Source organism: Epinephelus fuscoguttatus, linkage group LG3 (assembly GCF_011397635.1).
Source record: "Epinephelus fuscoguttatus linkage group LG3, E.fuscoguttatus.final_Chr_v1".
Lineage (NCBI taxonomy): Eukaryota > Metazoa > Chordata > Actinopteri > Perciformes > Serranidae > Epinephelus > Epinephelus fuscoguttatus.
This window is the reverse complement of record NC_064754.1, coordinates 38,573,864-38,716,346: the sequence shown is the minus strand read 5'-3', so window position 1 is coordinate 38,716,346 and position 142,483 is coordinate 38,573,864. Positions and strand designations below refer to the sequence as shown.

The 142,483-nt window shown below is 40.1% G+C and overlaps 10 protein-coding genes across 20 annotated transcripts in view; 4 read left to right on the top strand and 6 right to left on the bottom strand.

Annotated features, from left to right (window-relative positions):
• Nucleotides 1–9,700, bottom strand: part of septin3 (septin 3) — a 19,256-nt gene extending 9,556 nt beyond the window's left edge. The window contains exons 1-4 of one of the 4 annotated variants that reach the window (XM_049571847.1): nt 9,503–9,700; nt 7,594–9,389; nt 2,168–2,608; nt 1,876–2,004 (exon numbers count right to left, since the gene is read on the bottom strand). In XM_049571847.1, coding sequence (XP_049427804.1) covers nt 1,876–2,004; nt 2,168–2,608; nt 7,594–8,854 — 1,831 coding nt within the window. In that variant the 5' untranslated portion in view covers nt 8,855–9,389; nt 9,503–9,700. Of the gene's footprint in view, nt 1–1,875; nt 2,005–2,167; nt 2,609–5,495; nt 5,679–7,212; nt 7,428–7,593; nt 9,390–9,502 lie in introns of those variants that run through there. The other 3 variants (XM_049571846.1, XM_049571849.1, XM_049571848.1) reach the window with 3 other exon arrangements.
• Nucleotides 9,701–14,110: 4,410 nt separating this feature from the next.
• LOC125885461 (serine hydrolase-like protein) lies at nt 14,111–31,446 on the bottom strand. 6 transcript variants are annotated; one of them, XM_049571008.1, is made up of 12 exons: nt 31,312–31,446; nt 30,810–30,947; nt 28,753–28,866; nt 28,306–28,347; nt 28,189–28,208; nt 28,028–28,102; nt 25,640–25,743; nt 25,472–25,551; nt 16,999–17,033; nt 16,798–16,874; nt 16,536–16,623; nt 14,111–14,495 (listed from the first exon to the last, which is right to left on the bottom strand). In XM_049571008.1, the coding sequence occupies exons 1-12, from the start codon at nt 31,379–31,381 to the stop codon at nt 14,376–14,378; spliced, it is 963 nt and encodes a 320-aa protein (XP_049426965.1). In that variant the 5' UTR covers nt 31,382–31,446; the 3' UTR covers nt 14,111–14,375. The 6 variants fall into 6 exon arrangements, with proteins under 6 accessions (XP_049426965.1, XP_049426966.1, XP_049426967.1 ...); XM_049571009.1 differs by lacking the exon at nt 25,472–25,551 and adding an exon at nt 17,125–17,204; XM_049571010.1 differs by lacking the exons at nt 25,472–25,551; nt 25,640–25,743; nt 28,028–28,102; ... (3 more) ...; nt 30,810–30,947; nt 31,312–31,446 and adding exons at nt 17,125–17,204; nt 18,003–18,109; nt 18,270–18,344; ... (3 more) ...; nt 20,789–20,932; nt 21,039–23,729.
• Nucleotides 31,447–35,640: 4,194 nt separating this feature from the next.
• On the bottom strand, nt 35,641–47,757 carry serhl (serine hydrolase like). The gene is made up of 12 exons (XM_049572252.1): nt 47,565–47,757; nt 46,666–46,809; nt 45,485–45,598; nt 44,420–44,461; nt 44,311–44,330; nt 44,122–44,196; nt 42,714–42,823; nt 42,534–42,613; nt 42,386–42,420; nt 42,213–42,289; nt 42,006–42,093; nt 35,641–39,601 (listed from the first exon to the last, which is right to left on the bottom strand). The coding sequence occupies exons 1-12, from the start codon at nt 47,620–47,622 to the stop codon at nt 39,455–39,457; spliced, it is 990 nt and encodes a 329-aa protein (XP_049428209.1). The 5' UTR covers nt 47,623–47,757; the 3' UTR covers nt 35,641–39,454.
• Nucleotides 47,758–49,524: 1,767 nt separating this feature from the next.
• On the top strand, nt 49,525–51,202 carry LOC125886318 (myoglobin-like). 2 transcript variants are annotated; one of them, XM_049572429.1, is made up of 4 exons: nt 49,525–49,615; nt 50,217–50,306; nt 50,525–50,744; nt 50,864–51,202. In XM_049572429.1, the coding sequence occupies exons 2-4, from the start codon at nt 50,224–50,226 to the stop codon at nt 51,002–51,004; spliced, it is 444 nt and encodes a 147-aa protein (XP_049428386.1). In that variant the 5' UTR covers nt 49,525–49,615; nt 50,217–50,223; the 3' UTR covers nt 51,005–51,202. The 2 variants fall into 2 exon arrangements, with proteins under 2 accessions (XP_049428386.1, XP_049428387.1); XM_049572430.1 differs by lacking the exons at nt 49,525–49,615; nt 50,217–50,306 and adding an exon at nt 50,378–50,433.
• Nucleotides 51,203–55,722: 4,520 nt separating this feature from the next.
• On the top strand, nt 55,723–58,360 carry LOC125886406 (myoglobin-like). The gene is made up of 4 exons (XM_049572597.1): nt 55,723–55,799; nt 57,157–57,264; nt 57,428–57,647; nt 57,822–58,360. Exons 1-4 carry the CDS (start codon nt 55,738–55,740, stop codon nt 57,960–57,962), a joined length of 531 nt encoding a protein of 176 aa, XP_049428554.1. The 5' UTR covers nt 55,723–55,737; the 3' UTR covers nt 57,963–58,360.
• A 17,333-nt stretch (nt 58,361–75,693) lies between these two features.
• On the bottom strand, nt 75,694–85,130 carry pane1 (proliferation associated nuclear element). Of its 2 annotated transcripts, none has more exons than XM_049572595.1 (6): nt 84,967–85,130; nt 83,426–83,502; nt 82,764–82,862; nt 82,256–82,335; nt 81,928–82,019; nt 75,694–77,051 (listed from the first exon to the last, which is right to left on the bottom strand). In XM_049572595.1, exons 1-6 carry the CDS (start codon nt 85,021–85,023, stop codon nt 76,902–76,904), a joined length of 555 nt encoding a protein of 184 aa, XP_049428552.1. In that variant the 5' UTR covers nt 85,024–85,130; the 3' UTR covers nt 75,694–76,901. The 2 variants fall into 2 exon arrangements, with proteins under 2 accessions (XP_049428552.1, XP_049428553.1); XM_049572596.1 differs by having other exon boundaries at nt 82,764–82,930; nt 84,967–85,030.
• A 1,625-nt stretch (nt 85,131–86,755) lies between these two features.
• zgc:158803 (LUC7 domain-containing protein) lies at nt 86,756–95,800 on the bottom strand. The gene is made up of 10 exons (XM_049572593.1): nt 95,221–95,800; nt 94,635–94,729; nt 93,837–93,935; nt 90,874–90,984; nt 90,534–90,677; nt 89,994–90,170; nt 89,651–89,829; nt 89,527–89,559; nt 88,104–88,259; nt 86,756–87,306 (listed from the first exon to the last, which is right to left on the bottom strand). The coding sequence occupies exons 1-10, from the start codon at nt 95,279–95,281 to the stop codon at nt 87,081–87,083; spliced, it is 1,281 nt and encodes a 426-aa protein (XP_049428550.1). The 5' UTR covers nt 95,282–95,800; the 3' UTR covers nt 86,756–87,080.
• Nucleotides 95,801–98,424: 2,624 nt separating this feature from the next.
• smdt1b (single-pass membrane protein with aspartate-rich tail 1b) lies at nt 98,425–101,132 on the top strand. The gene is made up of 3 exons (XM_049572598.1): nt 98,425–98,606; nt 100,531–100,689; nt 100,888–101,132. Exons 1-2 carry the CDS (start codon nt 98,445–98,447, stop codon nt 100,666–100,668), a joined length of 300 nt encoding a protein of 99 aa, XP_049428555.1. The 5' UTR covers nt 98,425–98,444; the 3' UTR covers nt 100,669–100,689; nt 100,888–101,132.
• A 91-nt stretch (nt 101,133–101,223) lies between these two features.
• LOC125883933 (myosin phosphatase Rho-interacting protein-like) lies at nt 101,224–117,591 on the bottom strand. The gene is made up of 18 exons (XM_049568590.1): nt 117,427–117,591; nt 116,959–116,987; nt 112,754–112,911; nt 111,455–112,596; nt 109,888–110,027; nt 109,395–109,545; nt 109,227–109,304; nt 108,322–108,354; nt 108,060–108,128; nt 107,737–107,826; nt 107,427–107,521; nt 104,737–105,373; nt 104,342–104,576; nt 103,954–104,065; nt 103,639–103,798; nt 102,772–102,885; nt 101,635–101,721; nt 101,224–101,488 (listed from the first exon to the last, which is right to left on the bottom strand). The coding sequence occupies exons 1-18, from the start codon at nt 117,589–117,591 to the stop codon at nt 101,342–101,344; spliced, it is 3,642 nt and encodes a 1,213-aa protein (XP_049424547.1). The 3' UTR covers nt 101,224–101,341.
• Nucleotides 117,592–131,281: 13,690 nt separating this feature from the next.
• LOC125886401 (ATP-sensitive inward rectifier potassium channel 12-like) lies at nt 131,282–141,944 on the top strand. Its single transcript, XM_049572590.1, has 4 exons — nt 131,282–131,368; nt 132,206–132,315; nt 138,493–138,671; nt 140,052–141,944. The coding sequence occupies exons 3-4, from the start codon at nt 138,580–138,582 to the stop codon at nt 141,688–141,690; spliced, it is 1,731 nt and encodes a 576-aa protein (XP_049428547.1). The 5' UTR covers nt 131,282–131,368; nt 132,206–132,315; nt 138,493–138,579; the 3' UTR covers nt 141,691–141,944.
• Nucleotides 141,945–142,483: the final 539 nt, after the last annotated feature.

The window sequence follows — 142,483 nt, the reverse complement described above, 5'->3', positions numbered from 1 at the left end:
AGCAAAACACTTTGAAAATCCTCACAGTTACAGACATACCTCCGAGGATTAATGAATTTGTGTCAAGACCTAGACCCAGATTATCACAAATCGAAGTAGCTGATCCTTGAACAACAATCTGTCATCTGTCAGTGATCTGTCCACCAAATTTTAGCATAGGGATGCCTGAATTTACCGACTGAAAATCAGTATCGGTCAATACTCGCTCTGTTGACTGCCATCAGCCTATCAGCAAATAAGAAGACATCTACCAAAGACAGTGGCCAGTGTTTTTCTGTTGTGTCACATCAATTTCAAATCAAATCGTCCCTAAACAATGTGTTTTCGGACAAACACAGATGTTTTCCGGAGGTGAATTTTCGTTTCCAGAATAGCAAAGGCATGCCCCACCCTATTTTGCCTTAATGTAGACACAAATCCCTGCCGCACTGGGCTGACGTGCCAAGTCAAACCAACCATGCCAAGCCAGCATGAGTGTAGAAAAAAGGCATTACTCTGCCTCTAACTGGCTTACCCTGACATTCTTACCCTCACTTTAACCAATCCATCTCCTCTTGCCTAAACCTAGCAACCTAACCAACCCAACCAACAAAGCCAATGAGCACTAGACAATCAGAGGTACAGTCGGGCACGTCATGCCTTCGCTATCCTAGGAAACATAAAAATTACCTCCCTAGGACACCTTTGGGACAAAAGGACACAGTAAACTGACAATCCGAGGACACACCCTATTTTTTTCTGACAATGATACATTTTGAACAACAAATCCACATTAACATCTGCAGATGGACAGCTGATTAACATTAGCTGTTAGCAGCCGGTGGTCGGAGACAACAGCATTGCATTTAAGAGGTATTTCACTGCCAGAAAGATGGCTGTTTCAATAAAACTACTCTGTGCAGGAGACAGACACAAATGCTTTTGAAATTGGTGCCACAGAAACAGAGAAAATAGAGAAAAAGGATGCTTTTGCTCAAGAGGGAGAAAACCTACAACTACAAGAATGCACTGCACCACACCAGACCAATAAACACTTCTGCTGGTGGATGCCACAATGCCAACACATCTGTTTGAAACAATGGTGGCCAGTTGGCAAGAAACAATGTTGTATTACAAATAAAAAGTGGCTAAAACATGTTTCTGAAACATCTGAAGCAAGAAAAAGGCATGGACGAAGTAATTTCTGTAATCTGGCAGACTTTTGCCAGGGGGAAAGGAGGGATATCTAGGCACTGGCCAGATGGAGGGAAGTTTACCACAGTTCAACAAGGAACTATCACTTTAAGTTACACTATGATATGCTCAAGTTCTATTCAGTGAAACTGAGTATTGGACAAAGGTAAATTATAATGTTATCATGATGTGCTCAATCGTAATCTTGGCCTGAAACTTGCAAAAATACAGTTTGATGTTTTCACCACAAAATGAAATATTTATTTGAGAGGGAATCACAATATGTTACATGAAGTAAAAAGGCTTTTACAGCTACTCAAAATAGACACGAGTCGGGCAGGTTTTTTATGATGTATAGTATAATATTCCAGACAATGTATCCAGACGGAAAATGTATTCTTGTGAAATGTGAGGGAACCACCAACTGTGACAGTAAATGCACAGCCACAGTAAACAAATCATCAAAGCCTCTCACACAAAGTAACTGCAGAAGACACAGAAGTTGGCCAGCGCATCCGTAGCTCAACTAAAATAAATGAGAAGCTCACTTGGCAGCTACCAGGGTGCACTGATAGACTGTAAGTAGGCTACATGGGACTTTTAAGAACACGGTCAAAGATTGTTAATTTTCTCTGTCAAATTAAAAGTTGCTATAAATGTCTGGCTCTAAAGAAAGAACAGAAGCTCTCTCCCTGTACTCACCATGAGACACTGCTTTGATCTCCACAGTTTTGGGGATCTTCTCATCACGGCCCCATCCTGCGCTCCTCCTGCTGACCTGGGACTTGAACAGGGTGTTCACCAGAGTTGACTTTCCGAGACCGCTGTGACCTGAGACGAGAGGGAGGGGAAAAATGTAATGAACAAGCCCAAAGAGTAGACAAACTTATGATGGTATGATGTATGAAGGAAAAATTAGAATTGATTTGCTTTTCTCTGAGAACAAAAATCAAAGACAAAGGATAAAAAACCCCCACATAATTCTGTGACTTACCGACAACCATTATGTTAAAGTCAAAGCCCGTCTTCATGGTCTTCTTCCTCATCTGCTCAATGATGGTGTCAATACCAATGTACCCCAGCAGAGTGGATCCACCACTGGAGGTGTGGGAGCCTCCATGCCCATGACCTCCATTGTGTGCTGCAGTGTGACCTCCACCGTGGCCCACACCGTGACCCACTCCGTGACCTACGCCATGACCCACATTATGACCCACATTATGACCAACAGCGTGGCTCGGGCCGTGAGTACCGATGGGGACTGGAATGGCACTTGGAGGAGGAGCTGAAGTGCTCCTTTCCCCTCCTACTCCTCCTCCAATGCCCGGGCCCTGGGGTGGGAAGGGGCTGGAGGGGGAAGGACCCCCCACATTTGGAGGCTTGGCAGGGACAGCTGGTTTGGGTCTCACTTCTGGAGGAACTACGTCTGACATGTCTACAGGGGAAAAAAAGGAGAGGAGGATAAAAAATATATTGTTTCATCAACAGAAAATACTGCCACATTAGGAAGTAGGCCAGCACAGCAAGCTGAGGCCTCTCCTCCTTTTAACTTGTTCTACACTGAAGAAATGGGTTATTCCCTCTTTGATGGTAAGCAGCCCAAAGTATTAAACTAACATAATGCTTTCACGGAAAGCGTTTTGTGTTTAAGATATCTGTCTTCAGTTTGTAAAAATAGATGTTGTTGTTGAGCGTTATTAAGTGAATTAGGTACTGGTCCCAGATCCACATTAAATACAGTTTCTTCATCAATGTCATTGTAAAATTCAGTATTTCCGATGTCAGTCAGCACCACCAACTACATTTCTAAAGCCACAGCAATTGCTAGTTATAATAGGGGTGTAAAAAACAGATCTCATCAAGGGGGGATACTATATCGATTTCTTGGACAAGGACACAATATTTGGATTTCCTAATCTCAACCCGAGCCCGACGGGTCCGAAAAGCCCGACGGGTACCACACCAGGCTCTCTGTCCTTCCTCCCTGTTGGAGGAGGGAGCGTCTCTGGTATAGAAATACAGTGTGAGTCAGTGATCCACCAAGCTGGTCCATTTCCACTGGAGATGTTTGTAGCTGTCACACAGCCAGTGTGTCCTGGGTGTTAGAAGCCAATTAGTGCTTTTTTGGGGGGTTCAGGCTTGGTTGGGCTCAAGCTCAGTATTTTCTGTGATGATCTCGGATCAGCCAGTTTCAGGCTTCAACTTGCATGGGTTGGTTCGGTTCAGGTTGTAATTTTTTCGGCCCATTGAGAACTCGTATTTTCTGGTATCACAAAGTCTGCCACAATAAGATTTTGATTTGATTCAGCTCAGGGCCCTGGGATCAATATGAGACGATATCAGCAAATATGCTCATTGTCTTCTTCTTGGCTTGTTACCATTGTCTGCCTGGCTAGGCTGCTAGCACTGTTTGAATGTTTGAATGCCAAAGGAATTTCAACATAAAGGTGTTTCTTAAAGATGACAATAGCATTGATGTTTCGACTTTGCGTTGATAATATTGGATTGCTGATCACTGAATTGATTTGATCCAGTTCGATGTATCCTTACACTCCTCCAATCCAGGCTATGGTACTAAAAATTGCAGATACCCAGAGTTTAGGTATCCCTACATGTAACTTTTTTATACTATGAGCACTACAGCTACAACAGTTAGTCAACTTATTGATTCATCAACAGAAATTTTATCAGGAGTTACTTTGATTATCAATCAGTTGTTTTGAGTCTTTTTTTTTTTTTTTTTTTTTTTTAAAGAAAATGCCAAGCTCAGCTTCCAGCTCCTCATATATAATGTTTTCCTGGTTTCTTGTCTACTATGACAGTATTGAATATCTTTGGTTAGAAAAAAACCAATACATTTTAGGAAGTTACTATGGACTCTGGCATTTTGTGGATATTTGCTGCGAATTTATAGACTGAGTAATTGATCAAGAAAATAATAGCTACATTAACAGATAAACTCATCATCAGTTGCAGCTCTAGTGAAGACTTCAAGAGACACTATATTCATCTCTTTTCAATCAGGGTGGCAGCATACATCTGACAAATAGACATTCAATCTTTATCTGCGTGGCTAGACACCACTGCAACCAAATTAAAAAAATACTGTACGTTGGTGCGAACTGATCCTTTAAACGAAGCAAACAGTGTGGGCAGGCAGATGGTGCAGTAACAGGCATGTGGTTGATCACCTCATCCCTGCAGGCTGTACACATGGATCAGCCTGCTGCCATGCTTAAAATCAGTGCTGCCATGCTTTAAGTCAGAGCATCCACAGTGGGAGATACAGATGATAGAGGTCACTGAGGCGGTGGCTGTCGCTTTGATTCATGCAGCTTTGCTCCCCCCTCTCCATGCCTGCCCTCCTGCCTTCACACATACAATCAGATTTACAGAATTATTTTAGCACTACTGTGGATCTAAATGCTGCAAGAAAATTGCACTTGAAGACTGAAACATACAACTGCTGGCATGGAAGCTACAACCTGTTTCCTATCTACAATTTTGGATCTGGATCTCTGTCCTCCAGGAAATTCTGCCTCTCCTCTTGTCTCTCTCTTCCTTCTGTGTGTGTGTGTGTGTGTGTCCATTTCATTCTCCTTTCTGTGTGAATGATGTGCTTCAGTTATGTTTCTTTAGTGTTTGTGTAGCCTGTCCACTTCCCAGGTTACATGTCTCAGGACTCAGGCTTAGCTATTTGGAGACACATGGAAGCTGCTTGACATCCTCCTGCATCCATCTTCTTCAGATGTGTTCACATTCTGTAACGTTATGTCTTACTGTCTATAATGTAATGTTATTGTGTTGGTCTTTCCTGTGCACACGACACCTATTGCATGTCTGTCCGTCCAGGAAGAGGTATCACACCTCAGCTGCTCTTCCTGAGGTTTCTTACAATTTTCCCCGTTAAAGGGTTTTTAGAGATGTTTCCTTTATCCGAAGGAGGGTTGAAAAGGACAGAAGGTGTCATGAGCTGTACAGATCATAAAGCTCCCTGAGCCACATTTGTAATTGGGATATTGGGCTATATAACGGTCAAATAAACCGAACTTGAATAATAACCGTTATTTGCGCTGGATGGCCGCACATATTAACCTGAAAGGCCACGCACTATGTCTCCACATTTAAGCTAACCATATTTTATCTGTTTTAACACACCACACGAGGTTAGCTCCATCACAGCCAGCCCATCCCCATTGTCTCACTCCAGTCATGCTGGATAATAACGTTAACAGCCAGCGGCGGCTCTGTGTTAGCTGCTAGCTAGTTACAGCCCGCTAGCTAACGGTCGACTCGCGGCGCTGATGTAGTGTCACACTCACCGATTCACGTTCAGTTGAGCCGCAAATCCGCTGTTTAGTTGACTGACTGATCAATAGTCGTTCTGACTCCGAGAACAAACGATGTATATCCAAACACAGAGATAACAAGATGAGGAGCGGTCATGTGATTAGTCTGGGTACCTCTTCTCTCCTTCCCCCTGGCAGTGAGCCCCCCTTTCCCGTTACCACGGCGACAAGAGGAGAGGGAGTGGGGAGATGCAGCGCGCATGCGCAGTGTAACTTTTCATCAAAGTCTTTTTTTGTTTCAGTGCCTTCTGTCAGTGATACAGACTATTTTTAGGGAACATTTTGGATCGCATTATAATTAGACAAGTACTGGTGAAAATAAAATGCTGAAATAGGTATTCAGATATTTTACTTGAGTGAAAGTACTGCCATGTAAAATATTGTACCATTACAAGTATAAGTTCTGCATTTATGATTGCACTCCAGTAAAAGTGGGGATGTTTTATTAGCATAATATACTTAAATTATCAAAATTAAAGGTCCTCATTGAGGGAGAATGGCCCCTGTCAGTGATATACTTGTATTACTGTGTGTTATATTATTGGACAGCCTATCTATGCAGAGTGAATTTTATATAGCCTACAGAAATACATCATTGTGCTACATATAATACCATATTGTATTTTGCCATTAAAATATCTTACTATGTAAAGAATAAGAACCAAGGACCAGAAGCTATAACTGCAAGGTCAATGTAGTGGAGTAAAAAGTGCAATATTTCCCTCTGAAATGTAGTGGAGTAGAAGTAGCAGACAAGATACAGTGAAGCAAAAGTACCTTAAAATGGTACTTAGCAAAGTATCTGAGTAGATGCTGCACACGGTTACATTTTGCTGTGCCTAAGTTAAAGTAACAATAGACTACCTCAGTGTAAAAATACTCCATTACATGTAGAAGTTATTCATTTATAATTTTCCCTTAACCAAAAATACAGAAATATTATCAACAAAAAGTACTTAAAGTTTCAAAATTACTCATTGATACATTATCATTTAAGCAGCATTTAATATTGCAGCTGGTCTGAATGGAGTTCACGTTTGTTTTAAAGCATAATATTCTATAAATTCTATAAATGTTTTGTGTTTAAAATCTTAGTGTGCTAAATGAAGATTGACCAAATGTAGTTGAGTAAGAAGTGAAATGTTTCCATCTCATATGTCATTGACGTAAAAGTGTGAAGTAGCATAAAATGACAATATAGTAAAGTAAAAGTTCCTCAAAATTGTATAAACATACAGTTCTCAAGTAACTCTACCTATATATCCAGTAGTGAAACCTGTGAGGACAGTGTACTTTCATAAAGAATCACTAACAGTGGTTCCCTCTGCTACACAAAGTTTGGTGTATTTCCAGTTTCTAAATCCACTTGTCAACAGATTAATCTCTATGACAACCGAGCAAACGCCAAGACAAATACTAAATATTGGACAGTTTGACAATGTAGGGCCTTTAAAAGTTATTCAGATGAAACCATGTGACCATAAACTAACTGGACTACACGATCTGTGGCAGTGGGATGTAGATACTTAAATCAAATTTAGTGGTGATTCTTTTAATGTCTATCCTGTAATTTTACTGTAGGACTTACATTTGTATAAATAAACTTTAACCAGCAGTAATTGCATATGTAAAATTGTTGAAAATTTTTTCATAAAACGACTTCTTAACCTAACTGTACCACTCTACTCACAGTTTATCTCTGAGTTGCCCTCCAGTCATCCCTCTTTTGCTTTCCTCTCTGCATGTTTTTGCTGTGTTTGTTTGTCCCTGTGGAGTGCTGTAGTGGCATGTCCTCCTGGACTAGTCGTCACTTTGATAGATACTGCTAACCAACGTTGTCATGTCTCTCCTCAGCATGCCTGTTACTCTGCTGATAAGGAGCGAGGTCTTAAATCCCTCTGCTTTCCTCTTCGACCGCCCCCTCGTCTGACTTCCCGCCCCCTTAGATAGACAACATTTAACTCTAAAAAAGACTAAAAACAAGGGATGAGAGAGTCATGTGTGACTGGAGGGGCTGTTTGACATTGTTAAGTTAAAGTTTTCCAGGTGGTTTGGATATCTTTGTACTCACCCACGTACACTGAACCTGGGTAATACATGGTGACGTAATAGGGGTCTTCTGGCTCCTCCATGATAAATGCTCTGTCTGCCCGAGAGTAATTTGGTCCGTGTAGTGGAGGGGGAGCTGTTGTTGTTGTCTCATCTGCTCTCTGGTGCACTGTGTGCTGCGGCTGGGACGGCAGGTCAAAGACCTCCTTTGACCTGATGCCAAACCTGTTTGTGTTGAATGGGCAGTATTTCTCTGAGGGATATTCTGGTAGCTTTGCCGGCACAACATAATGGTCAGATGGTGCAAAAATATCTGTTTGACTCAGTCCTTTGTCACTGAGGCTCACCTCTCCATGGCTTTTATTTTGAATGTGATCAAACTGATGTTTGTGTGAGATTATATCTGGTTTGGAGAGGGTCATTTTTGAAGTGGTGCACTCAACAGAAGCCTCCTGTGTCTGAGGTGCCACCAGACATGTCTTAAGTTGATTTAATCTGTGTGCACACTGAGGAGACTCCGTTTCACGATCAATGTCTCTCGACTGGCAGCTGTAATCCTTTGAAACACAGTCGGACTGACTTACTGCGCTCCTTACATCCATCTGTGTGGTTTGATTCTGAGCCTTCGACCAGAATCTGTGTTTCTGAGAAGACTTGATGTGTTGAGATATATTGGTTTGTTGACAGAGTTTAGATGAATTTCCTAGAGTTGTCCTTGTGTTGTTTTCTTCTCGAGGTCTCCTGAGATTAGATAAAAATGTTGTATCCAGTGTTAATTCACTACTGAAGTCAAATCGTCTTCTCCTGGTCTCAACATTGGGTGACTGATTCAAGAAAGGCTCTTTGGAAAAGGACATTTTGGGAGTCGTCGGTGAAGCTGCACTTCTCTCAGAACACATTTGTTCACATGATTGGTCACTGGACGTGTAATTCCTCCTCTGAGGGTAATCTATATATTTTCTGTGAAGGTTCAGGCTCGACTGAGTAGCCGGGACATCAAACGCTGACTGAGAATCTCTCTGAACAACATTAGCAAACTTAATCCCTTCAGACTTGGAGAGAGATGTTTGTGTACCTGTCGCTCCACTTGGCAGAAATCCCTGTTGCTGTTTGATGTTTGACTTTGGTTTAGGGATTGAAGTAATCTCTGTATTCCTAGGCGGAGGCTTTGGTTTATCTATCGCAATATTGTCTTTTTTACTCAAACCAACTTTGTCTTGCAATGAACAGGATCTCTGAGACATGGCTGCATATCTCTGGGACTCAGTCTGATATCGAGACATGGAACAAGCTCTCCTCAAGGTAGGGTGAGTAAAGTCTAGTAAAGCTTCCTGGTCAAGAATGTCATGCTTTGCTTCATTTGAAGATCTCTGTTTGCTGGATTCAGGCTCAACTTTAGTATTGGATATGGTAATTGATCGAGCACGTCTTTCTTTAGCAACAGGAGAGGGCTGTTTGCCTCCTTCTGAACTCGTCCCTTGGCACAGAGAAGTCGGTGATGGACTCAGTCTAGGTGTTGGAACAATCAGAGTTGGAGATACACTTGGCTTCAGCTGAGGCTGGTGAAGCAATGGGGAGGGATCACTGGGATGAAGAGAATCCCTTGGCTTTGGTTTCAGAGTGGGAGAGGAATTTGACTGTGGCGCAGGAGAAATGGAGATGCAGGGCCGTGCAGAGAGAGTTGGAGAGATGTATGTTTTGGGCTTGGCTCTTGGCAGGGTCGAAGCTCTTTCCCCGTGGTTTCTCTGTGAATGCTGAGATGATTTACTCCAAGAGGGCTGACTGGGTATCTTGGAAGAACAAATGGGGACAAAAGATCTGCAGCCACAAGAGGGAGGAAAAAAATGTAATCGCAAAATGAATTCAGTACAGTATTTACCTTATTACCTACAGTATAACTGAGCTGCAATTGAAGCTACAGCTTAATTTACCTGTCAGTGTTTGTCTGTTTCGTGTCATTTTCTTCATAGACAAGTCCCTTCTCATCAAATGATGGGATTTTAATGGCTTTCTTCCTGATGACAGGAGAAGAGAGGGACAGAGGAGGAGACAAACAGACTGACGGATGTTCCTTTGTTTGTCTGGAGGATGCAGATACTTGAGGGATCAAAGGTGCCAGACGGTCAAAAACACTCATCCTGTTGTAAGTTGTGAGGGAAGAGATAAAAAGAAAGACTTAGATTTCATTGATAGGAGTGGAGAAATGAAAGAAAATCAAGTTGTCCGATAAATATCAAACATTTATATCTGTAAATATTTTGCACATCACAATCTGGCAGTGGTGGAGGAAACATTCAGATTGTGTATTTATATAACATTTGTCAATACTACAATGTAAAAGTATTCAATTACAAGTAAAAGCATTCAAAATATTCCTTGAGTGAGAGCACAGAAATATCTGCAACAGTAAAAGTACTCATTAGCTTACACAAAAATGGTGCATTACCATATTTAATATTAATAGCTTGCTAATACTGATACATTAATGTGTAAGTTGTATTTTACTGCTCTATTCGGTTGAGATGGAGCCTGTTTCACACAACCATAACATAGCATACAGTGGGAATACTCAAGTAAAGCACAGTTACCCAAAAACTGCTCTTAAGTACAGCACTTACATAAATGAACCACTTCTAATCACTGTCTAAAACCATATGGCAGCTATGTGATAACACTGTAAATTCCATTTTGTAACAAATCTTTATAATGAAAAAAGCAACTTTTATGAAGTCGCAATTGAGGAAAACAGACACAAACCTGCTGTCTGAAGCAATGTCTCTGTTGTTGACACGCTGAGCGAGTAAATAAGTCGCAGAGTGCAAGACGGGGAACTCAGCAGTAGGAAGTAGTGGGCACAGAAGTGCCATTCTCTCCATTCCTCCACACTGAAGCTGCACTGTTTCACTCCCACTCTGGGCTCTCATCTTGTTTGGTTCATGGGCCGTCTGTGTAGTCTCAGTGTGATCTTATTGTAGTTGTCTGTCTGGTGCAGATCAGTGGTGAATCAAGTACTCAGATCTTTTACTTTATCAAAAAAACAAACAAAAAAAACAAAAACAAAACGTACTTGAAGGTGCCACAAGTAAAAGTGCTGGGCCCCTCATACTACTATGTGTCACATTACTGGATTGTTAACACTGATGCATCTATTTGTAAGCAGCAATTTACTGTTGGTCGAGGTGGAGTTACATATAGCTTATCTACTTTAGTTTGTGCAGTTATCAATAGGGTCGGGCAGCTGAGCAGGGTCAGGCAGGGTCAGCACTTAGGTAGGAGACCGCCTGGGAATCCCGGTGCTGTAAGCTTTCCAGGACCTGAAAAATAAAGGGGACAGAGTGTGCCCAGAGGCTCTGGAACAATCTGCTCGTGGGAATCAGGTCAGCTGAGTCAGTGATCTCTTTTAAGTCCCTTCTAAAACAACACATTTTTATCTGAGAGCCGTTCATGATTTTACTTAAGGTTTAATTTCCTTTGAACTGTCTTTTATTTCCTCAGTTTTTATACACCAAATTGTTTTTTAAATCGGTTTTCTTTTAAAAACCTGCTTATGAGTTGTCTGTTTTATGTTGCAGCTTTGTGAAACACTTAGTAACGCTGTTTTGAGATACATGTAGTGGAGTAGAAGTATAAAGTAGTACTAAACAGAAATACTCAAGTAGATTACCTTAAAGCTGTACTTAAATATAGCACTTAAGCAAATATACAATTTCTTTCCATCCCTCTTGCAGATACTCATAAAATGTATTACTTTCAGATATTCTCAGATATGATCATCTACATAAAAACAAAGAGTAAATCCAAATAATTGAGGATTAAACAGTTTTATTTTGTATGAACAAAGAAAGCATATGATCATCAAAAGAGGGTCATTACACACCCCCAGTTTCCTCACCATGCTGTCAGGTAAAAACAATGCAAACAAACAAACAAAACAATACACTTTGAGCATTACCAAATACTACTTTTCTGTATTCTTGGTCCACCTAGTTTCATCTTGGCACCTTGAAAGAAATCCTGTTGCATGTATTCAGTACATATTATTTTAATAAAGTCACTACTAACACCATTTTGGCACAGTGGCACTAACAATCCACATGCTTCTCAGCAGCTGCCGTGCCGACATCACCAGTGAGAGGATTAAAGACCCTCCCTGCTGGCTGCCAACAAATTCATTGCACTTTTGTCGTTCACTTCACTAATTAAATGCACAATATAAGTAAACTTTATGATTTATGTAAAGTGATTGTCAAATTACAAAACGTATGTAAAAGTTGGCACAAGTGTAAGATGGCGTGAAATTTACATCATGTTTTAATCACATTTCTAAAGGGCAACATGTCCTCGATCCTCCTCACAGTCTCATCCTGCATGAAGTCTTCTCCTCCTTGTGCATTTGGCTTCTTCCCTCTACTTTTCCCTCATCTCTACATAAAGTACGTGAGAGATCAGAGAAAAGTTGGGATGATATTAGACAGGGCAATCTCTCCTCCATCTTTCTCATCCTCCTCTTCCATTTTCTCTCTCCATCTTTTAGGTGTTGGCTCCCATCCCGCCGGTGTCCTGGCAGCACCCCTGTCCAGATGGCCTCCCGCCCTGCTCCGCCTCGCCCTCTTGATCATATCAGGGCATTGCTATCGTCATCTCTGCAGTTCACACTGGCCACCAGCGGGTGATGCCGGACTGTTTTGTTGCTCCACTTGTGGGCATCCTGCAGCCCGGGCTCGAGGAAGTAAAGGCACGCTCCGAAACCTGCCAGCACCAAAACCGACACCAGCAGGTAGAGCGGGACGAACCAGTCCAAGAACAGCCACGACATCACTGCTGTCAGAGGGAAGGGATGGGAAGGGTGGAGGAAGGAAGGACAGGGAATGGATGAGGTGATGGGGAGGAAAGACATGACGGAGAAAGGGAAGGAAATGAGGAGATTTGTTTTTTAATCCTTCAGGGTGAGATATCATGCATGGCAAACTGCAGCATCTCAACGTCCCATTATTTTCAGTCATTCCTTAGAAAGCCCTGCTCACTACGATCACAGCTGTGGGACGAGGCACTCAGGAATCAAGGCATTACACAATCGGCTTCCAGCAGGCAGCGCACTGTCTGTCACTGCCTCTATAAGACCCAGACACGATTTTTAATTTGTAAAACACGCTCAGGTGTTGCACTCTAAAAATAGTCCTCAGTAGTAAATAAAGCCATCGTGCTTACCTGAAGACGCTGCCGAATCAGTTGCTCTCTCTGTGTTTGATGGTATGTGATGTGCAGCAGCTGCGAGTCAAATCAATCAGACTATTTCCAGCTCCGCAGCTCCGACTGTTGCATGTGAGACGGCAAAAATCACAGGTGCGCTCTGAGAGGCACAAGAGGCAGAAGCTGCATGCGGCTTCATCCTCCAAGCTCCTGGCTCTGACGTGCAAAAGGAGGGGTGGGGGTTGCTATGACAACACCCCTGCTGATGGCGGAGAGGATGGAGGGAGTGGGAGGGAAACTTATATAACTATAATCATTTTTTGGGGAGGGGGGAGAGTGGGAGGAGGAAGGGCCCTTCAGATGTCTGGATGCTCGCCGCCTTGCTGCTCGCTGCGTAAAATCAATTCCACTCCATTTAACAGCAAGGCCATCACACAGTTTATGTGACATTGAGAGAGAGAGAGGGGGCCATTTTTGTGTGAGCAGCACCCCTAATATCTGCCCTGACTGACAGCAGCTGCAGTGTTTTATGGAGTCACTCCCCAGAGTGAAAGTATTGGGAAAAAGATTTTTTTTTTTTTTTTTTTTTTGTCTTGCTGGCTCTGAGACAAAAGCTGAGCACAGAGAGAATTGGCCTACATGATGAAAAGTTGTCAGAGGATGTCATCTCTTTTAATGACTGCCATTTTTAGCTCATTCTGCACAGGCATCAGATTCATGAAAAGAAGACGAGTTAAAACAGATCAGCTTCAAATAAAACAATGACATGTGACGTCCTGGCCACACAAGTGACATGAAGAAATAATAAATTATTTGAAAAACGTAGGATATCAGTCTACAGCTCTTATTAATATGTCCTGCACTGAAAACAGAATTAGATCTGGCTGTGTTTGGTTTACTGACAGCACTATAATATATTTATTTACATATATTTATATATTTATCACACTGTGTCAGGGACAGAACCAGAAAGTCGTCTTTATTTTATCTCATTTTACTGCAATTCGTTTTGTTTTGACTGAAGCACCTAATAACTTGGGTTTTGGAAAGATAAACATATTATATATTCTTTTTATTATGAAAGTCTGATATCCATCATTGTCCCCAGTGTCTTCACAGTCCACCAGTCTTCATCAAGATGCAGACAGGCACTCAGTGACTTAAAAAAAATAAATAGAAAATAGGAGCGAGAACTCAAAAAATATCTATCATATAAAAATAATAACTTTTTTTAAAGAAGCAGGCAAGGCAGAGAGTATCATAAACACCTGCTATGTGAAATGGTGATAACCAAACATAATGAAACAATGCAAAAAAACAAAACCTTCATTGAGATACTGTAGTTCTTCTGTGTGTGTGTGTGTGTGTGTGTGTGTGTGTGTGTGTGTAAAGCTAAATTTAGTAACTGGAGTAAATTCAAATCAGAAGCAATTTCAGCAATAATGGATTCAGTTACTAATATATTTAGATCTGATTATTCAAAGTCCCTGAAGAAACTTTATAGTACTGATCAAATAGTAACATATCAGAATTATGTTAATGACTTCTCTGAGAGAGATGAGAACAGCGTACTGAAATTTAATGAGTGTGTGTGTGTGTGTGTGTGTGTGTCCACTATGCTAGCAGCTGCTGTGAGAGCACTTTGTTCCGCAGAAAGTCAGACACAAGTGGAGCGACAGCTTCTGGATCATTCAGATGGACGTGATGATCGCCTGATACCGTCACCACCGTGTGCTGAGAGAGGGACAGACAGAGAGAGAGAGAGAGAGAGAGAGAGAGAGAGAGAGAGAGAGAGAGAGAGATGTTTATGAACACAGTTGAAAATCTTATATTTTCTAGTTTGTCTGTGTTCTGTCATTCAGTGTTTCAACAACTTATTAAGCTTTGGCAAAACTTGGAAGAACAGTGGAAGATCTTTTTGCCTTTATTATTCTACTGGATAATTTCTCGCACTACATTCATTTGTGCTGTAAAACTACATTTTGCTTATTTTGCCAAACTACACTCACTAACCGCGTCACTGCACAGACGGAAGCGTGCATCTACTGCTAGCTCACCTAGCACCACTAAGCTAGCTAACGTTACAGGTCAGCCGAGGAGGACACCAATAATGTGTACATCTCACGAGCTGTCACGATAACAAGCCTCTTGTCCATAGGTAGATGCACGCTTCCTTCTGTGTGGTGATACAGTTGGTGGTGTAGTTCTGTGGTAGAAAGGAAATAACACCTCCATAAAACTGCTCACAATGGGGTGTCAGTGGCTTAGTGGATAAAGCAGGCACCCCATGTACAAGGCAGTTGCCGTAGCAGCCCAGGTTCGATTCCAACCCACGGCCCTTTGCTGCATGTTATTCCCGCTCTCTCTCCCCCCTTCACACTCAGCTTTCCTATCGACTAAAGGCAAAAATACCCATAAAAATATCTTTTAAAAAAAACCTGCTCACAACAAGATCTGTGGATTATCTTGAGTAACCGCATCATGATCGGGTCATGACCTTTGCTTTGAGCACCACAGGCCGAGTAAAGGCCCTTTTATGCTCATCGTTAAATACGGATACGGACGGAGCCTTCTGTCCGTACTCCGCGTTTATTTTGTCCATATTTCTGCACGTTTCCATAAAGGTTACGAATACGGGCAGTACCACCGGGAACCGTGGGGGCAGTATTGCTGTCACTACCCGATACGTAGCTCTAGTGAGACACGAAGAAGAAATAATTCAATTTCTCTCATCGGCAGTACTAGAGAAAAGAATTCTCCGTCCTCCAGTCGCGATGTATTTAACGGCCTCATCGACCACCGCCTCCTACAACGCTGCCTCTGTTTTTGTCTTTTATTCAAGAGGTACATTATCAATATCTCCTCCACAGTCGCCATGTTTGTTTTTGAGTTTGTTGTTGTCATAAACTTTTGACGCTGGGCTGCCCCCTGGTGGATATATTGGTTAACATCCATGTCAACGTAAAGGGCGCATGGAAGTATGTGGGCAGTGACGGTAACATCGTCTGAAACGGACGTATACATTTTCGTATGTGAAGGGAGCATAAATGGGCCTTAACATCTAGTTCCAATACACTGGAGAGAGGGCAGACATCTCTACGGCTGACATCTCCAGCATTCAGCAACTCCCACCAAAACAATCTAAACCGATAAACAGCACTGCAGTTAAGTGGAAATTTGATTTGGGGGTAAACTGACCCTTTCAGTGTCCCAGTGAGCAGTTCTTTTTAGCCAGCACGCACAGTACCAGGACCCTGAAACTACTGCTAACCTAAATGGAACATAGTGTTACTAAAGACACCTGCCTGCTGTGAAAGGTCTATTGTACACTGAAGGAGACACAGCTGAAACATCAGAGCATTTTGCCACTGTGTTAAATTTTTACACTGAAAATGATAATAAAAAAAGGAATCTAATTTGGTGCTTCAACTCTTTTTGCACTTTAATATTCACATCTACGAATATTTGTGCTCATTCAGAGACACTGGCACTTCTGTGCAGCTGCCTGCCTCAATAGGTTTATTAGATCAACACGCAGACACATACGCGCTCATCCAAACAGGTTTTCAAATACTAATTTCTTTTAGTCTAAATGTGTTGGTGTTGGTTGGTCAGGTCAATGCAATGAATGCAGTATTGTGACTTCACTTTAAATGGATGATGTGTATTTTTTTTGTCCATCTTAACCTTCACCCTCCTGCTACTGTGTTGGTTAAATCATCACCGTAACCTTTTTTCAGCATATATATCTTTAAATCCAAGATTCACACTCACATTTCTGTCACGATATGCTTTGAGAAGTTTGGAGGAAGGAAGCTGCTGGTTTGATTCTGGAAATGTTGCAGCAAAGCCTTTGTCTCCTCTGAAAAACAGATTTTAAACAGGTTTAGTGTGACGTGCTTTGATGGGTTTATTAAGGCACATTACGTTATTGGATTAGGACAATCAAGGGGACATAAGACTAATATGTTAAAGTGTAATATGTCACAACATTATAATGAAAACATTAATTTCAGTGTAGTGATCAATATCTTACAGAACAACAAGAACAGAGGCCTGAATCTTTGACTGCATCTCCAGACTCTGCTCCGGACTGATGCACGGTATATTTTTCTGAAAACATAAACATATATGTACTGTATAAGCTGAATGTTAAACCTCTGGTGTGGAAAATATAAGCTCACAGAGAGGAGGTGGTGAATGTGGAGGGCGGCTTGGGAGGTTTAAAGTGCCTTACAAAATTAAGTCTGAGGTCTCTGGAGAACACAAATCCTGTTGAAGAGAAACACATTCAGCTGCCAGCAGATGAGAGAAAGAGAAGTGAGATTATTCCTTTCTGAGAGGAGAAGAGATAAAGACACACCTCCTTCAACTTGAACTAGACCTCGCTCTAAAAGGATGCGCACTGACTGTTCAGACAGAGTGGGGTTTGCAGCCGACAACCTGAAAAAAATAAAACACTTTAGCAAACAGCAGCTGGCTTTAGTGGTTTACTATGTAGAAATCCATATCTTATTTTGGTCTGTTTTACCTTTCAACACTGTTGAACTCAGGATGGACAGGGTTTTTTTTTTAGAAAAGAAATGTATGCAGTATAGAACCAGAGGTATTGTCCTTTTTATTCGTCCCATTCTTATTCATTGTCAAAATCTGGTGCCTACATTACACACAATGCAACACTGACAGTTGTGATGCTGCCTTTAAGTGGGGCTGTGTATATGTTTACAAGAACAGTCCATATGAACATCCCTGTCTTGTGGTATTCATGACCTTGAAAGTTTAAATTTTCTGAAAGCTCCTAGTTCACGAGTTGTGAGAGGTTTTCTGTCAGAAATGGGACTTCTGGCGTTTCAGAAATGGTGGAGGCCATTTAACTTCGTTTTTCGCTAGCTTGTTAAATTGTTAGCCTCTTTTGGCGTCCATGTTGCTGTTGCCTGGCAGTGGTGTTCTCCCGACTTAATCACTCAAACACCAAGCATACTGTATATACGACATCCTATGTCATAACCATAAGTTCAATAGTTACATTTGAAGCATAATGCTAGTAGCGGCTAATGTAGCCACAAGCTGCTAGCCTCAATCAGAGATTAGGAGCAGCTACAGAGGTCTGGTAAACTCACTTCTTTCTAACTTCACACCGAGAGTTCTCCTTTAAACACACCTCAAATTGACACAACACATCCTACATGAAAGAAGGTTTATTTAATTTTCAATCAGCCATGAACCAGAGTGGTGTAGTACCTCTCGACTGCCTTTTCATAAGTGTAAACTCTTTTCTTCTCTTCTGTCTTTTTTTCATGGTGTAGCATCTCATCCATCCCCTGCCTCATCACTTTGGAAAGGTTTTTCTGCAGCAAAAGAGACAGAAACTAGTGACAGAAAGTTGAATATGAAGATAACTGAGAAATAATGCAATACTTCTGTGGCAATCATGCACTGTAGATAATTTCCATTTAAAAGCTTGTCGTATGCCACACACTGTAGTGATAATAAAAACTGTCGAAGTACTGAATCCGTAGATATGAATCCAAAAGAGTCCAGCAGTATGACAGCGTCAACCATCTCAGGATACAGTGCACTGAACTGTAGGAAACACAATTTGGACCATATATGATACCAAGCAAGGAAAAGCAGGAAAATTGTCCCTGTATATTGTGTGAAAACAGTGATAAGCTGCATGAGATGAATCTTAGTTACCATTCCAGCGACGTTGCCACCTGAAAGAGAGTGAACAAACCCTCATGCTCAAAGGTTTAGACACTCGGCAAAGTAATTTTATTTGTCACTGAATTACTTTCAAATGAATTCTGGCTTTGATTGTAAGGCTTTTCATCACTGATTAGTCTGCTGTCTGAGGTAGCATCTTGCTAATTACTTCACCACTAACAAATTGCAAAAGAAAGGCAGCAAAGTTTTACATTTGAGAAGCTGGAATGAGATTGTGTTTATTTTCAAGTGGTTTAACATTAATTTGACCAAAATGGACAGTGATTAATTTTTGTTTTGACTAATCGATGAAATTACTTATTTTTCCAACATTATGTGAGAGATCACTTGAAACACAACAGAGTATAATTACACCCCGGTGGCTACTTTAATCAGTTGGACCTGATTTTTAACAAGCCAGCTTGTTCCAAACAAAAGGACAGGACAAGATGTGAAAATGCACAGTGTCAGTGTCTGTATGTCTGCACTCACCCATACTGTGGCCCATGATGGAGAATTTTTTCCACTGAAGACCTGTGGGGGTTATTTCATAGAAAACACCACATCTGATTACATCAACTTTTACTTACTGCTGCATATCACAGTCACTGAGATGCATCCGAGTCCTAAAGAGATCAAACCTCTTGATACAATCAGATATGAGTGAAACTAATGGTTAAAAAGGTCCTGCAACCTCTTGAACACACCCTCAACGATTCTGCGCACGTGCACCATGTGTGTAGTAACTCCATAGAGAACTCCAAGAGGAAGATGGGAGGACAAACCATGACCTGCCAGGTCCACCGCGACATATCTGCACTCTGAAATGAAATGATCCAAACTGTCAAGAGCTCCAACCTGGAGAAGTACAAACCCCAGTAGCCTTCAGTCTTGAACTGTAGGTCTAATAACTTTGGCGACTCTTCATCTAGCACCATCATTAGGTCCAAATGTCATGGATTTGTTTTTGACCAGACTCCTACAAAACTACAACACTCTCATGAGCCTCGGCTATACTTTGTGCTTAGTGCTAAACTAAGATGTTGAACATGATAAACACTAGCTTAACATCAGCATGTTAGCATTTAGCTTAAAGTACAGCCTCACAGAGCTGCTAGCATGGCTACAGGCTCTAAAGATGCGTCCAAAATTCACACTACTTATTTTATACAGTACGACAGTACATAGTAACTGTCACGATAAACTGTTAAACTGTTCAGAATTGACTGCATTTATACTCGGCCTTGTCTCAGTCTCAGACCAAAATCCCATACTGACATAGTGGCCAAATAGTGGAATTACAATTTCTGGGTCCATCAGGCCCAAAAAGACTTTTTCCCATAGACTTACATTGTGAAAGAGACGCCTCTAAATCAGTGGATAAAGCTTGAGTGTTACAATCCCCGAAAAATTACTTTCATTATCAGGATTTGACAGACTTGGCCCGATAACATTTTGAAAGTCTAAAAGAGCCGCGCAATTAAATCATTTCATCCCCGTTCAAGTAAGCGAAGGGCTAAACTAGAAGTTAGCAGCTTGGCTGGTGAAAGTCTCTCGTGCTCTATGAACCCAATGACATGTAAGATCTGGGTGATGTTACACCTGTGAAGGTGAATTTTTTTGGCCTCAAGCACCACTGAGCAACTTTCAAAGGAAAGAACAGAGCTCCAACACCCACCTTGTTCTCATTATACACCCATGTCTCAGATAGACTCAGGATTTAATTTCAAGACTGGTCAAGACCAGGACCCTGGGGATATGACTAAGTGCCTGCAAAAAAGAAGTGTTGAATAAAAATGGTTCATTTCAGCTCCTTAGTGTTTGTTTGTATTTGTTGTCTGACAGAAAACAAAGAAAAATTCCCTGTTATAAAATTCACCTCTGCAATGCCTTTTAATTGTTTTATCAAGACATTTCTCATGGTATACACACACACACACACACACACACACACACGTAAACTGTATATGGGAAAACAGAGGTGAAGAAACAGGAATTTTATTTGTTTTCTGTGGGTGTTTTTTTGGGGGGGGGGGGTTTGATCTTTCAGATTAATTTAATAAGTGCCTCTGGTGGTTTGCATCTTCCACATTAGCCTGGTCTTAATTTTGACTTGGTCTCAACCCCTCAAAGTCTTGGTCTCGTCTTGGTCTGGATACCTTTTAGACTTGTTCATGACTTGGTCTTGGTTTTGGGGATCTTGACAACAACACTGCTACATGCTGAAAACCTGCTTAGACTCAGTGGTGAATTTGTTAAAACAGTGGTACAAGGTGGACTCAGTCAGTTTAATTATTCTCCTCAACTCTGTCATAGTTTACCTTTAGGTAGCAGGGGAATGAGGGTCTTGAATGTGCCGCAGTTGTCAAGCCAGCCGTGCAGACACAGAACAGGATAACCGTGATCAGGACCCCAGACTTTCCCTCTGATCTCTCCCCATGGCACCGGGACAGACAGCTCTGAAACTGACACATTGTACGAAACAGCTACATCACAAAACCAAAAACTAATGAACGTGATGAAATGTTAAAACTCCACCTTGGCCTGTGTTGGGTCATTGAGAAATCCTACCTGCTTGTTCTACTGTAGATGACATTACAAAGTCTGATGATCCTCAGTTTGTGTCTCTGATAGTTTAAAGAAGAAACCTGCCTGCAAAGGAAAAATATCCAGCAAAAGTAAAGCACACGCTGACCTTTGGAACCTGAAGGCATCATAAGTATTTTCTGCAACCAGTGATTTAATTGGACATTCATAATGACAGGCTGTACTTATGGCCAATCATCATACACTGCAGAGGCGGATCCTACCTGGCAGCAGCAAGGTGACAACCCTACTTTACTGTGCTTGTCTATGTGCCCTCAGTAACACCTGTCAGGCAGTCTCCTACTGTGAACAACAGTACTCTCTGTAATGAGATAATTTCGAGTACACAGCTCCCCTGTCCAACTGTGCTGTAAATTAAGTGTTGCCTTTATAGGTTCAACCAATCCACTGTTTTCAAGAAACAAGTTCAAAAGAAACTTCCCTACACAAGATTAAAGGTCTGTGTGGCCTGAACCCAAACCCAACGATCACCTCTGTGATAGGAAAACAATCTTTTGCAGTTAGGGTACAGGACATCATTTTCAGCTTTGGGCAAACATTTTTAACTCTTACTACATAACAACTAACATCAGCCCTTTTTCCAAACTATCATGAAACCATCAACAAACAGAACAATCTATTCCCATATGAGATCATCTGGATAGAAGTTAAGAGGGATTAACCGCATCAAAGGCTTCTAAGAGATCGATCATCACAATGGGATGTGGATGGGATGCGGGGAGATGTCCAGAGCAGACAGTGTGTGATTTACAGTCAGTGTATGATATCAAACCTGAAGCCAGACTGAAAAGAGCCTCACACACAAGGAACCTGTAAATGTATTGTGATTAAGTGTTGAAATGTTTGTTCACTTAGCTCCACTTTTAGAAAGAAAATAAAGGCTTGTTGAGTGTTTTCCTGGTAGAATTCATAGAGGAATCACAGACTTCGAAATTATTTTTTTATTTAAGCATGTATGTTCAATAACAAGTACATTTTAAAATTTTTCTTTTATGTTATAAAGAATTAGCTTCAAGGCAACACAGATTTCACACAGTGTGCTTTCATTGATTTTTATTTTTTTCTAAATTTAAGAAGCTCTTTGCAAAATTGAGTTGGGCTTTATTGTTCAATGTATGTTTTCAAGTGTGTTGATTTGTGAGAACCGTCATGTTTATTCTATGTTTTAAAGGTAGACTGTTGGTGCTTTAGGGCACAGCTAATGGGGATCATAACAAATGAACAAATAAACGAGTGAATGAGCTGTCTGGACATGGTTCTCAACGTGGAGGTTGCTGAGCCCGCGGCTAGTAGCTAACGGTGCTAACTTCCTAATCAATGCTAAAGAACAGCAACAGTGTTGACATTGTTAACTGGCAGGGACCAATGGTCAGCCATATGAGCGCAGAGGAGCTAGCCAGCAGGATATGCACATGCAGCTGGACCATCTTACCACGAGAAACCACAGAGAAACTCAGATAATAACATACTCAGAGGTAGCATGACTTCATTCTCTGCTCAGGCTGCCTTTACGCCACTATATCTTTACACAGTAAACAGTGGTTTGGTGCTATATTAAAAGACAGTACACAAAGGTGCATTCAGTACCAAAATTCATCAGCATATCACAATGAAGTCACATAACTTATTTTCATTGTGGTCCTGAAGTCTAGGCAGGGGGTAGACAGGAAAAAGGAATGACACGTGTGTGCTATTAATATCACATGCACAATGCTTTGTGTAGCTATTGTTGAGACTGTCATTTTCAGGATGCATCAGAATCTGTGTGGCATACCACCTCTGCTCAACTGAAATGAAAAAGTAAAAACTCCAAAAACACTTCTAGTGACTTTTTCTCCTCTCCATGCAGCCTGGAAGAAGGTAAAGTTGTGATGGACGTCCCTCCTCTGCTTCTACAGGACACTTTGAAATCAGCACTTCCTCAAAACTTTGGTGAGGTCAATCCAAAGACAAAGTGTCAGCAAGAATATCCAAACTCCTTGATAAGGAATCCAGGATATTAGCTACATCGTAACTTCTTTACCACTATGATAACACCTGCATAACATGGTACAGTGGTACAACTAAAAGAACAAAGAATAAGCTTCAAATAGCTCAGAACAAACTAACGAGTGTCGTACTTAGTTTAAGAACACATATATGGTAAGTCCAAACCATATTTAAGAGTTTAAGTGGCTCCCTGTTGAAGGTAGAACTCAACACTGATAACTTGTTATGGTCTATAAGATTCTTCTGCCATAGACTTCAGGACCGCAATGGAAATAAGTCGCGTGACTTTGGTGCGACATCCTGATGATTTTAGTACTATACTGTATTTAATCAAATAAAATCAATCAATCAAAAATTAACTTCCTTAAAAATGTTAACTCTTACTAAACTAAAAAGTTGGACCAACAAATTAAAAAAGAAACAGTTAAGGCAGAAGCTGATATGTATGTGCAAAAGTATGTTCATTTTCCCCCTGTTCTCATTTGTCAATAAAGTTGTAAAACACTTAAGGTTGATCCCTCTGCATATGCCATCCAACCAACTTGTTTCAACAGGCTATTCATCACATTACGGAAGAAACTTGAATGCTATTGTTCATGTAATCACACACAGTTTGTTCTTATGAACAAGAATACAACATATCTCCAGTGTGACAGAGTGAGTGTGTTTGTAGTTTATAACTTGTGCTCTCTGGTGTTTGGACGGGACAACACTTTGGTTTGCAGGAAGTCAGACACAAGTGGAGCGACGACTTCTGGCTTGTTCAGATGAACGTGATGATCGCCTGGTACCCTCGCCACCGTGTGCTGAAACCAACAGAAACAGAGAGGGATACTACTAACCGCAGATACGCAGAATCAATGACCATTAAAGGGTAACTTCTGTATTTTTCTTGAACCCTTTTTTCCACGTTTTTGTGTCTAAGAGACTAATGGGAACAACAGTTTTTCAAACTGCTCCATTACTGAGGCTCAAGGCATTTGTGCACTGTGAATTGGCGCCCTCTAAAAGTGCTTGTTTTTGCCATTGACAGGCTCAGATTATTATTTTGTCTAAAAACATTATGGAAAGGATCCATACAAAGACAGACCTTTTTGTTAAAGAGTCAGATCCTTTTTGTTTAACCAGAAACAGACCTGAAATCTCTAAACCCACCAGATGCCATTTAAAAAAACAGTAAGTTAGAGCGCAGACAGAGCCACAGACAGCATTTTCACATCTAACTGGGTGAATTAAGCATCAGTTTGAACCAAATCAGAGTCTGTGATTGTTGGAACAGTGAAAAGATGAACCAAGAAGGTTTCTGTGAGTTTTATTTTGTTTCTATTGACTTGATTGGAGCCTGTGTTGTGGGTTTGGCAAGAGTGATTTTGGGGCTGTTCCGGGTAAAACAAAAGGATCTTACTCTTTAACAAAAAGGTCGACCTCTGTAGGGAATTCTTTCCATAATGTTGTCAGATATTCATAATAACAATATGAGCCTGTCAGTGGCAAAAACAAGCACTTTTAGTAGATGTAAATTGACGGTTGCCTGCAGGGATTTAGCTGCTGGTTTGAGCCCTCTCGCTCAATACAGTACCAATTTCAAAAATTGCTCTTCCCACTAGTCACTAAGACAGAAAGACATAAGATATAGTCCAGGTTGAAAAATACCAGAGTTATCCTTTAAGATATTTTTTTTTATTATATTTTCATTCTGTCCCAAGTTGCACACTCACGTTTCTGTCCTGGAAGCCTTGGAGAAGTGTTGGCCAAAATTTTCTTGTAGCTGGCTCAGAAAAGATTTTATCGAAGCCTTCTTCTGCTCTGGAGACAGAGATTTTGAAAGTACAGCGTGAGAAAAGTCCACATACTGTAGGATGAAGAGTATGTTTATATAGACTGAGATTTTTGACTTTCATACATAGTGGGGTGGGAATGTGACTGCCACATGGTTTGTTAGCTGTATATCTGCTCAGGACATGAGCCAGTTCTACATGTCAGTTTTTCTAAATGTGTCTGCTGTCACTCTGTCATACTGCTGTCATAACATTATATTGTAAACATTACTTTCAGTGTAGTGATCAATGTCTTACAGAACAACTAGAACAGAGGCTTGAATCTTCGACTGCATCACCAGACTCTGCTCCAAAGTGTTTAGCAATATGTATTTCTGAAAACACAAAATAAAACATACATGTACTGTACAAGATGAACGTTAAACCTCTGATGTGGAAAATATAAGCTCACAGAGAGGAGGTGGTGAATGTGGAGGGCGGCTTGGGAGGTTAAAAGTGACTTACAAAATTAACTCTGAGGTCTCTGGAGAACACAAATCCTGTTGAAGAGAAACACATTCAGCTGCCAGCAGATGAGAGAAAGAGAAGTGAGATTATTCCTCTCTGAGAGGAGAAGAGATAAAGACGCACCTCCTTCAACTTGAACTAGACCTCGCTCTAAAAGGATGCGCACTGACTGTTCAGACAGAGTGGGGTTTGCAGCCGACAACCTGAAAGAAATAAAACACTTTTGCAAATAGCAGCTGGCTTTAGAGACAGAGTACCCAGAAATGTGAAATAAATCTTTGTAAATGATACCTCTCAGCTGCCTTCTCATAAGTGTAAACTCTCTCCTGTCCTGTCTTTTTTTCAAACTGAAATATCTCATCCATCCCCTGCCTCATCGCTTTGGAAAGTTCTTTCTGCAGGAAAAGAGAGAAACTACTGACAGAGGGGGAAAGTACAGACGTATTCTTCCAATATAATATCAGATACAGTATGTGAATAAAGTGCAATGAAAAAATACAGCAGGAATCATTTTCACCACCTGAATGAAGATTATTTCAAGTAATTAAAAAAAACCCTGCTGATTCATTTTAATGAGGAAAGTCTAAATCTATAATAAACATTTACAATAAAAACATATATACACACTTTATACATATTATACACTGAGGACACAGATTTCTGGTCCTCTGTCATTGTCTAGTTTTACAACTGATGGGCATTAAATGCCCTGATGTAGGGATTTTTAGAGTCAAATTTCCATATCACTACTTACAGTCAAAAAAAGAAGAAGAAAGAAGTAAATAAAGGATTCATTATTTCCCCATCAGAATTTCATTTCTTGAACATTCAGGAAAGAAATTGACTGGAAATCAAAAATTTGATATTTTAACACAGCTCTCATCGTTTCTTGATACGTGAAAAAAACCTTCTGTGATATTATATTTGACACTATGTGGAAAAATCGGGGACCAAACAGATCTGGGATTGCTCAATAATTCAGTGGTTCTGGAAGCAACCAACTAAAAACATGGGGTTTGATCCAGATGGGCGCGGTTTGCGGGATGTAGCAGAGCACGCTTCAGTGAGCTCTGTGAGCTGTTGGAAGAAGTTTACCAATAGGACTTTCTTCTAGAAAAGTATTTCTTGGTTAAGGTTAGGAAAAAAGTCAGGGTTGGAGTTAAAATGAATAGATTTCTGCCAGAAAGGACTTTCTTTCTTCCACACGGGCTCCGTAACCATCTCAGCCCCGCTCAGCCTGAGTGCACATTCATGAGTTTTCCACTACGTAGGATGATCTATGTTAGTTTTTTTACACTTATTGTCAAAATATTTTAATGCTTTTTAGTTGAAGATATTTTTCAGTATAATGTTACGATGGTTTATTTGAGAGTTTATCAGCAGTGAGGTAAAAGTCTACATGGAAGTTCAATATTAGTGGCAGTTGCAGCCATACCAGCAGTACAAGGAACAAAAATCTAAGTGCATCTTCGTAAATCAATGATCTCTAAAAACAAACAAACAATCAAAAACCTCAATTTGAAATCACAGCTAGACATAAGGTCTTCTGTAGGTTTAATGTTGGGGTTAAGGCATAGATAAGGTTAAAAAGCTATTTTTACGTTACAGTTTTGCTAGCTTGTACAAAAAGTGACAAGATGACCCAGCGCGAGCCGACAAGAACGCCCATCAGGCACATAACACTCACTGTGCGTTCCAATACCCATACTATCATGCAGTTTAGTAAGCCAGAAAAAGAATACATAGTATGTCAAATGCAGAATGTCAAAAATACCAGGATGTCCTACAACATCCAGACATATTTTGCAGTATACAAGCCAGCATGCTTTTATGGCTATTTTGACCCACAATCGTCTGCTCAGTGGAAAATACGTCACATTGACTGAGCCGCAAACAGATGACAGCCTAACAGCTTGATGACAGCTGATTGAAGTCACAGTAACGGAAGACAGCCCATTCAAGTGACTAATGACCAGCTGAATAGTAGGCTAACAATAGGAATATTAACTGTTCAAAAACAGTATAACAGTATAGAACAGAACAGTATAATCATAACTTTAACTTACCAACAACAAAAGGACATAACTATAAAAATAAAAATTACAGAGAAATGAAAATATAATTTCCCTGTCATGAACATAATATGTTAGATTCTAACATATTCTAACATAATATGTTAGAATCTGCAATGTATGCAGTTACAACTTAAAAGGTAAAACTACGTACATTGCAAAGTAAGTCTCTGGTGAGCTCAGCTAATGGCGTTTTTGTTTTACTTTCAAAGTAACAGACATATGAGCAAAAGGGTCAAAGCTCTGGGTGCAGTATTATGTATTATAAGGAAACAGCATAACCTTCTTAAGGGCAGCTGCAGTGCCTACTAAAAGTAAAAAGAAAAAGTATGTGATTCTGAATGTCTGAGTGATGCAGCACATCAGACACAGCCCGTGTTTTCTGAGAGTTCTGTTTCTAGAAAAGTGCTAAAAATGAAATTGAGAAAAATGCTAAAAGTGACTGTCCCTTTATATCCATAAAATTTAAATGAAAAATTCATATAAAACATTTTTTTTTACATTATTCTCTTGGTGTCTGTTCAGACTGTCCTAGCTGTGCATTTAACAACAGAGACCATTAAAGTTTCACAGTGAATGTAATCTGGGGAGAGAATATGATTTGTACCATGTCTGTCGGAAAAAATCCGTAAGCGTCCAAAAGCACCAGAGCATCCACCATCTCAGGATACAGTGCACTGAACTGTGGAAGAAACAAAATGGACCATGTGATGACAGCATCTGTATATTGTGTGACAAAGAGGAGAGAGATAAGAAAATGACACTCACCATTCCAGCAATGTCACCACCTGTGAATAAAAGAAGCTGCATGTAATTTGCATGTTAAATGACTTTGTAACGCAGCCACACAGATGAAGATAAATTCTGCTCTAATGGTGGACTCACCCATACTGTGGCCTATGATGGAGAATTTCCGCAGCTGCAGAGCTGTGGGAGTTAATTTCACAGATCATCAACCAGGTTCAGTATCTCATCACAGAACATCAAGATACTTTTTATTTGCTACAAGTCCGTCTGTGCTTTAATTATATGCATTAATAGGAACATGATGTCAAATCTTTTTTTATTTTTGAAGATTTTTTGGGGGGGCATTTTCAGCCTTTAATGGACAGGACAGACAAGTGTGAAGGGGGAGAGAAAGAGGGAGTGACATGCAGCAAAGGGCCACAGGTTGGAGTCGAAGCCGGGACGCTGCGGCAACAGCCTTGTACATGGGTCGCCTGCTCTACCACAAGGCAACCGACACCCTGATGTTGAATCTTTACAGGACTTCATGTTCTTCACTGATGTTTGGCTAAAAATGATTCTGCAACATAATAAGCTCACACACACCATCAGCGACTCTGCGTACGTCCGCCACGTAGGTGGGAAGAGAGTAGAAATCTCCAAGAGGACGGTGTGATGAGCGACCATGACCTGCCAGGTCTATCGCCACATATCTGCACTCTGAGAGAAGAGATGTGTCAAATACTCACACAGCAAACTGAGCGGGAAGTCACACCAAACACGTACATCACAAGTCTGGGTAATAATTTATTTTACCGGTCCATATTTTCTTAATTATTTCCAAGGAAGTTTCCTGTAGAGGAGAGAATTTGGTGCTGATTATAAGTAAAAATAAAGACAATGGTTTTAGATACTTACAGTAGCGATAACTGAAGCTGATCAGGGCCGCATAATGATTATTTTTGTTACTGCTTAATCTGTTGAATATTTTTATAATTAAATCAAAAGATGTCAGTTTTTCTATTTTTTTTATTACCATTCAATATCACATGCAACGTTACTTGTTATTTTATTGTTTCATAACTATGCAAATATTACTTTTCTTTTCTGTTTTAGTTTAGTTATTTTACTAAATGTATTTTACTTTTATTATTCTATTAGGCAGTTGTGTTAGCTTTACTCCTTATACACTTCAGACTTATTACTTTACTGTTTCTGTCTTATGTTGTTGTAATGTGACTGAAGTAACTAACTGATCAAAGTTGTTGGTGATTTTTTGTCTGTATCTTTTTTTTTTTTTTTTTTTTTTTTATTAAAGTACTCAGGTCCATTAAATAAGTAAACATATAAATACCACAGTGTAAAAATACTCCATCATAAGAGAAAGTCCTACATTTAAAGTTTTACCTCAGTAAAAATACACAAGTCTTATGGGTAATCAAGTGTAATCAAAGTATCAAACATACAGGTACTCAGTGTGGCAATTGGGTGTTTTATTCAGAATTGGAATAAGATTTATGACCAAGTAGGTTTTGCTTACAAGCAATGTGTCTGTATTAAGAGGAAATAAAAATAAAGGCAAAGTTCTGCAAAGGTCGAGAACGTACAGAATGGAAAACATTATAGTAAAATTTTAAAAGATACTGTAATAGAGAGGCTCATGCACACCTTCAAAAACCTGTAGACAAGTGGAGGGGGAAAATGTCCACAGGTAAAGGAAAAGGTAATTCTCTCACACTGTCCTGTTACTTGCACTAAACGTTATTAGATAAACAACGTTTCAGTTGTCAGACCTTCATCAGGTAAAGTAAAAGAATAAAGAAAATTTAAAAAAAATAAATAAATAAATTATAGATGGCGCCTACTGAGGTGAGGCCAATCAGAGGCCATGAGCTGACAATGCAATCAGATACTATAACGGTACTATAACAAATATGGACAAGATAACTTATAAAACGAAATAAATGTGTAACATTTTATTGAATTTGTCTCACCTATGCATTAACATGTACATAGCGTTTTAATATTAGCTGGTCAAGTTGGAGCTGATTTAAATTATTTAATATTAGGATAATATTGTTTCTTTTTTAACAAAAAGCGTAAGTCTAGTTTTATTCTTTTTTAACTTGTTTCCAACAGAAAGAAACTCATTTAAAAACTTGAGAGATTGTGAAAATCTTGAAAGAAGACAGAATAAAGGATCACTGCTTTTAAAATAAAAAGAAACCAAAAGAAGTCACCTTATTCTAGAAAATTCACAACACCAGCTGGCTTCTATTGAAGCAATGTGAAATGATCTCATTGCACCAAAGGAGTTTGCACTGCATGTACAGAGTAGTGACAGCAATCGGTGCAGTGAAGTTAAAAGCACGTTATTACCAAATAAATTAGTGCACTGCAAAGTAACATAAAATGTAAATACGTAGGTACAGCACTTGAGTGTGTGTAACTTTTCCAACACAATTGATTAGTCATAACAAAACATATACTAATTATGTATTGTTGCAGCCCTAGACTTAATTTAACAAAGTATATCAACTGAACAATTTTACCTATAGCATACCTTTCTTTTACAAAGCTATGTCCAGGAAACCTTATAGAAAGTGACATAAAGTAAAGAATTACCCAGTTTTGTTTACAGAAAGTCTCCAGTACTGTATTACCTTTAGGTAGCAGGGGAATGAGAGTGCTGAATGCACCACAGTTGTCAGCCCAGCCATGCAGGCACAGCACAGGACGGCCGTGATCAGGACCCCAGACCCTCCCTCTGATCTCTCCCCAGGGCACCGGGACAGACAGCTCTGAAACCGAAACATGAGACAATAGAGCCTTCAGTCTGCAGCTCAAACACAACAACTGGCTCTTAACAAACTGTTGTTATTATTATTGTGTATTAAACAACTGTCGGACACAAATCATCTCACAGAACTAAACTAACTTAAACCCATGTAACTAAAGTCTATTGCACAAGGATTTGACACATAAGAGAAAACTGAAATGAGCAACAGCTCCAATAATAAATTAGTTAAAAAAATGCTGTTTGGATGTTAAAATCCAAAAGTTAAATACATAAGTTATATATCTGACTATTAAACAAGTGCTGTAGGTGTCTGACTGTAGACAACTTATCAAAGTCTCCACAAGACGTTACTCTGACTTTGTTACCTTGTACATCCATTGCAGTTGATGTAACAAAGTTTCTAACGCTTCGTAAAGTTTGCAGTAGTGTTCGCATCTCTACATAAACACTACAAACAAGCCGTGAACATGTCTCCAGTCCATGACACTTGATACTGTTTACTAACTTCCGTATTGCTGCAGCAGAGACATCTCATTGGATGAAGCAGGGCAGGCTCTTAAAGGGACAGGCATCCCTTTTTACACAGAGTCGTCTCCTGTGAGGTCTCTCACCTGTGGCTGTTTAACTCATGAGTTTTTTTCTTTTACTCAAACTGCTGATAGACTTTTAGAAACAGTAGGCTCCTTCGAGATGAACTGCGCCTCGCCTGAAAAGTAGACGAGAGCAGGCGGCCGCAGTGGGGGGCGGTGACAAAAAGCTGCGGTGAAGTCGGACAGTTTCCCGACAGTGTGGCCCAATTCCAATCCGGCCCCCAAAGAATCAAGCCCTGAACCCTCACTGACTTAACTGACGTCAGCTGTAAGTGATTGAGTGTGAGAGTCTGAAAGGGCTCCATATGCTACAAATAGAAATGGGACAGCACTTATCCCCCTCTCTACAAAATGTTGTTGACATTGGCAGCTCTGGGCGTGATCGTTTATCGGTTATTGTCAGCATATATTCCACACACAAAGAATATATATCTATAGATCTATCTATCTATCTATCTATCTATCTAGAGAGAGAGATAGATATATACACTGCCTGGCCAAAAAAAAAGTCACCACCAAAAAAAAAGGTCATACACTAATATTTTGTTGGACCGCCTTTAGCTTTGATTACGGCACGCATTCGCTGTGGCATTGTTTTGATAAGCTTCTGCAATGTCACAAGATTTATTTCCATCCAGTGTTGCATTAATTTTTCACCAAGATCTTGCATTGATGATGGTAGAGTCTGACCGCTGTGCAAAGCCTTCTCCAGCACATCCCAAAGATTCTCAATGGGGTTAAGGTCTGGACTCTGTGGTGGCCAATCCATGTGTGAAAATGATGTCTCATGCTCCCTGAACCAGTCTTTCACAATTTGAGCCCGATGAATCCTGGCATTGTCATCTTGGAATATGCCCGTGCCATCAGGGAAGAAAAAATCCATTGATGGAATAACCTGGTCATTCAGTATATTCAGGTAGTCAGCTGACCTCATTCTTTGAGCACATACTGTTGCTGAACCTAGACCTGACCAACTGCAGCAACCCCAGATCATAACACTGCCCCCACAGGCTTGTACAGTAGGCACTAGGCATGATGGGTGCATCACTTCATCTGCCTCTCTTCTTACCTGATCGCCCATCACTCTGGAACAGGGTGAATCTGGACTCATCAGACCACATGACCTTCTTCCATTGCTCCAGAGTCCAATCTTTATGCTCCCTAGCAAATTGAAGCCTTTTTTTCCGGTTAGCCTCACTGATTAGTGGTTTTCTTAAGGCTACACGGCTGTTCAGTCCCAATCCCTTGAGTTCCCTTCGCATTGTGCGTGTGGAAATGCTCTTACTTTCACTATTAAACATAGCCCTGAGTTCTACTGTTGTTTTTCTTCGATTTGATCTCACCAAACGTTTAAGTGATCGCCGATCACGATCATTGAGGATTTTTTTCAGGCCACATTTCTTCCTTGAAGACGATGGGTCCCCACTATCCTTCCAGTTTTTAATAATGCGTTGGACAGTTCTTAAGTCCCAATTTTAGTAGTTTCTGCAATCTCCTTAGATGTTTTCTCTGCTTGATGCATGCCAATGATTTGACCCTTCTCAAACAGACTAACTATCTTTCGACATGGTTGTTTAGGAAATGAGAAGCAACTCATTGCACCAGTTGGGGTTAAATAACTTGTTGCCAGCTGAAAGATAATCGCCCATGCAGTAATTATCCAATAGGAGGCTCGTACCTATTTGCTTAGTTAAATCCAGGTGGCGACTTTTTGGCCAGGCAGTGTAGATAGCCTATATATTCTTTGTGTGTGGAGTATAACCAGTGGTATTCCTCTGACTTCATCTGTGTTTATGTACCATCTTAAATCCTTGTTAATGTAATGTTTCATTGTTTATCTATCAGTTTTTTTCGCTCTCCTTCCATAACATTACCGTTTCTATATCTGCCAACTGTGTTTTCGGGGTGTTTTTTTTTTATAACACTTCCGGTGTTCCAAGCAACCCCTGTATTGTGTGTGTGTGTTTGACGTCACAACGCTATGAACTGTGGGTAATTTCCTTAACGTAAGTCCGCATCAATGCTGACCTACGGTAAGGGGGCATAAAGGGCTCACTCACTGACTCACTGACTTGAAGATTTGACAGTGGGACAGCCCTCACACACTCACGCACTTCACATGAACGCGCCTCTAAGTCAGCGAGTCTGAAAGGGATCGGAATGGAATTTGGCCTTTCCAGCAGCCTTCAGTCCATACAGGAAGTCACAGACACACTTACATCCTGTCTGGAATGATGTTAGTTCATTAAAAAAGTGATCAGACCCATATATCAGTTTGTTCTCACCATCAGTCACACAACATGTTTTCTGTTCACAGAATAAACCTTCAGGTCAGACAAATACAATCTTAATCTCTAGAATTCAACACAAATGAGTAGTTTATCTAAAACGTCATATTGTTGAGTCGACATCTGAACCAATGAGCTGTTAGATCAGGTGAGAGCCAGGCAGTGCAGTCGGTGGAGAGCAACTGCAGCGCCTGGCTCTAAAAACTGCGGCCGCCTACACCCACCCAGAAAGTGTTTGACTTTACACAGAGTATGCAGACACAGCTCTCACTTTGGTCATACAGGAACCAGATGGCTTGTAGCAGCGAACTTGGTGCCCCATACTCCTGCAGTACCCCCACAAGACCCCCCGAAAGACGTGGTCGTAAGCCTTCTCCAAGTCCACAAAGCATGGACTGGATGGGCAAATTTCCACGACCCCTCCAGCAGCCTTGCAAGGGTAAAGGACAGAATCCGCAAGATTAGTGTATTACTTTTGTTTTGTACAATCTTCGAGTGACAAAAAGTAAAGGAGCACCATTACCTTGTTAGGGTTATAGCTTGTTCACAATCATCATTATGAAAGAAGAGGTGATGAAAATTTCAAAGCTTTATAAATACTCTGCCTCCTGAAACCTTGTCCCAACAATCAGCAGCCATGGGCTCCTCTAAACATCTGCCCAGCACTCTGAAAACTAAAATAACTGATACCCACATAGCAGCAGAAAGCTATATGAAGATAGCAAAGTCTTTTCAGGTAGCTGTTTCCTCAGTTTGTAATGTAATTAAGAAATAGCAGCTAACAGGAACTGTGGAGGTCAAGTTGAGGTCTGAAAAACCAAGAAAACTTTCTGAGAGAGCTGCTCATAGGATTGATAGAGATGCAAATCAAAACCCCCGTTTAACTGCAAAAGACCTGCAGGACGATTCATCAGACTCTGGAGTGGTGGTGCACTGTTCTACTGTGCAGCCACACCTACACTAATATGACCTTCATGGAGAGTCATCAGAAGTACACCTTTCCTGCGCCCTCACAACAAAAAGGAAGATTTGAACAAGCCTGATGTTTTTTGGAAATAAGTTGTGTGGACTGATGAAGTTAAAAAAAATAACTTAATGAATGCAGTGAGCAAAGGTATGTTTGGAGAAAAAAGGGTGCAGAATTTCATGAAAGAACACCTGTCCAGCTGTTAAGCACGGGGGTGGTTCCAACATGCTTTGGGCTTGTGCTGCAGCCAGTGGCAAATTCTGGAAGCAAACATCACAGCATCTGTAAAAAAGCTGAAGATGAAGAGAGGATGGCTTCTACAACAGGACAAGGATCCTAAACACACCTTAAAATCTACAATGAACTACCTCAAGAGGCACAAGCTGAAGGTTTTGCCATGGCCCTCACAGTTCCCCGACCCAAACATCATTAAAAATCTGTGGTTAGACCATAATGAAGAATGGGTGAAAATCTCCCAAACAAGAACTGAATGACATTTACAAAAAGCATTAAGAAGCTGTGATACTTGCCAAAGGGGGCGCTACTAATTAGTGACAATGCAGGATGACTAAACCTTTGCTTTGGGCCCTTTTCCTTTTTTGTTATTTTGAAACTGTAAAAGATTAAAATAAAAAAGCTTAAAATAGAGCAATGTGTCATCATTAACATTTTGCTTTTTGGAAATCAGCTCATCTTTTACTTGCTTAGCTTTTCATAATAAATGAAATTTTGACCAGGGGTGCACACATTTTTCTAGGCCACTGTAGCTGTATTTTACACATCTGTAACAATTATCCAGGATAACTACATTGTTTTTCCTCTCCTAAAAGTTCTTCTGTGCTCCAAGATATTGTTTAAAATACATATAACTGTCCACATCCCTTAAACAGCTGTCAAACCACTGCATGTTTCTTTAAAGATTTATTGGATGGCTATCACAAAACGCAAAGTTTGCACAAATGCAAAATGTGCAATTTGTCTGCATTTTGACATTTTAGAGAAAAGGAAATTTTATGCAAATGTCATGAATTATTTTCATGGGTAAATATTTACACCAGACAGCATGTAAAACACATTATAAATATGAATACGTTTAATATTTAAAATTAGATCACAGAAAAACAAATGATGACAACAGACGATGACAGTAGTAAAAGGTTAAATAATCAAAGATTAAATTATTGCTTAAGATTTAAGGAAGTGTAGTTTTGTAGATTTCCAACATAATCCTCCAAATTCATTCAATTCATTCTTAACATAGTTTAACTGCTTAATTACCGAAAACAAGCAGTAAAAAAAGATACTGTGAAACTATTGTGCACTTGTTAAGATTCATCCTCTGCTCTCTGTGGCACTCAGGTACACACTCTTTCTCCCACAGCTCACTAACTTTGAGATTAAACATGAGGACACACACACACACACTTCAGAGAAATTGTCTAACTGCTAAAATATTTACAACAGGCAGCAGACTTCTAAGACACCTGAGCTGCCACAGCGCATTTCAAACAATCCTCAAAGATAGCAGCTACAAGGTGATAAAACTACTGCCTGCAAATACACAGCAGTCTGTACTGCAGGACGGCAGGAGAGCACCAAACAGAGTTCTGCAGCCTCAAACACTAACAAGAACTTTATTAGGCACATCTGTACAATCGAATGCAGTCCAACACAGCAGCTCAGCCACAACATCTAAAGCTAAACATCTGTGTTGGCACTGTCAGAAATGTGTAAATCCAATTCATTATTGAGGTTATTGTTACAGGTGAGGTTGTGCTGGACTAGATTGTATTGAGAGGTGTTACTTTTATTGTTCTAAATGAGAGAGGCAAGATGTCTCATTGTTCTCACACTGTCATTAAAAAAATATTATATACTTTCACATAATTTTATTTAAAAGTAAAATAAAGGAATACTTCACTCCCCATATGACCATCTGTATTTTAATTACTCACCCCATGTCATGTTAACTTGTGAAGAAAACTTTGTTTTTCTCAGCAGCAATATTATATTGAATGATCTTTTTACAAACTCTCACACAACTCATGCAGTATAATCCAAGTCTTGTTTATTCAGCTGTATGCTCAGTACTTCCCAAACAGACGGCCCTATCTGATAGGTTACTGAACTTAAAGTAAAATTTATCTACGCTCTCTTCAAAGCCAGACTCCACTGACGAAAACAGTACGTTTACTTTGCTGCCTCAATCGGGAGCTTATGTTATTGTGTAAATTCCAACTGATCCTTTAAAACATCAAAGTTACACAGTAACACAAACTAAGTGATCAAGGCAGCAGTAGACAAGCACCTCCCTTGTTCAGCGAGGTAACTTTACTGTTTTTGTCAATGGAGTCTGGCTTTGACGAGAGCATAGATAAGTTTTACTTGTCAGAACAGGCTGTTTGTTTGGTAAATACTGAGCGTACGTCTGGATAAATGAGACGTGGATTACAGTGCACGAGTTGTGTGACAGTTTGTCAACAGATGTTTGGTTACAGTTTGCTGCTGTGGAACACAGTCCCCTATGATTCAATTTATCAATAATTTTCTCTGTTTTTCGATTCTTTGTTCCCATTGGAAGCATGCAAGAATGACTAAGTTTTCATCAATTCAAGGTAACACAGGGGAAGTAACCGATACATAAATCTGATCATGTGGGGTGCAGTAATCCTTTAACACCCCCTGAAAATCTTGTCTTTGCTGACCTTCATTGTTTTAGCTTATCATCTTGCTGCAGTGATGTACAGGTGTCCCTCAGGACCCAGTGCTGTCATGGTTGTGTGTATATTCAGGTGCAACAAAACACACTTCTGACCACACTTGTCAGAGGTGAAAAAGATATGAGACTTTCAACCTTAGAGGACAGAGAAAGACCTTACTTTTCTGAAACTGTCCATTTAAGTTAAATTGTGCGTATACAACTCTGAAACTTGTCTTGCCTTACATTCCTAGTCATTTGGATCTGAGAGGCTTAAATAACCCTGTGACATTTAATCTAACACCACGTTAACTTGTATCTGCAGTTTACATTGAGCATTATTGACCAAAGTCCCTCCATTGCCAGCTTTTCTATTTGTCCTTCTGTTCCACTGGTTAAGTTAACATTCAACTAAAGGCAGTGTCTGTGAGTTGCATTGTGGGTAATATAGGCGCCAGGTTTTGACAACTTGTGATTTCAACAAGGTTACAGGAGTGTAATGCCCAAAAGGTGGAGTACTCCTTTAAGCTAATGTCTCTTAATGTATCATGCCATCCTCATCACACACAAAACACCACATGAAAGCCAGTTGTTGACTCTTGTCAGCACAAAGGATAACATCTGTCCAACACAGACTTAATATGAATCCACTGAACCGAGTGATATCTATTCACTGGATCAAAAAGCAAAAGATACGAACTGTGCCAGAACACTAATTTGGCCGTTTTTGTTCTTTGGCTGATCTGTCTCTCTCATCTTACTCAACATCTTACCGACCATCTGGAGTTAAAGAGAAGCAGCTTGGTGTAAAACATGGCTCATTTTACCCACAATGGCACTGACACTCAACAACAATACACATCAATATCTATTAACAAACATTAAAGCAGCTGTGCGGAACTTTTTACCATTTATAAAACTGCCCCTAGTTCGTATCACCCCCCCTTGAAGATCCGCATATTTATTTGAACCCAGCAGTGACAAAAAAGCCTTTCTCTATATGGCTATTTAGCGTAGCCTCGGTCGGGTCGGACACACAGCGGAAGTCAGCAAACCAGAATACGGCACCCGAGGCGGAAGTGATTCTGCTCGCCCGCAGCGGCCCGCAGCGATTAAACCACAGAAGAAGAAGCCGTGTTTACAGTGTTCTTCGAGTAAGCAGTACACAACGGGCAGTGCTGAACACATAACACCTAACAGTTTTACCAGAGGCGTATCTATGAGGACTTGGTTGTACTTTTGATAATGAATGAACACCATCTAAAAGAAAAAGAAAAAGAACAGGGCTCGAGCCCAAACACATGTAAACCTCGGTCGGGCATTCACCAAGTGGAGAGAACTGAGAGAAATGAAAGGTTCTAAAACTGATCCCGAGTTGGCCCTTTTCCTAATCGACAGGTATGTAATTTTTGTTTTTATTTAGAGAATATACCGCGACATGGAAGTTATAAGCAAGCTACATGTAATGTTAGCTGGTGTGAACCACTTTTGTCTAGTAACGTTGCAACAAACGCCACAAAATTATCTGTGACCATGAACACAAATATACAGCAGGCAGTTGTCCTCAGTTTATAAGAATGTTAGTAACGTTGATCCTCTCGCTCTCCAAAACAAATGCATGCGGTAATTGCCGGTTGCAGTCGAGATTTTACGAATGAAGCTGAATGCCGGCTGCAGTCAGAATTTTACGACACCAGGGTGTGGGTGTGATACCGCTTCGACCAAAGGGGCGCTATAACAAGTTACGCACAGCTGCTTTAAATAATTTAGGAGTCCACCAAAACTAAAATTAACCTAAATGATTTGATGCTACAATAGCTGTTTGACAGATTTAAGCTCCCAAGTTGAGTGTAAACTGTTAAGTATAAATACACGTTAAATAATTGTTTTCACCAGAAGTGAAATATGACTTAAGGCAAAACTGATGTGTGTGCCTGTTTGTGTGTGTGTGTGTATGTGTGTTTGCTATGACACTGAGGCCTGTTTTTCTGTTTGTTTAGCTGTCCGTTTCAACAGTTTGGTCAGCAGGAAGTCAGACACAAGTGGAGCAACGACTTCGGGGTTATTCAGATGGATATGATGATCGCCTGGTACCGTCACCACCACAGAGTGCTGAAAGAAAGAAACAAAAAGATGAGTGTGAGAGATATTAGTGTAGGCAATGATTGTAAATCTAGATGAAATGCCTCCCACTGTACAAAAATGAAGCCAAAATATCACAGGTACAGCCGCTGCCATCTTGAGCTGATGACATCATTTGGAGCCAGAGTCTGTGCAGAAGTGATCTCTGTGGTATTGAGTTCCCGCCATTTGACCCAATTGCAAGCAGCTGCATTGATCTCGAGCACACCGATTGGCACACACAGCTGTCAATCATGACATTAAACCCCTTTTTATAGCATCAAATAATTAATTTAAACCAAACAGAAAAATTAATACTTGAACATACATCAGCACCCCCTAATTACCTAAAATGACAGAAGCCATCTTTGTGAAAAATGTGTTTGACGTGGCCCATGTCCCACCCTCCAACATGGAGGGGTTTCTGACCTATTCTGCAGCCAGCCACCAGGGGGCAGTCAGCATGTTTTGGATTAATTTAAGGGCAGTACAAACAAGTTGTGAGCACAACACTGACACATCATCTACTTTTTAAGTTGATATGATAACATTGTTTGCAAACAGTTGCTTATTTACACATCCAGCTGTTACAGAGCAACACTGATTTGGAGTCGTGTTTGTGTCCACATGAATAATGTATGTCCAATTTTCACTGCTTTAGCTTTGTGTTTGGTCTCCATCTAACTCCTGTGAGAAATATCTAGCTCTTTAGCTTAGCTGTTCACTAGATCTCCTCTCACTGAGTCTGTCTGATGTTTGGTGCTGAGCAATTGGTGTACAGTCAGTTTTTTAGAGCTTTCTGACTGAAAACAGCTGCCTGCTGCTGCTAGAAATGACACTGATACCCCTTTTCCACCAGATTAACTCTGGTTCTTGAACCTTTTCTGTTCAGGATTCTTGGAACCTTGGTGCGAACTGATGAAGCAGCCCTGTTTTTTAAAACATATTTTTAGTGTTTTTTTAACAACATATAAACTGCTATATAGCATGCATCCATCCATCCATCCATCCGCTTATCCGCTTATCCGAGGCCAGATCACGGGGGCAGCAGACCAAGCAAAGCATTCCAAACATCCCTCTACCCAGCAATGCTATATCCCCTCCAAGAATCAGGAGGGTATTCGTTTACCCGGGTACGGGTACTGGGCTCACTGCTACGAGCCATCTGGTCTCTGTATGCCCATAGTGAGAGCTGTGTCCGCATACTTGGCGTAAAGTCAAACATGCTTTCAGCTGGTGTTGACTTCCGCCAGGGTTGTCCCTTGTCACCAGTCCTGTTTGTGATTTCAAGGACTGGATCTCGAGGCAGGATGTAGAACAAAAGTAAATGTGACTTACTTCGAGTCAATCAATAAAGTGGGTGCTTAGAGTCTAATTTTTAATATTCCATAAATGGATTCAATTTTCTCATTAATCTATCAGAAGAGCCATTTAATGTGAACCTAAGTTTCTCAAGTTTGAAATTCTGCATCACTTTCCTCATCCACTGAGCTGGACTCAGTGGATGAGGGTTCTTCCAGTGGAGAAAGATTTATCTACATGCTAATAAAGTGACAAATCTCACTGTTTTGAGTTTTGATCTTTAAAAGATTCTTATTTCCCTCTCCTGCTATGCCAAAACAGCTGTCAAAGGATCTAGGTAAATTTTCATTTTAAAAATATCTGACAGTGTTTTGAGGATCGAACCCCAAAAATTAGGACTCAGACAGAATGAGTGTGCTAAGGGTGCAGGAGAAAGTCTGCGCCTGTCACAAGTGAAATCAACATCTGAGAACATTTTAGAGTTTGACTTTTGAGAAATGAAGGCAATGCACCTTATACTGAAAGAGGCTATGCCGGGCACATATTGAGGCTGTGTGGGCCTCCTCGAGACATTTGTTTTGTCCAAAAAAAAAAAAAAAAAAAAAAAAGCATGGACCAGCTATTTATGATAAGAAGTGAAGGGACTCTTTTCATTTCATTTCATTGATATTATTATAGAAATACTGATTATAGCCGCTCTAAAATCATTAGTATTCTGACATCCCAACCTCTCCTCTGTTGTACAGTAGCTGATTTTTATTGTTATTATCACCAGCTAACTTGGAAAGAGACAATCACTGGAGATGCTAAGTTGACGCGCGTCTTTTGTTTTCTCTCTCATCAGCAGCACTTGACCGAGCTCCAGTATGTAGGTCAGTGTTTGAGGTTCACAGCTATAAAGATTTCTGCTGCCTCTGAGACACTGAGCTCACACTACGCAGCTACTTTTGCATCTGTGCAGCCCTCTGTCTGTCCGTCTGCCTGCCTGTCTGTCTACTAGGCACAATTACACACACACAGGCTTAACGGCTAAAAATAAACACCAAGATGCAAGCGTACGTACTTTACACAAACGCTGTAAAAACACACTCACATTTCTGTCCCTATAGGCCTGGAGAATTGCTGATGTAAATGGTCTGTGCTCTGGTTTCACAAATAGTTTCTCAAAGCCGTCCTCTGCTCTGGAAAGACAAAGAAGAAAGACAAGAAAAAGATGGTGTGTATATTGGTGAGGTATATTTTTCATTGCGCTGAGATTGGTACATGTAATAGGGAAATGTGAAGTGGAAGAAAAACTTACATAACAACTAAAACGGGGGCTTGTATCCCCGACTGCAATTCCAGAGCCTGCTCAAAACTGATGCGCGATGTATTTTTCTGAAAACAACAGTCAAACAATACATATGTAGTACTATACACACATTTTATGGGCTGCATACGACACTCAGTTGGCGTAGTTCAACAAAAACCTACCAGATTAATCCGAAAGTCTCTGGTAAAGGCCACACCTGCAACAGAAAAATACATTCAGAATGTATCCAAAGAGTTAACTCATTCTGCTCTAACAGGAGAGCCCAGGATCAACATAAAAGCAGAGGGGAAGGGAAAGATAAAGACGTACCTCCTTCAACTTCAACTATACCTCGCTCTAAAAGGATGCGCACAGAGTGTTCAGACAGAGTTGGGTTTGCAGCCAACAGCCTGAAAGAAATAAAAGGCTTCATAAGAAAACACTCACATCACTGGATAAGTGGATATGCAGTAGTATTTTAAAAGCAACATGAATAGGAAGGTGTAACACCTCTCTACTGCATTTTCATAAGTGTAGACTCTCCTCGTCTTCTCTCTCGTCATTTTTTCATACTCAATCATCTGATCCGTCCCCTGCCTCATTACTTCAAGCATTTCTTTCTGCAAGAAAACAGACATAAATGATCAATGAAGCAATTCAGAAGTACTGACAAGAGTGGACAGTACAGCACAGCTCTGGAATATTATGGAGTCAGGCAATAACATTAAATGAACGCTTCGCAGTTCGCCCTGACCCAAAGGACAAAACTGTGTTAGATTTAATTACACTGGTGACAAAAGCATTTATTAAATGTGATGCCTTTCAAAATGTCAAGCGACCTACACATTTTTTTCCATTTACTCACAATCCAGAATTCATTAGAAATTGTTATGAAGTCGTACAGTCTTGTAGAGAGTTCGGGGGTCTTGTACTCAGATTATCTGGGGGCACTACAGACAGACGTTGCTCTCTCCAGACAGGAGCTCCTGCAACACTGTTTTTTTTCCAACAGTAAATTTGAACTCCATAGATGAGCAACTCGTCTTTCCTTCTCCTTTGTACATACTGCTCTGCATGTTTGGTGGAGCGATGGGTTTCCGCAGGCTTCATCCACTTAAATGTAAGACTTTTAAAGACCTTTTAACCCTTTGAAACTTGCAGCAACATCACATTTCTTGTGCTGCCAGCAGGTGCCTTGCGCAAGTATTTAAACCTTTGAACCCTGACCATGTTGGTGCAATTTCTTTCAAAAACATGGGAAAAAGGCAAAGAGCAACTTGTAAGAAATGCCCCACATATTGCAAAAATGTACAGATTTAGAATATTATTTTTTAAAAAGGGAAAAAAGAAAAAAAACGTAGGGAAAAACTGTATTTATAATGATGTTACAGAATTCTTATAATTTTTAAGCACTTTTTTTCCAGGTCATGTCCTTGTGTGTTTGTTTTTAACTTTCTTTCCTTTCTTTTAGTTTTACTAATTTTCATGCTTTGATTTTTTTTCTTTTTTCTTTTGTTTTAAACTAATTTTCATATTTCGAATTTTCAAGCCAATTCGCTCAGGTTTCAAAGGGTTAAACACCACATGTTCATGATCACACAAAGGAAAGTATTAAAGCATGATGGAAAGCCAGTATGGACGATAAAACCTAGAATTGTTTATTATTATAAAGGGCTGCACATATATCTCTTTTTGTTATTGTTTTTTTCTTAAAACTGCCTGATGCAACAATAAATTCTTAACATGTGGGAGGACTTATGAAATTGTTGTGAAGCCTGGCGTAAAAAATGTAATAAGATTTTGAAACACAATTTCAAAGCAGATTATGTTTTTCTTCACCCTTAACTAAACAAATTACAGCTCTGTAGTAACTGCAGTCTATTCTGATTTATAAAAAAAAAAAAAACTGTTTAATTACCGGATCTGTGGGTAAGAATCCATATGAGTCCAGCAAAACAAGAGCATCCACCATCTCAGGATACAGTGAACTGAACTGTGGAAAACACAATATAGTTACTGAATAACACACTGTACAGCAAAATACTCTCTACAGAGACAGCATGTGTATCATGTGAAAACAGTGGCCTGTCATGACACTGTCACTTACCATTCCAGCAATGTTACCACCTGAAATTCAAATAAAAAAAATGAAATGTACATATAAATATACCACAAGCATTGTAATTGCTCTAATTCTGCTGTAAAGCTGCACTCACCCATGCTGTGGCCTATGATGGAGAATTTACTCCACTGCAGAGCTGTAGGAGTAATTTCACAGATCATCAACCTGGTTTAGTATCTCATCACAGAGACTGTTTTTACTTGAAAGACAATGTTGCTAATGTGGTTTAACTGCAACACAGATGCACTGGAGCTGGGTGATTGAAATATATCACTATAGCAATCATAGTTTTGATTTTAAGAATGAATAAACTATAATGGCACATGTATGCAACATAAATCTTTGATTTGACAAAAATAAATGTTAAACGGTTACTTTGGTATTTTTCAACCTCGACCCTATTTTCCTATGTTTTTGCATCAAAGTGACTAATCAGACTGACCTTTTTTTCTTCTTCAAAAAAGTGTTCTAGCTTTGAGTGAGATCACTGCAACCAGCGGCTGTGAAACGTGTCAATTTATGTCCACTAAAAGTGCTTGTTTTTGCCACTGAGGCTCAGATTCTTACTGTAAGTGTCTGACAACATTATGGAAAGGATTCCCTGCGGTGATAGACATTTTTGTTGCAGAGAAAGATCCTTTCTATTTTATCTGGAACAGCCCAGAAATCGCTATCATCAAACCCACCGGACGCCATTTAAATAAACAGTAATTTTAACATAATAAAATACACTTAGAGAGAGTGGGGACTCACATGCAGCAGGGGGCCGCTAGCTGAATTCGAGCCCTGTGCATGGGGCGCTGACACTATCCACTATGCTACCAACGCCCCTGCAATTTTGCTATTTACTGTTCAAGGCAATAAACTGAGTTCAACTGTAACACATTTGTCAGGATAACTCTTAATATAGGAAAAAGAAACCCCTTCAATATCTAAATAACTCTCAGTTTATAATTACATCTGCTCAGAATCATTTATTTTGGTTCATATAATCAAGACGTGTTTCCACTGGAAGGCGATAACTAATAATAACAAATTATCACCAAGCTCCAGGACACACTGCATTCCCACAGAGATGTAGCTTGTTGCCTTAACTATCATCGATGTGTCATTTGAATTCGTGCCTAAATATGTCGTGCAACTTCTTGAACTCACATACCGTCAATGACCCTGCGTACATCCAGCAGATACCCAGGAAAATTGTAGAAAACTCCAGGAGGACGATGCGACGACCAACCGTGACCTGACAGGTCCACTGCCACGTATCTGCACTCTGACAGGAAGGACAGAGAGAAGGACTGAGTCTCACCAAGTGATTGTCACATTATCTCTTCAAGGACACAAAAACAACAACAAAAAACAAAAAAAAATTCTGAAGAAAATTTGAATGTGTTCACTTTAGCTGAAAGACAGCACGTCAGCACAAAAACAATCCCTAATGTCTTGCTGAAGGGAAGTGGTAGTAATATCATTATCCAGCATCATGAATATAGGCCAGAAAAGAGTGCAAACCCCTGTCATTTTAGATGGGAGGCAGCTGTTGTAACAGCTGAGTGGCAGCACCAGCAGGGAAAGATGCACTGCACAGATGCACACTGTCCTCAGGTAAAGTCTAAATAGTCAAACACTATACACCTGCATGTGCTGGGTAGTCTTCTGAGAGTAGTATCGAATTAGACAAATTCAATTATCCAGACAGTGTTCTGGCAAGGGATGATGTCTGGAGGAAAGTTGGCCATACTCAGGGACAAACCAGGGGGCTTCTGGTCTGTGTTTGCCTTTAAATGTCGTTATTGTTGAGTATATAGCTGGGAGGCAGGTCCGTTTAAATAGTAAATACAAGTCTTAGTCCAGAGGCCACTCTCCCTGTAGTACCAGGGAGCTTCTTATTGTCAGGAAACTGCCCAACAAGATCAGCAAAAGTACACATTTGCATGTAACAAACACCATAAACCTGTGTGAAGCAGAAAGTTCTGAGGAAACCACGGAAAATGTCCGCCCTCATTCAGAGTATAATTTCCCAAAAAGGTTGACTTGTAGCTAAAGTTCTTCACTGTGAGTGGCAGCAGGAATTGGCTGACACGTGTTGATATATATGGCATATACTATGTGTATAAATAAAGTAATTTAGAGAACATGAAGAAATGTTGAGCAGTCAGTTTCAATGGCAGTGAATGAGCGTTTTGACGGTTCAAAACTGTGACTTTTTTGGGGGGGTATATTTTACTTTTTGAAATAAATGAGGCACGTGGAAAAACTTTTATGCACAATAATATAAGTGAGAAGAGTTGAAATTGGGATGTTTAAAGCAGCGTTAAGATTCACATGAACAACATTTACCTTTGGGTAGCAGGGGAATGAGGGTGTTGAATGTGCCACAGTTGTCAGCCCATCCGTGCAGGCACAGCACAGGTCGACCGTGATCAGGACCCCAGACTTTCCCTTTGATTTCTCCCCATGGCACCGGGAAGGAGAGCTCTGAAACTGGACACAATGACACTGTGGTTTAGTGATACGCATGAAAGGCTGTATCCTTTTCTGTGGCCTATCGTCTCGAGATCCAGTCTGGTGGCACTGTTAGTTTTCGTCTCACCAGTGATATTCACTGAAAGATACACTCACTCTTTCAAAAAGAAGATGTAACTTGTCACTGGAATAGCTTTGTGACCAGGTCTTTAAGGAGGTTTTTTTTTGTTTACTTCTGAAACAATTGCTTTTCTCTGTATAACACAAGTTCTGGGAGCAGAGGATGATGTCTCAAATTGCTTGTTTTGTTCTACTAACAGTCCGAAAGCCAAAGATATTTAATTTATAATGATAGAGGACAGGGAAATGGGGCAGATTCTCCCCATTCAGAAAGTATAACCAAGAAATGTTTGGCATTTTTGCTTCATCATAAATTGAATTACAGAACAACACAGCACAAATAACACAAATGAAGATTCTTGATTTTTAAGCAATCTGGCTATAATACCTACATTAATGTCAAACCCAGTGTACCTGCCTTTTTAAGTTAGATATATAAATACACTGATGCTATTTCTCATCCTCATAATAAGAAATCCATGACAGCATAAAGTCTCCGTCACATCAGTGTCTTCCCATTGCCTGTGTTCACCACGTGGCCTGTATTCCTACTGTGTTCAACAAAAGGCATTAATGAAAGGTACTTAACCACAGTGAAGTTATTTTTAAATTGCCTCAGTCTAACAGACACGTTAGACAGATGTATGAGTTACCTGCTTGTTTTATAGCACTGGACTGAAGATGTCTGACGCCTTTCAAAGCCTGCATCATGTTGGAGGACACCTCTGCTGAACAAAAGATGGTTTAAAAACGTAAAACAGTGAGAAAATAGCTTAAAACTTCTGACATGAGTGACTTTCCAGGCCGGTCTTCCGGGTGTTGAAAACCACGTGACGCGCGCTGAAGCTGCTACTGGATGAACGGCTACGTGAGCTAAGGCATGGACCAATCCCCGCTCAGGGGAGGAGGGGCTTACCTTTCACCGGTTTAACCAGCAGAGGGCCTCATGGTCTTTACCACAGCGGTCAGTTATATACAAGAACGAGGAGAGAGGACGCAGTGTGAGGACACGACATGATGAGATTGTTATATAGATACACAGAAAATAGAATGAGTGCAGGAAATTGTTATCATCAAGTAAACATAGCTACAACAATAAACAGGAAATATACTGTACACGAAACTTGAAAAAGGTCAAAGTATAAGAGAAAAGAGACAAAGAAATATAGGCTCGTAGGATTAAGCAAAATGAAATAGAGGATAAAACCAAGCTAAAAAATACAATCACTAAAAAACTGTCCAGTCATGGCAGTGCTGGCAGCAAGAATCGGGCCAGCTGATTTTACCTGACTGTGGGGCGCCAGTCATGCCGAGTCTCAGCCAAGTCGGGCAACTGGACAGCCCAGCTAATTTCAGCTGGCATGCCGAGCTCAGGCCAATTCTGGGTGAGGTCATTTTGGCTACCTGAGTGTAAATTATGATATCATGAAGGACCTGCTGCAGGACTGATGTATTTGACTGCATACGTTTTACCCAGTCCAGTCAGTGCAGCTTATGCAGGATCTAATGGCACCTCTTAGCTGCTGTAAAATCACCGTGAATGTAACATGGCAGACAGCGCATCCTTTAGAAAAACGGTTGATTGCACAATTAAATGATCCAATCATACTTGGCTTCTTGCACTAAGCACTTTGTTTATTCTCCGGAATACTTTGCTTCTTCCCCAGACAGTATCTCTGTTCGTGTTGTCACGTCTTACACGTTCGCATATTTTGTGTTTGCTCCTGCAACCCCCATCCATAGAGCCTGGTTCTGTTTGAAGTTTCCACCTCTTGAGAAGATATTTTTCCTCACCACCACTATCAATTGCTTGCATATTTAATTTAAGGGCATTTAAGCGTACTAGACTTGCTAAATACTAACAGTGTCCTGAGATAACTTTTGTTGGACAAAGGACGTGCGTCAACCATGGCGCAACCAAAACAGGAAGTGGATAGTGCTATCAGTGAAGGGAGTGGTGGATGAGATTCGTATCTTTGGAAACTGCAGCACTTACTCAGCTCTGAGGAAAACAGAAGGCAATCTGGTTGTCTTTGCCTCCTTGATTGACCCAAACACTGTCCCCACACACACACACACACAAACAACCCTGCACTTCTATACTTGTGAGGACCCTCACTGACATTATGCAAATCCCATTACAATTACATGCCTAACCCAAACTGTTGCCTTAACCAAACCCTTGTTTTAACCAAGTCTGAACCCTCAAACAGGCCACTGAAGGTTTGTCCGCAAGTGAGGACCAATGGAGATCTTACAAAGGTGGATGTACAAGTAAACACACACACACACACACACACACACACACACACACACACACACACACACACACAGTCAGCATACTTTTCAATCTATGATCTACTTTATTCAGATGAGATAACTGGCATATAAAGGCTCAGTGAGATGAAACATAAAGTAAATCTTCACATATAATATATTATTATGATACATAATATATGTGTAATATTCACAGAGCGACATGTAATCCTATCAGAGATGATACTCACATGGAATCAAAAATTTCTAGGTTAAGATTAGAGGTGTTGTGGACATTTGAAGTGACGTGCAGAGAGACAGACGGATGGGAGGACTGGAAAAATTGTGTGACAGGACAGAGGGAGGGAGGGAGTATAAGAGGTGAGGGGAGTAAGTCAGGTCAACAAGAATTTGGCATAATCACAAAGGATATTATACTATTCTGCAGGTAGGTACTGCTTTTGGTAACAGTCTTATAATCGATTCTTAGAATAATTCATATTTATTGGTAAAATGTATTGAATTTAGGGTTTACTGACTAAATATAACTAGAAAAAAACAGAATTGTGGATTCATTAGAGCAGTATTTGGTTATAATTTGGCAGAGACATGGTTTTTATTTGTTGGATGCAGAGAAATGTCCCAGTGAAGATTGTTTTTGTTCATTAAAGGTAAAGAAATAAAGCAGTTTTTAAGTGCCAAGGTCATCAAATTAGAACGATTATAAACATGAAAAATATTGTGGAGAGAAATTAAAATCCAGATAACTGTCCTTGAGGAGATACTGAGGAGTAATATTTTTATGTGCATCTTCACAGTGAATCCAGTTTCACTTCACATGATTCATTCTCCATGAGAGCAACTGTTTATGTATCCACCTATTTCTGGTTATGACTTGCCCTTTCATTCAGCAGTTTATAGCTGCTGGCCATCAAATAAGAAAAACTCCAAAACAAATAATGTGTGAAAAAGAAGTGTGAACTTGTTGTGGGCTAGGAACTTTGGTATGTTATTGTTATTATTAGCATTAATTATTTATTTTATTTTAGATCAATCATGGCTGATTATGACGCTGTGCTCAAGTGCTGGTCTGCAGTGGAGGCGGACTACAGTGGCATTGGGAACCTGGTTTTGAGGCGGTGAGAGGCTCAGACGAGTTAAGATTATTCTTTCCTGTAGGTCGGGTGCTTCAGAGTCACCAGGATTTTGGAAAACTCCACTTAGGATGCTTTTATTTATTCCCCTAACTGTTAAATCACATTTTTTGTAAGTTTTATTTGTCAATGTGAGGACATGAGCTCAGTGTCTGTTTTGTGTGTTATCTCTGATGAATCCTCTCATTTCCTTTTCTTCTCAGTTTATTCAAAGAGTTCCCACAAAGCCTGGATCATTTCCCCAAGTTTGCTGGCATGTCCCAGGCTGACCTGGCTAGTAATGGAGATCTCACTGCCCAGGGTGTCACTGTGCTGACAAAACTGGGTGAGGTGCTGAAGACCAGAGGCAACCACGGTGAAATTATTAAAAATCTGTCCAAAACTCATGCCAATCAGCACAAGGTCCCCATTGGTCACTTCAAGGTGAGGATGATGTATATGAGGGAAAATGTAATCTGTTAATCTGCTGCATTAAATTTTTTTGTGTCCTCCAACCTGAATTTAAAGCAGTTTGTGTGATTATCTTGGTATTTCCTCTCCAGGTGATAGCAGAGATTCTTGGTAAAGTCATGGAGGAAAAGGCAGGACTTGATGGTCCCGGGCAGCAAGCCCTGAAGAGACTGATGGCTGCTATCATCGCTGATATTGAGGCCAACTACAAAGAGCTTGGCTTCAGCGGGTGAAGATTAAAGTTAGGATAAAGTCATGCCAGGGGCAGGTGATAGAAAAAAAAAAGATTGAGTTTTATTAAATAAATCAAATGGTGTAATCATCTGTAAACAACTAATCTTCAATGAAATGAAATTCATCATGGCAGACTGATGACTAATAACAAGCTGTTACTCTTTGGCACATATTACCAATAAAATCCTGTTACTCTACACTGTTTATTATTTTTTTCTAGCTTTATTCCTTTCCTCAAAATTAAAAACACATACTATACATATATTTTTGGGATTATCCAAAACTGCAGGGATTTTGGTGGTATATTAAATGTGAGACAGTCAATCTAGATTCTGATTTACTGATTTTCTGAATCCACTTATATTTTGGAATATATACCAAGAGGTATACTCTGTGGGAATGACTTTTCTCAAGGGTTTTATTGTCAATTGCAGGGAAAATTATAATTAGTTCTGGGTTGCAAAATCTACCGCCTGAGCCAGAGACAAATGACTGCACAATTGGAGATGAAAAAGTTTCCCTCTTCAGAACTTTGATTGGCATTTGAAAATGTCAGATGAGTTTGATGAGACTGTGTGTGATCAGTGTAATATACTGGTAATAAATAAAACTTTTCAAAAACACACACTGTTTTATTAATCACCTCCTGTATCCATATGCTGAGGGCAATAGAGTTATAAATCAGATCTGTTGAACTAATTAATACTCAGTATAAATAACAAAGTATGAGAGAAATGGTTTCTTGGCTAAAACTCGTAGTCTGGAAGCCAATCCAGCATCTGACAGTCCAGATAGGAATCAGGCCAAGTCTAAAAGTAACATTTAGTGTCTTCACACACACACACACACACACACACACACACACACACACACACACACACACACACACATACATGCACTCTCACGAACAAAGGCAAAAATACCACACGTTAAAAACCCCACTTGAACTCTGGATGCCCTCAAAGACCCTCATGCACAGTATTAGCTGTCAGTTCTTAGTCACCTGATCCAATGCATGTGTCCCTTATTTACACCTCTCATCTTTTCAGTTATATTACAATCCATTCAATGAGAGGTTAATCTAACAAATAAACTCGTGACCTTTAACCAGGAGGCCACTCTTCGTTGACCGTGTAAAACCAAAAGTTAATGGTTATTTTGATAACAATATAGCGTGCTAGTATGTGAGGCATGGTGTGGCAGTGACGTATGCCACATGATGTACAGTACAGGCCAAAAGTTTGGACACACCTTCTCATTCAATGCGTTTCCTTTATTTTCATGACTATTTACATTGTAGATTCTCACTGAAGGCATCAAAACTATGAATGAACACATGTGGAGTTATGTACTTAACAAAAAAAGGTGAAATAACTGAAAACATGTTTTATATTCTAGTTTCTTCAAAATAGCCACCCTTTGCTCTGATTACTGCTTTACACACTCTTGGCATTCTCTCCATGAGCTTCAAGAGGTAGTCACCTGAAATGGTTTCCACTTCACAGGTGTGCCTTATCAGGGTTAATTAGTGGAATTTCTTGCTTTATCAATGGGGTTGGGACCATCAGTTGTGCTGTGCAGAAGTCAGGTTAATACACAGCCGACAGCCCTATTGGACAACTGTTAAAATTCATATTATGGCAAGAACCAATCAGCTAACTAAAGAAAAACAAGTGGCCATCATTACTTTAAGAAATGAAGGTCAGTCAGTCCGGAAAATTGCAAAAACTTTAAATGTGTCCCCAAGTGGAGTCGCAAAAACCATCAAGCACTACAACGAAACTGGCAGACATGAGGACCGACCCAGGAAAGGAAGACCAAGAGTCACCTCTGCTTCTGAGGATAAGTTCATCCGAGTCACCAGCCTCAGAAATCGCAAGTTAACAGCAGCTCAGATCAGAGACCAGATGAATGCCACACAGAGTTCTAGCAGCAGACCCATCTCTAGAACAACTGTTAAGAGGAGACTGCGCGAATCAGGCCTTCATGGTCAAATAGCTGCTAGGAAACCACTGCTAAGGAGAGGCAACAAGCAGAAGAGATTTGTTTGGGCCAAGAAACACAAGGAATGGACATTAGACCAGTGGAAATCTGTGCTTGGTCTGATGAGTCCAAATTTGAGATCTTTGGTTCCAACCGCCGTGTCTTTGTGAGACGCAGAAAAGGTGAACGGATGGATTCCACATGCCTGGTTCCCACTGTGAAGCATGGAGGAGGAGGTGTGATGGTGTGGTGGTGTTTTGCTGGTGACGCTGTTGGGGATTTATTCAAAATTGAAGGCACACTGAACCAGCATGGCTACCACAGCATCCTGCAGCGACATGCCATCCCATCTGGTTTGCGTTTAGTTGGACGATCATTTATTTTTCAACAGGACAATGACCCCAAACACACCTCCAGGCTGTGTAAGGGCTATTTGACCAAGAAGGAGAGTGATGGAGTGCTGCGGCAGATGACCTGGCCTCCACAGTCACCGGACCTGAACCCAATCGAGATGGTTTGGGGTGAGCTGGACCGCAGAGTGAAGGCAAAGGGGCCAACAAGTGCTAAACACCTCTGGGAACTCCTTCAAGACTGTTGGAAAACCATTTCAGGTGACTACCTCTTGAAGCTCATGGAGAGAATGCCAAGAGTGTGCAAAGCAGTAATCAGAGCAAAGGGTGGCTATTTTGAAGAAACTGGAATATAAAACATGTTTTCAGTTATTTCACCTTTTTTTGTTAAGTACATAACTCCACATGTGTTCATTCATAGTTTTGATGCCTTCAGTGAGAATCTACAATGTAAATAGTCATGAAAATAAAGAAAACGCATTGAATGAGAAGGTGTGTCCAAACTTTTGGCCTGTACTGTATGTTAGTTCATTTCGAGCCAAGCAATGATGGTTTTTTCTGAGCCTAACCACATGCTTTTGTCGCTTAAACCTAAGGAAATAAAACTAAAAACAAAGTGTTTATGTACATTGTAAGTTTATTTTTAAAAGAGCAGAAACTGTTAATTTCCTGTGAAAACGGAACGGTATTTTGTAAAGACACAGTGCAACTAACAAGCATAAATTGACACGCGGTCCTTGAACAAACGAAACTGACAAACGATACCTACCACTTCATAATTTGATATACACGTTCACTTACAACGCTTATCCTAACTGACAAAGTTATGCTTTGCCCCCAAATTGGAGACCAACATTACTTACTTGAAGAGGCTGTGACATGCTTATTTTTTTAGGTGATATAGTGATATGTGAAACTAGACAAGCTTAGGCATCCCTCGGTTCCAGTCACGTTGACGTGGGCTAAACAACACTGCTTTTGGCGAGGGAAAACCTGTCATGAATAATTTGAGCACTGAAAATGTATGATGACTTACTGTAAATGTGTAAAAAGAGAGTGAAAGTGCTGGTATTTGTGTTTTCATTCACATTCACATTCATGGACTTCCTTATTGTCCTTCAAGTTTATGCCTTAACAATGTTTGGTTGTATGAGAGATAATCGCCATGATAATAACCTAACTATGAATAGCATTTGTGTGTGTGTGTGTGTGTGTGTGTGTGTGTGCAGACGTGACACCAGGCACAGTGCCTCCAGTCACTGGCGGGGGGGAGTCTGAAGTCTGACCAACTGTTGATAGAACAGAGGTCAGAACACTTACAGATATTCAACAGGACAGAGGACTCGGGTATAATCTGTGAAACACAGGACATTATTTTCATTTTAAATGAGGAACAGTCAAGGGGCTGGTACCACATGTATTCTTGATTTTTTAAAATCTACAAAGTGATATTTTAAAGCTATAGTGTGTAAGTTCTATAGGTCCGTAAATGTCTGTTTCACCCAAGCCACTACAAGAGGAGATGACGCAATGCTGATTAAGCCGATCGGCTCCTCTAACATCTCGCGGTATTTTTCAATATATATCATTTTTAGTATGCGTGTCGACCGGCGACATTCCCGCGCTGGCACACAGGAAATGCTTCCTCACAACAAGAAGGGAGGGGGAGGAAGAGCGGAGAGTGTCATAGAAAGAGGTAGAGCGCAGGTAGAAAGAGAAAGCAACATGGCGGAGAAGCGGCCGAGACACAGTTCAGAAGTGGATCCTACCACAAAGGCAAGTGTTACTCTGTGTACATGGAAGTGCCGCCGGCTTATTAGTTGTAATAATGCATTATCCGCTGGGAGGCGTCAGAAGTTACGCACTATAGCGTTAATATACATCTTGGATCATGAAATGTTTGTCTCCTTAGCTTGGATGCCCAGTGGCACTATACAGCTGAGAGTGGGGTTGGGTCATATAGTTAAAAATCATTGTTCTATTATTATTATTATTTTCAGCATCACTATTTCAACAAGATTTTTTTGCAATGCATGGGACTTAGCCTGAATAAACATCATGGAGCCGCTGCACTGTGGGCCCACCATCCACAGGGATAGGCATTGGGGCCAGGAACCCTGGCACACCTACCCCTGGCAATGACAACCAGCTCTAGGGACATGGAATGTTACCTCTTTGGTGGAGAAGGAAGTGGAGTTGGTACAGAAGGTGGAGCGGTACCAACTAGATATAGCTGAGCTCAGCTCTATGCATATAGCCTACAATTACCGATGTCAGTCAGTCTCTCTCTGCATGTGTGTATGTGTGTCATTTGACAGATCGTGACCTGGGACTTTGAGGTGCACATGGATGTTGTTCTGTAGTGTGTAAGCTAGCTAACCATATTCTGTCTGTTGGCTATGTCAGGCGCACTAAAGTGTGAAGAGCAGAGGAGGAGCAAGAAAGAGAGGAGGATGGTGATGTAAGATCAGGTCACATTACCATCAGCAAGTAATTAAATATGAATAATAATGATAAATAACAAATAAATATAATGAATATCATGAGGTCACTGTTTAACGATAATGGTACTGAAAGAGCACACCTTATTGTAATCCACATTTCTCTGTTCTGTTCTGTTCTCTGTAGTTTTCTCCTCGAATCTGTCTTGCATCTCCATACGGTCTATGGACTGCATTAGAGCTCTGATTCTCTGTCCAAACTAGATTGGGCCCAACCTGACCTGACCAGCTAGGTCTCGGGCGGGCTGGGCTGTAATTTCTCATATTTTCCCTGGGCTTGAAGTGGGCAGGGTTACTGCCCCGTGTACACTACCAAGGTGCGCAGCCCGCAGTCTTTCATCTTGTGCCAGACGAGATGAAAGACTACCTAACAGAAGGAAGAAAGGAAGGAGAAGTGGTGTGATGAAATGAGTCAGCCTTAAGCTTGTAGTCAGTTGTTTAATATTGAATATATAGGCCGCCAAACCTGCTGCCATCAAAGAACTATGGGTGGAGGAGACATTGATTATTGCTGTGTCTAACCAGCCAATATTATGATATTGGCCATGAAAACTGTCAACTGCCCCACATGAGAGATGCTGCCTGTCTGTCAGTGTCGGGAAGCAGCCATAAGGAGTAAACAATTGGAAAACAATCAGTCAGTAACATCACAGTTCAAGCTATCTATCAGCAGGCTAGCTAACATTAGCTAGCAAGCTAGCTTTCCATGTGCGTAACACCTGGCATTGCCACCATTCAGCATGAAAACTGTCTAGGCAGGCAATGGTCACTCACCTGCATTTGCTCATGTGTGACCGTACCCTAACTTAAAAGTTAGTACCCTGAACTGATGTTAAGCCATTACACGAGTCCATATTATTCATAAAAGTGTTTTTATTACAGCTGGATCAGAAGCAGCCAGTATAATGTTTCCTCACATTCAATTATTTAACAGTCATCCTTCAATTCCAAGTTTCAGTATAACCAAGATAGCCTAAATGATCAGCCCTGCTTTTAATATCTTTATTTCATTAAATTAAAAGTGTCCAGGTATCCAAATTAAATCTGATTTAACTTCACATGAGTCATGCAGGGCTACACAGAGGTTATGTGAGCGACTACATGAGAACAACTGAGGTAGTACAAGTATTCATCTATTCCTTGTAATGACTTGCCCTTAATTTTAGGATTTCTGGCTACTGGCCATCAACTTAAATGTATTAAAAAAAAGTAGGTGTGAAAAGGAGGTGTGACCTTATTGTGACTTTGCTTTACTCTGATTGTTCTCTTATTTCTCGAGCAGAATCAGTCATCAGTTCTCATATTGGTGTTTTCCAGACACGTCTCTTCATCTCCTCAGACCATGGCTGACTATGGCATATTGCTTAAACATTGGGGTAAAGTGGAGGCAGACTACGATGGCCACGGGAACCTGTTTATGACCCGGTGAGTGGCTCCAACAAGATAAGATTATTCTTTTCTGTAGGTTATTTCATCACTTAACTGTTCCATCATAACTTATGTAAGTTTTATTTGTCAGTGTGAGGACATGAGCTCAGTGTCCTTAGTGGTACCACAGCCCTTTTTTTCATACTTCCTTTCTTCTCAGTTTATTCAAGAAGCACCCAGATACCCAAAAGATGTTCCCCAAGTTTGCTGACATCGCCCAGGCTGACCTGGCTAGTAATGCACATGTTACTGCCCTGGGTTCTGCCGTGCTTAAGAAACTGGGTGAGGTGCTGAAGGCCGGAGGCAACCACGCTGCCATCCTCAAACCTGTGGCCAAAAGCCATGCAGAGAAGCTCAAGATCCCATTTGATAAACTTCAGGTAAGGATGATGTACATGAGGGAAAATTTTAATTTAAGTAGACCACTGTGGTGTGACCTTTTTTCCCACAGTCTGTTTAACTAGAAGTTGCATCTCTTCCATTTCATCTTTTTTGTGTCCTCCAACCTGATTTTAAAGAAGTTTGTGCGAATTTTATTTGTATTTTCTCTTCAGTTGCTGATCGATGCGGTTGCTGAAATCATAAAGGAGAAGGCAGAACTGGATGCCGATGGGCAGCAAGCCCTGAAGGGAATGATGGCTGTTGTCCATGCCAACTTCGAGGCCACCTACAAAGAGCTGGGCCTCATCGCCTGAAGATGAAAATCATATCAAAGTCATGTAAGACGCAGATGAGAGACAAAAAAATTATCTTTTTTTTTTTTTTTTTTAGCTTTGGTAAACAACTATTCTGCAATGAAATGAAATTTATTACAGCACCACCGTAAATTACATCCTTAAATAATACTATGAAGATCATAAAGAACAGAATGCATCTTTTATTGCAGCATTATTGTGTTGAATTCTGTGTAATGGTGTAGGTTTTTCTGTTACTGTATCCACTCCTGTTACTGTATCCACTCCTAACTGTAACTGTAACTGTTTTTATTACAGTTAAATGAGGTTGATATTTTTGCTGGGAGTCTTGACTAACAACAAAACTGTAAACCTTTTCAATATATTACCAATAAAATTCTGTCACTCTGCTCTGCTCATTATTGTTTAAGTTTTATTCCTTTCCTGAAAACTAAAAACACACACTATACGCATGTGTTTGGGTATTCTCCAAAACTGCAGGAATTTCGGGAGAACATTAAAAGCAAAATAACTGTCATGTCAGTCATTCCAGCATATCATATGTTGGGATAATAGAGGTATACTCTGGGAAAATGAAAACTGTTTCTTCGATGACAACTCAGCCTGTTACACTGGAACAATGGACTAAGAGACAGAGACGGGTGTGGGCCTACATAAGGGAAGGAATGACTGCACAATTTTAAATGAAAAATGATTTTTTGCGTGGGGATGGACACTTGTATTTTTTTTATTCTAGCTAAAAAAAAGAGTATTCGATATTCAAAACAAGAAATATATATACTTAATATCTAAAAATATATAAAACATCTAAGCCTTTTATTACTATCTTCTTTTTGTCTGTTAATTTCTTGTAATAACTTTAATACCCTCTTTAAGGGACAGTTCACCTCAAATCAAAAATACAAATTTTATTCTTACCTCTAGTGCTATTTAACTTTGTTTGGTTGAGTCTGTTAGTTTTGTGCAGGTCTGAGAGATCATTGTTCTGCAGAGTTGCTGTGCAGCATCATGTTCTTAATAACCCTGATATGCAGCAAGCAGACCAATATTTGTTGATACCAGAGCACAGTATAAAGCAGAATTATTTGTCATACATTCAGGAGGCAGAGAAATGTCCTTGTAGAGATTGTTTTTGTACAGTATGTTCAAAGAAATAAAGCAGTTTTAACCCATAAGAACCCACACCCATTTCTCCTCGAAATAAAATTATGGGGGTCATAATTCTGACTAAAAAGATCCCAAAGAAAACATTCCTGACATTTAAAACAAAAAAACAAAAAAATTTCACCCCCCCTGTAAAGTCACTCATACGTCACATTCAGGGGCAGGCTGGGGTTGAAATTCAGTCCGGGAGCTTGATTTGGAGAGGCCTTTTTTCCTGATCGCACAACGGACGCAAATGGAACCGTAATTTTAACACGAATACTTTATTTGCAGTATAAAAACAATCTAATGATATTAAACACAACACACACAGATTAGTCAGTCAGTAGAGTGTATTGAATATAATATAATTCTATGCAAAGACCTATTGCCAAACCATTCCTGCACACTGCACCTGTACCTGGCACTGTTTTCCTGCTCCACTTTCCTCCTCCTCCTCCTCCTCCTCCTCTTCCTCCTCCTCCTCCTCTTCCTCCTTCTTCTCCTCCACCTCCTCTTCCATCTCCTCCACCTCCTTCTCCTGTCCCTCCTCATCTGTCTCTTCCTCCTCCTCACTCCTATGACTGGCATTATCCTGTCCCTCTGCATCAACTCCACTGACTGACACTGGCCTTGTCAGCTAATAATAACAAGAACAGCAACAATGATAAACGTTATAGCAAAGAATTCACAGTGTTAGAACACAAATACAATATAGAAATCAACATAACAAAAGCAGGCGGCACGGTGGTGTGGTGGTTAGCACTGTCTCCTCACAGCAAGAGGGTTCCGAGTTCGATCCCGGGCGTGGGAGCCCTTCTGTGTGGAGTTTGCATGTTCTCCCCGTGTCAGCGTGGGTTCTCTCCGGGCACTCCGGCTTCCTCCCACAGTCCAAAGACATGCAGATTGGGGACTAGGTTAATTGATAACTCTAAATTGTCCGTAGGTGTGAATGTGAGTGTGAATGGTTGTTTGTCTCTATGTGTCAGCCCTGCGATAGTCTGGCGACCTGTCCAGGGTGTACCCTGCCTCTCGCCTGATGTCAGCTGGGATAGGCTCCAGCCCCCCCGCGACCCTCAAGAGGATGAAGCGGTTAGAAGATGAATGAATGAATGAATGAATGAATGAATGAACATAACAAAAGCGCCACGCACACCGTAAATGAATTACTCACTTTAATGTATTTTTCTTGAGCTGGTAAAAACGGTCCATATATTAATGTAGAAACAGAACAGAAAAACAGGATGTATAGCCTAGGCTATATATTCAAATATTATCTTTTTAACTTTGAACACAGACTCTCTCCTGAAATAGGCTATGTTTTCTTTTGCAATAAAGAAATTTGTGTGTTTTTCTGGTCAGCCAGTATGGATTTTATTTTTAATTGATAAAGCAGATTAATGATTTATGCACGTATGGTGTAACATTGCTGATAGGCTACCTTTAATGTTCTGTGTGCCCTGAACACATCCAAAAACACAAACTAGAGTTCTCAATGGGCCTGAAAATTACAGCCCGACCGACCCGCGTGTTTTTAAGCCCAGACCCGACGCAGCCGACACACCAGCATTAGCCTAATTGTCTGCCCGATAAACAGGAAACCCGAGGCCCGACCAAGTCATTTGCATATTTTTTCGGCCCGAACCCGCGGGTCCGGTCGGGTTTGTCGGGCCGGCCCGACCCGTCTGGGATGATAGAGTCATGTAGGCAGTGCTTGCTAACCGCTCGTATCCACCCTTCATATGCAAAATATTAGATTGGCCCAGTCTGATGTTCCACTCTGTGCCACTGCCACTTGCGGCTGCGAGGGCAGGCTGCTGCGCTCAACCGCGGCTGCGTTTTATGGGGTAAAAAAACGTTCCGACTGGCCGGTTCGGGAATACTCACGAACCTCCCTATGGCCAGCCCGCCCCTGGTCACAGTGGGCTTAATGGTAAATTTAATCCTCAATATAAAATGAGTTTGCTTGACAGTCTTTTCTTGCTTAGTAACACAGTTAGGTCTTTTTATTTGGATTTCCACAAGTGTGTCAAAATAATAACTTTACCTCTGGGGTTCAACCACAAAATCTTCCTTAGAGTTGATTTACAACACAAAAATTTGCACACCGCCGCATATTGGAGGTCTTCTTCACAAATAACTGTAGCTGTAAAAAAGTGAAAAACTGACACTACTATTACACTTGGTCAAACACAACGTGCATTAAAAGGGCAAAACATTAACTTTTGCGTCAACAACATCATGTTTGAACTGTTGTTAGCACCATTTATGGCAGTTTAGCCTAGGGTGAATGGTAACAGCTGAAGCAATTTCTTTCCTCCATGAAGCAAAGACACACGTCACATTTCTCACAGGGGATCTTCGTTGCATTGATCTTGCATAATTTGCAGCGGCCACGCCTATCACATTTCACAGGCCAGCGTGCAACTTGATCCAAGCGAACATCATCAGGAACTCCAAATCGAACTCTCTTGGGCAGTGGTGTAGTGGTAATTGATGAGGTGGGTGTACTATTAGGTAGATAGGTAGGTTACTGATGAGGAAGTGGGCATACTCTCCTATATATTACAGTGGATGTTTAGCTAATAGGTGGGTATACTGTAACTGGATAGAGGTGGAGATGTGGTGCTGAATGATAGACGACCCCTTTGTGAGTGCAAGAGAATAAGGCTTGATGCCACCTCTGCCTGGAAGCTCCTTTATTTCATTGGCTTGTTGACTTCAAGTAGTTTACAGTTGCAACGGCAGAGCAACCATGCATTTACCAATGCAAGCATTATGGTCTGCCAGAACAGGTACAGGCACCACTCCGTGACCTCATGTGGTACTTGTGCCTTGCAACACATGTATCTAGGAGGTCTACCCCTCCAATGAATGTGTTGTACTCCTTTACAATTTGTGGCCTGTTGACTTCCACAAATGATTTGTCTGATTTGCTCCAGTGTCGAGCTTTGTCTTGAGGTTCAGTGGCACAGTAAGAGGAGATCATTGTTGTCATACCACTTGATAATGGCAATACTTTCCTCTTTGTCCACCCTGGCATCAACAGCCCTTCTGCCTCTCTTTTCTCATCCTCAAGCTGACACCCAGCCAAGCGATTGCTTCGGAGTATTCCTACAAAGTAGATCTGAACCAGCGCTGCTGAAGTAAAAAAGTTGTCCGCAAACACTTTGTAGTTTCAGGTTGATGGCAGAGTTTCACACAACTTGACCACAACGTCACCTCCCATGCTAAGTGAGGTTTTCTTCCCAGTGCAACCTTCATAGACCAGAAAATCACAGAGGATTCCAGATGAAGAGCAACAGGCTCAAATTTTCAATCCCCAAGGGCGGGGCTTGCCTTTGACCTACTATCTTATTGGGCTGTGAGTCCCCCTGAAGGACACCATTTGCTCATCAACAAAGTTGTGCTCCTCTGGGGTGACTTCCAGGAATTGTTTTTGTGAAACATCTTGAGCCAGGAGCGGACCTTCCAACACTTATCCTCTGCTTGGCTGTTTGACAAATCAGTGTTATCAGTGCAATGTAGGGATCAGAGGTGGGTAGAGTAGCCAAATATTGTACTCAAGTAAGAGTACTGATACTTTAGAAAAATATTACTCAAATAAAGGTAAAAAGTAGTCATAAAAATAATTACTTGAGTAAGAGTAAAAGAGTATTTGGTGAAAAAACTACTCAAGTACTGAGTAACTGTTGAGTAATGTCTGATTTATTTGTAAAATAAGAACATGAACGTAATCAATCAGTCAAAAATAATAATCTGCAAATTCATGTATTTTAAACGATACCCCTTTAACTAAAAATAAAATAAATTAAATCTTTACAAACATAAATCAAGGCACAAGAAACACAAATATATTCTTATACTGTATATATATATATATATATATATATATATACACAGACCCTTTCCAAAAAATTAGAATATCATGAAAAAGTTGTTTCATTTCCATAATTCCATTCAAAAAGTTAAACTTTCATAGATTACAGATTCAGGGCCCACAATTTAAACGATTTCAAGTATTTATTTGTTTATTTTTACATAATTTGGGCTTCCAGCTCATAAAACCCACAAAAACAGGAATTCAAAAAATGAGAATACTGTGAAGAAATCACCATTTACTTCTCAGTTTTTGCAGAAAAAAAGAAAGAAAATAGGATCACATCAAATCAATCAAAATATGGTACTTTCAAAACGATATGTCAATCTTCAATACTTGGTTGGGAATCCCTTTGCCTTAATCATTGCCTCGATGCGCCGTGGCATTGAGGCAATCAGCCTGTGGCATTGCCTGGGAGTTATGGAAGCCCAGATTTCCTTGATGCTTGCTGTCAGTCCTTCTTTGTTTTTGGGTACCCCATAGATTCTCAATGGGGTTTAGGTCTGGCGAGTTGGCTGGCCAGTTAATCACTGTGATGGCATAGGCATCAAACCAGGTTTTGGTGCTTCTGGCGGTATGGGCAGGGGCCAGGTCCTGCTGGAAGATGAAATCTGCATCTCCATACAGATCCTCACCAGAAGGAATCATGAAGTCCTCTAAAACATTCTGGTAGACTGTTGCGGTGACCTTGGATTTAAGAAAGCAGAGTTTACCAATACCTGCAATGGACATTGCAAACCAAATCATGACTGACTGTGGATATTTCACACTGGACCTCAAGCAGCTTGGGTTCTGTTCCTCACCCGTCTTCCTCCAAACCCTTGGACCTTGATTCCCGAATGAAAGGCACACTTTACTTTCATCGGAAAAGAGGACCTTGGACCACTGGCCAACAGTCCAGTCCTTCTTCTCCTTGGCCCAGTTGAGACGCTTCCTACATTGGCTCAGGCTCAGAAGTGGCTTGACCCGAGGAACCCAACAGTTGTAGCCCATCTCCTGGATGCGTCTGAATGTGGTGGTTTTTGAAGCTGTGACTCCCGCCTCATTCCACTCTTTCTGGATCTCTGCCAGATTCTTGAATCTTCTCTGTTTGATAATCCGCTGAAGCCCACGGTCATCTCTTTTGCTGGTGCATCTTCTCCTGCCACATTTTGCCCTTCCACTAGACTTTCCGTTGATATGCTTGGACACAGCACTCTGTGAACAGCCAGCCTCATTAGCTGTGAACTTTTGTGGCTTACCCATCCTATGGAGGGTATCAATGATGGTCTTCTGCAGTCTTCCCCATATTGAACCGAACTGAGACAATTGAACCAAACTGAAGCAATTTAATGACACCTGGGGAAACCTGTGCAGGTGCTTTGAGTTTAGTAGATGATTAGTGTGTGACACTCAGTTTAAAACATTCATGCCCTGCAAAATTTGGGCTGATTTCTTCACAGTATTCTCATTTTTTGAATTCCTGTTTTCGTGGGTTTTATGAGCTGGAAGCCCAAATTATGTAAAAATAAACAAATAAATACTTGAAATCGTTTAAATTGTGGGCCTTGAATCTATAATCTATGAAAGTTTAACTTTTTGAATGGAATTATGGAAATGAAACAACTTTTCCATGATATTCTAATTTTTTGGAAAGGGCCTGTATATATGTGTATGTATATATATATATATATATATATGTAATTATGTACTCAGAGGTGGGTAGAGTAGCCAAATATTGTACTCAAGTAAGAGTATTGTTGCTTTAAAACAATATAACTCAAGTAAAAGTAAAAAGTATTTTGCATTAAAACTACTCTGAAAAGTACAATTTATTGAAAAAGTTACTCAAGTAAATGTAACTGAGTAAATGTAACTAGTTACTACTCACCTCTGGTAGGGATGCAAGCAGGGTCTGAAAACGATTGTGTGACATGTTGTCGGCCACCATGGAACATCTTGTGTCATTTTCCCAGTAGGCTGACAAAGACCCATGCATAGGTAGAGGCAAATCAATATTTCCAGTTCCTTAAGAGTGGTGTTAACATTACTGTGGTGTTCAGATTTTTGTACACTGTACAGATTTGTTTGTTCTTTCAGTAACTTGAGCATGTCTGCTGTAATGAACTTCCTGAAATACTCCGGAATGGTGTGAGGAGTATCTGGAGATGTGGCACTCTGACCTTTAAATGTACATTCAGGGGCTTCAAATTGTTTCTTTCTCCAAGAGAACTGTTTTTTTCCTTTAACACCAGTATTTTGCTGCCCAGGATTCATCTTGGGTTGTGGTTCCTCAGCTACATCACTTGATTCACAATCGTCTGAATCACAGGACTCACTAGACTCATCACTCTCTATGTCTTTGCTGCTGGGAGTATAGTCAGGGTCCTCAGGGTCTTCATCTGAGCTATCTTCACATCCCTCAAACTCATTGTCATCTCCTTGGATGACTGCTAGTGCATCTTGAGCACTTCACAACTTCTTGCTATTCATGCTACAAAAACAAATACAACGGTGATAAGATATAGACAATATATTTGGGAGTAGAATCTTGTTTGTTAATTTATTTTACTTACTGGGGAGCAATAATTGTTTCTTAATTTAATTAAGCTAAATTATCACAGCAGAACATTACATTTTTTTCTTATTGTGACAAATACGTCCCATGAGATTTTTTGTTTAAAGACCCGGTGTGATGTATGTGTCACAGCAATATTTTTTCCTCATTTGGTTTATATCAAATTGTTCAAAGAATGTGTGTGTGTAAATACTATCAGGGACTTGTAATTGAAGGAAAACAATTGATAAATGGCTTGAATCTTACTTTTGGAAACAAAAAATTAGCTAGTTCTGTAACGTGCTCGTCAGGCACACAGACATCTTGGAAATGTTGTCATGGTAACATAAACTCACATGATGTGTCACATGACCACATCAGGATGTTCACTATGTGTCACTTAGGGACTCCATGGGTTAAAATGGGGGAAACAGTTGAAAAGGGAAATTTCCACCACATTTAAAGAGGTGGTGACACCTGTGTCACAGTGGGTTTAATGTCTTTAGTGACAATATCACCAAATGAAAACTACTATTAACCAAAAAAGCACTATTGGGAAAAATAAAAATCAGATACCTGTCCTCAAAGAAATATGGAAGAATACTGAAGAAATATAAGTCTTGTTTACATGCTCTGTATTACCATATGACAGCTTTAGGAGCATCAAAACAGTGTATCTGATTTCACTGAACATGAGGCTACAGCGGTTACATGACAGGTGCTGTGAAAACAACTGAGTTCATGTATCCACTTATTTCTTGTTATGACTTGTCCTGCAATCCAGTGGTTTATGACTGTTTGCCATCAAACAAACAGGACAAATTCCAAAACAAAGTAGGTGTGATAAAGTAGGTGTGAACTTACAAGAAACCTCACAGAGACAAGATCTGTTGATTGTTTTGAGGCCCTGTTTATATGATAACAATTTCAATTGAAAACAGTAAACTTTAGTTGCGTTTTGGACGATTGTTTACATGACAGCAGAGTTTTGGGTGCCTGAAAACGCAACGTTCTGAAAATGGGTTCCAGAGTACAAATTTTTGGAAACGGCAGTGTCTCCATTGTCATGTAAACTTGCAATATGCAGTTCCTCTGAAAACGCACATGCGCATTACGGTTCCAGTCACTAGGCATGCCGACCGTCACAACAACAATCTGAGCTCTGTTTGTGCTGCTCACCCTGTTGATTTGAAGTGAAGTGTAGATCTGTTATTGTAGCAACTCCACCTCGTCGTCCATCCAGACAAAGTTATCTGTGCATGCTTTTGCCATTGTGTCTTCTTTGTTTTGGTTTGTAATCACCGCGCTGTAGAGGAAGGCGCTTCAGCTCAAGCGCATGGCGCCATGCCGTGGTGCTTTGCAAATTTACACTGCCACCCATTGGCCTGGCGTGCATAATACAGTGTTTCCAGTAGATTTTGCGGCTCCGTGTGAATGGGGATCGTTTCAATAACGCCATCATATAAACGCAGAAGTTTTGTAAAACGCAAAGGACAGACTTTTCCATTTTTAGAGAAACCGTTGTCATCTAAACAGGGCAACACAGATAACAGACAATTTTACAATCCTTCATTGCTCTGCAGAGTTGCTGTGCAGCATCATGTTCTTAATAGCTCTGATATGCAGCAAGCAGACCAATATTTGTCGATACCAGAGCACAGTATAGAGCAGAATTTGGTTATAATTTGGCAAAGACATGCTGAATGTTTCTTTGGTTATTTGTCATACATTCAGGATGCAGAGAAATTCTTGAACTTCTTGTAGAGATTGTTTTTGTACATCACATTCAAAGAAATAAAGCAGTTTTTAAGTGACAAGATGACAAAATGAAAACTGCTAAGTACTATTGGGAAAAATAAAAATCAGATACCTGTCCTCAAAGAAATATGGAAGAATACTGACGAAACATAAATCTTGTTTACATGCTCTGTATTACCACATGACAGCTTTAGGAGCATCAAAGCCAACAGTGTATCTAGTTTCACTGAACATGAGGCTACACAGCAGTTACATGACAGGTGCCGTGAGAACAACTGAGTTCATGTATCCACTTATTTCTTGTTATGACTAGTCCTGTGATCCAGTGGTTTATGACTGTTTGCCATCACACAAACAGGACAAATTCCAAAACAAAGTAGAGGTGAACTAACATGAAACTTCTCAGAGCCAGATGAGATCTGTTGATTATTTTGAGTAATCGAGTCATGATTTCTGGAAAGAGACATTGCTGTTGAGTTTCTCAAATGTATTTTTTGGCGCTTTGAGCAGCTCAAGCTCAGTGCTATACAGTTCAATCAGGAGAGACATGTTTTTATAGTAAAAGAATATTTATTAACATGTGCACATAAGAATGCAAAATGTGAAAAGTCTTTGGTGATTAGACCCTATAGATTTAAGGAGGGTGATGAAACCATAGTCGAATAGGGACCTCCCCGCCCAAGTCGACATGCTGGTGGTGGTAGTGCTGGTGAAGATGCGATGAGAGGAAGATGGAGAAGTGCTGATCATCTGGATGAGTAGAAGAGTGAGCCTTTGTTGAGCTTGACCTGGACTCTGGATACGATGGCTGGAGGTGAACGGGGTGGAGGAGGGTGCGAAGATTCTGTCTAAAATGATGGCTGACAGCAGCAGAAGAGTGAACAGATTTAAACATTTGCAGTGGCATCCTGATTGGCTGAGAAAGATTGTGGCAATGTTTGATTGGATAACTAGAAGAGTGAACACCCATAGTCAGCTGATTAGAGGAAGCAGTGGGGCACACACACGCACACACGCACGCACGCACGCACGTAGCGCGCGCGCACACACACACACACACACACACACACACACACACACACACACACACACTTTTTTATCATTCACCTCCAGCCAATCCAGCATCTGACAGTCCAGATAGGAATCAGGCCAAGTCTAAAACTAACAACAAGTGTCTGCACACACACGTACATGCATGAACTTTCACAAACAGATATGCACACACTCATAAAAAACCCCACTTGAACACACCTACGTCACTAATGACCCTCTCACAGAGATATTATCTGTCATTTCTCAGTCACCTGATCCAATGTGCTCGTGGCCCCTGCTGCTGCATGTGTCCTTTAGTCAAACCTCTCATCTTTTTGGTGATGCTTAAGTCCATTCAATGTGAGGTTTGTCTATACTTTTAACCCCTGAAAACAAAACAGCATCCTCTTACAGACCCTCATCACAAATGGCATGAGTCTATTACTGTAACTTTGTTTGGTTGAGTCTGTTAGTTTTGTGCAGGTCTGAGAGATCATTGTTCTGCAGAGTTGCTGTGCAGCATCATGTTCTTAATAACCCTGATATGCAGCAAGCAGACCAATATTTGTTGATACCAGAGCACAGTATAAAGCAGAATTATTTGTCATACATTCAGGAGGCAGAGAAATTCTTGAACTTCTTGTAGAGATTTTTTTGTACAGTATGTTCAAAGAAATAAAGCAGTTTTTAAGTGACAAGATCACCAAATGAAAACTGCTATTAACAAAAAAAAAATACTGTTGGGAGAAATAAAAATCAGATACCTGTCCTCAAAGAAATATAGAAGAATACTGAAGAAACATAAGTCTTGATTACATGCTCTATGACAGCTTTATGAGCATCAAAACCAAAACTGTGTCTGATTTCACTGAACATGAGGCTACACAGCAGTTACATGACAGGCTTCATGAGAACAACTGAGTTCATGTATCCACTTATTTCTTGTTTTGACTTGCCCCTAAATTCAGTGGTGCATGACTGTTTGATCAAATCAAACAAAACAAAGTGGGTGTGAAAAATAGGTATGAACTTGTTGTAATCCAGTAATTACATTATTCTCTGATTGTTCTCTTATTTCCTGAGCAGAATCGTTTATTATGTCTCTTCATCTCCTCAGATCATAATTGACAATGACATGTTGCTTAACTACTGGGGTCAAGTGGAGGCAGACTACAATTCCCGTGGGAGCCTGTTTGTGACCCTGTGAGGGCCTCCGACAAGATATCATTCTTTCCTGTAGGTCGGGTGTTAAACAGCTGTAAACTGAAAGGTGTACAGCTGTACTGGTGTACCCCAAAAACATCCAAAAGACATGAGGCATGTGAGTCAGTGTTATCAGTTGACAGCAGATTCATTTGTGAGTGAGTTATTATTAATTATGGGTGTTGTGTTGTGCATGAATGAAGGAAGAGAGATGACTGCCAACAGCCAGGTTCCCACGGGAGACTGGCTAGGTGCTCCAAGTTTCACTAATTAACTCATCATACCAGGGATCCAGAAGTCAACACCGAGACAAACAGATAAAGAAAAAACACATGCATGACAGCTGTGACAGCTAGCATCATCCAAGGGGATGTGGCCAGTGACCCAACTGTTTCTGCCCTGGGTACCACTGTGCTGAAGTGTGTGCTGAACTTCTTGAACAAACATTCACTTGGACTCAACGATGAACTGAGTGGATTTTGGTGGTCAAAGGTCAAGGTAAATGTGACCTTGCATTTGTCTAATTCTTGTGAATGCAATATCTCAAGGAGGCCTTGAGGGAATTTCCCTAAATTTGGCACAAACCTCCACTTGGGCTCAAGTATGATCTAATTAGAACTTGGTGGTCAAAGGTCAAGGCCACTGTGACCTCACAAAACATTTTTGACCACAACTCAAGAATTCATATGTTAATTATGACAACATTTCACACAAATGTCTAAAAAAGGTAAATGATGAGGTGATGACATTTTTTATCCATAAGGTCAAAGGTCAGCTTCACTGTGACATCATAATGTTCTGCATAAACTCTTTTCTGGCCATTACTCAACACCATATCTCAGAAAGAGAAGGAGACACATTGGGTTAGATACTGAATTGGTGACACTTATCTTGGGTGCCCACCTTGAAACCGTGCTGATTGCTGAAGATGTGTAGGAACCATCTATGTTTTAGAATTTGTATTGTCTATTGTCATGGTTACATAATGAATCTAAACAGGCAACAGCTGCAACTTAATCTCTCAAGACAGATTCTGCAATTTACATTGTAGACACACCACAGCACCACTGTAAATTATAGCCTTAAATATTACTATGAAGATCATAAAGAACACAATGAATCTTTTATTGCAGCAATATTGTGTTGAATTCTGTATAAAGGTGTAGGTTTTTCTGTCTTTAACTGCTCTTTACAGTAATACGTTTTTATTACAGTTAAATGAGGTTGATCTTCTCTGGGATTCTTGACTAATAAACAAACTGAAAACCTTTGCAATATATTAACAATAAAATTCTGTCACTCTGCTCTGCTCGATATTTCTCAATTACATTTCCATGTTTTATTCCTTTCTTGAATATCAAAAATATACTATTGACAATTTTTGGGATTGTCCAAAACGGCAGGAATATTGGGTGAATATTAAACATGAGATAGGAGTAATTTTAGATGTTGATTTGTGTTTGAATTCACTGTATATATGTTGGGATATAGCCAGCTATACTCTATGGGAATAACCTGTATACCTTCCGGGTATTATTGTTAATTGCAGGGAAAATAACTATTACTGAGTTGTAACATCAACCCCCTAGAGTGGAATAATGGACAACGAGACTGAGACAGGAGTAGGCCTACATAATGGAAGAAATGACTGCAGAATTTTAAATGAAAACGGGTATTTCTGAGCAGGAATGGACACTTGTAATTCTGTATCTGGCTGAGTAGAGGAATATTTAATATCTAAAAACATAGAAAATACATATCCCCTTTTTCTTTTTTCTTAACTTGTCTAATTTCTGTCCATTTTCTTTGTTTTCTTTAGATAATGTTTTCCTCTTAGAAACCTTGATTGGAAATTAAAAATGTTAGATGCACTTTGTTGTTAAGGAAGATCTGAGAACTAACCCCACTGTTGTAGTATTCACCACCATCGATGCTAAGGGTAATAGTTATAAATCAGTTCTGTTGAACTAATCAATACTATAAATAATAAAGTATTAGAGAAAAGATTCCTTGGTGAGAACTCACCCTGAAAGCCAGGCCAGCCTCTGACAGTCCAGATAGGAATCAGGCCAAGTTTAAAACTCTTATCATCAAGTGTCTGGCAGTATCACAAAAGACACTTACTTTAAGTATTATCTTTCAGTTCTTAGTCATGTGGTTTGGTGTGGATGTGACCCCTGCTGCTGCACGTGTCCTGGCTTTAAGAAACAGATTAGGTGAAACTTCTCCCATGTGCCAAGTGTGAACTCCCAGTGAGACTTCCTTCAGTTTTCATTGTTCAGGAGGTTTTTAACGGGGCTAAAATTATCCCAAGAGGTCTCCTTCGATCTACAACAAACAGACCAGGTGGTTTAAACCAGTAAAAACACTGAATGAAGTAGTTTTATGTTACAAATCAGTGTTTTTACAATGCTGTTTGGAACGCCACAGACGGGCTGCTAGCCCAGCACCTGTTGATGTGTGTTCACTTATTTTCTCTGACAACTTAAATGTAAACAAATCCTAAATAAGAATTCCAACATGTTATTTCCATGGCCGAGGAAAGTTCAATCATTATTGTCAACATGAGTTACTCTCTGCCAAAGCCAGACAACAGAGAAGCAAGTCTCAAACTTGTGATGTCAGAGGGTATAAAGTCGGGATGCGCGATAATATCGGCATGTCATTGGTATCGGGCAATATCGGCTTTAAAATGAGCAAAATCAGCCAACATGCTTTTTCTTATTCTGCACAATGAATGAATATTACATATATTGAAAAGTAATGTATTTCATGTCTCCATCTGAGGGTGGGCCATCACGATAAGAGTATGCGTACATAACAAGATGTTAATTCCACAACAGAAGAAACATGACAATTGCTAAAATTAGTTGGGGAAAAAAGTGGATTCACTGGTGTTGGCATCTGTCAAATGAGTTAAATATCTGCATATCAGACATCGGCAAAAAATCCAACATCGTACATCCCTAGTATAAAGTCTGGAGCTACTTCATAGGCAGAGAGAAAGAGTCTGATTTTGTGAACCCACAGAATGTTTGTTTTCTTTTTAATACCCGAATGACATTTATTCTATTGTTATGTTCTCAGTTCTAAATCAGACAATGTATCCGTATACCCAGAACATTCCCCTGGGTGCTCTCAGTATCATCTAGAACATCTTTCCCAATTTATTGTCTATGGAGTGGCTCCAAACTTTATAATTGATGACATCGTAAATTTGAGTTCTAGCACTCTTGTTTTTGGACTTAAGAGAGAGTTGTTCTCCCTGGACCATGAAATCAGTATGTATGCATTTTGAAATTGGGCTTAGTTCCCCTTTAATTTGTGCTCTCTTTTTTTTTTCTGATCCAGATCTTTTGCCAAATTATCCACAGAGGTCTCCTTCTCTCCAAAACAAACAGACCAGGTGATCTTAACCAGTAAAAATACTGTATAAAGCAATTTAAAACACATTTAAAATATTTAACATTTAAAAAATGAGGACCCGCTCCCTATGTCTATATAAACAGCTCTGTTCTAAGGTGATGGAAACTTAATGATTCTGTTTTTCAGGTGATTATACACTAAAGAAAACATAATTATTTTATTCCATTTCTACCAATGTATCCCCCCTCAAATCCTACACACTGGACCATTAATTAAACCTCTCATTATTTTGTTGATATTACAGTCCATTCACTGTGAGGTTAATCTATACTTGTAAACCCTGAAAACAAAGCAGTGCCTACTTGCAACCTCTTGTCACAGAATACTGGGGGGCACACATCTCCAATCCTGGGAGTGGTTCTCCCCCAGTGCTGGCTACAGCCTTGCATCTCATCACCACTCAGGTTTATGTGGAAACCCTTTGACTATTGAAGGTGAGATAATGAGCCTGAATCGGACGGAACCAGGCTACAAAGACTAAAGTTACACATGATTTGGGCTACAACAACAAAAGATAATTTGACAATTAAACAATTGAATGTGGGGGCGAGAAGGCCAAGAAATGTTAGACAGTCATTAAGCAAATCATGTTTGCTTAGTTTGAACAACCTTGGATGGGGCAATGTGATAAGGGCAAAGTTATCTATAGTAAACACTGTGTGATATTAGGCAGAGCGAGCTGTGGCAGAATGCCAAGTATTAAGGTAAAACAACACAAGTGCTGGAAACGGCAGGAAATCACACACACCATACACACACACGGAAAGTTAGGTATTATGTTTGTCTGAGGAGTATAAAAATGTTTGGTGAACTGCTGTCTAATTGTTGCGGTGTGTGAAGTTGTAAGCTGTGTTTACAATAAATACCCGCTGAAGGCTGCGAACTGACCTCATGTCATCGAGTCATTTTTCAACATGAACATTTGGGCTATAAAATGTCAGACAATGGCAAAAATTACCCATCACAATTTACAGATATATAGACAGATACTCCATTATGATGACACTTAAGAGAGGAAAGCTAGCAGCATGGCCTGTATGGATGGAAATGTTGGACTGTCACTCCGCCACTTTGTACCAGACTAAAGTATCTGTTGGATGAATTGCCATGACAAACCCCAGAGGATGAATACTTTGGTGATGTCCAAACTTCTTCTTTAGCACCATGAGGTTGGCATTTTTGTTTTGTACTGAATTACCCTGACAACTCATCAATTAGTTTGGACATGCATGCATTGTTCGGGCACCCTCATATTTGTGCAATATTTTAGTTTATGAACAAATTCCTGCAAAATGACAGCTTTTCTTTTGGTTGTCTGATCGAGTATTACTACACTGAGCAAAACTTAAATGCAGCGCCTTTGTTTTTGCTCCCATTTTTCACAGGTGAAAGTTAAAGATTTAAGACTTTTCATGCACACAACAGATATATTCCTCTCAACCATCAGCTCTGGTGGACATTCCTGCAGTCAGCATGCCAATGGCACACTCCCTCAAAACTTGCAACATCCGTGGCATTGTGATGTGTGATCCTGCACATATTAGAGTGGTCTTTTATTGTGACCAGCACAAGGCACACCTGTTTAGTAACACCTGTTTAATAAGCATCTTTATCCTATGAGGTGGATGGATTATCTTGGAAAAGGAGAGGTGCTCACTGACTTGGATTTTTAACAAATCTGAGACCAAAATTTGAGGGAAAAAAGTATTTTGAGTACACAAAAAGTCTTAAAAGTCAATAAATCTATCTCAAACCTAAACAAAAGTGTTGTGTTTAAACTTCTGTTCAGTGCATTTATGATGACTTAGTGTATATGTGTAGTGAAAGTGTTGGTATTTGAGTTATCATTGACCTTTACATCCCATGGACTCCTTCCAGTTTCTGACTTGATACCATAACAATGTTTGGCTGTATGATGCATAATTGCCTTGATAACCCAACTATTAATAGCATTTGTATTTGTGTGCGAATGCATTGGTGCATGCATGCAGACGTGACACCAGGCACATTGCTACTGATCAGCTACTCCGAGATCAGACCAACTGTTGACAGAACAGAGGTCAAAACATTTGCGGATGTTCAACAGGACAGATGACTGAGGTCTAATCTGTGAAAAACAGGGCATTGTTTCTTTTAAATGGGTGGGTCTAAGGGATGGTATGGGATCATCATCATCACTACTATTTTAACAAGATATTCTTGTACAATATGGTAAATGCATGAAAAATTCCACATAAACAACCCTCACTACCGTTGATGTGAAGTCTCATTACGTGGGACCAAATTATTTATATTAAACAAAATTTAGTGTTTTCATTGGACACTAGTTATCCAGCACACAGCCCTTCCTCTTTATCTTCCCTCACGGAAGCATCTGCAGAGCATCAGAGCTCGGCCCTCCTGCCTCAGACATACTTCTACCCCCATGTGGTCAGACTACTGGATAGGAGCACCTAAAGACTGCAGATGCTGTGGATTATTTCTTAATTATGTTTATTATATGCTGCTATTGTTTCATTCTCAGAGTATGTATTTTATTTATTGTATTAGTTATAGGTTTTAAATGCTGAGAGAGAGCCAGGGCATAAAATATTTCATTACACTGAATGTACACAGTACTTTTTAATGTACATGACAATAAACTACAGCTGGATCAGAAGCAGCCTGTAGAATGTTTTCTCACATCCATTAATTCACCCAAGAGTACATTATATATTTAAAAATCCATAAATAAAATTTTCTTCAATTCAGGATTCCAGTATAACCAAGACAGATGATCAGTCTTGCTTTTATTAATTGTAGACATCTTGAATTGCCAGTACTGACACTCCCAGTTTTACTGTAAAAGCATCCAATATAATTCAAATGTCAGTGAACCATGAAAACATGCAAGTACACACACAAGTGCAAGTACACACAAAAACAGAAAGCATACTGTTCCGTATAATTACAAACAATGTACAATACAGAAATAATATGAAGCTGTGCAGCAGCATGTTTTTATTGGCCCTGATATACAGCCAGCAGACTGATACTTATGATGCCAGAGCATGGTGTAGTCTCAGGGCCCTGCACACCCACACAGGTATTTTCAATCTGACTGATCAGACCTGTTTTTGGTGAAGATAAGTGGAGCCATGCTGTAAATTATATCATGTCAGTGAAGGACTTGTAAATACAGTACAGACTGTAAACTCTCACACATTCAAGAGATGTTATCAGCTAAAATACAAAAAACCTCACCTGTGCAGGTGTACTGTGTACGTACAGAGTCTTTAATTGATGAATTGCACACAAAAAATGAACATTCAGTAAAACTACCAGCCTGTCCATTAGATGACTGCTAAAAGTTAATATTAAAAAAGATGACTGCGTTGATAAAAATACTCATGTCAAACTGTCAAAAACTGAACAGAGTTTAGTGTGCACATTTGCTGCTGAGAGAACTTTTGACTTGACATAATAGAAGAAAAGCAGAGGTGTTACTAATAACATAAACAATTTCTACTTTATTCAGCTGTCCCCTAAAGCATGAACAATACCAAGACCTGTTGTCCTCCTGTAACATGTCAAAATGTCCTCTGTAAAAAGACCTGCTGTGTTCTTTACAGATCAGGCAAAAGAACTGTTCATGAAACGTGTTTATTAGTTACAATATATTTGTATGGTATCCAGTTCTAGCACAAGTAATACTATTTGAAATCCTCAGTCCACAGATGGTTAGAGCCCCTCACTAACCGCTTCTGCTGATCTGCACTTTAGGGAAAATAAAAACCATTACTGCAGAGAGAAGACACAAACTACAGCAGCTCAAAACCAAAGCAGAAAAATGTAATGTCAAATGAATGGAGGAAATAACATGCTAATGTGTTATCAGTTTTAAGAGTCCAGTCACAATGGACGACTACAAATAAATATATGCATGAAAAAGTTAGACTGGATGAGAAAAGGTCCACAGGAACTAATCGAAGCTTGGCTGGTCGATGTCTGGGGGCACGGTGCAGCGAGTCAGGTTGGACAGGTAGAGAGCGGTAGCCATGGGAACAAGGCCGGCTGCCACCTTCAGGATGGTCAGCAGCCTGTCTGCAGCATTGGTCACACCGTCTGGTGTCTGGAGGGAAAGAACATCACAAGGCTGCTTTTAAAGAAACAGAAAGACACACTATAGAGACATCTGGTGGTTCATTGTCAACAGCAGCACAGAGACACACTCGGCTGCAAATCTACATGCACAAATATTTTCCTCAGGGTTTCTGCGGTTCACCAAGTTCAATTAATGACCTTTCAAATGCCACATAATTTTAATACCCTTTAACCAGTTCCATGATCATACATACCATTTCATGATAAATTAATCAACAACTATTTTGATAATCCTATAATAGTTTCAGTAAATTTTTTTTTAGCAAATTTGAATTACTGCCTTGTAGTTATATGACTCCACAACCAGTTAAACTGATTAATCTGTAGATTTCTTTTCTCAATTAATCATTTTTTCAAGATTCAAGACCTTTTGTTTTTGAGTCACACAGGGTGGAGTTGATTCAGTTGGTTCAGAGTTTCCTGTCTTTGTTTTGTGATACGTCAAGTCGCACCCATTTAACTGAGCACGATATTGACGTTGGTGATGCCAGGCCAATTAAACAGAGATTTTATCATGTAAATGTAGAGAAACTAAAGTTTTTGGATGCAGAGGTAAAATATATGCTGGAAAATGGGACTGCGGAGCCCTGTTCTTCCAGCTGGTCGTCTCCATGCTTGCTTGTTTCAAAGTCAGATAACACACCACACTTTTGTTCTGACTTTCGGAAAGTCAATAATGTCATGAAGCCTGATTCCTTTCCTCTCCTCAGAATGATGACTGTATCAACCAGGTGAGTGCGGCGACGTTTGTCAGTATATTGGACCTCCTAAAAGGATATTGGCAGGTCCCCTTATCCCAGCGTGTGAAATAGCCGCCTTTATAACACCGACTGGTCTCTATTCCTATACTGTGATGCCATTTGGGCTTTGGAGTGCACCGGCCACGTTCCAGCGTCTTATTAACCGCGTCCTTGGTGACATGCAGGGGTGCACATTATACTTAGATGACGTGGTTGTGTATTCTGACACTTGGGAGTCTCACCTGGAACGTGTCCAGGAGCTGTTCATTTCAGTTTGCAAAGGCGACCGTGACCTACCTCAGCCGGGTGGTGGGGCAGGGCCAGGTGCGTCTCATAGGTGCCAAAGTGCAGGCTGTCCAGCACTATCCAGTACCAACAACAAAGAAAGAGTTGATGCGTTTTCTTGGCCTTGTCGGTTATTATAGGAGTTTTTGTCGGAACTTTTCAACAGTTGTGGCACCACTCACTGATTTATTGAAAGGGAAGACAGCATTTGCCTGGTCCCCAGTCTGCCAAAAGTCATCTGAGCAAGTCAAAACACTCCTTTGTTCCGCCTCTGTCTTAGCTGCCCCGTGTTTTGATAGACCATTCAAGCTGTATGTGGATGCCAGCCATGTAGGTGAAGGTGCCATCCTCATGCAGGTGGATGAGCTTGGCATTGACAAACCGGTCAGCTTCTTTTCAAAAAAGTTGAAACCCCATCAACTTAATTATTCAGTTATTGAGAAGGAAGCGTTGGCTTTAATCTTGGCATTGAAACACTTTGATGTTTATGTTGGTGGCAGCAGTACCCCTCTTGTCGTTTTCACTGACCACAACCCTCTCACTTTTCTTAATTCACTGCAATGTCCAAATCAAAGACTAATCAGGTGGTCGCTGTTTTTACAGTCATACTGCCTTGACATCCGCTATGTGAAGGGGTCTGACAACGTGGTAGGGGACGCATCATCCAGGACTCCCCAAGTTTAATAACTGAAATGTATTAGCTGACCTGTGTGATCTTTTGTGCCTCTCCTTGGTTCTCCTCTTGCATTCTCACACTTCTTAAATTGCTTCCCAGGTGCACCGGTTGCGGGGGTGGGAGCTTGGGGCAGGGGATGTTGGACCATCGGAGCAGGCCAGTTCCACATCTGATGGTTGGTGTTCGTGAGAATACGGTCGGTGGTGTATATAGTTTTTTTAGGGGGTTGTTAGCCCAGTGATTTTTAGAGGTAAATGATAAATTGTTGTGGGCTTATTTTTCCATTTGGGTTAGGTATTATGGTATTTTGTTACCAGGGTTCCCTTCAGGACCCCGTTCTTATGGAGGGGGGTGTGACGGCCCCTGGTCTGTCTTATGTTGTTTTGCTTCTGCTTATCTTTTTCCCTCTCTGTCAGTTGCAGGTATGTGGGCGAGGTCATCATGGTAGTTGGAATGACCTGGGCCCGGTGCTTCCACATTCTATGTTGCTGCCTGGCCTGGCTGGCAGTCTCTCTCTTGCCATCATCCTTTGTTGCTGATTCTTTGGTTTTCTTTTCAGGCATCCAACACTCTCAACTCACTACACCTTCACTACTGATTTCACTGACATCCACACCCCACTGCTTCAACTTATGTTAAATGATTTAACTTTAGTTTAAATAAATTAATTATTATTGGCATTTATCCTGCGTTCCCTTGCCTTTTTGTCTCAGCTTTAGAGGCAGGTCGTGACACACAGTAGCAATAAAACACAACAAGGGCTAGACACACAACATAAAAACCACCCATACACCAACACAAATAATAAAACTAGAATTACTGCCTCGCAGCTGAATGCCTCCACCAAGGTGAGTGTCACCAAGTAAGTATCTGACTAAACGTCCCTTATCCTCTTCCTGCGATTTGACACTAAATAATGACCAGAAAAAGTGTTTTTGCAGAACATTATGATATCACAGTGAAGTTGACCTTTGGGATAAAATAGGTCATTACTTCATTGTTTTATCCTGTTAGACATTTGTGTGAAATTTGTGATAATTATCGCATCAATTCTTGAGTTATGTCCAAAAACATGTTTCGTGAAATCACAGTGACCTTTAACCACAAAAATTCTAATCAGTTCGTGTCAAGTGTCAAGTCTGAGTGGATGTTTGTGCCAAATTTGAAGAAATTCCCTCAAAGCCTTCTTGAAATATCCTGTTCAAAAGAATGGGATGTACGTGTGGACAACCCAAAAACATAATGCCTCCGGCTGCAGCTGTTGCCAGTGTGGAGGCATAAAAATGCCAAAAAATGTGCTGAGTCAGCTTCTCTAATGTTATCTTTCGTGTAAAGGATATATCAAAGGGTTTTAGACTGTTGCTTTGACAAAAGAAGATATTTGACAAATTCTTACTATTTTCTACATGATGCCAGAGCATGGTGTAGTCTCAGGGCCCTGCACACCCACACAGGTATTTTCAATCTGACTGATCAGACCTGTTTTTGGTGAAGATAAGTGGAGCCATGCTGTAAATTCCATCATGTCAATGAAGGACTTGTAAATACAGTACAGACTGTAAACACTCGCATTCAAGAGAAGAGATCTTATTAGCTAAAATAAAAAAAACAAAACAAAAAACTCACCTGTGCGGGTCTACTGTGTACGTGCAGAGTCTTTAATTGATGAATTGCACACAAAAAATGAACATTCAGTAAAACTACCAGCCTGTCCATTAGATGACTGTTAAAAGTTAATATTGAAAAAGATGACTGCGTTGATAAAAATACTCTGCTTCATGTCAAACTGTCAAAAACTGAACAGAGTTTAGTGTGCACATTTGCTGCTGAGAGAACTTTTGACTTGACATAATAGAAGAAAAGCAGAGGTGTTACTAATAACATAAACAATTTCTACTTTATTCAGCTGTCCCCTAAAGCATGAACAATACCAAGACCTGTTGTCCTCCTGTAACATGTCAAAACGTCCTCTGTAAAAAGACCTGCTGTGTTCTTTACAGATCAGGCTGTTCATGAAATGTGTTTATTAGTTACAGTATATTTGTATGGTATCCAATTCTAGCACAAGTAATACTATTTGAAATCCTCAGTCCACAGATGGTTAGAGCCCCTCACTAACCACTTCTGCTGATCTGCACTTTAGGGAAAATATTGCCAGCGACAGTTGTGACCAGAGGCATGATGTTTTTCGAGTTACCTGTCCGTCCACCCATCCCATTCTCATGAACACGATACCTCAGGAAGGCCTTGAGGGAATTTCTTCAAATTTAGCACAACTGTTGACTTGGACTCAATGACAAACTATCTACATTTTGGTATTCAAAGGTCAAGGTCGCTGGGACCTCACAAAACATGTTTTTTTCCCCCCATAACTAATTATGACGAAATTTCACACAAATGTCTACTAGAATAAAATGATGACGTAATGACATTTTATATCCAAAAGGTCAAAGATCAGCTTCACTGTGACATCTGGTCATTATTCAACACCATATCTCAGGAACAGAAGGGGAGACCTTTTGTCAGATACTTAATTGGTGACACTAATCTTGGGTGTCCCTCTTGAAACTGTGCTGATTGTACAGATCTTCTGTGGTGTCGAGTTGAGGATGTGTGAAGCATCCATGTTTTAGAATATGTAGCTCCTTTGCAGACACATCCATAATTCAAGCACTACCAACTGTCATGGCTACAACTGCGAGGCAGTAATTCTAATTTATTATTTGTGGTTGTGTACGTATGGTTTTCATCTTGTGTGTCTAGCCCTTGCTGTTTTTTATTGCAGCTGCGGGACAAATAAAAGTCTTGAATCTTGAAAAAATGATAAATTGAGAAAATAATCTACAGATGAATCTATAATGAAAATAATCCTTAGTTGCAGCTGTAATACATAATATTACTGCCCCTGGCAAACAAGAGAAAATATTAAAGATATTTGTAAATCAAATTTACCACTTCTTGATACTTTTTAAGGCCTTTTTGTTGAGAAAACCAAAGCCAACATTTTTTACGACTTTTCAAGACCTGCTGATGCCTTGTTTCCACTTTAGCCATCAATAGCAACACTCTATGTCTTGCCCTAATGTTACACATACATATGTCTCTGAACTTCTGCAATGTTTGTGACAAAAGTTGATACAAACCTGATCCTCTGCAAACAGCAAGGGGCAGTGCAAGGATGCAGCCAGTTTTCTGACAGCGTCCATGTGCTCTGTGGGGACTGAAGCATTACGAGCTAAAAGAGACAGATTCACAAGAGGGCAGCAGGTGACACACACACACACACACACACAAAGGCTCAGCTAAAAATTAGTCAATTTCCAACAATATAGGGAGAGATGAGGTACAATATATAAATAGTGAAAAAATATCCATCTTAGGGAACTGATGCTCCATTTCATCCCCTCTGCTCCTTCATGTGATTCAAGAAGCTGCAGGCAGCAAACAAATACTTTAAGAACTTAAGCATACCATTAGTGACCATGAAGCAGACTTTTCCAAGGAAATATCCAGGGTCTAAATATTTCAGGGAAGCTTCTGCTGACTGGAAACTGTGACAAAACAAAATAATACATGTCACAGTTACAATTAATTAATATTAATTTCTGTAATTAATCTTGTAATTAACATTTGGAGAACACATTAATTGTTACTTACACTATGTAAAATACAAAAATAGACACAGCTGGATAGTCCTATTTAACAGAACAGTGATGTCATGCTATTGAGTTCCAATTTTCTCTAATAATCAAATAAAAGATGGGCTTCAGTTTGACACTGATATGTGTAGTTTAAGAGAAAAACATAGGTTTTGGTGTAAAAAATACATCTCTTATTGAGAAACTTGTTTAAGGACAACATGCAAATGGGATTAATTGAGTTTCGTTCAGGCAAACTAAATCTACAAGGGTAGATATTTTACCTGTGTGTGTTCAGGTGAGGAGATTAAAATAAAAATATGTGAGGATGTGAAAGTTACCTGAGCTCTGAGGCCAGGTTGATGATAAACACCACCAGGTCTATCCTTGGACGGCTCTCATCATTCTTCATGGGCAGAGGCAGACTCTTAGCTAGTCTCCTGATGGGTACCAATAGGCTGATTATGGTCACTGTCACTGATATGTAGCAAACAGGGGTGGTCATTCTCTGTTCATGTCACACAGGATGGGTGGTACAAATGGAAAAGATTCCCATGTTTACAACTTGCATGTGTTCATGTCATCAGACAACTTAAATACCGTCGTATGAGGGTTAAAAATACTATGTATTTATTGGCAATATGACACTATGTATTATCAAGCCCTATTATTTAGTGCCACGTTGGATATCGGAGCTTTCAGAAAAATCTCAATGCTCCAGTTGTAATAATGATCTCATGACAACATTATTTTTCTATCCATAACTGGTAATTACAATACCTCTCATATACAATGAAGACAGCATAACAGTTTGAAGCTCAACCCTAAATTGTTAGTAAATAAACTGGTTCAGTTGCAGTGTTTTAACATATACCAAATAAATACCATACAAGTCCAGTTCAATACCAGAATAGCAGATGGTGTTTCTAGTTGTGTGTTTAACGACCATTTCTTGTAACAGAAAGCTGACCTCAGCAGTTACTAAGGACGAAGCAGTACTCACACATTCACAGTGACAGCAGTCTCCTCCACTAGAGCGTCTGCTAAACTCTGCTGAAACTGCTCCTCGCTCTCCACCAGCTGGAGGAAAAACACTCTGAGTCAGCACAAAATTGGATGGTAACACTCAGCACTACAACACACTACCGTTTAAAAAGAAAACAAAAAGAAGCACAAATGAATACTCTTAACTTCAAGATGCATTTAAACACATGGCTTAATGTCAGGGGTGGGCATCACCAGGCGCCCCACAATACAATATTGTCACAATATTACTGTGATTTTAAACATGCTGCAATATGCTGAGAATTGTGATAACATAAGTTGTGATGTATTCCAATTCAAAACTCTTTCAGCATCTGTTTCATCTTATTAGATACAATTTCAGCCTTTTCGTCTCACAGCAAATCATTTTTATTGCAGCAGATTGTTTCTAGTGGACTGAAAAATACACTGATTTTATCAGTCTTGTAGACTAACAACAATTTAATTTGTGTTTGTAATATAAATATTCTATAATAAAAAATATATATATATACTTGGTGCAGTGTATCGAGACCGTACTGTCAAACAAAAATATTGTGACATTATGTTGTAGACTTAGACTTCTTTAATGTCCATCAAACTTTACATAAAATGAAAATTTGTCTTTGACAGAGGCATAAAAACACACAACACAGACGACACTATCCACAATAAATACATATAAATAAGAATAAATAAGTAAAATAGACTATGAAATCCGTATCAATTTTTCTAATGTTTACTTGAACATGTGGTGAAAAGTAACACAGCAGCCTGAATGTACTCAGGTAGATGCTGGTCCTTTATTACACTGTGTGCAACATTCTTCTACGTCACTATATTTCAGTGAGAAATTATTTTTGACTTATCTGACAGCATACATATTCAATAAATACAGGTGTATTAAAACAGGAAAGTTGCTAAATGTCACTCAGATCAGGTACAACATTAAAATGTTGCACATACATTAACGCATCAGTAATTTAATGCTCTGGAGTACACAACTTTTAAAAATGTATTCTTTAGATTTTAAGTGCAATTAGTGTAATACTTCCATACCTTTAATTGAGCACAAGTTTGAATGGTTTTGTTTTGATGTGTTTATTACATTTGAGGTGCTATGTGACGGCGAGCTTCATGTGAAATAAAGTGTTTTAAACTTGGGTTTATACCTAAGTCAGATAGGATTACAAGTATTAGATATGTGCTTTGTTTAGCTGAAAGAGGGTCTGGGGAGCAAAGTGTCTATCCAGAACAGACAACCAAGCAGTAAATGAAAACAGTAAATGACCATTACAATAGGGACAAGTCCTCTCTGACAACTGAGCTAGCTTACCTCTCTTTAAAACACTTTAATTCTCCTGTTAGCTCATCCTGAGAGCAGCTAAAACAGTCTCACCTTCCTATCCCCTGCTTTGTTTTCAAGGAGTCGACGCGACAGACCCTAAAACACAGCGGTTTGTCTCTGTAGCTGTCAACAGTTAACATTAACGTTACAGCTTTAACGAAACTCAGACTCACCAAGATGTTCGCTGTCTTCAAACCAGGCAGCTTACTAAACGGCTTCAACACCGACATATTGATATATTAACCCTTTAAACAGTCCAAAAGGCCATAAATTTCCTAAATAAATCCAGCTTCAGGTCATTTCAGGGGTCTGCTGCTTACTCGCGCTTCTTTTCCGAACGTACGTCTGACGTTATGATGCTTTCGCCAGTGACGTCACGACGTTTCCCATAGGTAGATAGTTGTTTTCTGCCACCTACAGGCTGCTGGGTGTTCTGCAGCTCACTCCTAATGATGGATCACAGGTACACCGTACTCCTGGTGATATATGTAAATGATGTCAAATTACCTCAGGATTTGAATGCAGCTGGTTTTTCCCTCGACAGGGAATATTCAGCTACAAAGGAGTCACAGCAGCAACTGTACTTATGTACAGTTTTTAGGTACTTTGAACTGTACATTTTTAATTTAATGTAATTTTATACTTACACTCCACTACATTTTGGAGGCAAGTATTGCACTTTCAATTCACTGCATTTTTTGGACAGCTTTAGTTATTAGCTACTTTGCAGATTCATTATTATTATTGCAAAATCTAATATTATTAATGCAAAATATAATCAACTATGCATTATGGTGTATGTTTATGAATTAAGCCATGCATCAGTACATAAAGGAATTAAACTTATCTCCTCCTTTAGCATCAATCATTTTAATCCAATAGGGTAATAAATAAATATTAAACAGGTCATTCTGCATGAGTACTAATGTGTTAGTATTTTAAAGTCTTGAACGCAGGACTTTTGCATGAAGTATTTATACTCCGTGGTATTGCTACTTTGACTTAAATAAAAGATCTGAATCTTTCTTCCACCAGTACCCTGGTAGGTGAACAAATCGTCCCGAACTTTGATCCTACAGTGAGCTCAATTGAGTCTTATCTGGATTATTTTTCACACAAACCATTTCAACATATATTTAAGTATATTTTTGTACCCGTGTTAAATAATGGGATCAAAAAGATTTTAAAGAATGCACAAACTGAACCTTTAAAAAATGTTTGGTTTTTTGTGTTGGACCCTTTATGGACCTGAGTAAAGATAAAAATAAGGGGAGAACTGGTTCTCTGGCTACAGCATACGCTCTCCAACCACATCCCTTTGGTTGTGTCACAAATAATACACAATGAACAATTTCTCCAAATTATAAACAGGAGCTTAAATTAGGAGAGAAATCTCTATGAACACATTGTATTTGAATAGAAGCAGAAAATTTTATTCACTTTATGGTGGCACAGCAAAGTACATTCCCCCAGTACATCCAGGTCATATCACAGCAAACAGGACACAAGTCCCTGGGCCTTTATGTGTCAGTATGTAAAGATGCACATTACCTGTATGCATCTGCATGTCAGGAACTGAGTGAAAATATTTGGATGACAGGAGGACAAGTGAGTTTATTTTCAAAGTATGAGCTTCATCACTGCATCCTGAATCAAAGGCAGGCTCCGGGATGCGTATCGGATTTCCCTAATCAGATTGTTATGGCTTGAAGGCAGCAAATAAAACACAAACATCAGAAGTGCCTTCAGTCATTCACAGCTCATTTCAAACATTACTGCGAGGGATGCCACATTAATGAGCCCAACCCATGTAAATGAATCCGTAACTGCTGAAACTGATGGATTCCTAATGGAACAGGAAGAACAGTATCAACACAGAAGGTCCAACTAATAATAAAAAAATAAAAGCACTTCATGTGAGTAAAATACAAACAGAGTCAAAGTAGGGCTGCTGTCTCTTCACTCACTCATCACTGTCAAAATAACTGTACATAAGATCGACAAGATGACATAAAAAATGACTGTACTGCTTCCAGGTCAGACTAGCCTCACAATTCAGAGTCTTATAAAAGTTGGTTTTGCATGACCGCCACCACAGAAGTTGTTCCCTCATCCCCACCTTAAGTTTCCAGCATCCATCCCCTGCTAATGTACATCTCCCACTTCTAACATGGACAAACATACAAAGCCGACACACACACATTCGCACCAGCACACTCATCTCTCCATGCTCCTTTCTCTAATTAATATATCCAAATCAAAGACTTTGGGAGGTGTCCACTCCTGTTCATATCTCCCCAGACTCTCGCTCCTCAGAGCTGGAGCGTCTGTCCCGCTCGTACGACAGGGATCTCTCTCGTTCCCTTCCCTTGGCTGTGTTTGAAGAGGGAGACCTCTCCCTGTCCTCCCAGTCTCCGCACTCCGCCTTGTCCTCGCGCCATCCCTCTCCACACCTCTCCTGGGATGGCGAGGGCTCTTTGTCACGGGTGTGAGATGATCTGTCTCTAGAGGACCTAAGAAAAAACAATCAGATTGATCATCGTCATGACAACTATGTTTCAAGCACAAAGCTGAGGACTTGATGTGCTTGATTTGAATTTGACACTTGTTATTGTCCACATGCAGGGATGTAACCAGTGAAACTTCAATTTCATAGTATCAAAACTGGATAGATTATTAGTGCAACAAAATAAGGAGTTTGTGACCGTGTCCATAATCAACTATATTGTAAAACATTCTGAAATTATATTCTAATTCTTGGATGGTAGTTGTGGCTGCTGGGTCTAGAGCTGCAGCTCTAGATTAATTTATAAATTAATCTAGAGCTGAACATGATTATTTTGAATATTACTGAATAATCTGTCAATTATGTCTTTGTTTATTTTACTAATAAATGACAAAAAAATCAAATTTTCTAAAAGGACACCACTGAGCGTACATATAATAATGCTAATACTAATACTACTACTACTACTACTACTACTAATCAACTTTTTTTAATGGAGCACTTTTCATACCAGAGATGTAGCTTAAAATGCTTCACAATAAAAATGCAAAACATTAAAACAAGCGAGACTGATGATGTTGTTACCAAATTCATCATCACTTTATTGACTTTGGCTAGATTTCACTTGGTTCATGTTTTGTGAACATAGCAGCTGAGGCGTACTGGTTGCTGTATTGGTCACTGCTACATAATGTGAGTTGTATGTAGCTGAGTTTAATGATAGTTCAGGGGGTCCACTCTCAGACCACTCATCCTATCCTGATGATACTTTGTGTACATTTCAGTGATGGATAAAAGCTTCACCTCTTTCTTTTGCGCCTGTGAGAGTGGGAGCGTGAGCGATGCCTGTCCTTGTGTCGATGTTTCCTCTCTCTCTCCCGATCTCGATCTCCGCCTTCTTCTCTGGAACGAGAGGAGCGGTGGCGTCTTGAACGATGGGAGGATGAAGTGCCTCCATCCCTAGAAAAGTAATTTTATGGACAGAAATATACATTTAGGTTTAAGGGAAATTACTGCACTGCTATAAGCTATAAAGGTTTTATACTGAAGCACCCTAAAGCATCTTGTGTCATAATCAATTTCGATGGTAGACGACAGCCCAACTAAAGGTCGCATATTATACTCATTTTCAGGTTCATACTTGTACTTTGGATTTCTACTAAAACATGTTAACATACTTTAATGTTCAAAAAACACATTATCTTTCTCATACTGTCTGCCTGAATATGCCTGTATTCATGCTCTGTTTGAAATGTTCTGTTTTAACGGCTGTCTCTGAAGCCCCCCTCTCAAACAAAAAAGACCCTTTTGCTCTGGTTGGTCAGTGTTTCCAGGTATTCTACATCTGCGCTCTCTGCACATGACATCACAACTTCATGGAAGTCCTGATGGCTCATTTAAAGAAAAAGGTTTCTAAAATACGTACATTTCTTTATGGATTGAGCATTTTCATACTTTCACATTATTTATATAGCGCCTAGACCTGCTTCTTACTAACAATTTTATTTAATATAACATTCTTATGATGCTAGAACTGGTGGTGATCTTACTTTCCAAAAAGGTAATCCAGAAGTTTATTTCTCTGAGGTTCTTCACTGTTACATTTTTGTAATTGAAACCCCAGTAACACTCCTACCACAGACAATACTTAGTTAGGACTGACTAGATGAGTACGTTATTTTAAGATAATCATATGATAAGATACTCATATGGCTCTTACCAACAGCCTCATAACATTTCTAAATCCATGTTTGCAGTTTTTACTTCAACAGCTTCTTCTCAAACATCTTAATGTGAGCAGTAACAACTCAAGAATCTGATCTGTATCAACCTCTGAAGTTCTTATTCCTGTTTACTTTATCACCATTCTGAGAGTTGGTATTCAAACAATATAACTTTCCCAATGTCAATGCTACATCACAGCTGGCTTTGTATACCACCCTTTTTATACTAAAATGATAAAAGTTCTTCATACAAGACTGTATTCTTAATAAAACCACAACAAGCCTAACAATGGACGCTCGCTACAAAACCCTTACATGTCAGTCTTGTGTGGAATTTACGCAAATGTTTCACGCCTGAATAGAAGTTTTAAAGCAGAGCAACAGTTTAAAGCAGTATTTTGTACTGTAAGTCTTTGTATGTTGGGAAATTCTAAGTCCATCACATGTCTGATAAAAATAAATAAATAAATAAATAAATAAAGTGACTATGGTAAAGGCAATACCTTGTATATCGATCTCCACTTCTGGATCTCGATCTATGACAGAAACATAAGATCAGACAGTTTGCAGATGACACTGAACTTTTTCTTTGAGTGCAATAACTATGTAATTAAGACTGTTTCTTACCTCCTGCGCTCCCTTTCCCTTTCTCTTTCTCTCTCCCATTCTCGCTCTCTTTCCCGTTCTCGTTCCCGCTCTCTTTCCCGTTCCCGCTCCAACTCCCACTGCCGCTCCCTTTCGTCTTCTCTTTCCCGTTCCTCTCGTCTTCTCATTCGCATTCTTTCTTGTTTCTCTATAACCGCTTTCTGGATAAAACAAAGATGACACCCAACTGAAAAATAGTAGCATCTGATTCTGTTCTATGTTCAGTAAGATACAGATAAGGAAAACATGGCATTACGTCTTACTGAACAATAAACATGCAAATTAAAAGTCATTTTGTACGAGCTAGTTAGAGTACACCACTTACCCTAAGCTTTTCAAGCTTCTCGCGGATTTCAATGAAGCCGAGGTGCAGTTTGCCCCCAAAGTGGTCAGCTAGACGACGATCGTTGTCATGAAGACCCAAGTAGGCAGAGCACACCTCGCACACCCTTAGTTTTTGCTGCTGAAAGCTGGATGCTGGCATCGAGTTTCTGTATACATCCTGCAATGACAAGAAATTATGAGACTGTGGGACAAATTAAAGGCACAACATAAAAAAAAAAAAAATCAAAGATATTAATTAGCATTTCATCATGCCTGTATGATAAAGACTAGACTTGGGTGTCAGATTTATTAATAAATACAACACCTATTAAAAACCAAGGCAATCTTTATCAAATCAAAATACTGATTTCTGTCATTGTCCATTTTGAGGAAAGAAAATGAAAATGAAAATGAAATAAACCATACAACTTCACAGTCTCAAACTAATATTTCAGGTGTAGTTGGTGACCTGTAAGTAAAACTAAGTAACTATCCTAACAAAATAAACAAGTAACAACCAAGCCATTATTCACTCTCTGACCTCTGCTTCTTTCTTTAAGCCCCGAGTCTTCTCCACCATTTCCAGCAGTTGCTGGGCTTCATCTACGTTCCCCTCACTCCCGAGCTGCTCCGCCCGGGCCAACATCTTCCCGATCTCTTCGTTCAGCTCGTGGACACGTTCAGCCTTTTATTAATGGGAAGGCAAAGAGAGACAAAAAATGAGCTCTAAACTGTAAAAAATGTCACTTTGTACAGATTCATGATAACCAGATGGTGTGGATGTTTATTTTCCCAAGAGATTAATTATACCCCGGAAGAGCACAGCCTTCATTAAAACCTTATGATAATCTCACTAACAATGTCCACAGTGAGTTTCTCACCTTTGCAGCCACTTCAGCGCTGATCTCATCCTGCGTCTCGGCTAGTCTCTTCTTGGCCAGCTCAGTCCTGCGGTCGCAGTCAGCGATGAAAGACTGAAGGTGCTCAGCAGCCTGTGAGAGAACACTGAAGGTGTTAACATAAATGGGTTTTTGTGTGCTTAGAATGTACACTGGGGTGGAACAAGGATGATTAACATATTCTAAAAAAAAAAAAAAAGTAATAAAAATCTGATATGCATGCAGCTTTTAACAAACTTTCTCAAACAAATGCTGTGGAAATTTCATTAGTACTTTGTAGAATTCTTAACGTGTCATTTACTGCTAGTGTGTTATTATTGTATGCCAACATGGTTCATCTGCTGGGAGCTTAAAAATCATCCTCAGACACACCCATGTCTTCTTATTCTTTAATCCTGTCCTCCATCATCCTTAAAATTAGACCTCCAACTTCTTAGGGAGTCATTCACAATTCAACAGCAGCACTTAAGATAAAACTCTGACACAAGTATGTATCACTTACAAGTTAGACCCCAACTCTGGTCTAGTCAAATTTAATTAATAAGCCAAATACAACTAATTTGCTACAGAGAGCTCTACAATCTGTAAAACATATGACACCAGTGATCTTCAGACTCCTGTTTGGGGCGAAGATAAACTCTGTAAGAGAAACTAGTCTGATGTGACGTGCTTCATAACATTAAGTCCCCTCTCACAGTCAGCCATTCAGGCAAGAACCACAGGGAAGTCAGGGGAGGCGTTTGCATGGATATCCACTCACCACAGGGGTTTCCATCACTGGAAGACAGCTTTGCTTTAAGCGTGATCTGCTGTTCTGTTAAACAGTCCTGTGAATGACTGCACTGGTGGAAGTGATTCAAAACTGGGTCACTGCATCAGCCCATCTTCTGCAATCACTAGCTCATCAGTTGAACAGTGTAGGAGAAGGCAACCATCCTACTTTCTCCTGGATGGTCATCATCTTATTGACACTTCTACACAGTCTGAATTAATTCACTCTCTTCCAACCAGTTATCCTTAGTTTCCCAGGAAAACAGCCTTGTCAGTCTGGATAACTATACACTACAGAAAAGCCATTTGTAAGATTTAGGGATGCTGAAGGAAGGAGGATGCACAACTCCAATATTTTAAATCGTGATGGGTGCAGTTACAGAGGGATTCCTAAGAAACTAGTAGGCAACAGCACTCACAAAAGACTAGAGTCAAAATCTATGTTTTAATAGGGCAACACACGGCCAAACAAAATGACAAGACACGTTTCAGCCTAAGCCTTCTTCAGTATAATTTTTTTTTTTTTTTTATACGCTGAATAAAAGCATAATTTTTTTTTTTTTTTTTTTTTTTAATACGCTGAATAAAAGCGTATAAAAAAAAAAAATTTATACTGAAGAAGGCTTAGGCTGAAACGTGTCTTGTCATTTTGTTTGGCCGTGTGTTGCCCTATTAAAACATAGATTTTGACTCTAGTCTTTTGTGAGTGCTGTTGCCTACAAGATTTAGGGATGGAAATGTTTGATTAATAATAAGCTGGATCAAAACATTAACAGGCAATAAACTGCCGTTTTTAAATAGGAATTGTGCAAATTTGCAGGAAAGCCCAATCAGTTTTTTTTCAGCATTGGCAGTATAAAAACAAAATCGGGGAGTGCAGCGAAATGCCGCCTGCCTACTTTTGTTCATACAGAATGCGCCTTTCTCGGGGCAATGGGGGGCATGAGCAAGTAACAAAACGTGTAGCACAGTGCGTGACGTAAACAGTAACGTACTCCGAGGGAAGCTGCGGCTGGTCAGTCCTTCAGTGACTCTCTCTCATAAGTTGGCCCGTCCTTCACGGTTCCCGTCACCTGATGGTTAATGGCCTCTTTGTTTGCGAGGGCAAGGAGGGCGCGCAATTTCTTGTCTCCCCAGTAGCTCATCTTTACAGTGTCTGTCAGGTTTGTGTTTCCCTCTTGCTACTAGCTGCTCATTCCTGCTATCAGCTGTTTCCTGGTCGTCCACTGGCAGTGGGTCGCACGCGTGGCGTCATCAACAGCTCCACCCACAAGTCGTCAACAGCCCCTCCCATGGCGGAAGGGTGCCTCGTTCTTTTTAAACCAAAAAGGTTCCGGCAAAATATGTTTACCCCTATGCGGCGGAAAATTGGGCACCTCCGATCAACTCGCCAATCCGGCTCTGTGTGTCTAAAAGCTCGCAGCTTGCCTGCAAAACGGCCCAACACTCGCCGCAAATCTGGCAGTGTTAAAGGGACTAAGATAAAGATGTGCAGTTTCAGTCAAGACATGTACTATTGGGATTAGCAGGTACTGAGACTGAAAATAGAACTGTGAGCTCAAGACAAAACAACCAAAAAAAAGGTGCTGCGTTGGTGTTGCTACAAGTTTGGGTGAGAAGAATAAAAAATATAACCCAGGTGATAAATCTGACTTCTTAAAATGCAGCACAGTGGTTTACAATACCACCAAACAGGATTTAGCAACCTATGTTATCACAGCCACAACCGTTTCACCCTGCACTGTGATGATAATGAGGGAAACCGCAAAATCACAGTTTATTTTATAAACTAGTTTAACATGAATCTGCACTTGCACATGTTTGACTGTCCCCCGAACTGTGATGTTGCTGAACACAGCTTTACAAGTGGTGCTTGTCACTGATCTGTTCACATCCTGATGTCAGTATCTTCTATCAGATATGACAGACAGCAAGAGTCGTATCATTACAGTACGGGCTTCACAGTGGCCAACTGGCTAGCAACCCTAGTTAAGTTTTTATCAGAGCTCATTTTATGTGGGTATTGGTACTTGGCATGTGCTCACTTTAGACTCAGTTTATAATATTAAGATTTTCATTACTCAGTGCAATCACAGATCACAACAGCTACTTTCTTGAGAGCTATAAATGATGGGGAGCTGGGATTTTGTGTGTGTGTGTACTGTGCTACTTACATCAAGTTCGAAGAAGTACTCCTGCTCCTTAGAGGCAATCTCGTAGTCTGCTCTGAGGGCCAAGTCATGGACTTTCATACACTCTCCCAGATCCATTCTCTGCAGAAATCATAAAGACATCCATGCACTGTTCATATGCTTCATCATTTCCCTCATCTTAAGATTTGTCATTACAGTAATTCCAAAATTTAAAATGTCACTGCCTGTAGGCTTCTTCTTTACAGTATCCATACTATATGGTTTTATATATATTTATGTATATATATATATATACACACACACACACACACACATATATATTGCAGTCATGACGCACTGAGATAGAAGCACCTTTTTGTGTTCAGTTGTACTCCAGCGTAATTTAAATTGAACAGTGATTTTGTGGTTTATGTGCTGACTGCTTTAATAAAGTGTTGGAACGATGGCCCTTTTTATGTATACAGCCTCCCAGTTTTAGGGGGGCAGTAAGTAATTGGAAAAGTTAAAAGTTACTGGCAAATTCTGACTGTAGTTTGTGACCTAAACCATAGCTGACACTATTCTTATTGTCAGTCCTGGACTGCAGTTATCTTCCCTTTTCACTTATGGGGGCATACAAACAATGGGGGTCAGATGTGTTCAACACTGCTCACACAATATGAATGTGCACAGCCCAGAAAAATAAAGGCATTGTGTCAGTTTTAGTTCAGTGTGCTAGAGTAGGCCCAATACCAATGACAACAGCTGTCCTAATACTTTCTGGCATGACATAGCAATGCTCTGTGTGTGTTTGAGAGTGTGCATAAACATAATACTCACGGTGCCAGACAAAATATCATGAGGACATGAATCTAGGAGGTGACTTTTGCAGACTCGTTCATCTGTGAATTTGATTCTCTGCCGCATGGTATCTCCTTAAAAAAAGAAAAACACAAGAGCATAAAGACATGATGACTTGTCAGGCAGTCCCACCGACTAACACATAACACGATACCTACCAAATCACTCAGGTGCAGACTTGCAACCAATGAGTCACACATCTGTTACCTTACCAGTAAATTCAAAAAGTTAGCTGCTCGGAGAGTCTGACACAACGACAAATTATGGTGGCAATAAATAGAGCCACGAACACAAGAGCACACTGATCATGACCTAGTACAGTGCTAAAATGTTATTATTTTTTTGTGGCAGATGTTAGCAGCAACTTAACTTGCTATGTACACTCGAACACAACAGGTAGCTAGCCGGCTGGCTATCCTCATGTTAGCTAGCTTGGTTTGCAAAGCATGCCTCACAGTCACTGTCTAGCATTTCGGTTAGCATTCCGGCTAATGCTAGCAACAACACAAACTCCTGTCCTTATCCGACGAGACACCGATCTCAACACAGCCAGCGGTCCTCTCACCGTCTCTCCCCGTCCCCATGAGCTGGTCCAGCATCGCTCGCATCTGTGCCTGGGCCGACATGTTTCTGAGTGTTGAGCTAGCGCTGTGTGAGTCACTCCTCGCCAGCAACAGTCTTCACACATGCAGCCACCTCGACTGCAGGCCTCGTCGGCTCCACCACCACCAACAACCACGGACAACTTTTCCCACAAGGAGAAAAAGCAAGCGAGTTGATTTTGTGTCACGTTGGGACAATTGAGTGGTTATCCCAACACTTTAACAACAGCTAAATGTAACTTTGTGACGCTGGTTGGCTTCGGGTCGGCTCAGCAAGTGCAACGTCTGTTTGAAAACTGCTGGAGTCCCGTGGTCGTGTCGTGTGGCGAGTAGAGAGAGCGGTGACTGAATGTAGACAGGGCGGTGGGTTAGCTATCTAAGTCTGTATAGAAATAAGTAACCAGTTCGTCTGTAACATCGTATCTAACTGTATTTCTAGCCAGTCAGCTAGAAGTTGGCAAGTTTATTCAACGTCCTTTCTTCCGCCTTTCCACTTCCCCTCCGTGCGCGTCACCGCAGAGCGCGCTCTAGTCAACCCGCCTCGAGGAAGTGCTGCAGTCAGCCTCGCGCGCTGGACGGTTTGGTGACGTTACTATCACTATCAAAATATAAGGAAATAAACTTTTTTTTTAATCAAATTGTGTGATATATAAAATACCATAAGTATTTGGAATATTTATGTTTCTTCCATAAACTTTGTTAATTTAATTTTACATTGTTTTTATTCTTTAATTGTAGATTTTTTTGTTGAAGAATTCCTGATCGATTTCACAAGCAAACAAGCAAGCGTGGACCTAACAACATCCCCGTCCACAACGACATTTCATTTGAAGTAGCAAGGACATCTAATACAAAATATTATTAATAATGTTATACACGTTGTTATTTGTTGCTTTGAATTTTATAGGTAGGTCATATGGTGAGTGTTATTATTTCAGAATTCACACATTCATGTCAATAGTCCCCACTATCCTATTATTATTTTATTATCTACTATTATTATTGGTAGTAGTAGTAGTTTATTTATGTATTTAGATTAGAATAACAGTTACATATGTAGCTTATTTCTGTAAACTGTGTTTCCTAAGATGAAACTATATATGCTGCTTCAAAAACATTTAGAGTTGGGAAAACTCCAGTTGTTATACAGCTATCCGTGCAAATGTTTGCCAGTGTGTGTGCGTGTATTTGTGTGTGCATTTCTGGCTTCTAACCTCTCCTGCGCAATGTTTTAATTTATAATTTCTTTTTTCCTTTTCCTTCTTTTTCTTTTCCTGTCATGTATAGGCAAATAACTAAACTAAACTAACTTCCTACCCCCTACTTCCGGCCCCTTTGCTTGGACCACACCCATCTTCAAACTCAACCTTCATTTTAATCTCAACAACACACCTGCAAAGTTTGGTAACTACATCTTCCACAGTTGTGACATTATGGTGTTGACAAAATCTGTCCACAAACTGACAGGCATGTAAACACCTGCCAAAATACTCAAAAATTGGGCAGTGTTAGTTCAGGCAGGGCACATGTCAAGCTCACATCCCAGCTACATCAACTGATCTCAAACAGTCCAATCAAGTGATGGAGCAGCTGACTGGTGGAAGGGAGTCAGCTGATAGATCACATGATTTCTGCATAACCTTTCTTTCTATGTAACCAATTTGCAAATCTCGTTCAGGGCACACTATTTAAACTGCTCTGGCCTGCCTACTGTTGCTGCTTTCTCTGCAAGCATCTTTGCAACCCACCTCCCCCTCCGCTCCTCCTTTTCATGTTGTATCTGACTTATCAATGTAACTTCTGTTTGTTATTCCTGGGGGATCTTTGCTGACGCTCTCCCTGCCTTATTCCAGCCTGATTTATGGTCCTGCGGCATACCTACGGCGTACCTACGTCGTTGTCGTGACGCCGTCGTGAACCCTTCAAAGTTCTCCGTCACTCCATTTCGTCGCGGTGCAATTCACCGCCAGAGCGGTAGGAGGCTGTGTTCCTTTCCTGAATGGTTATCGTCGTAGCGACGTCGTTGATTTAACGCAGGACCATAAATCAGGCTTTAGGCTTTCCGTGTAGGTGCATGGAAGGGCAGGGAGGTTTGCTCTCTCTGCCTCAGGCTTTCCTTGTTGTTTCCTCACACACTGTCCTTTGTCACTAACATCTCCACAATACTGGTATAGAAATACTAAATTGTTTGTTCATGTTTTTTGCTGGATAACCACATTTAAATATCACTCCAAACCAACATACTTGAATTGGTATATAGAGAATGTAGGCTACCTTGTGTCAGTTTTCAGTTGTAGAATGTAAACTTTTGTTTGTGATTAAATGTAATCAAACAGAGATGAAAAATGCTAGCAATAGAGGCATTTTTATTTGAGATGTTGATCTATAAACTGCAGCACATCAGAAATGCTTTAAACTGCTACATTTCCTGCAGTAAAATTATTTTGGTCTTCACTTGGTGATACAATGAAGAGAGGCTTGTTGTTTTTAAAATATAAACTGTACTCGTAAAGTTAAAGAAATAGTGTATCCTTTAAGCAATTACATCAAATCTAAAGAAAGTTCTGGATTTATATGGGTTTTTTAGACTGATTTTTGTCTCTGTGCTTGCACTCATTTAATTTGAGTATATGTAGAGTTTTATCAGTCAGTCAGTAGGAAAATGGTTATTAAGGTGCAGATTAACAGGCCTACTTGATGTGATGTTGTCTAAGGGTTAGTGGGGTGGATATGAAGATTTCTAACATGGGCCATGTTGCTGATCATCCTGGGAAAATGTAACATGAATAAATAAATAAATGAAGAATACACCTCAGAAGATTTAATTTCAAATAATGGATTTAAATTGATCCCCCAGTTTTTCACTGTTGTTGTTTACAAATAAAGCTATTTTTATGTATTCATTTGCTTATTGTTAATTATTTTAAATACATAAATTATATAGCAGCTCTGTGTATAGCTACTTGTTTGTGAATGAGGTGATCATAATGACCACAAATGTCTTGGTTACATGACACAGATAGATTTTATTCGCAACAAATAACTGCATCAAAATGATTTATGATTTTTTTTTTTTTTTTTTTTTTTTTTTTTTACTGTTGTTGGTGTTTTTTTTCTGTCAAACGTCTTAAGACACGCCCATATATAAATTATCCCAGTCCCACCCTCCCTGACATTACTGGAAAAAATGGCGACCAGTATGCTGCGGCTCCCGTTGCGACATCTCGCCAAAAATGCGGCGATAATGAGCCGTAACAGCGGCTCGAAAACATCGAACATATCCAGGGCGACTCAAAGTAGGACCGTAGTATCAACGCCGTCGGGGGCAATCTTACCGAAACCGGATAAAGTGAGTTTTATTCTGCCTTTTTACCGAGTGAAAACCGACGGGAAATATGACTGGTAGTGTAGGCGGGACTTAATTCTGATTGACAGCAGCTGTGGCGAATAGAAAGGCAGGAGACGCGCCCAGTTGGTCAAGTCAGCCAATGAACGCATGTTTACACATATATAGAGCTACTTTCAGGAAGTAATTACCCCTTATTGTTAATTCAAGTCATTATTGATTCATTTAGATGTTTTATTTTAACGATTGAAATTATCTATTCTTATTACATTAGTCTCTGATAAATTGTTTTGTTTGATCCAACGTTAACTAAACACTACACATCTTGGTATGTCATGGTAAAAGAGGTCGAGGGACAGGAGATAGGTAGGTATTTACAGCTGTACGTCTTATTTACCAAGTGTAATGATTTCCAGTGCGAATAAAACGTCTCTTACATGCACTATAATCTCACAGTTGAACAGCACATACGGCTGAAAAACTCTCAAACACGTGAATGTTTTAGGGATTTTTAATGTGTAGGTCAAGTTGACTATGTCATGGTAAGACTAAACGGAAGTCCTCAGTGGCCTTTTATTTACATTCTCTTCCCCAGATAATTCAGTATAAATGGAACAAAACTGAAAACCCCGTCTCAAGGGCCACACTGAGAGAAACAACGTTGTCCTAAATGTATTAAGAGATTGCTCCACCCATGGCTGGATAAACCTGCTGTGGGGCCTCAGGGTAAAAATAAGCAGATGGGCCCCCATTAACCCCATTTTCCCCATCTCCTCTGCAAGTTTTTATATCTTCTCTGCTACAATATCACCTTGTTCAAGTTTTTTCGTGGGTAATTTAATTAAACACATTAATGTAGAAATATGCATCGAGATGACGAAAGATATTAACACACAGGCCCTCGGGCCTCTCAGGTTAGTTGTTGGGTAATAAAGCAGGACCCACCATAAAGCCCCATTTGTGTCAGTTGATATTGTGCTTTAATTCAAAGCTTTTTCAATAAAAAAAAGTTCTGTGAAATGCTTTTCGTCATCGTTACCAACTTGTGTAGTTATGACGCTGGTTGGATGTACTGCCAAATTCACACAAATGACATCAGAAATGTTTTATGGTAATGAAATGAACATTGCGTTCATGGGCAACAGCTCTGGTGGACATTCCTCCAATCAGCACGCTAATGACACACTCCCTCAACCTTGTAACTCGTGGCATTGTGTTTTGTGATAAAACTGCACATTTTACAGTGCCTTTCATTTTGACCATCCCAAGGCACACCTCAGTAGCAATAATGCTGTTTATTCAGCATCTTGATATGCCACACCTGTCAGGTGGATGGATTATCTTTGAAAAAGAAAAGTGTTTACTAACACGGATTTTAATACATTTGAAACCAACATTTAAGGGAAATGTATCCATTGAGTGCATAAAAAAGTCTCAGGTCTTTAACTTAAACTTGTAAAAAATGTGAGCAAAAACAAAAGTGTCTACATGGAAGATTTTCTGAGTAGCCTACTGCCAACAAATTTTGCTTCATTACACCCAATGTCTGCTCAAGTCAGTTTTATTTATATATAGCTCAGTATCACAAATTTGCCTCAAGGGGCTTTTCAGAACATACAGCCTAAGCACTGTCTCCTTCTGCCGCGGATTCCAATGAGTGAAACTCCCCCTAAAGAAAACCTTTTCATGGCAATAGTTTTAAGAGATATCCACCAAACCTGTGAGCAGTGCATGTTTTCTCTGCTATTGTAACTCTGGAGATTACATTTTGGTATTTGGCTTCTGGAGAAACAGTTGTTCATCATCACAAATCTTGACCAAAATATCCTAGATTAAACTGAGGTGGGGATTCATGTTGTATGTATTCTGAGTAGCTCATTGTCCCATCCTACGTGAACTCTGAATTAATCCTCCTTGTGTTTTCCAGACACCGTTTGGTCTTATCCGCATGACAGCAGTGGTGGTGCCTTTCCTGTATGTGGGAACACTAATCAGCAAGAACTTTGCCGCTCTCTTGGAGGAGCATGACATCTTTGTCCCTGAGGACGATGACGACGATGACTGAGCTAATATCAGGAAATAAAAGGTAAAGTCAAAGTTTACATTGGCCGCACCTTATTTAACCTTTCAACTCTTTTGCTTAGACCTTTTCATGCACAATCTTAACCATGTATAAAGGATGTGTAAGCTACATGTTAAAGGGTGTAGTGTGTGGCATGCTTGCAACATTGATAGTTGGTAACAGTCGAAATGGTAGTTACATTTTTTTAATTTACATCCACAGGGTGCTAAGCAATATCGAGTGAGAGCACACCAGCGGGCACAAGGAAGATGGGGAAGATGGGGCACTTTGGCATCCAAACATATCCCTCCACCTCCACCTATCTCCTCTCTCTCCTCTGCTATTTATGATGTTTTCACAATACTCATTTGAAATTTCATATTCTGTGAGGCTACCAAAACTACTAGTCATGCCCTCACTCTTGTTTGCATGTTTGCCTTTTAACTCAATAAAGGGAGTCGATTACACATGGATAAGCACTTGTTTTTTATTCTTTGCTCTGTCATACACAATAGTTGCCTTAATTGTTATTCTGACTCTCCTAAGTCATATCCAGTCATAACAGCACATGTTGTTATTGTAATGTAATTATTTTATTGTTATATTTTGTTAATATTTTATATTGGCTTTCTGTCTTTGTTCTTCTATGTAAGTTTTAAACAGTTGTCCTTGTTGGTCATGTTTGTCTTGCTCCCTCCTGAAGTGCAGCATTGGCCAGTCTCAAGTGTTCGTTGAGGGAGCCCGTCTCCAACTGGCTACGTCCCCTCAGGTCACTCAGCTCTACATAGGCCTGCTTATAACGCTCATAAGCTGCTTCTTTCTCCTAGAGTAAAGAAACAATATGGATGACAAAGTCAAGCAGGGAGGGAGTTTATGTCAAAGGTGCAAATGTTTAGCATATAGGAGTTTATTATTTTGAATCATTTGTATAGTGGTAATGTTGGCATGAAGTCAGATCGTGAAACATACCTTGGTAAGAGACCGCACTTCATTCTGTAGACAGGTGATTTCTTTTTTAAGATACTGCACCTCATTGTCTTTTGCTCTTAGTAATGTCTGTAACACAAAATGTGAAATCATACAGTTACCAGGTAAAAACATTCTAAAAATAATTTTGAAATATATATGGAAAGTCGCAATGTATGTGAGACAGGGGTGGAGAGTAACTAAATACATTTACCCAAGCACTGCACAATTTTGAGGTACATGTACTCAAGTACTTCCTTTTTACTTCATGCTTTACTCCACTGCATTTCAGAGGGAACATTAGTACTTGTTTACTTTACTACCTTATTTGACAGCTACTGTATAGTCACTTTGCTTATTCAAATTTTACATACAAGACACGATAAGCTAATTAAATATGATGCATTGCTATAGATAAAACTCCTCAACAGCAAACAGTGAAGTTAAAATTTGCTCCATAGTGACCAACTACAAGAGTAAAATGCTACTTGTACATTAATGCATCAGTAACAATGATCCAATAATAACATAATAACAATTACAGGGACCATTTGTCTGCATAACAAAAATGATCATTTTTTATACTTGTAAGTACATTTTGCGGATAATACTTTAAATTTTACTTGTAATGGAGTATTTTTACCCCTTCTGTATTGCTTCTTTTACCTAGGTAAAAGTCCTGAATACATCTTCCACCATCAGAAGTCTAGCTATAAAACCTTTCACTGCAGTACAAATGATGTGCTGGCTTGTGTTCAAGCAGTAGATGGCAGTAAGTGCTGCACTATCATGTGGCCAACCACAGATGCTCAACACAAATGAGGTCACCAGAAAGGGTGATAATGCTGCTACAGGGAGCCATTACTGGGTACACGAGACAAAATAGTAAAATGCATTGATTTATTTGTTTTTAATTTAAGTGGGTTCAAAATCCCACAGCAAATTCATCAAATATTGTTTTCTGCTTCCCCATGATGACAGACTGCAATGTCAACATTTGTCCTTCAAGCCCAAATTAATATCATAGGTGCAATAAATGAAAGTGGGTTGGCATGAGGATGTTTTAGCATCACCTACTTTCACATGAGCTGAGATTACATCTAATTAAGCCACAGCCATTAAATGTATTACTATCAATACCTCTACTTCTGATGCAGCGTGCTCAGTGTTGCCAAGAGATACAGTGTCCGACTTCTGCCCTGTGATGAAGTAGCGCATGCGGCTGATCTCCTCTGCCAGTTTGGCCTTAAGCTCCTGAAAAGAGATTTTTGGTTCAAATTATGCCATGGATAAATATTCTTATGACTGTTGTACACTCTTAGAAATAAAGGTTCCAAAGGGGTTCTTTGTAAAGGGCTGAGGTTCTACCCAGAAACATTGGTTTCTAAAGAACCCTTTGGTGAAGAAAGAGTGATTTGTAAGATTAAGACTACCATTCAAAACTCTTATAATCCACGTCAGCCCAAGGCTGCTGGACATGGTTCCCATGGCCCCAGGCTAACCTTTTAAAATAAAACTATGATTGGCTGAAGAGAGATTTATGGGTAATGTAGTCAATTACTATTTTTAGAGCCCCATGGGTGGGTTCTAGATAATATCCTTGGAATATAAAGGGGTTCTTGTTAGCACCCTTAGAAGGTGGAAAGGTTCTGGATAGAGCCCCCAGAAAGGGTTTTGGGTAGGACCATTTCACCATAGAAGAGTTTTCTGGAGATCATTTCAGAGAAGGGTTCTGGGTAGAATATTTCACAGATGGTTCTGGGTATAACCCTTTAGGATAGGTTTTAGTTAGAACTAACAAAAAGCTTCCAGGTGGAACCTTTATAAAAGGGTTCTCCTACTGAGACAACCCAAAGAACCATATATGATTCTAGCTAGTACCTTTCTTTCTATGAGTGTAGCTTCCCTATTACGAGTAGTTTATTCCTATAAGAGCAAAATTACTGTAATGATCTAGACAGTATGGTATTGTGTTCAAACAGTATCAAATCATGCATGTATGTAAACCTGGTTCTCTCTTCTGAGCTGCTCCAGCTCTCTCTCCTTACGACCGAGCTCAGTCTCTCGGCCCTGGCTGCTCTGCTCAGTGCGGCTCAGCTCCAGGCACTTCTGGGAGTAGCGCTCTGACAGCACATCTAACTCACTGTGCAAGATGTCCGCCTGCGGCCTGACACGCACAAACACACGAGTTATGGAGTGAATTATAATGCACTATCATGCAAGAGGTCACGGTCGAGTGTAGAACGTCTTAAGCCTGCAGTGAGATCCCTTGAGATGGTGAACACGCTCAGAATGATAACAGAGTGACTGTCATGAACTTACATGTGGCCTCTGTGTGAAGCATCCACGTGTGCAGCTCCTCCAGACAACCTCCTGGCCTTCTCCACCTCTCTCTGCAGTTCCTCTCTGTGAACTGCTCTCAGTGCCTCCACAGCTTTGATGAACAGTCAGTTAATTTGTTACTACAATATTTGGCTTTAACACACAGGACTGAAAACAACACAAGACAGCTAATTGAAAGCAGACATCAAGAACTCGGCATATACATACAACGTTATTTTAAAAGACATAATGCAGTAATAAAAGAAATCACTAAAAATACAAATAGAGACTGGCTGGAGGATATATTTAACCAAAGAGGCATAAGAAAGACATGCTAACTTTCCCCAGAAGCCACTGTTGCGTCATACATCTATACTTCCTGCCTCACCTTCAGCAGCTGCCTGGCTCTCCTCCTGCAGCATCCTGTCTCTCTGCTCCTCCAGTTCCCTGATCTCCCTCACGTGTTTCTCCTGCAGCTCCTGCAGTGTTTTCCGATGGGCTGCTTCCATGGCTTCTAGTCTGGCCCTACAGGGGGCCCCGGGGCCACACGGGCTGTCCACCTCTATCCCCATGGCTGCACGCTCCCTCTTGATGCTCTCCACCTGTTTTCGAAGAGAGAGGGCCTGGGAGATGGGTGGAAGAGGGAAAATTTGAGATGTATATCACTTCTGAATATTAATGTAATTTCCTTGCATTGTAAACACAGGAACAGGAACGTCTATTAGTGTTTCTACTCATCACTTTTTAACGTTTTTAACACAATGGCTGTAAATTCGGTCTTACCTCCTTCTGAAGTGCTTCTGCTTTATTTGTTTGAATAGTTTGGGCTCCATTTATGGATGGAAGAGCCCCCTTTGAGCTTGATATATTAGATTGTGAATCGGTGAGAGACTGTTCAGCCTCTTCAGGGCTCGACTGATACGCCTGGGAGCTAACGAGAGACTGTGATGCCTGTGGGGTGCTTGACTGATAAGCCTGGGCTCCAATGAGAGTCTGCGCGCTCATGTCCCTAAATGACATTGTCTCAAATTCTACCCACTTCCTGTTGACCTCTGAGTCCAGGGTTTCAATAACAGGCACAGGTACACTCCCCCTTTTCAGCTCCATGGAGTCCCACCTGCTGCCCATCTCACTGAAGGAGACCCCCTCCTCAAACCACTTGTTCCTCTCCTCCAATCGCTTGGCTTGCTCACGGTCCCAGCCCTCCCCTTCTTCTCTCTGACTGGCTGGAGATAAGTCGCTGTCCAGATCTATAGTTTGGTCATGGTGGTCGGCCTGATGGGAGTTTGCAGCTGTGGTGGTGGAGGTGGAAGTGGTTAGTTCATAGCCGGAGTCCTTGCAGGTGAACCGAGCAGGTGGTTGGCATGACGACGGCCTCTGGGACAGGGGGTTCTCTTTCTCGCTGCCAGTGTCTGATTGGCTGAGGTCAGAGTGAGGGAAAGACAGGAGGGTAGTGTTACACATCAGAAGAAAGATGATAGAGAGGGTTTGCTACAGATGGACCACCCAATCACACTGTCTGCATTTCCTCACTGTGTTCAGGAATTTACAGGCCAGCAGAATGCCTGTTTTTCTTTTCTTTTCTTTATTTGAGTTATTTCAGTTTGAGTTGAGTTTATTTGAGTTAGTTGAAGATTTTAACACATTTTACTGGAATAACATGATGAACTTTACATTTTCACCATGAAGAATGTCCTGTTTGTACATTACTAATTGTCATTAATTAGTCATATATTGTGACAGATTAATGACGACAGATTTTATGAGCACTGTCAGTGGAAGCGGAAGTTTTATTTAGTATTTTGCTTGTGATCAAAAGCTCCAGAATAACTGCTAAAAGGACCTTATAGTGAGATAATTTAATGGTTGTTTCTTAGATTAAAAATAAACTGAGCTTTGTCTGTCTGAACTGAAATTATTTTAAGATATGATTTATTTGGCTTCATTCCTTCTTTAATACACATATATTACTTTGATTTTATTCAAGCCTAAAATGTGAACGGCCAAAGTAAAATAGTCTGAGTTTACTCTGTGGACAGACTGATAAATAGCATTTAGTTTTACCAACCTTTAATTGCCCCTGAGGAACAGTATTTTTTTTATTTATTTAATTGAAATTAAAGTAAATATATTACAGTATTGAAATGTTAAGTTAATTTTATGGGTTGGCTTCTTTGAAATATGTTTCATTGTGAAATATGTAATTGTAGTACACAATAGTCTCTCAGCAAGAAAATAATGTGTCACAGTACATTTTCTCAATTAATGAAGTACTGAAGTACACATTGTAGGCACTTCTCCTTTTACTTAAAGCTACATTTGGTAATATTTTAATGAAAAAATAACTTTCTTCATATTTGCTGAAACTGTTACTATATCCACACAGCACAAAATGAGACAGATAATGGGTAAAAAAAAATCATATTTCTCTCCCTACTCTGTTGCCTCATAGCACTTCTAATGGCGTTGCTGCACAGGAACGAAAACAACCAATCAGAGCCGAGGAGTCAGCTGTCAGTCATGTCAATCACTGTTCATGAACTGCGATCAATCTGTCAAACTAGGCACTGCTGATCAAATATGATTCCACATTCTGTTCCTGCATTGCCTATTCCTCGTCACAAATATTTCCAGAAACATATTTCAGTGTACTGTTTAGCTGTAAAATGAGACATTTTGTTCTGGTTGGTGGGTGGTGGTTGGTACTTTAGTTGACTATTTCCAACATGGCAGCTAGGTTACACACTTTCTCATTTCACAGCTAAACAGTACACTAAAATATAGCCCTGCCTAGTTTAACTGCAGTTCATGAGCAGTGTTTGGTTTACAGCTGCATATGGACTCTTTGGCTCTGATTGGTTGTTACTACCATGCCCGTAATCAGTTTTATTGAATGCCATTAGAGGCAGTAGGAAGAGGAGGAGGGACAAGATTTCTTATCACAGACTATCTGTCACATGTAAACTGTAGTGACAGTTTCAGCAAATATGACACAAAAGTTATTTTCATAAAAGTTACCAAATGTAACTTTAACTATTTAAAACTCACGCCAATTTTCTATACTACAATATAGAGGGATATTATACTTTTTACTGCTCCATATCTATGTGATTGCTTTAATTACTGGTTACACCACAGTTTAAGATTTTACATACAAAACATATGATGATCTCATAAATAATAGTAATGTAGTAGTAATGTTATCAAACTGCCCAACAGTACATGAAAATCTTATCTCTAACTCGAGCAACTACAACATTAAGGTGGTTAAGGTATCAGCACTAATAATCTAATTATTTATTCAATAATATAACACTTGCAATAGCAGTTTGTCTGCATTGAGTAGTTTTAATTTAAATACTTTTGGTATAGTACTTATTTTTACGTTGTGGTATTGATACGTACTTATGTACTTATGTAACAGATCTGAATACTTCCTCCACCACTGTATCCCAGTTTAAAGTCAGACTCACTGTGAGTTGTTCTGGATCGCCTGCTTTAGTAACTTCACCCAGTTCCGTCGTATTCTGGAGGTCATAACAGAGAGAGTGAACACTGCTCTCTTTGTCTGGAGGAGATCAAAAGACACACACACACACACACACACACACACACACACACACACACACACACACACACACACACACACTGTTAAACAGGAAGCAGCCAAAAATGTAATTCATGTGAAAATGGGGGGAGGTGTGTGGGGTGTCTGACTGTCCATCTGTCTGATGCTCTACTGTACAGCACAATGAGCAAAACGCAAGTACAGTAAAGACATACTTGTATTTGGAGTCCATAGTTCCTCTCTACATCACAGTCTGACACATTCAAACAGGATGTCAGGTTGATCTCTCCGTCCAGATCATCTGACTGCAGCACAACAAGGAGAGTTTAAATTTAGTCAAGTCAAATAAGTAAGTAAGTAACAAATGCCAAAGAAGACTGAACCCAATCAATTTAGACAAACTGAGGATACTGGTCATGTAATGGGGGCAAAACCTGCGTAAAACCCTGTCAAATGACTGCATGTAGATTAAAATGAATTGCTACAGGTTTTACATCTCAGAAACATTCTACCAGAAATGCTATACATCAGGCCCTACCTCCTCAGCCTCTGAGTCTCTGTAGTATTTTAGCGAAGTATCACCCAGAACAAACCAGAGTTTCTTCCACTGAGCAAAACACAGTAAACATTGACAACATTAAATTAGTTACATTTTCATTCCTATAGTACATGGACTTCTTTATAGTTGGATTGAGTACTGTCTGTCTGGTGAATGAGATTGTGGTTACAACAGGAATTAGAATAGACAATGACTGACTTTAAAAAAAAGTTAAATGATTATTTAAAAAACTTCAATTTACCTTGCCATGTTCATCCAGTCTGGACATCCACCCCTTCCAGTAACAACACCTGTAATTAAAGCATTACGATTAAGCTCTTTGAAAGCATTCTGCTGTGGTTTCTGTCTCACACTTTACTGTGAAACTAGAGGAAACGGAAACTGTCAGCAGCAGACTAACGTGTCATTGTGAGATAACCACATCATTCTGAAGCATGCGTATGAAGGCAGGCAAAACTTTAAAGCTTGAACAACGGGAAACATACTGCATAATGGGAACTTAAAAAAGGAAGGTAGTTTTAAAGCGAAAGAGGAATTAATGAAATATTATTAGACAGACTTGAAAGCAAGCAGGTGCTATTAAAGCGTGTGAGCACAAAGTAACATACTTACCAGGCATCATTGTGAGGAGAGGACAGGCAGAGACATTGAGAGGGAAAGAAATGCATGATGTGAAGAAAAACAAGGAAGTCACAAATGTGAGATCACACGTAGCTCTTATTAAGAGAAATGTCATGTCAGGGTTTGTGAACTACTATGAATGTTTGCAAGGTTGCATGTGATTCAAAGCATTAAAATAACATTTTGAATGTTTCATTTTGTGATCATCCATCTCTCTGTGTTTGCTGGCTCAGCCGTTTTAGGCATGACACTGCAGCACTGACACTGCAAGATACACTGGCTTGAACCATCCTAGAATCTAATAATAAAAAAAATGATAAATCATATGAACATGCTGCCCTAAAACATAGAGTGCTAACTAATGGCTTTTTGTCCTGCAAGGTGCTCCTGTGAGAAGGGCACCCGAGGGAAATGAGCTGAAATAAATATCACAGGTCTACTTTAGAATGAATGTATGAATGACCCATTTTCCTCCAAACACTCGTGATTTATACAGATGCAGAAGAGTCATGGGACCGTGCTCACCTGTGTCTGTGGGCGTTCAGGGGGAGCTCTTTCCTTCACCTTTGAAGATCTGTGTTTTCCACTTTGGTCATCTGAACTCTATGATAGAATAAACAGAAATGGGATTCCAAGCTCTGCTGTTTCAACATGGATTTTATTGTGAACACCTGTGCAGTTAATGCATCCTACCTGTGTATGAAGAGATGCGGCTGACTGTCTTCGAGATGAACGCCCGTTCTCAGAGTCCCGACATTTCTCTCGTCTGTCTCTGCCTCTCTCTCTGCCTCTCCCCCTCTCATCTGACTCCAGCCTTGAGTAGATGTCTATTTCATCTTGGTGTCTTCAGAGCCAAATAAAAGTGCAGAGAAATGTTTGACAAACACACTACGACGTTTTCTTACCAATCTATCACATTCCTCTGCAAAGGCTTCTAGAGCACTCCTCTTTTCTTTGGCCATAACTAAGGCAATTACTTATGGTCAGATCAAAAGATTTCTTCAAAGTGTTTTACTAATTGCTACACAAATATTTTTATGAATCTTTCAGCCGCCAAAGGAATGGTTTAAAGAAATATCTATACTAGGAATGCAGAATAGATGCATGGTCACGGGTCTGCTGTTATGGCTATCCATGATACACTACCATGATATTGTATGATACAGGGCCATAAGGTATCACCAACCTGTAAGTCCTAATCCTCTGGTCCCTGCAGGGGCTGGGACTCTGGTTCCTCCTTCTCATCCCTGGAAACTCTTCCTCTGACTCCAGCTGGATCGTTGGAATATCAGCCAGGACAATGTAGTCGTCCATAGTCATCGCCACCTCAGGTTCATAAAAATGTATCAACATTTTACATGATATGCAGTATAAAGCGTTGTCTCTGACATGAAACATGACAAGATTAAGAGTCTACGGTAATGCTAGCAGCTCTGTGAGGCTATACTTAGGCATTGTTGGACTTTGTGCTAAATTCCAATGTTAGTGTGCTAATATGTTCACAGGATAGACTGTATGGGTCACAATATGACAATGGTAACATGCTGATGTTTATCAGGCAGAACATTCAGTATTTTCACCAACTTATTTTAGCATGTTTGCATGTTAACATTTGCTAAATAGCACCAAACACAAAGTACAGCTGAGGCTGATGGGAATGCCATTCATTTTGCAGGTTATTAATAATTAACAACAGTACTGGAAAAAAAAATTGCCGTGATGATGGTGCCAGGTGACAGGTCAGAAAGAGAGATGAGGATCACTAAATTTATTACAGTTTATCCTGGGGAGGAGCATGCAGTTCAGCTAATAGCTGTGGAAACATTTCACTGTAGGCTTCAACCTCTGGGGACCATGAATGTCTGTACAAAATTTCATGACAATCCATCCAGTAGTGGTTTAAATGTTTCAGTCTGGTTGATCAAGTGGTAGACAGACTGACACTGTGAAGAGAGAGGGGAGGAGCGCACACCAGGGTTGGAGAGGTGCTGACCACTGACGAAAAAATACAAAGACTCGATGCAAAAAATATTTTCTTTTATTCAAGTATTACAATATTTTTGCATCGAGTCTTAGTGTGCGCCTGACATCTTTTTTCAAAGACAGACTGACATTACCATCCTTAGGGCCCAGCTAAGGGAATGTCCTTGCTTCCGACTGTCCATTATTCTGAAACCCAAATAGTCCGGAAAATGCCCCATTTGTCTGACAGCCCATTATCCCAAAAAACAAACAGCCAATACTCTGAAGGCCCATTGCTCTGAGGATACACACTCTCTAAAACAGAAGCAAATAGCAAATTACTGCACAGAATGATTTATCAGACCTTCCCAGGTGCAAAGGTATGACCCACCCCACTTCGCCTTTGACTGACTAGTACTTGTTGCCCTCATTGGTTGGGTTGGTTATATTTAAGCATGAGGAATAAGATTGGTTAGGATAGGATAAGAATATCAGGGATAACCAATCAAAGGCAGAGTAAAGCAGAGTAGGATGGAACATGCCTTCGCCATATTAGGGAAAAAATATTGCAGATTGCTGATTGCAGGCCATTAATCTTTCTATTTGCAGGCATAGAGTGTATTTTTGGAGCAAGAGGCCTTTTGAGTAATGGGTGCTTGTTTTCTGGGCACTGGGCCACTGGACAAATGGATTTTTGGTCCAATAGGAGATTTTCCTGTCAGAACAATGGCATGACACCCCACGCTGCTAGCTTGGCTGAAAACAAATACTACCTGACACACAGTACGCACCTCCTCCACTTCTACTGCAGCCTTCTTGGGTTCAGAGAGCAGTAAGGCCTCCATGCCTCGCCTCACACTGCTCCTGCTTCTGCCACTGCTGACCTTATTATTCCCCTCATGGCCTTTGTCAGTTTCTGTGATTCCAACAGGTGACAATAAACTGCCAACCATCTGAGAGTCCAGGCCTCGTCTTGATGTGGAGGAACCGCGAGAGGGCGGGAGGCTGAGTACAGAATGAGATGACCCCTGCCAGGAGCCTTGGGAAGGACTCAGTCTGCTGTCTCTGGAGTGGGGCTCCCTGTGTGGGGTGTGGCTGTGTGTACTGTAGCCATTCCTGGATGGTGATACTTCACGGCTGTTGCGAGTGCGAGTGTGAGCCGAGCTGCTGATGGCTGTTCTGGTTTGCGGAGATGCTTGAGATCCCTCATATGAATTTTGCTGGATGGCAGAGGATCCACGGCGGGAGATCGATTCCAGGTTCCTGTACAGCTTCTCAGAGTCCAAACTGTGTTTGTTTGAAGTTTGTGATGGACTCCTTGACTCTCTGCTGCTTCTCTTTTGAGCATCATATTCACCATTCTGTAAATGGAAAGAGTCTGTATGCCTGTGAGAAGGGGTTGCCCTAGGGGGCGAGGCAGTCCGAGAGGCGATAGACCCCCTTCTGCGGGATGGACTGGACCTGCCGGATGTATGGCGAGAAAGACCATGTGATGGAAGCTGAGAGGAGCCAGGAGACGAAGCATGAGACCGAACCTGGCTCCTGGAGAGGGAACTTTTTCGCTGGGTTCCCACAGGAGATTCAGTCAACTTGTAGCGATCTGGGCTCACAGAGCTGTGACGTGTTGGTGAATTATTCTGTGAACTAGCTCCCCGTCTAAAGTTGGAGTGATACGTGTACCTCTCTGGAGACTCACTCCTCCATATCTCCAGCATATACGTCTCTGGGTTTCTCCTCTGGGAGGGAATGCCAAGGTTGACGTTCCTGTAGGGGACGCAGGCTTTGGGCTCAGGGACATAGTTGGTTGGAAGAGGACGTCCCCTCTCATAGTAACGATACGACCGTTTGTTGACTTCCTCTGTCTGCCGCTCACCATCACCTTTTCTGTCTGGAGAGAAGTAGCCACTCTCTTGTTCCCTGTGTCCTCTGGACTCTGAAAATCATACAAGCCTAAGGTCACTGTCTTGATATGCACCCTTTGAGAGATCATGAGCACGTGTCAAGGTCTAGATTGTCTTTTGTGGATTTAAGGAAGCAAGTCATTTTTGAAATATCAAGTTATATGATGCAGTGTATATCTGTTATTGTACCTGATGCCCGGCGGGACCTGTCTCTGCCCCTCCTCTCATCCATCCAGGAGCTATCAGCTTTGGACGGATCCAACCGGGTCATATCTCTTTGGACCACACAGTGCCTCTCTGAGCTGAGGGATCTGCTCCTCTCTGGACAGTCCCACTGGTTTGGAGAACTGGGGAAGGGCAGCACAAGGTCATCAACACAGATACATAGATGCGGAAGGTGCTGCAAACATGGAGTTGTCACTTGTAAAATATGTTTGCCAGACGGTCATTTTGCTTGGTGACCAGTGAAAAGGCCTACAAATGTCATAAAGAATTTGAAAAATTATAGTGTTACGCTGTTAACTACTGAACTACCACAACAACTGTTTTGGTCATATAGGTGAAAGTAAAATCACAGTCACAACTTCTAGAGTGCAACAAGATACACTTTCATAAGTCTAAGGAGGTTTTCACATTAGGGACATAGGGCCTGGATCTGGGTACTCTTGATCACAAAGTCCAGTTCATTTGTTTGGGTGAACACCGTGTACTGTACCAGGTCATGTACATCGATCCATGCCCATGTCTACTAAAAAGGTGTGCATGAGTATGGTTAATGTGTACTAAGGTACAATTTGCATCAGTTGTAGGAAACCAGCTGTACCAAATGTGGAAGTGGACTGCTTTTTAATGTGAGTAACAGTCAGAGAGTAGACTTGCAAAGGTATTTCTCAATGCATGGTCTGCATGTGCGTGTAGCATCTGCCGATCTCTTCTTGTGGACTGTACGGCCGTAGGTGATTAAGTTGGTAGGCAGGTGAGAGGGTCGTTTTTGACATTGTCATTAAAGCAGCAGTAACTGATTTTTTTGTGCACTTGGGGGCAGCGAAACAAGCTGCAAACACAGCACTGGCACATTACCACTTTATGAAGTTGTTAGGTAGCAAACAGTTGCTTATTTACACATCCAGCAGACACAGCGCAGCATAAGCATTCACTTGGAGTCATGCTTCTGGGCATCTAATGGATTTAAGTCCAATATTGTCTTTCCTTTTACCTCTGTGTTTTGGTCTCCTCCAACTCCTGAGGGAAATATGTGGCTCTTAAGCTGATAAATACTCCACTATCTTCACCAGCTAGCTGGTAACTGTCTGGTGCTGGGCAAGTAACATGCAGTGGGTCTAACAGAGCTTTTTTGTTGTTGCTAAAAACAGTTGCCTGCTCCAGCTGAAAACAAAGCTATGAGGGCGAAATCAAAACCGTAAAGTTGGGGGCCATGAAAAAAAAAAACCCAGGATACCCCTTTTACACCAAAATTAGTGTCAATGGGAGTTGGGGCCGATAAATACTGGTGACTACTGCAGAGTTTTTTGTCCCAAGAGTGTATGCCGATTGTAACCTTTCCCATTAAAAACAAATGCCACATTATAGAGGTTAGTGGGGTTTTTTGTGCAGTGGTTAGGGGGCTAAAGAAAGATGCTCAAATGCTCTGTAGAGCTGTGGGAACTGCAGTTTAGGGTGATAATTTGTCACTTTGTGCTGCCTCTTTCAAATGACATATTTCATCATTCTTTTATCGTTTAAAAGAAAATGAGTTCTAAGTATAATTCTCATGTATAATCAAACTTTAGGTAGATCCTACAAAGTCAGTGTTAAACAGTTCATTCAGGGACAAACCCCACAGGTTCAGCTGTCATTCAGAGTGAGAGCGTGTCATTTCACAGTATACATACATGTGCTCACTGCTCACAGAGAATGCTCTTGGTAAAAAGTGGTTTCTAAAATCAGGATACAGGATACAGTCACCTGGATTGTATGTCAGTGTCACAGATATTAAGTTCCCACTCAGGACTCAGACTGTGGACCGGACTCCAATGGTAGGTCCAACAACCACTCACGTCATCACTACTGGCACTTGTGGTCACCTCAGACAGGGCACGAGTATCGTCACTTGCATCCTGGTTTGTGGACAGAATCACATTTTTTAGCGTTTGGATAATTCAGCAAGAGTCAAACTGGTATTTTGACTCTTTTAAACAAAATAATAAAAATTACATCAAATTTTAGGGGACAGAAATGTCAATGTCATTAGAGGTGACTGCAGAATCTTTTAATGTGACCATTTCTTAAAAGTGAGTGTGTTTTGATAAGTCTTCCTGTTTTCAATGGAGCACATTTATCACATTTGATCATCACCAGCAGAGTCACTTACACCACTTGACCCTGACAAAAGCTGAGCACAGCGACTACCTACTGGCTGGTGTCTTTTATCCCACACATTTAAAAACAAGCAACGCAAACCAACATTAACTTACCCTGTAGACACTGATACACAGCCAACCAACATCCCAAGTCTAAACATTAATATACTTACTGTGACTGCTCGCTGTCCTTCAGCTAAGTCTACTGCAAGGCTTTCAGCAGCTTTCTTCCTTCACTTCTTCCTTCTCTCCCTCTGTTCTAGCTAAGCCAATACATTTAGTCTGCACAGGACGTAACTCAAGCTAGTCTCTGGTCATGCTCATCATTATTTCATTGCTCTAGTGCTTTTGCATTACCAGAACCGCCCACTCAACTTCTTTCTCATCTTTATCTTGATCCCTCCTTAAGTTCTACCTCTCATTAACAGGCAAACGACTGAAGTTTTGCTCGTTGTAGTTCTTGATCTCTTGACTGGATGCAGGTTTAAAGGATGTAAAGTGTCATCTTTTGTTTTCAGATCAAAAGTGAGTCGACATTACAGTAACAACTTCAATAAAAAGAAAGAACTTTCTTGACTTTACTTCACTGTATACTTTAACTTCAGTGGGCTGGTGTGAGGGGGACATGTTTGCATGTGTCATATGGGTATATCAGATTACAACCCATTCCCGAAGGATTGTAATGAGCTTTCATTAATTAATGATACAGAATCAAATGCCACCTTGATGTATTATCCTTCTCCCACCTCCACAGTAGTTTCACTTGCTGATTGTGTTGTATATTGACATCATCGCCTCAGTGTGAAACTTGTAGGACAGTTTTAACATACCAGTCGTATTGAATGTCATTATAGAGCACCTTACCTGGTTATTTATAACCTATATAATCAGAGTTTGACCTCAGTATGTAAGGTGTTATACTGAAGCCCCTTTATTCATAAATGTTTAAACAATGGTCTCCGGTCACATAAACTTGGCTGTTGCTGATATTAAATATCAGGGCCTGAATTTCTCAGAGTGCAATTTTGGACAATGATAATAGGTGATGACAGCAACAATCATTCACTTTTTTTCTTACTAGCAAATTTAAGATGAAAAGCTTAATCAGATAGCTCTTCCCTGCAATGATCGAACAATACTGTTTCTTTACTTTTACTCATCAGCTGGTGACGATGATGAAATTTTACCTGAGACTTGTTTTCCTTGGCCTCAGTTTGCCAGCATCTTATTATGTATGTAGCCAACAGTGGTGGAAAAAGTATTTAAATGATTTACTTTAGAAAAACACAATACCACAGGGCAAAAATACTCATACATTACAAGTTGAAGTCCTGCATTCACTTACATAAAAGTACAGAAGTATCAGCAGCAAACTTCAGTTATAGAAGGAATCATAATGCAGAGTGGCTACTGTGTCTTATAGTATAATTAATTCATAATTAGATATCACTGATGAATTAAAGTGACAGTCAGGAATCATGACCTTACTCAAGATTATCCCCAGACTAGTTGTGAGCAGTTTCATGGAGGAGCTATTTTCTTTCTACTGAATTACACCTGCCAACTGTATCACTGTGCAGAAGGAAACGTGCATCTACTGCTAGCTCACCTAGCATCACTGAGCTAGCCAATGTTAAAGGTCAGCGGAGGAGGACGAACACAAGTAGGTTTCGTTCCTCCTCAGTCCACCAGGTGCAGGTTCCTTCTGCACAGTGATACAGTTGGCAGGTGTAGTCCAGTAGAAAGAAAATAGTTAATTCAGGTGAAGAAATAGCCACCAGAGCTCTGGATTATAATAAGTTAGTGGATGGATACATGTGCAGGGTCTGTTTAAAATCCTGCTGCCTGTTGATAGTTTGGGACACTCACCTTTCATCTTGTTACTACCTGTAGAGCTAACATTGTGTAGTCTGTATTAGCATTGACATATGGCAAATAATACTGGTTTACAACAAGTGGATTTATTTTTATGTATAATGAAAATGTCCAAATATCAGCTAGCATCACAATTTTTCTGTAGTTTTCTAATGTTACCCTCCTGCTGCCCTTGCATCCTTGAGAGCCTGTAAAAACCAATAATGACCGTAAGCAAGAGGAGCGTCTCAATAGTAAGACAACTTTATTAAGCTATTCCTTAATTTTTAAAGAACCAGTGTGTGGGATTTAGTGGCATCTAGCAGTGAGTTTGCAGATTGCAACCATCTGAATACCCCTTCCCTCACCTCTTCCTGTGGCCTTCAGGTAATATAAAATGTGAAAGCCCTCTCTAGCGCCAGTGTTTGATTTGTCTGTTCTGGGCCACTGTAGAAACATGGCAATGCAATATGGTGGACTCTGTTGAAAAGGACCTTAGTTTCAGCTGATGATACACAAATAAAACCATAATTCTGAATATTATATTTCATTTCTGCTGTCAGCAGAGCCCCTAAATCCTACACACTAGTACTTGAACGTTTATCTGCATTTGCTGTAAGGTAAATATTGAAATATTCATGTACATACCCACTCCTGTGAGCCGTCCTGTTGAGCAGCAGCAGCAGCAGCAGTAGTGGCAGTGTTGCTGCTGAGGTGCATATGATCTGGCCGCAGGCAGGAGCTGCAGCGGGAGGGGTCAAAGGTGTTGGGCTGGAACTGATGACAGTAGTAGTCCTCAGCAGGGGGCGCCATGTCGATCATGCTGAATCTGTCATTAAGGTGTTGAGCTGGATATTCTCAGGCACCTTAGTGCTAAAATAACCTTTATTTTCAATAGAAGTTGTGTGGTTATTTCCCAGGTGGCTCTTGGTCATTAGCATAATATGAATAACACCTACCATCAAAGCAGCTGTGCTCTTATTAGTTATGATCAGACAGGCTCTAAGAGATTAGAGGTTAATTCTTTAGATATCTACATTTGAATCGCATATAAGCAGAATAATACTCAAGTATTTTTGTTATGTTGTAACTATAAATAGATCTCAACTAGGTCTTCATGTCACTAACAGTAATATCTCTTAAGAAGAGTTTGTGAGCACTCAAGTAACCTGTTGACTGAAACACACACCACTATTGATGGAATACCCTTACACCTCAGAGCAGAACATCTTGACAGTATAAAGTAACAATTATTGGAGGGAATCCTCCTGCGTAAGGTATCTATGACAAGGTGTACATAGAAAAATCTAATACAGTAGTATATAACAAGTAGTAGTAGTATATGACTCTACCTTTTAAATGGGGTCCCAAGTCTTCTCTTTCATTCAGAAAAGTGTGGTATTTTCTTTTTAAAAGAGAAGATCCTTTACTGAAAGCTTAGTTTCTTCACACCAGGTTGGGAATGGTCTGGTGTGATCCTGGAGGCTACAGAGGCTAGGGTCTTTTATCAGAAAACTGTCATTGGTTCTCACATTGGCCCAATGTGGTGACTGTGTCCTATCAAATATCATCATCTTTAGAAAGTGAAACATAGCACTGACAGATGTCTTATGGACGGTGGTCTTACTGCACAGATGGTATCTCTGACAGTGCAGCCACAAAGAGGAGAAATAGGGAAGCGGGGCAGGGATGGGTAAGGGTTACAGTGCCTGGGAATAATACAAAAGTTAAACAAAATCATCATTTCAATGCTGAAGGCTCTATGTGAAATTCAGAGTGTATGAGTCTGCACACGATTCTCATCATGGACTTTGCTGAGCCAGCAGCTAGCAGCTAATGGTGCTAACTCCATATACAGCGCTAAACAACAGCAACAGTGCTGACAGAGCTATGGGTGTAAACCAGGGGGGAACTGGAGGATGGGTGCTACGCCTCTGCAACGCTGTCTTGTTATCAGCACAGTGCAAAGTGGTGGCAGGGGGCTAGCCAGTGGGATACACACACACACACACACACACACCAACATGCACCTGACCAGTTTACCACAACAAACCTCATAGAACCTCAGATTACAGCACACACAGAAGCTTGACCTCATTGTCTAATCAAGACACCATTACTCAATTTTGCCACTATTTTAATGCTCCAAATGGCACATACAGAACCTTTAAACAAAGATATAACATATTACTCTTATGACGCCAAAATGCAGAGGGCAGGAAGTGAAAAATCCATACACTGCATAAACTGGCTATAGAGGAAAGTGACAACATTAAAAGGCTGGATGAATCTGCAGGCAGCAGGTATTGTCAGAAAATTGAAACTCGTTTTTGGATGTAATCAATACAAAATGAAGAAAGGGATTTCTTTTTCAACTTGACAGATTTGCACAATGTGGAGATGATCATCGTTAGAAACTACATTGTACTGACAACCTACTGGTACTAACACGGTGAGCCAACAAAAGCATACAAGAGTCACTGCTGCAATGCACTGATGTCAGCCTAACAGTTACTGGGTGACTAGCTAACTTTAGCTGCTATTTCCTACCTATTAGGTCAACTGTCTCCAGAGGTCTTGTGGAACACCATTGAAAATCTGAGTCAAGCCTAAAAACACAGGCATCATTAATGCAACACTATAACATTCAAATCACTTTCATTCTGAAGATGGAGGGTTTTGATTTACACCTGCAGATATTTCACAGCGTTTTTTTTTCTTTTTTTCTCCCTTTTACGTCCTACTATTTTAGGGACTTAAACTGGCCCTCGTTTTCTCCCAGTTGGATTATTTGGAACAGCTGTAAAGAGACATTTGTGCAGTGTTGGTAGTCTTTGCCTTCAGTTGTGTGCTCTTCATCTGGATGGCACACCAATGTCTGATGTCGTGTGCAAAGAAGCTGTTTGTGAGTTTTGGATGTGCTTGGTTGGTTGGATTTTCTTACCTTTGGAGTCAAATTTATGGTTTGACCAGTTTCTTGTCATCATGCTTCAACAGTCACATTGATCTTCCAATTAATACTTGACAAAGAAAACTTGTTTTTTTTTTTGTTTTTTTTTCCCTCTCAGAGTTCTTTAAGTCTTAACAGTACACTTGCACTTAACGTTACAGCTCAGTAGCCTAATAAGAAACTAATAAAGAGATAATATCAAGGCAACAACTAGGTAATACTGGGGTCGTAACAGTACAGAGACAATAACCTGTAAAAGTATCTACATTTCTGTAAAAGTGCAATGGTAGGGCCAGAACATAAGGGGTTAATGGGTAAAAAAAAAGAAGCAAAATATTGCATCTAGGATCTAGATCATTTATACATATATATTTAATCAACATGGAGTCTTTGTTTGAGTATTTCTGTCAGTGTCAACGTCATATATTGTAATATGAAAAGCTGGAACAAACTGATACTACAGACAGAGAGGTAATAGAGGGTAATGTCAGGGTAATGTAAGGTGTGACCTAAATTCAATAGCTTGACTTTAGGTTCTGTACCAAACTCCTCTGAGCAAATAGAGTGTGTCTCTGAAAACTGTTGGCATCATTACTTGAGTTAATTCCCAGCGGGGAACAACGTGCTGAGGCTGTTTTTCAGTGTTTGAATGAGCCACAAGAGGGGGCCTTTTGTCACCTTTGTGCGCGTGCGTGTGTGTGTGTGTGCAACCGAAGATACAGTACACGGATATTCACAAACTGAGGACAAACATGCACATTTGAATGCTCACATTCAACTCCTCTCCGTAGCTCTCTCTTTCTTCACTTCATCTGCACACATGAACATCCTCTTCACAAAAACAAGCCCACCCTGCTCATCGAACATCCACAGAGATGGTGTGTATTTATAAGTGACTTTACTCTGTGGCTTGTTTCAAAATGATTAGTGAGTTTACTGTGTGTGTGTGTGTGTGTGTGTGTGTGTGTGTGTGCGTGTGTGTGCGTGTGTGCCTATGTAACGTTAAACATATCCTAGTTTGTGATGATTAATTACCATTTCATAAGCCTACATTTTGTCATGTAACACTATCAAACAAACCTCCAAGACACGGGAGTATAATTAAACATTTTTGGCAAGTAAAGTGACAATTAAGGCAAGATATTTTTATCATCTGCTGTGTGTCACATGCTCACTGTTGCTACATTCAGCCTCTCGTGCAGCCCTTGCTATAATGAGAGAGTAGAGCCAGTATCCATGGAAATGCAGTCGGAAAAGTTCAGCTGACAAAACTTAAAACAAACAGAAAGGTTAACATTTTAATTACCATATTAAAGTTTCTTCTCTTTAATAACCGTGACCATAGATTTTTTCATTGCGGTATTTTTAGAGCTTCACTTTTTTCTGTTTTTGCTGATACGAAAATTAAATTGATCAAGATTGCTTTAAATAATAGCTAGGGAAAATGCATCCACAGCGATGAGTCTCATCCTAATGTCATCTGCCATGTTGAATGTGACACCCTGTAAATTCAGATGAATTCTAATTTGCTGTCAGTGTTTCTATTATTCATCAAATTTCTCTAAAGTGATCCCAGCAATATCATTTGCCACAGTCATTGTTGTTATAGTGTATAGTGGTGTGGGCTCTACCATCCACGAGTGAGAACAATTTTCAAAACAATAATAGCTGCTGTTCTTGGTGTGGAAGGACTTTGGTATCTAAGTGTCTGAAATCACACCCTCATTCACACTTTCACTGTCCAGTGGACACTCAATAGCTTAGTCTACTTCAAAACTGAGCAGTAAATAGAGTTTTGAATTAAGTCCCTCCCCTTCTGAAAGAGAAAGTCATGATGTCACTTAAGCGACTTGTGAAGGCATTCCAACCTTGATGAAAAAATAAATGCTTTCTCTCTGGCTGGTGCTTCTCTTCATCACACATCAACCTGATTTTTTTCAGTTTGAATATGCACAAATGACTGTTTATTAACAATGGACTAGGCGACAGGTGTCGCTTAGAGAGACAGTAGTTCATGAGAATCATGGCCTCAAAGTTTACATTAACACCAGGATTCTCTAACACATGAACTACTGTCTTACCAGCTGACAGGTAGGACCATGTCATTATAATAATGCCGAGAGTGGCCTTTCACATTGTATCTTTATGCAGGGGTTGGCAATAAGTCACGAGTCGACTCACATGACTAAGAAGGGTTGGTGGTTAGGTTTAGGCAAAAAACGATGTTGAAGAGTTAAGAAAAGATTGTGGGGTAGGGTTAGTCAGTCGGTCGGTGAGCACCTCACGTGACTAACGAGTCATGTGACAAAATAACTAAGCATTGACTTTTAGTTTAGCCAAAGACATGAACACCGGCCTCCTGGGTCAAAGTCCTATGCATGCTGGGCAGATCCATCTCCCCCGTCCCACTTGCGCTAAATGGACTTGTGGCCTCATTTTACTTCATCTGTTGCACTGAGTAATCTAGTAATGGTCAAATGATGACGTGGATGGTTTTACACTGGAGTTGTTTGAAAGCTCAGCGCGTCTCACACAGAGGTTTAATGGTGCCCCAGGCGTCCTTTTGACACCCAGTGAGACCAGGCTGCCACAGAACTGAGGAACATCACATCTTTCAACGCTTTCTCCAAGTCTATAAAAAAGTGGTTACTGGACAATCAAATATGCTGTCATAATCTAGAGGAAAGCTTTTATGTCTTGTTTCATGAATAGTCTTTGCTCATGTGCTTTTGCATGTTTTTCTACCTCCACGCTGGCGATAGCTGTGGCTGAAGGCATTATGTCCATCCCGCCATTTATCTGTCTGTCCCACTCTTGAGAACAAGATCTCAAAAATGCCTCAAGGGAACTTCTTAAAGTGTCCACTTGGACTCAATGATGAATTAGTTTTTGATGGTCATCGGTCAAAGGTCGAGGTCACTGTGACCTCTTCTGTTTCATTCTTGTAAACATGATATCTTCAGAACAATTTGAGGGAATTTTTTTCCAATTTGACACAAACTTCCACCTGGACTGAAGAATAAACTGATTAGCATTTGGTGATTGAAGGTCAAAGGTCAAGGTTAGTGTATCCTCACAAAACAATTTTTTGGCCATAACTCCAGAATTCTTGCACTGATTATGACAAAACTTCACACAAATGTCTAATAGGATAAAATGATGACATGTTGCATTTTATATGCAAAAGGTCAAAGGGCAACTTCACTGGGACATCATAATATCCTGCAGAAACACTCTACTGGTCATCATTTATAGTCAGGAACAGGAGGAGAGACATATGGTTAGATATTGACTTGATTACACTAATCGTTAACTGTGCTGACTGTATAGATCCTCTGTGTGGTCAGGGTTAAAATGTGGGTGAAGCATTTATGTTTTCACAGACATGGCTGTAAACTATGACAGGAAATTGACTGGTGCTTGAAGGCATACAGTGGTAATTCTAGTTCTTTCATTTTCTTTTATGTCATAGTCATGTCATTGTTTAACTATTTATCTGTACTTCTGTGCTTTTTAATGCTTGATTTTAGGGTTTTTATACGCAGTCATCTTGCAGACAGAGGATGATCATATCCTGACCCTGCAGCTCTGCAGAGAGCTATAGTGTCTTTAAGCTCGTTGTTTTGGTTTTACAGTTCTTATAGTTTCTCATCATTCTCGTCTCCCTTGGCAACATACAGCTGTTTTTTGCAAGTTTTGTTAATTTCCACATTCATTTTAATTTCAGATCCTTAACATGTTGTTTTTTTTAAAGCAGCTGCACAATATAACTGTTTTCCTGTTATGCCAGGTTACATAATTCAAGTTAAATGTGGAATCATCTGAGAGCTAGAGGAAAATTCATTTAAACCATCAGGCCTATGTTATGAACTTGTGATTTTAAAGCTGGCACATGCCACTGCCTGATTTTTTAACTTATAACTGTTCACCTTTTTTAATTGAGTTATCTAAAAGCCATCTCTCAGAGATTCATGGAAACGTGAGGTCATGTGCTGTGTGCCCAGCTTTTAGCGTTGTGGGTTTTACGTCAGAGTTGCAACATTTATCACATGCAATCGATTGTTTCTCTTTCCATCACTCGGTCTCCTGGAGTAGAAAAAGCATGAAAAAAATACTTGATAGAAAAACAGAGAAATAAAACTATGTAACAGAGTCTCTCATAATAAGACCAATCTTAGATGATTAATTAAATCCCCATCAGTGATCACCTCTGTATAAAGAGCAAAAATTGATCCAGCACTCCTAACCCTGATCCTGCCCCTCACCCAGGGCAAGTATTGATTGTGACTAATATTCCTGCTCACAGCAACCTCTTTTTCACTGACAGATCGACAAGGCTGCACATTTTTTTTTTTTTACATTTATGTACTATGTTTTCATTCAAGACACTGTAGCTGTTTGTCAAATTCTACTACACAAATGGGAGAAGAGCAGAGTTTACACTGAAGTTTACATTTTATTTTACATGGGAGAAATGTTTTCTTTTACCCTGAAAATGCCTCATCATGAAATCATCATCAACAATTAAGCAGCCACCTCATTAAACTGCTGCAAGATTTTGATTTCTCTTATTTGATTGCAATATCACTTTAACTTTACCATGTAGCACTTATAAGCAGTATATAAACAAGTAATACATTGATGATAACACACTCTAATGAAGCTGTAAACACATGTAAGGGTGGTTTTGAGTGTGCATTTATGTGTTCATCAAAAACTCTTATAAGGCATTCACAACCAGTGTACAAACAGTTTACAAATTAATACACTTAATTAATTGTTAATTGGTTATACAATAATTCATTATTAGCAAATCTTTACAGTGTCATATTCAAGATCTACAAATCATGTACAAATCATTCATAGATAGGTTTAGGCATAAAGAGATGTTGAGCTTCTTTTTCATTCTTGAAATATTAGTTTGGCAAAAACAAAACAAAACAAAACATTCATCCCAGAGCTCTACACTGCATTTTATGATCTTCATCTGCAGATGGAGTTTGCCCAGTTGTCATGGAGAATGAAGATGAAGTACTTATGAATTCATCTTTTTGAAAAATATGTTACATACATGTTTCACATTTCATATTTAAATTTAATATATTAAGACATATTTTGTGTGATTTCAGGCTGTTCCCCTGCATTGTTTGTATGTATACCTGCACAAAGTAATGTACCACAACTTGTATATAACCAATGTAATCAGGAAGTCTGTGATCACATGACCGATGCGCTGATGGGATTAGAGAAGGAAGTAGGATACAGAGCAAAAGTCCTATTAAGGACACAGGTGGGATTGGTGGATGGGTTAAACATACAGGAATTTCCCCGGTGTTCAGGACCATGTTAAACCAAGTGAACTCTGAGTCTTCCTAAACCTAACCTATGAATCTTAATGTTAAATACATAGCTTTACATGTAATGTGACATCAGCATTCATTGGACACTAATACGTTAGATAGCATACAAACCATTGTCTGTGCATTTTCGTATTATATGCACATGTATCATTGTATAGGGTACACTGATGATTTACAACTGTTAAATTTAATTGTCACTCAACATGCTTCATCTGAGATGTTATAGCTGTTGACAAAAACAATAATTAACACTTAAAAATGTCCTTATATGCTCACAGCTACATTGTACTGCGTTACTGCTTTTTATGAATTTACAAATTGTTGAATACTGCTTATGAAAGTTAGAGAGTGGGGGTACATTTCAGGGTGTTACTACATATATGAATTAAATTATGCATAGGTGTCATGTATTAAAACACTGTATAGGAACATGACATGCAGAGTAAATGTCAGCACAGATATCTCTGTGTTTAATGAGAAACAGTTCAGTCTGGTTCTTTCTTTTGTGAATAATTTTGTTATGTAAGCCTGTCTTGAAAGAAGTTAAAGTAATGCTTGCAACACTTATTTATACAAAACTGGCCAAAAATGTGCACGCAGATCTTTGGAGTGTTATTTCATCAGATATTCAAGAAGTTTGGGAAGATAGATTGGGAATCAGTTGAAAATAAAATACAGTACAATAGATTGCTCATGGCATGTTGGTGTTTCAAATAGACAGAGCAACACTGTAATATAGTTCATATTCCTTCCTTGCCCTCCTCCCACCTCCCCCTCAGACCGCTTTTCTAAAAACACATTGACCTGGATCACTTCTCACAGTGAGAAATGAGGTGTCCGCCTGCTTCTGAGTAAATTGGCTCTCATGGCATTCGAGGGGGAGTCATCAAGCAGGGCCACAGAGATGGCCGACACTACAGAAAATAGCTCCCATCATCTGCTTATCACATTTTAAAAGGACTGAAGGGAAGAGTTATCATAATAATGTTGTGGGCTTTTCTGTCATTGCCCTCCTCAATGAGGTTTGCTCAGGGAAAAACCCGGTGTGTGTTTGTGTGAATGCATGTGTGTGTTTTTAATGCTTTTCCGCATGTGATCAGGAGAGGTGATGGATGGTCCTGGTGGAGACAGAAATACAGGAGTGCCTCCAGCAAAATATGCCACTAAAATGCATTAATATCTCACTGCCACCTAGATCAGAGCTATTTCTATACACAGATGGCCGGGTTGGCAGTGAGGACGGTCTTTCCTTCACCTCAGCTACATGTCTTGGTGTGCGACTTAACACGCTCTGATTAGAGGGTTTTCTATTAGATACTTTGGCAGTCAAAGTGTGGCTGCAAAGCCTGCTCAAACAGAGCAATCCTCATGCTTCTGCAGTATTAATGTATTATCTTTATGTTATTAAACTATCATGTGTACAACCCACATTCATTTATCAAGTGTAAATGCCACCACGTATTTGATTGTAAAACTTTGTGCACATGAATCATCAAACAGCTACCTTCACTAACACAACAGTAACAACTCTTTCATTCAGACTTGTTAAATGGAGGACATTGTGTTCCTCTGGCTGTGAGTTATTGTCAGCCCACTCATTCCCACTTAGTTAATCCCCTAACCTCTGACCCGTGCCCACACTGCTCAGTCCGATATTACTGTACCCCCCCCCCCCCAGTGCAATGCAACACCCACCTGTTGTCTCATGAAGCTATAAAGAAAGGAGGTTTAAATATAAACCGTGTAGAGAGAGAGGGAGTGTATTTATATGCAAGAGAAAGGACAGAAAGACGAGAAAAATAAGGTTTCCATGGAAACTAAAGAGTTGTGTCTAATTGGCAATAACACCTCAAAGAGGTCTGAAATAAGAAACATGAAGCCGGCCTCATTGCCGCGTTCAATCGACATTTATTTATTAATGCTTTTCTATTTATTTACAGACACTGATGGTGTTCAATCTGTCCAGTGCATCAAGTACACAGTGATTTTGGCTGTAGTCATTTTATCATTTTGTCTGGGATGAATGGTTAACTAAAGCAGGAGAGATTATTTTTTATCACTTCAGAGGACACTACGTTCATTTGTTTCCTAAAGCTAACCCCTAACCTTAACCACCACATGCCTAATCCTACAAACCCTTACCCTAACATTAACCCAAGTCGTCATCCTAAAATTTAATCATTGACATTATGGGGACTTACATTGTGTTCCTGAAAGGACACACACACACACACACAAACCAAACCTCAACCAGGCTGCCAAAAGAAAATCCCTCTTCTTTTTTTTAGCTATTAAGTCTGGATGGACTTTGCTGCCTCAACCATCAACAAATCATCACAGATATTCCAGAATATACTGTATTATCACCCCTCTAATTTCTTTTAGGGCTGCAATTAATGATATTTTCATTACTAATTAATCATTTTGTCTATAGAATTGTGAAAAATGCCCATCTCAACTTCCCAGACCCAGAGGCTAAAGGGACTACCTTAAATTACTTGTTTTTCTGACCAACAGTCCAAAACCAGCAGTAAATCTTCACACGTGAGATGCTGGAAATATTTGACATGTTGCTTAAAAAATGACTGAAACAAATGATTAATTAATTATCAAAACAGTTGCTGGTTAACTTTCTTTTTAATAGACTGATTAACCAACTTATTGCTAAACCTATAGATTTTCTGCAACCACCAGGTCAACAGTGTACCTAACTAAAATAAAAAGGAGTCTCGGTCGGTCCATCCTTTTATTTTCTCTACAATAGTTATTCATCTGATAGACTTGAAACTTGTATATATTGCTGAGGATCCTCGGAGGTACAATGTTGAACACGAGCTCTTGAGCTCTACGGAACATTTACACTTTTGTTCTCGAAAATACCTTTTAGTTCACTGAGGTCATAAAATGTTCTTGTGACCTTTTGCACTCAAATGGGGCTTGTACTTCAATGTTGCTAGGGGACACAAGGAAGGAAACACAGGAAAGCTGCAAGCACCAACAATGGAGGCTGAGCAATTGGCCTGTTCTGAACACACACTTTTGAACAGGCACTGCACCAGTGTTCTTATTTCCTAATTTTGAGATTTACTTGATGAATCACAGTTCCAGACGTTGCAAAGGGAGGTAAACACAAATCACCATTATGTAACCTGTTAAACCTGACATAACACATTAATGACATAATCACCTCCCTTGGCATGGGATTACATGTAAATAATGCCTGAGACGAATGACTGTGAGCTGAGTTCATCTGAAGTTCGTCATAATTTTACCTTTCCGTAAAAAGCATCTCCAATGTTATATTTCATTATTACTTTTAAAGTATTAGTGTAAATGACAAGTAAAAGCATGAGATAAGATTGAAGCTGGAAAAAGTAAAATAATTTCCATCATGACTTGTTACAGTGTGGTTGTTGGTTGGGTGCCGCTGCTGGAGGCATAGATGTAGGATGGAGAATGAGGAAGAAATCAACAGATGGAAGCTGCAGAGATTTTAGCAATTACTCTCTTCTGCCTCTCTGATTATCTTCAGTGGACTGGCGATTTAGTCATCATGGTTGACGATGCAAGTAATTTGTTTCTTCCAAAAAATGGTAAATTGTAAAAGCCTCCACTTGACTCAAATGATTGTTGAGTCAGTTCTGGATGGTAACTATACATTTTAACAACAAATAAGGTGACATGTAACTTCCAAATGAACATTATAACATTTAAAATGAAATGGACTGGGTGTCTTCATGTGTTGTCATGGTTACAATGATTTGTAATTTCTGACCTAAATGTTTAACATGATGCTGTCTCTTTTTTGTTGTTGACCACAGCAGAGGCTAACAGAAGTTTTAATATTTGGGCTTGGGGAGGAAAAGTCACGAGCTGTGATGAGCAAGCCAGTAGGATACTCACCCACAGGGACTCACATGCACTAACATGCACACACAGCTGGACTATCTACTGTAACACACAACAGAGAAGCTCAGATTACAACACACAGGCGCAGTGTGACATATGTGACTTCTATATTAAAGGTTGTGTATGCAATATTAAAAGCATCACACAGAAATGAGATGCTAGAGACGCGGACGCTTCAAAGACGCTTGAAACGCTGGAAGCGCTTATTCAATTCGTGCTAGCTACTGGCGTCTGACACTCAAAAATTTGAAAATATTTTTAACTTTTCAGCATCTATGCGTGCCTAAAAACGCGCGTCTACAAAAACGCGCCTCTAAAAAGATGCTGGAAAAAACGCCCGTCTAAAAAAACGCTTGAACACCGGTCAGACGCGCCTTATCATAGCAAAACAATGGTTTTACTGGCGTCGCGTTTCTGGCGTTTCATCTCGGTGTGATCGCTCCCTTAGGCTTTCGGTCTGATGAAAACAAAGCTCCTGAGGGTGAGGGCCAACATTTCGGTCTGATCCAGTGTAGCCAGTGGATATCCCAGCTAAGACTTCCTCTTCCATGTGCTGTTATTTTTGCTAATCGCTATAAAAGATATCTGCATATGAATGCAAATTTAAAAAAAGGTAATATAAAACTTAATAGCTGTCACACAATAGTCAGTGAGTTCAGAGATTGCATTTCGGCCAATGCGTTTCTCAAATGTGGAGGATAAATGTTTATAGAGAATATAATGGCAGTAAAACAGTTGAGTACTGACGTTCCGAGCAGAGAATGAAGTAACGCTACCTCTGTGTGTTTTGTAATTTTAGCATCTCTGTGATTTGTTGTGGTAAACTGGTCTGGCAGCACATGCATGTTAGTGCATGGGTGTATCTCACTAGCTCGCTCATCACTGCTGCTTTGCACTGCACGCATACAGCAGTAACCCCTGGTATGGGGACATTGTGGCCCCCACCCTTCAGATCACCCCAGTTCACATCATTAACTCTATTAGCACTGTTGCTGTTGTTAAGTGCTGTTTATGGAGTTAGAACTATCAGCTGATAGGGGAAGTTTAATAGAAGAGGCTATTGAGGTGCATTGCGAGAAATGTAGAGCCAGCATTTTTCTGAGCTTTACCCAAACTAGGGAATAAAAGTCTTTTCTAAAAGTATTCCTTCATTCATGTGTCTTTTGCAGGCCTCCTTTGTGGAAGTGCAAGTCACCAGATTCATGATTTGAGTCTGACTCAAGTTTAAGTTCTCTCTCTAAGTTATGTGACTCATCTCTCTTTGAAATATACAATATCTTAAACAATTATAAAAAAAGAACATAAAAGAAATTATAAATCATAAATCACCATGTAGAGCACCCGTGACACACAACTGTGTCTTGGATTTCTTTGGTGGGGATCTGAAACCATGAAATCAGTTAACTTTTGTATCCATCAGACAAAATACTGTATTGTTCTTCAATGAAAAATGAACCCATTTGTGCCCACAAATGAAGTTTTTTATTTCCTTTGGTGGAGATTCTTCTCTGGGCTTGCCTAAGCACAAATCTGAAGAACTTTTTCAACATCAGTCAGACTGTTGGGCTGAAAAGTGAGTTTTCATATCATACTGTATCTGTTCTTTGGGCATATGAGACTATTGTTTTTTCCACATATTTTCCATTATGTATCAGGAAAACATTATAGTCCCATTTGCCCAAAGACTTGCACAATAACAACATATTTATATAACCTACATGTTTAAATGTTTTGAAGGTTTACAATTATGCATAATTAAGACAGTGTTGGTTTGGTAACCCCAGATTCACAGAGTCAGTGTATTCTCATAGAACAGTTCATTTGATATTCTACGAATTAAGGCCCCACAAATGACGTTACGTCCTTAATGTACAGTGAAGTAACTAACATAAAGTCACTGAGGGTAGGTTTAGCAAAAGAAACATGGTAAGGATATATGACTCAAAATTTACTCAAAGTTCTCACAGTTCTGGACAGTCCCTTGAGAAAGGTTTTTTGTTAACCATCAACCACCCAAACTGCCTTCTTACAAGACTGCTTAGGGGTACTTCCTTGTCAGCGCACTGGTCACATGTTTGCAGCCTTTCAAAATATGTGGGATATATACAAATTTAAGTGCATTCATTTTCGTAGGAAAACATATGAACAATTTGTGAGAACAGCCTGACAGAGTATAGGCGTAGCCGTAGCTGTTGCTGTTTCAGGTTGTTTTCAGTTCATGAAAATTATTGTAATATTTTGGTCGTCCCAAAAAGGTCTTGTTCAGCCTTTTTTTCCCCAGATTCCCAGTTTGAGATCAATAAAGTACTATCTTATCTTATCTTTTGTTGAATGAAAGACCCTCTAAGGAGTCAAATATTCAGTTTTTCCAGTAAGTACTCTTGTTTTATGGTTTTAAAGCCTGTTTTTTGCTAGCAAAAATTAGCATTAGCATTATTACAGTTAACTAATGCGCTGTGCCAACCAAGCTAGCACCTAGCGTTACGGTTAGCTCACCCTGTTGTCCCCTCTCAACCTGGTCACTTGTGGCTCAAAAAATTCAAGATGGGGACGATGTTTTATTTTGCTTCCTTTGTCCTTTAAAAAGGTGAAAACCCATAAATACTGTTTGTACATATCTTTGTATATTGTGCAAAAATGGATAAAAACGCAAAAACTTCAACTTATTGTGCATTCCCACAGTTATACACTGAGCCAGTTTAATCATTGTTGTAATTCAATATGAGACCAAAAGAAACCCCATTTTGTACCACACAGTCAGTATATGTAAACACACTGTAAAATGCCTCAGAAACACTCTGAACTCTCCCAGAGATAACAATAGTCACTGGTGTGTTTTGTTGGATGCCAGTGCAAGTCTGAGTGGGCTAAAGTCTAAATTATACAATCCACATCTCCACACTCTGGGGAAAACAATAGCATATATATTTATAAATAGGAACATAATCAGAGCGCACTCTCTCTCTCTCTCCCTCTCTCTCTCTCTCTCTCTCTCTGTCTTTCTGTCTCTCTCTCTCTCCCACACACACACATACACACACACACACACTGGCAGGGATCAGAGCAGATGCACAACCAGCAGGCTGCAGGAGCGACTCCGTTCAGCTACTATGGAGCAACAAAACAAAGCTCAGACTGGAGACATGTACAAGTTTGTGCAACAGAAATCTGCCAGCAGATTTGCTAAGGAGGTGTTTGTCTATTAAAGGAAAAACAAAGGAGAGAAGAAGAGAGGACGGTGCCAATAACTCAAACATCTTTTTAGGAGGATGAAGCCAATATTAGTCTTCGAGTGATTCAGTCGACAGTAACACCTGGGTGAGTTTATAGTTTCATATTCTTATTTTTATTTTTCGTAACATCTGTTGGATCTACTGGAAAGATTTTTTTTAAAAAAAATCTTGAATCCTGAAAAGGCATTTTTGTTGTTGTTATGATCAGTAATTACAACATGTTAACTTTCCTGATGCCACTTAAAATCTTAAAATTTTAAAACTGCATAGTAAGTAGTAGTGCCACCTCTTGCAATAGTTTCTCTGTCCCTGTTCTGTCTAAACAAGCAACTACTCAGAAAACACAATCAATACTTAAACAAAACGTTCATTTGGCTGAGTAAGTCGACTGTAAAAAATCTGGAGAGTGTAAACAGATAGAGGAAAAGATTTTAAAGGCCAAAATCATTTTCAAGGTTACGGTAGTACTCAGCTCTTCTCCCAGCCCCCCCCATCACCTCTTCGCTCTCAGCTGTCGATTATTCCTGCAGGCTTTGGATTGATTTTCAGCACTGGACAGCTCCTGTGGCCTCAATGAAACGAACACGCGTCACAGCTGCTGCTTAGTTTGCAAACTGCCCTGTCATAACTTTGGGTTGCACTGTGTGAACCATCGATCGGCATTTAAGACTTCCTCTGACAGTGATGCATGTGCAAAGATGGAAACTTCGCTTTTATCTATATGATTTAAAACTGGTACATATTTGGAGCAACGTATGACCCAGATGTATGGTGTGGCTCAAAATATCCTCTATCAAACTGATTTGAACTCACACATCTTTGAACTAATTTTTGCAGCACAAAGTAATATTTATTATACTTTAGTAAAAGTAGCAATACCACACTATAAATGTACACCATTACAAGTAAAAGTTTCAAAGTTTTACAACAGTAAAAGTATATAAGTATGAAGCATTAATGTTCACTATGACAGAAATTCCAGTTTGTTTCTATTTTCCTTTTTGTAGGAACTACACACAATACTTTTAGTGGGATCACAACAGAAACAGACTTCAGATGATGCACAAAGACTGCATAAGTGTTAAACATTAACATATTTTTAAAATGAAAAATAAAAGTAAAAAGTAAAGGTGGTCATTATTGTTTATTAAAGGATCCATATTTGTCTTCCTGGGGTCCCACACATTGAAATTCAGGTCAAAAACAAAATAGGACTACAGACAAATTAAGATCTAAAACAATCAAAATACTGAACTGTCACATGTATCATGTATGTTTTTACAGGACTATTATTACCTATGCATTAACATGTAAGCAGCATTTATAGAGGAATTAATTTATCAACTGGATATACACATTGTTAAGTTTTGTAACCCAGTGGTTTTCAACCTTTTTGGTTTCAAGGACATTGACAGACATTAGGCCATTAACCCCTTTTGGTTAGGTTTTGCTTCAGGGGCCTCCATCTAAAAATATTTTGGTTGTTAGATATGACTAAAACCTGAATTCTAAAGTTATAAACTACACCAGGAGATAACTGTGTAGGAAGTGAAACCTACGATCAGAATAGTCATGCTAATGATTCTTACTGACACAGGGCTCACTTCTGTTGTGTATTAAATAGTGAAAATAAACTATTCACAATTTTTCTGGGGACTCCCTGGATTTCTGTCAAGGACACCTTGGGGTCCCTGGACATTATATTTAAGTACAGCACTTGAGTAAATTTAGGTACATGCCACCACTGCATTAGACTTGTTTTGGCCTGTGAAAAGAACACAAAGGGGCCTCTCTATTTTGTATATCTATTACTTTTTAGTGTTATTTGTAGTGTGTATTTGTGTGTGTGTGTGTGTGTGTGTGTGTGTGTGTGTGTAGGATGAAGTTCTTCTAGTGAGAATATGTGCCTGTTATGCTATTTTTGCTTCTCCATAGGACTATAGGACACTGTGGACCCACTGCTGTCCTCAGGGACATGTGGTCCCTTCTTTAATGTCAGTTAAAAGACGTTGTGCTGTACAGAAATACAGAGGAAAAACAAAACAGAATCGCCTCCGAAGAACATGGCGTTACCAAATGCAGCTCTCTCGCACATTTTCGAACATTCCTTTGTCTTTTAGAAAGACATTTACAGACTGGTGCGTGTGTGTGTTTGAGTGTGTGAGTGTGTGTGTGTGTGTGTGTGTGTTATAGAGTGTTTGTAGTAACATCATCTGACGTCATAATCTCGTCATCTTAATCTGTATTTTTTTCTCACACTCCGTCCAATGTGGAGGACCTCCTAATCTTTTTTTTTCTTTCCTTATCCCTCCCTCCCCTTCTCATATCATCAGATCTCAGATTACACAAAAGGGCTTAAACCAGGTCAAACAGCAACTGCCATCCACCTTTCATATTGTTGTTTGGATTGGGAGATTAAGGGACATGGTAATCTGGTATTTGACAAGGGCTTCCTCCATCCTTTTCCTTTGCATGATTATGCTCTGACGTACCTGAATAAGAGCTACGTCAGAGTCTTCAGCACACTGCGTAATAATAATCTGCTCTTGTGGAGAGCTGTGTTGCACTGCAGGTGTCGGTGCTTGTTTATGAGCATAGGTGGGTAACTTGAGGGAGAGTCTGGCCTATTTACATCTCTCCACTCCACAGTTGGTTTATCTCCTCCTTACAAGTTGTCTCACACACACACACACACACACACACACACACACACACACACACACACACACACACACACACAGCAAATTGGCCCCACAGAGAGAGAGAGGAGAGATGTTCCTATGGAGACGGCTAACAAAGTAACTATGATCAACCATTAATTACTGTCACTCTCCCCCAGGGATCCCATCAGATGAGGAATAAAGATATCAGCCAGGAATATACTGACAACAGTTGGTTGCATTTGTGGCAATACTGAGATAATGACAGTATTTAATGTTTGTTCAGACATACAGTTATTGATACAATGTACATTTTTGGCAGATTCACACAAACTATTTACAATCCTCACCCATTTATAAAACAAAGGCTTTATAGCTGTAAACCCCAACTTTAGTCCCTGCGTACTGGCAGTTCTTTGGTTTTTAGTTTCATAAAATGCAATGTAAACAAAGCTAGAGATGTTTCACTGGAGAGTCACAAAACAAATATGGATCAGGAGTTTGATGAGCAAACCAGTAAAATGAACCAGTGTAATGTTCCTGCAACACGTGCTCAATTTGTGAATGTTGTTTTTTTTCTGATATACAGCTATATTGTACATATTTGTTATGTTATAGTATTTTTTTTTTTTTTTTTTTTTTTGGGTAATTTTTCATCCCATTGTCATTCCCAGGTCGTCAAATACCAAAACTTTATGGCGCCCCTCAGCGTCTCATAGCGACACACAGGGCACCTTTAGCTTCTCTGTGTGACACACAGCTGTAACGCCATGTTAGCCATGATCAGTGTTCCGAAACAGTTGCGGGTAGGTTTAGGCAGCAAAACTACTTGGTTAGGTAGATTAAGTACGATCGACAATAACGTAGCATGACCTAAATGCATCAGTGTGTGACATCATTGCACAACGACAATGCTGACTTTTGGTTTCACACGGGACACAACCATGCCCCTCTGGGTTAAATTCCTTTTGTGTTCAGTCCATCCTCTTCTCTTTCTTCAGGCCCTTTTGTCTTGCTCTTCATATTACATCAGTTGCTCAGCATTGAGCATTGCTCTGGATGGGTTTACACTGGAGTTTGTTGAAATCCTGAAAACTTCTTAAAAGGATGCTAAAGGGTGGCGTCGGTATCACACACCGAGGGGTAAGAAAAAGTGTTGTTATTTTATGACCTGGGGATGAGAACGTGCTGAATTGTTATCTATTCTGTATTTATGTTCTTGACTGTTGCAGTACTTTGCCTTTATTTTTATTTTTTCTAAATATGTTTACTTTATGTACCAAACACCAAGGCAAATTCCTTATAAGTGACAGTTATAAACCTTACTGTCATTCTGAGTCTGAAGTGATAGTTTGTGTTGTGAGAAAACAATCTGAACCCGAGGGCCACATGATATTTTTTTTCTGAAACTTTAAGATGGAGTTGGGTTTGGTTGTCATGGAGATGATTTATAACATGATTTCACCCATGATACTTTTAGGATTCTTTTTTACGGGGGCCTAAAAGCACATGCTAGTCAGTGGACACTGAGTGTGGATGTTTTATGTTTTTTTCATTCTGTTACACTGTAAACCTGATGTCGACAAAAGACAAGAGAACAGTTCAATCAACACCTCTCTGATATTTCAACAACTGGATATTGTATAGAATCAGCTTTACAAAGGTATTTTAAAGGCTTATGCTAAATATTGTGTGAAGTTTTGTTTGCATGACACTAATAATAACATAAATATCTTTCTTCAGAGGTAACACCATAATATGTTTTTAACCAAAAACATATTCTTAGACAAATGTAATTAAATCATACAGTTCACCACAGCTGGCCACACCTGTATCCAGTGCACCATCTCAGTTATATATATAAAACCAGTTCCATTTTTATTGTCCACTTAACTGGGAACAATGCTGTATTTAGACAAATAAAAACAGAAATTGATTTTGTGAATATAAATAAAAAAGGGGCGGGAAGGTTGCCATTGGATATGCTAGCACAGGTGGCATGGACCAAACATTTGGCATGACACAAAAATAAAAAAACAAACTAACAACACTGAGATATAGAACATTAGATACAACATGTAAAACAATAGATAACTGATTTGGAAACTATGGGATGCTCCTCACCAGTACAAACTGTTTAAAATAAAATACAAATACAATTCAGGAGAACTGCACCAGAACAATTCAGTCTTTCATTCATGTCTTCATTGTAAATCCCATCAGACTGACTTATGAACAGTGTTGTTCCATCCTGATCCCATGCATGATGCCGCTGGCACCGACATGCGTCTGACCTACGTATGTGATCCAACATTTTGGCTGGCATCTTTAAGGACTCTGTAAGAAAAGGTTGTGACTTCAGGCAGAGGACACTCTCCTCCAGCTGTACCGAGCTGACGTAATCATCTGCCCTTTGGGATTATCCAGTCGAAAATCACTCCTCATCCGGCCAATCAGCAGCCAGTTCGTAACATCTGTCATTGGTGTTACAGGAAAGAGAGTCTGGAAGCATCACATACAAAGGTTGCACCCAGGCCACATTACATGATATCAAATCCTATCAAAATTCTATTTGCTTGTTATTGACGGTGATATTGAACAAAAGCTTTTAAACTGCAGATTTCCCCAAAACAATCCATTACTGCCTTTCACTGTCAACTAATTTAAATGAGCCACAGTGATTCACGTATAATAAAACATGAACCACTGTTGCCCTTTTGTAGTGCGTGCGACCGGCCTTCTATTGGTTACGCAACCCGGTGCTTTTTGGTTCTCCTGGCTTCCAACTTGCTGACATAATAAGCCGAGTGAAATCACCCTCCAACCTTGTCATCAGGCCAAACAGCAGATCGATTGTTCCTCTAACAGTAGATTACCACTGATTCATCTCTTTTTTAGACCTTTGTCCCTTCCACTGCCTGTCTGGTTTTCCACCCCTGATTGGTCTGAAGGTCCCTAAGGCTAACCACTAGCAAGGACCTAATCAATAAGCTTTCATTACACAAAACTGTCTGGTCTGCACCGTGCATTAGGACAAAGCCAAAATTTACAGGGAGAGATTTTTGATTCCTCTGATTTTTAGCCATTATAGCAACGTGGCGCTATAGATGGAAATGTCAGTTTGTCCACTGCTTTGGTCTAGACTGAAATATTTTAACAACTATTGGATGATCTGCCATGAAAACTGATCCAGACATTTGGGTCAAATTTTCAAATCATCCAGTACTTTGGTTAGTGACTAAATTCTTGCAAAAATAATGCATTTCCCCTCATCCTCAGCTGTGCTGCTAATTACTGATAGCATGCTAACATGCTTGAAAAAAGCACCCATGGTAAATACCCCCTGCTGTAGCATGTTAACATTGTCATTGTGAGCATGTTAGCATGTTGACATTAGCATTTAGCTCAAAGCACCACTGTGTGAGTATGGCCTCTCAGAGCTGTTAGCGTGGCTGTCGACCCATAGCCTTGTTGATTTTTTTGGAGGTCCAGGAATTAGTCATCTTTGTTAACCAGTTTGGTTTTGTTTACCTCCACATTTTGAATGCACTTAAATTTACAATTCTGATTACTAATGTCTTCATTGTCTTATTTGTTCACAGAAAATGCATCACGAGAAGGCAGCACTGATAACGAATGCAAGACAGACCTGAGCTCATACTGCCCCCCTGTCCAGCAACAGTACTTTAATGGTTGGAACTACCCGCCCCAACCTACATTACTGCCCTCGCAGACACAGCCTGATGATCACCGGTGCCATGGGAGCGGTGCGAGTCAACAGGTAAGATGGGGATGGGGAAACCGTGTCAGTGGCCACTGGCCACAACTGCTCTAGTTTTTCTTTTAGGTTGTTTCTGTTGCCTCTAACTTAGGAAAAAAAAGTCCAACAAATTATGTCTGCACCTACAAAAATATAGCAGATATTAAAAATATTGTACCAATTTTATCAGTCACTCTTAATATAGGGTTTATAATCCTTAAGAAATTATTAAATAGAGCTTAAGAGATCAAGTATAAGCCAATATTTAGAACACCATTTGGGATGCCAGGTTTTTAAAAAAATGGACACTGTTGTTCACCAGGTAGAGCCTCAATCAAACCATTTGACCTCTGACCCTATGGGACATGGCTGCAGGGCATCTGGATGATAACCCATTTATCAACTTTTTTTTAACATTTACAGCTGCTGACTTGATGGATGATCATAAAAGCCCTTTATCAATAACATTTGTATTTCCATACAGATGACTTACCAACTTCTGTGAAGAAACCCATGACCCTTTATCGATGAGTTCATATGTGTGTGTAACTGCAGAATTGATAGTTTATTACAATTAATAGATAGCTTATCAATATCTATATTTTCAGACTTGATGGATTTTTAGAGAGTAAGAGACCCCTGAGGATTTATTCCCTGGGTCTAGACCTGTGAATCCACCCACTCCACTAGGTTTGAGTTGACTGATTCGTCTGACATTGAGACACAAAACTGCGATTTGTCGTTTAAAATAAAATACAACCAATGAATGCTGCTGAGGGTCTCGATTAGCCAATCAATCAGAGTAACACCTTTGTCAAGTGGTGTGCCAGAACTATTGAGAAGCAACAACAACAATGGCCAGTGCTATAGACAAGAGAGATGCTACAATCAAGACCGTTTCTTCTCCATATCGCCTGACATCATAGTTTATTTTACTTTGCTCTGCTCCACCCATGAAACCACAGCAAAAGTATGTTGTCATGACTATGGCAGTGTGGACTACAAATTATGTTAGATTCAGGTGGATATGTTGGTCTCTAGTGATTGGTTAGGGAAAACTGAATCAACTCCTCTGTGAAAATCAGTTACAGTGGACGGTTTTTTAAAAATGTGATGTATGATAAAGGGGTACTAAAACATCCAATCGATTGTTCGCAATCAGAGTCTAGCAATGTTACTAAGACAATGAAGGTCTGCCAAGCTCTGCATTTCTCCACATGTTGAAGTGGTGTGCATTGAGCTGTAGTAACAAAGATACAGGTAACAGGTACAGCCAAACAGGTCTGAGCTTACTTTTTTATCATACTTACAGAGCAGAGAGTTTGACAGTAATGGCAACAGCGAGCAGCTTTATAACCTGTCAGTTTCCAGGAAGTAAATTTCTCCTCTCTGTTCTTCCAGATACAGCATCGTTTCCACAGATGAAGATACCCTAAAGATCTCCAGCCTGGGCCTCCACAATGGCCACAGTCCTCTGACTCAGCAGACGCTGTCGGGGGCCTGTATGCGGGGTGAAGAAGGAGGAGGAGAGTGTCAAGGAAGTGACGAGGGAAGAGGAGCTTTGACTTTGAGAGTGGCAAACGAGCCCATCGTCCACAACAGCTGCCGTGCTTCACCTTCCTGTCGTCTGGGCCTGGATCTGGGCACCGGCCGCCTGCGCAGCCGCTTTGTGAAGAAGAATGGCCAGTGCAATGTGGTGTTCAATAACATGGAGGATAAACCACGACGATACCTGGCTGACATTTTCACCACCTGCGTGGACATACGTTGGCGCTACCTTCTGCTCATTTTCACCACCACCTTCCTTCTGTCTTGGCTGGTGTTCGGCCTGATCTTTTGGGGAGTGGCGCTCGCTCATGGAGACTTTAACCCTCGCATTCCTGTGAAGGAAGGGGATCCTCAAAATAACGTAGAGGATGGAAAAGACGAATGGCGGCCATGTATTCTCCACATCCAGGGTTTCATCGGGGCGTTCCTCTTCTCCATAGAGACCCAGACCACCATTGGATATGGTTTCCGGTGTGTCACTGAAGAGTGCCCAGTTGCTGTGGTGACTGTGGTGGTCCAGTCCATTGTGGGCTGCATTATTGACTCCTTCATGATCGGCACCATCATGGCAAAGATGGTGCGGCCCAAGAAACGGGCACAGACCTTGCTGTTCTCACATCATGCCGTCATCGCTCTGCGAGATGGTAAGCTGTGCCTCATGTGGCGCTTGGGGAACATGCGCAAGAGCCACATTGTTGAAGCACACGTGCGTGCTCAGCTCATCAAGCCACATGTGACGGCGGAGGGCGAGTACCTCCCTTTGGAGCAAACGGACATTGATGTTGGCTATGACGATGGGCTGGATCGGCTGTTTCTGGTGTCGCCACTGGTGGTGGTCCATGAGATCAACAAAAACAGTCCTCTGTATGACCTGAGCCGGGATGACCTACAAAAGGAAGACTTTGAGATTGTGGTCATCCTGGAGGGAATGGTGGAGGCTACAGCTATGACCACTCAGGCCCGTAGCTCCTACTTGGCAAAGGAGATCCTGTGGGGTCACCGCTTTGAGCCTGTGGTCTTTGAGAAGAGTGACCGCTATTACGTGGACTACTCCCGCTTCCATAAGTCCTACGAAGTGCCATCTACACCTCACTGCAGTGCCAGGGAACTGAGTCTGATGACAGGTCGTGGCGGGCAGTCCTCATCCTCCAGCTCAAGTTACTCCCAGTCTCCATCACCATTTGTACCGAGGGCAGCCCGCCACTTCCTGGGCCCTCACTCCCCCAGCGCTTTCTGCTACGAGAACGAGGTAGCTTTGTGCTGCGGGGATGACGAGGATGAGGAGGACGTGAAAGAGGAGGCAGGGAGCCTGAACGTCAGAAGTGACAGAGAGGTAAAGATGAGAGATGACATTCACTTGGGTTTTAAAGAGACATTTGTGGAGGAGCAGACGGTGGAGATGCTGTGTGTTCTGGACACAGAGAATCAGATCAGCCTTGACAGACTACAGCCCACCCTACCTTTATACATCAGCAGAGAGTCAGGAGTTTAATCAATGTAATGGCTGCCCTTCCATTTTGTTTCCTCTCTTTGTCTGTGTGAATCCAACCAAAGTATTGAACTCGTGTAAAAATAAAAGATGGAGGACACAATTTAAACTGTACATCTGGCAGAAGAGAAAGTTATTTTTTGCAGCTGTACAAATCCACTCAGCTTTAGCTCATAACTTGCTCTGGTTTCAGGTATTGTACACTTTCAGTTGTAACATCAGCATCTAAACCACGCACAGCTCATCTACTTTTAAACATGGTGACCGGATATTTCTCTCAAATCATGAGGTATCTTGAAGACTCTATTGCTTTCTTGTTTTATTCAACATAACGGTGTATGATCTACAGTTAAGTCAAGCTTTTTGTTCTTGATTTTGTTTTTGTAAATATGATATGCTTTTGTTTGAATTTTGAAATGATTATGCATCATAAACAAATAAATGTTATGAGAGAAAAATCCATTTATTTCAAAAGAAGCACAACACAAATGCTCAACTTCAACACACTTATTTTCTCTGTGTAAAAATAAATTATTTATTTATTTTGAACTTATGTCTTCCTGCCTGTTATTTTTCACATTTGGTGACGATGCCATTTATTCCATTATAGACAACAGGTTCACACACATTGAATGAGCCATTAAACAGAATTCAGTTAGTCAAACACGTACCGTTGAAGAACAAGCACTTTATTCTTACTTTTATCATTAGATATGAACACTTTGTAACAGTGTGTTGTTTTGTATGAACACAGAACCTAATAAACAACAGTGTATACTGTTAACACTTGAACTGT

Excerpts from the sequence above, each read along its gene's own strand:
- pane1 (XM_049572595.1), bottom strand. The coding sequence starts at position 85,023 with ATGTCGGTGTTGAAGCCGTTTAGTAAGCTGCCTGGTTTGAAGACAGCG. Across the intron at positions 82,020-82,255 it reads CTGCTTCATGGTCACTAATG|CTCGTAATGCTTCAGTCCCC; the intron begins GTATGCTTAAGT and ends TGTCTCTTTTAG. Across the intron at positions 77,052-81,927 it reads TGCTGTTTGCAGAGGATCAG|ACACCAGACGGTGTGACCAA; the intron begins GTTTGTATCAAC and ends CTTTCCCTCCAG.
- zgc:158803 (XM_049572593.1), bottom strand. The coding sequence starts at position 95,281 with ATGTCGGCCCAGGCACAGATGCGAGCGATGCTGGACCAGCTCATGGGG. Across the intron at positions 94,730-95,220 it reads CATGGGGACGGGGAGAGACG|GAGATACCATGCGGCAGAGA; the intron begins GTGAGAGGACCG and ends TCTTTTTTTAAG. Across the intron at positions 90,678-90,873 it reads GCGCTGAAGTGGCTGCAAAG|GCTGAACGTGTCCACGAGCT; the intron begins GTGAGAAACTCA and ends CATTAATAAAAG.
- LOC125886401 (XM_049572590.1), top strand. The coding sequence starts at position 138,580 with ATGGTTGGAACTACCCGCCCCAACCTACATTACTGCCCTCGCAGACAC. Across the intron at positions 138,672-140,051 it reads GGAGCGGTGCGAGTCAACAG|ATACAGCATCGTTTCCACAG; the intron begins GTAAGATGGGGA and ends CTGTTCTTCCAG.
- LOC125883933 (XM_049568590.1), bottom strand. The coding sequence starts at position 117,591 with ATGGCGCCCCCTGCTGAGGACTACTACTGTCATCAGTTCCAGCCCAAC. Across the intron at positions 105,374-107,426 it reads GCGATCCAGAACAACTCACA|CCAATCAGACACTGGCAGCG; the intron begins GTGAGTCTGACT and ends CTCTGACCTCAG. Across the intron at positions 101,489-101,634 it reads AAGTGCGGTCTCTTACCAAG|GAGAAAGAAGCAGCTTATGA; the intron begins GTATGTTTCACG and ends TCTTTACTCTAG.
- smdt1b (XM_049572598.1), top strand. The coding sequence starts at position 98,445 with ATGGCGACCAGTATGCTGCGGCTCCCGTTGCGACATCTCGCCAAAAAT. Across the intron at positions 98,607-100,530 it reads TCTTACCGAAACCGGATAAA|ACACCGTTTGGTCTTATCCG; the intron begins GTGAGTTTTATT and ends TGTGTTTTCCAG.
- LOC125886318 (XM_049572429.1), top strand. The coding sequence starts at position 50,224 with ATGGCTGATTATGACGCTGTGCTCAAGTGCTGGTCTGCAGTGGAGGCG. Across the intron at positions 50,307-50,524 it reads GGGAACCTGGTTTTGAGGCG|TTTATTCAAAGAGTTCCCAC; the intron begins GTGAGAGGCTCA and ends TTTTCTTCTCAG. Across the intron at positions 50,745-50,863 it reads TCCCCATTGGTCACTTCAAG|GTGATAGCAGAGATTCTTGG; the intron begins GTGAGGATGATG and ends TTTCCTCTCCAG.
- LOC125885461 (XM_049571007.1), bottom strand. The coding sequence starts at position 21,063 with ATGTCATCTACAGTAGAACAAGCAG. Across the intron at positions 18,110-18,269 it reads GATTCATATCTACGGATTCA|AAAAACCTTTCCAAAGTGAT; the intron begins GTACTTCGACAG and ends CTTTTGCTGCAG. Across the intron at positions 16,875-16,998 it reads GAGACCTCAGACTTAATTTT|AAAAATATACCGTGCATCAG; the intron begins GTAAGGCACTTT and ends TTATGTTTTCAG.
- LOC125886406 (XM_049572597.1), top strand. The coding sequence starts at position 55,738 with ATGTCAGGCGCACTAAAGTGTGAAGAGCAGAGGAGGAGCAAGAAAGAG. Across the intron at positions 55,800-57,156 it reads AAAGAGAGGAGGATGGTGAT|ACACGTCTCTTCATCTCCTC; the intron begins GTAAGATCAGGT and ends GGTGTTTTCCAG. Across the intron at positions 57,648-57,821 it reads TCCCATTTGATAAACTTCAG|TTGCTGATCGATGCGGTTGC; the intron begins GTAAGGATGATG and ends TTTTCTCTTCAG.
- serhl (XM_049572252.1), bottom strand. The coding sequence starts at position 47,622 with ATGATGCAGGCTTTGAAAGGCGTCAGACATCTTCAGTCCAGTGCTATA. Across the intron at positions 45,599-46,665 it reads CATTCCCCTGCTACCCAAAG|AGTGCAGATACGTGGCAGTG; the intron begins GTAAATGTTGTT and ends CCTTCCTGTCAG. Across the intron at positions 42,614-42,713 it reads TATGAAAATGCAGTAGAGAG|GCTGTTGGCTGCAAACCCAA; the intron begins GTGTTACACCTT and ends TATTTCTTTCAG.